Genomic DNA, 144,179 nt, shown 5'->3' with positions numbered 1-144,179 from the left:
AGAATGATTCACAGTGCAATGGCAGTTGTGAAAAGCTCAACATTGTGATAACCAACATCTGAGCAATTCCACAGTAAGTGCTTGGATTAGATTATATTCAGTTTATGTTCCATAGACCCATAAATGAGATAATTCTTGTGGATGTGGAACAAGTTAGAAAGTACAACATAAAAAACATTAAACATTTGAATATTATAACTACTACCCTACTCATTTGTCAGGAGATTGCCAAACTATGTGAATACATTACAGTAAAATGGAACTTCTAATATTTACAGAATTAATATGTGGTTAGAAAGAAACACAGTTTTGCACTTTTAATAAATTTATCATTCACAGAATACCTAATCTTGATTGTTGTGATCACGTGCTGCCAAAACCGAAATCTAACATACATTTTTACTTAAGCTGGTCTAACAGTCCCTGTTAAGATATTCATCTGTAGAGTAGAGTAGAGGAGAGCTGCCTATCAAAATGTATTTCAAATTCTGTTTAAACTGTGCTTTATCTGAAGCCATATTTTAATGGTTGCTGGCAATTTATTGAAAATGTGTGTTCCTGAATACTGGTCCTGTTTTTGGACTAATATAAGTGATTTTAGGTCTTTATATAGAGTGTTCTTATTCCTAGTATTGATACAATGTATTGAGCTATTGGCTGTAAATAGAGATATATTACTTGCAACAAATTTTATGAAGGAATAAATATACTGAGAAGCAATGAGTAGAATACCTAGTTCCTTGAACAAGTATCTACATCAACCAGAGGAAGTTTCAGCAGACTTAACACTTGATGAAGACCCCTTCTTTAGGGAAAGCAATGAAAAACATAAGATTACATAGTACAAAATGGAATTAAACTCAATCAGAGTGAGCGTATCCTGATAAACTAAGGTTTATTTCCAAGGATTTATTTGAAAGAAAATAGCTGAATGGAGACATTGTGCAATGTGATTATATGATTTATTCTCCCAGTCAGGGGTCACTTTACAATGCACCATATAAACTGTTTGGGGGTTCATCCTAATTTGGTACAAGTGGCTGTAGTTATTGCAAACATGCCAAACAAGGTTAACTGAGCTTGAAACTTCCAGTGCACATTGTGATTGTGTTGTAAGCTTCAAAGAAAGGGACAAAAGTCTATGTAGAGCTGATGAAGAATTTACTACTCAGTTACAAGAAGAAGTGAAGATTGGAGAAATGTACTACAGAGGGTAGTGGCTACAGTGAAAATACTTTAAGGGGATTGTCATTTCATGGAGGTGAAGAACAGTTTGGTTCCTTAAGGAATAGTAATTTTATGATATGTCTGGAACTGATAGCTGAATCTGGTCCATTCTTAACCGATCATATAGGTAAATATGGAAACTCAGGTAAAGGAAACACCTCATATTTATCATTTAGCATGTATGAAGAATTTATAAATATTAAATATTATGGGGAAGACTGTCACAGAAAAGATCATAAAAGAGGTAGTTGATGCGAAGTATTTCTCTATTGTTGTGGATTCTACCCATGATGTTTCACATCGTGATCCATTACATTTCACTATATGATATGTGACCTTGTCATTTTTCATACCTTGCTCCTCTCATTCCCTGAAGCTGGTAGGAGTGCAAGCACATACTGTAAAATGGCTACAACTATTTTAAATGTGCTGTAAACAATTTACAAATATTGTCAGCATCTACAGAATGCTGGAAAATTCTACAGCCAGTTTTGGAAGATGGAAACTTGAGTTTCAAGTCTCTCTGGATTACAAGATGGTCAGCTCGATAAATTGCTTGCAAAAGCATAAATGCTAATTGAGGTGCAGTCAATAAAGTTCTTAAGTGCATTTACGAACAGAAAAGTGAGAAAGTCGTGATTAATCAGAACCAGCAGGGATATTGCAAAAACTATTATCAGATATTTCAGTGCAGTAAATACAACAATACAGTCAGAAGAAATTGACATATCTGCATAGTGAAACTATATACTAACTAAAGAAAAATGTGTGAAGAAATAAAAGAAGTTTTTTGATGACTCAGACCCTGAATCAGAAAATGAAACAACAATTTACAAATCTGTTGGTGATATACAGAAGATCAATTACTTAATTATATTGGTTAGACTATCCATGGAGCTCAATAAGCAACTTGGTGTCTACAGAGATTTTTCTGAAAAGTTCTCGTTCTTGTCCAGATTTACAGAACTGGATTCTGAGAGGAAATCTGTAATGTTGCAAAACAGCTGAAGCAGAGGATATAGAGGGGTCTTTTGGAACAAAATGAGTTCATCTCAAAAGCTCTCTTTTGAGTTCTGGGTATGAGAATGGTCCTTCTTTGCCTGTCTTAAATAAAATGCTAAGAGAGAAATATCTCTTTGACATTTATAAAACATCAGAATTACTCTTTAAATTCAGCGCACAAGAAATGAACTGCTCTGCTCTTCCCAGTTCTTGGAATCATTAAGAACTACTTGGGTGCTTCTCAGACCCAAGAGCATTTGAATCACCTAGCTGTACTAGCAACAGAAAATGATCTGAATGGGCTTTGAGAATGTGATACATGTGTTTGCTGAAATACTGACATTTGTTGTTGATATACCAATCCTTTTGTTACTGTGTTATCCTTTGTCTGTACATGTATGCAGTTAATACCAGTATACACATAGTATCTCCATTCTAAATTTTGGACGTGCTCCAACTGATCTTCCTACTCTGAACCCAAGTTTAGTTACTATAATGTCATAAAGTATTTTCCTTTTTCAAAGATTTCTTTAATATTTATACTTGTTTTAAATGACCTGTTTGCAGTTTTGCTGCTAAATGTCTTTCACATTTGTCAAGTTTGTTTTGGGGGGCAGGGGGTAGCGAAAATTACTGGGTCCATGGGTGTAAAATTACCTAAATGGGGGGCTGGAAAGAATGATAAGTAATCTGAATGAGAAGTGAAATTATGAGGGAAGATAATAATTTGTTAAAAGAAAACTAAAAGGTTAAAATAGGATTGACATTTCGTGTAATCACAAGTGAGGTGTGGGTGACAACATTTACATCTACATCTATACTCTGCAAACCACTGTGAAGTACATGGCAGAGGAGACGTCCCATTGTACCAGTAGTTAGCATTTCTTCCTGTTCCATTCACATACAGAGTGTGGGAAGAATGATTGTTTGAATGCCTCTGTGGGTGCAGAAATTATTCTAATCACATCCAGTCATGATTCCCATCTGAGTGATACATAAGGAGTCATAGTATATTCCTAAAGTTATCAATTGAAACCAGCTCATGAAACTTTGTTATTTAACTTTATTGGAGTAGTTTATATCTATCTTCAAGAGTCTTTTAGTTCAGTTCCTTCTGTATCTCTGTGACACTTTCCCACAGATTAACAAACCTGTGACTGTTTGTGATGCTCTTCTCTGCATACATTCAATATCCATGGTTACTCCTATCTGCTGTAATTAATCTAATTCATGACAATCCATCTGTGAGCAATATGTTGGGGGTTGCAGTATATTCCTAGAGTCACCATTTAAAGCTGATTCTTGAACTTTGTTAGTACACTTTCTCAGAATAGTTTACATGTATCTTCCAGAGCCTGTCAATTGCGTTTCTCCAGCATCTCTGTAACACACTCCCATGGGGCAGACAAACCTGTGACCTTTTGTGGTCCCCTTCTCTGTATACCATTAATATCCCCTGTTAGTCCTATTTGGCATGAGCCCCTCATGCTCCAACAGTTTTCTAGAATCAGTCACAGGCATGATTCATATACAGTCTCATTCATAGACTGATTGTGCTTCACCAGTATTCTACCAATAAACTGAAGTTTACCACCTATTTTATGCGTGACTGGGTCTATGTGTTCATTCCATCTCATATCCCTTCAAAGTGCTACGCCCAGGTATTTGTATGAGTTGGCCAGTTCCTACAGTGACTCATTGACATTATTGTCATAGGATACTATGTTTTTAATTTTGTTAAATGCACAATTTTACATTTTGGAACATTTAAAGCAAGTTGCCAATCTCTGCACCATGTTGAAATCTTATCACAATCTGACTGAATATTTAAGCAGTTCTTTCAGATACTACTCGATCATAGATAACTGCATCATCTGCAGAAAGTCTGTGTCCAAGGTCATTAATATACAAGATGAACATCAAGGGTTCCAACACACTTTCCTGTGGCATACCTGATGTTACTTCCACATCTGACGATGACTCTCCACTCAAGATAACATGATGCGTCCTCTTTAACAAAAATTCCTCAAACCAGTCACAAATTTCACATGATCATACTTCAGACAATAAGGAAAGTTGTGGTACTGCATCAAATGCCTTTTTGAAATCAAGAAATATTGCATCTACCTGACTGCCTTGATCCAGACCTTTCACTATGTCATGGGAGAATTGTGCAAGTTGAGTTTCACATGATCGATATTTTTAGAATCCATTCTGATTGGCATTTAGGTGGTCAACCCACTCAAGATACCTCATTATGTTTGAGCCCAGAATATGTAGTAAGATTCTGCTACAAATTGATTTCAAGGATATTGGATGGTAGTTTGTGGATCCCTTCTACTACCCTTCTTGTAGATGGGTATGACATGTGCTTTTTTCCAAGAACTGGGCACTGTTTTTCGTTTGAGGGGATCTACGATAGATTATAGTTAGAACAGGGGCTAACTCAGCCACAAATTTAGTATAGCATCTGATATGGATTCCATCAGGCCCTGGAGCTTTGTTCAATTTTAATGATTTCAGCTGTTTTTCAACATCACTGACACTAATACGTATGTATCTCATTCATTGTCTCAGTGGTATGAGGATTAAATTGGGGGAAACTCTTCTGGGTTTTCCTTTGTAAAGGAACATTCAATCAAAACAGAGTTAAGCATTTCAACTTTTGCTCTACTACCCACAGTTTCAGTTACTGTCTCATTTCCTAGGGACTGGACACTAGTTTTGGTTCCAGTAACAGCATTTAAATAAGGCCAGAATTTCTTTGAGTTTTGTGAAAGATCATTGGACAATATTCTGCTTTGGTAGTTATCGAAGGCTTCACACACTGTCCTCTTGACAGCCAAATTCATTTAATTGAGCATCTCTCTGTCTATAATCCTATGCTTTGTTTTATACGTATTATGCAGTAGTCTCTGTTTCTATAGAAGTTTCTTTACAGTGACTGCATGCCATTGAGGGTCCCTCCTATTATGAACTGTTCTACTGGGTACGTATGTATCCAGTGCATGGTCAACTATCCTTTTAAACTTGAGCCAGAGCTCCTCTACAAGCTCCTGCCCTGTGCTGAAAGTTTCAAGTTCCTTATTGAGATATGAAACTATTGATTTTTGTCTAGTTTACTGATGATATATGTTATATCCTAGCCAGTAATGCCACCCGAGCCCGCTGCCAAAAGGTTGGCAGCATCAAAGTCCGGACGCCGTCCGCATAAGCAGCGCCAGCGAGACAGGAAATCGCCGCAAGTCTGCGCGCGCCACCGCTGGCTTCTGGTTTCTTAAGCGCTGGAGTCGCGAGCGCTAGGACAGTTCTGTATTCGCCGCTCAGTTGTATACTCGCCACCGAACTGTGTACTTGCTAGTCAGTCGTGTGTTCATCGCAGCAGAGTTGTTGTTTGTCGTCAGCCGATGTTGACCTAGCCACTCCGACTCGAACTAGACAGATTTCTGTAGACACGGAGTTCACTACTGTGTTTCTGTATCTTTGTTAATAAAGATAAGTACCGACTTTTATTTAATCAGAGTGTTTGGGTTTTCATCTTTCTGTCCACTGTTCCAGCGGACCGGTCGGCCCGCTGTTAAAAGTGTGGCGGTGACTTCGTAAGCCGTTTCTACAGCGAATGGTTTGTCGCTACGAACGCCGCCACAAAAATATATATCTTTCTGCTTGTTTTAGTCATCCTTTGTACTTTGTTAATCATTGTTGCCACATCTGCATCATGGTCTCTGATCCCAGTTTCAATGTGGACATTCTCAAAGAGGTCAGATCTGTTTGTTGCCATTTCATTCAATACATTTCTACGATGAGAGGGATTCCAAACTATCTGTTCTAAGTAGTTCTCAGAGAAGGCATTTAGTAATGTTTCACTGGATGTCCTGTCATGCTCTCAACAATTTATTGTTGGATTATTAAAGTCTCCACCGATGATTTCAGTATGATTGGGGAACTAAAGCTTTTGGTTACATCAGGAGATGAGTCAGTGGGTGAGAGAAGGATCCAATTACCATTTTATGACCACTAGTGATACAGAGTCTTGCCCAAACAATCTCACACACAGCTTCAATTTCTATCTTGGTGTATTGGAGTTTCTTGTCTACCACAACAAATACACCACCTCCATTTCCCATTTACCTACTCTCACTATTGTCAGGTTTCAACCAGCTTTTTCTACCTAGTATCATGTGAGCTTCACTGCTTTTCAGGAGCACTTCAAACTCAGGCACTTTGTTGTGAATACTTCAGGAATTAACCATTAGGGTTTTAATACTCTCACTTGTGGGAAGCATTTCTTTCAATATTACACTGATTCTTCTGGATTCCCTACATCTGTCATCATCTGGATTGGATGGAGAGTTGCCTAATCTGCAAAACCATTGTGCGGTTGGTTCAAATGGCTCTGAGCACTATGGGACTTAACTGCTGTGGTCATCAGTCCCCTAGAACTTAGAACTACTTAAACCTAACTAACCTAAGGATGTCACATACATCCATGCCCAAGGCAGGATTCGAACCTGCGACCATATCGGTCACGCAGTTCCAGACTGTAGCGCCTAGAACCGCACGGCCAATACGGCCGGCAAACCATTGTGTGCATCACACACACAGTCAGGTACCTGGGTAGCAGCCTCTGATGGGAGTGCATACCTGAACCATTCAGGGGACCCTGCAGTTCTCAACCCTATGGCACAAGTCCAGGAATTCACTGCCTAGCTTGTCACAGAACCTTCGAAGTCCCTATTTTAAGTTCACCCACTTGCCTCAGAACCAAGGGGCCACAATCCATTCTGGGGCAGTGCTGCAAATTGTGAGTTTCATCAAAACTCTGTACACAAGGCTGGTTTTCTCAATCTTGTATGCCAGTTGCTTGAATGATCCAAGTATTTCCTTGAAGCTCAGATGACAGGTATCACTTGTTCCAACATGCACCACAATCAGCAGTTGATTCCACCCTGTTCCCTCAAAGGCTGCATGAATGATGTCTTCAACATATTAAATGAGGCCCCTAGGTAAACATACTGAGTACACCTGGTGTCATTTCCTGTCTCTTGTTGTCTCACTAAGGGGTATGATCATTCACTGTATGTTTGAGAAGAAATGTCAGTGATTAATAACCCTACATTTTTGCATTTGCATTCTCCTGACACTGGACAAAACAGGTATCCCAAAACAGGTGAGTTCCACTGGCTCAGTTTCAGTTTCATTGAAAGACAGCACCTCAAACTTGTTGGTTATGGGGATCAGTACAACATCTGAGTCCTCTCTGGTCCCTGTCCACCCTGTACAGGACACCTAGATCTACCATTGATATGCCACTCACAGTCAAGTGGATGAGTAATGACAGATCCTGTACTTACTGACAAGAGGACAATAAATTGAAATGAGTGTGAGTCTGAAAGATTGAATTCTGGCACGCCTCGTTGTAAATGTCTTCATATTGTCTCATCCAAAACATTATATTATAGAAGCTTCTGAAATGAAAAAAGAAAAAATAGATGATGATAAATAAAAAGTCATTTTGTCCACTTGATCATCTGTCTACGTTTATGGGATGGATGGCACAATCAACCAATAGATAATATTATATCTAACCATAAGAATACAAAAGTTATGCTTAATGTAATAGGACAGATAAAAAGTCTACTCGCCAAGTGGCGGCAGGAGAACACAGACATAAAATGTATTACACATGCAAGTTTTCTGAGCCTGTGGTTCCCTCTTCGGATAGAAGAATTGAAGTAAAAGGAAGAGGGGTGAAGGAAAAGGACTGGTGAGGTTTAGGAAAAGGGGTAGGGTTTGGAAAAGTGACCCTGAACCCTGATTCAGGGGAGACTTACTGGACAGGATGAAAATTCCCCCCTGACCTGGTGCTCTGGATGATTTTTTCCAACTCTGCCCCTTTCCCTAAACCTCACCAGGCCTTTTCATTCACCCCTCTTCCTTCCCCTTCAACCCTTCTGTCAGAAGAAGAAGAAGCCAAGTCTGGGGAAGTAATTCCTACTGGGGCAAAATCATGTATGGGGTCCCCCAGGCTCAGTCTTAGGTCTGCTACTGTTTCTCATATATGCAGGTGATTTTCCGTCTAATATACAACAAGCAAATTAGTTATTTTTGCAGATTACATTAATGTTGTAATCAATCCAGGCATACAAGTTCTTTTTTGGATGTTACTAGTGTTATAATCAATCCAAGCATACTGTAGAGGACAAGGGGTTATTGTTAGGTAATACGGTGCGAATTTGTGATTTGGTGTGTTTCAGTGCGCAATGCGCCAGCCTCATGGCAAACGGTGGATTAAGGCCGGCCAGTGCGTTATGCAGGTGACACAGTTTTGCAACGAGCGCCGGTATGTGTGTACGTGCCCGGCAGCCATCAGAACGCAGCATTAGCAGAATTACGCAGGCGCAGGCTGCATGTGGTGCGGTTGCATTAGCTAACTCATCGAGAACCTTCTAATAAACACGCCGCCGCGTAACCAGTGGATTCAGCAGTGGTCTGCACTATTTAAGGGCATCAGAGGTGGGCGTCGGCATTCGGTTCGACTGACTGGGCGTTCGGTCGCTGTCACGTCGTCGTCATCAGTGACGCTGTCCCCAAGGACCGGCCGGCGGGGGGCGTTGCCTGCTGCTGCACCGGCGACTGCCGGCGTTGTCACGAGCCACCGCGTCTGCAAGCTGGACCGCGCCTCGTGCTGCTAATCTACCTCCTGCGCAGCCACTGACCGAGCTCGGTGTCGCGTTCCCTGGACTGCGTGCATCAGCTCATTTCCACCATGACACGAGCGGTGTGGCTGAGCTACCAGAAAATGTATTGGAAGAACAAAAATAAAGAGGAAGATTGCTGAAAACAGCCACCTTCTTCTACCCCGCCATGCCTTACAACCCCGACCACGTCACCCGCTCCGGTTATCCTGTTGCAAGTGGTGTCAGTCAGGCAACCTGCGCATCACATACTCCTGTTACAATTGGTGACAATAGTGGTCTTCTCCCTGGATTTGGAGGAAATTGTGGCTGGTAATTGACGAGGATATGTTGCACCTAAGAAGGGCAACAATGGATCAGCAACTCCTGCAACATGACAATTAAGTGCCAATTTTTCATTTGGTGGTTTGTCTGAACCTGTAGCATAGTCCATCTTCCCTTCCTCTTCTTCTTTCTGGGCTTACTGTAGTCTTGATTCGATAGCTGGTAGTGATGGAGCAGTCTGTGTCAGCCGAGGTGGCTATTCAGCATCTACTTGAGCGGGTGTCGGAATTAGAGATAGAGCTTGCTCGGTCTAAAGAAGCGAGCAAGGAACGGTTTCCTGTTAATGCAGTAATTCTTGACACTAACGCTGCGTCTTTGGTCACCCCTTTCTCGGGAAAAGCTGGGGAGGATGTTATGATTTTTTTTTTTTTTTGAGAACCTTAGCACAGCCGCTAAATTGGGGTGCAGAAACACTTTTGCATGTGGCTAAGCTGAAAGTAATTGGGGATGCCAGAGCATACGTTACATACCATGAAGAATTAAGGGATGCTCGGACATTTGAAGTATTCAAAAAAGGGTTGCTGGAAAGGCATCGGAGGAAAAATACGTCTAGATATTATTGGGAACAATTGAATAAAATGTATCAAAGGAATGGGGAATCAATAGAAGCTTTTGTAGATCGAATTTGAAAAATTAATGTTAACACCTATGAGCTAACAGATTCTGATAGGGTTAATGAAGCCATTCTGCAGGAAGCTGAGCAGAGGGCACTAGACGCATTTTGCGGGGAATACAACCCGAAACCTCCCGCAAGATTAGGATGGAATTCCCTAAGACTCTCAATGAGGCAGTCAGAATCGCTGTGGCCTTAGAGGAAGTTGAAGCAGTAACAAAGATGCGGGACAGGAAAGCAGTGTTTAATGCAGAAATAAAATGTTTCAGATGTAGTCGGATGGGACACATTAGATGCGATTGCAAGGAAGTGCAGTGCAGGAAATGCAGACGTTGGGGTCATATGGAGTGTAATTGCAATGGGTCCTGGCAGAAACATGATAGAAAACTGCAAGGTGGGCCTTATCCCCCTCAGTTAAACGGGGCAGGGGGTGGTGTGTCCACTGTGCAACACCCCTGGTAAGGATTAATGCTAGTTCAGAATCAGTGGCAGACTTTTTTCTGACCGGCTTGGTGAGGGGCAGACTGTGCGAATTTTTATTGGATACCGGGTCTCAGATATCCGTGGCGAGTAGAAATGTACTCGGTAAAGTAGAATTAAAACCCCCACGCTGGGTGTTAAGTGGCGTGGGTGGGGGACAGGTGAAGTCGCTCGGATCAGCGGTTTTAAACTTCTGAGTGGAAATGAGGAACTTCCAGGTGAAGGTAGAAGTTCTTCCAGTTGTTGGCAGCAGCTATGATGTCATACTCGGACTGGATTTCCTGGTTGCGCATCATGCATAAGTGAACCTGGAATGGTGTATAGTAGATCTGGACGGAATACAATTTTGCTTAGGTTCTGCGGCCGAAAAACCATTACTGTCGCGAGGAACCACCCAGACGTCGGGTGGGCCACCTACACTGCGTACAAGGTCCCTTAGGGTTAACCCACGGGATACTATACCGAGGGGTAGAGGGAAAATAATCAGGGCAAATGTTGGAGCTAGCGTGCCAGTAAATTTGTTGTGTGTCGTTGAACCTTTGTCTGAGAATGAGCTGCTGGATAAAATGAAGTGTTTTACACGCCATAGTGTGTCCTACGTGTGGGAGATAGAAGGAAGAAAGGTTGTGCCTGTCAGTATTGATAATTTTGGCCTTGAAGAGGTGCAGTTAGCATGGGGTACCGTAATAGCGAATCTGGAGATAATAGGGAAAGATGAACTGGATAAGCATTTCGCAGCAGATTACACATTGCCGGGAGAGTCTGTCAGCTGGTCTGCACTGAGGGGTAAAGTAGCGCATTTAGAAGGGCAAGACAGAGAAGTCATGGAGAACCTTTTGACGGAATATAAAGAGTTATTTAACTCTCATGGTCCACTGCCCGCCACACCATTAGTTCAGCATTGCATCCCCACTGGGAATGAAGCACCGGTGTATAAACATCCGTATCGTGTTCCAAAAATTTTACAGCCTGTCATGGAAGAATTTATTAATCAACAGCTTAGGAATGGGATAATAGAAACCAGTAGTAGTCCCTGGTCCGCTCCTGTCGTAATAGTGGGTAAAAAATCACCTGATGGGGCAAGGATTACCGTTTTTGTTGTGATTATCGTTTCCTGAATCAAAAAACCGTATCGGATGCATACCCAATGCCTAATATAACTGAAACTCTGGATAATTTGGGTCAGTGTCGGTACTTCACGACCTTGGATCTTCGAAGCGGGTACCACCAGTTGGAGGTCGCCCCAGAAGACCGACCGAAGACAGCTTTTTCAGCACCTACAGGTATCAGCGAATGCCTTTCGGACTAAAAAATGCTCCAGCAACCTTCGAACAGTTACTAGGTAGCATGTTAAGAGGGCTGAAACCTAATCAGTGTATGGTATATTTGGACAACATAATTGTTTTCTCAAAGGACGTGCAAGAACATGTATGCCATTTGCGCGAAGTTTTCGATCATCTGAAAGCAGCGCGGTTAACTCTTCATATGGAAAAATGTCATTTTTTGTTGCAAGAAGTCTGTTATTTAGGTCATATTATAGGACAGGAGGGTGTCTGCACGGATCCAAAACTTGTAGAGGCGGTAATGAATTTTCCGACACCTACAAAAGTAAAAGAGTTGCAGTCTTATTTAGGTCTCGCCAATTTTTACAGGAGGTATATTCCAAAATTTGCGGAAATTGCAAGGCCTCTCATGCAGTTGTTGAAGAAGGGAGCAAAATTTCACTGGTCAGCAGAATGCAAAGAGGCTTTTCAAAAGTTAAAAAATTTGTTAACATCTAGTCCGGTTTTGGCTTTTCCAGATTTTAGTAAACAGTTTATATTATCTTGTGACTCTAGTGATTTTGCTTTGGGTATTGTATTATCTCAGGAAATAGATGGGCAGGAACACCTGATAGCATATGCTTCCAGACAGCTAAACAATGCAGAAAAAAACTACTCAACAACCGAGAAGGAGTTATTGGCATTAATTTTCGGAATAACCTATTTCCAGTGTTATTTGTATGGACAACATTTCAAGGTGATTACTGACCATGCAGCACTTAAGTGGTTGTTAGGGCTTAAAGACCCAATGAGTCGATTAAGTAAGTGGGCTTTGCGTCTTAGTGAGTATGATTTTGAAGTGATTCATCGACTGGGTAAATTGCACGGAAACGCGGATGGTCTGAGTCGTAAAGTATGCACCATGGAATGCACAGCAATAAATGACAACGAATGAGTGGAGGCACAAACCGCTGACACAGATTGTCAATGATTTACCTAGCAGCGACAATTCGTCGTGGAAGATGGGATATTGTACCATAAAACTAGGAACGGTCCACGCATAGTCTACTAGAAAAATTGCGAAGCGAAATTTTAAGGCAAGCACATGATTCAATGTTTTCTGGTCATTCGGGTCAATGAGCAATGGAAAGGAGGGTAGCACAGAGTTATTGGTGGTCAACGCATAAGCAAGATGTCGATCAGTACGTAAAGAATTGCATTCCGTGTGCTCAACGGGCGGAATTGAGTCGTCAGAAAATTGTGTTGCAACGACTACCGGAAGCGGATAGACCTCTCCAATTACTGGACGTAGACGTCTTAGGACCATTTGTGCAAACACCAGCGGGTAATCGCTATGTTTTAACAATAATAGACCATTTTTTGCGCTGTGTGCCTATGACAGCTTTTCCGGACCAGCGAGCCGAAACAGTGGCTCATGCCATGGTACATCAATGGATATTGAAATTCGGAACACATGAAACTGTAATTACAGATCAAGGGTCAAACTTTATGTCTGATTTGATGAAACAGTTATGCAAGTTGTTGCATGTAAAGAAATTGAGAACGAGCGCGTTACACCTGCAGGCTAATGGTCGGACCGAGAGAGTTCATCGTACAATAGCTAAGATGTTAAGTTATTTTGTAAATTCGCAACACAACAATTGGGATACCCTATTAGCGTTTGTAACCACGGTGTATAACTCAAAAGTGCATGAAAGTACAGGATTGTCTCCGTATGAAGTACTGTTTGGTCGGAAGATGCCATCTCCGTTTGAATTGCTCAAGACCCCACCAGGAACCGATATTTTGGCTGTTAAGGATTTGTCCACAAAGTTGAAAACAATCTGGCGGCAGGTGAAAAAAATGAACACTAAAGCGTTAGAGGGAGAGGACAAAGTTCACAATAGAAAGGCGGCTTTACCCAAATATCATGTAGGACAATGGGTGATGATGACTAATCTGTATGTGCCAAAAGGCAAAAAGAAAAAATTTGTATCCCGTTATCAAGGTCCTTTCCAGGTGATCGAGATGACATCGCCGGTGAATGTGAAATTACAGCTTCCAACTGGCCCTACTATTGTGCATGTGAGCCGAATTAGGCCTTTCAAGGGGAATTTTGAGGAACTTCCTTCATTGTCTGCAGTAACTTCTAGTGGAGAGAAAAATGAATCTAAGAAAAAGAATAAGAAAGGAGTAGATAAACAAGAGAACCAAGTTAATTGCGGAAGCGTTCAGACATGCTATTATGCTCTTAGGTCACATGCAAAAAGGAAGAGCTAATGTGAGTTGTTTTTCTTTTGTTTCTCAGAAGGCGCGACGTTCTGGTAAGACCAGCAGTTCCAGCATCATGGGTTGTGCTGAAGAGGGAAGAGGGAAGGTGTGCACTATCTCTCAGCATATTTATTCTGTTTTGCTGTTGCAACTTAGCTGATGCCTTGAAGATACGTCATGTATCAAGTGATGTTTTGTTCTCGCAACAAGCAGACATAATTATGTCCAGACATCAACGTACTTTAAGGGTGGACTGCAATATTTGGGCGGTTGAAGACGAAATCTGTAAATTAGAAGATACATTTAATGAACTTCATTCCATGGTGGCTAATCAGTCAAGGTTTAATGACACTCAGGGGGAATATCAGCTACCACGATTAGCTTTTGCACGCAATGCGCGGGCACCTAACCCCAGTACTGTTACCTTCGGAACAACTTGGGGAAGGATTAACGAAAGTTGGAAAGTTCCATCGGAGTTGTCCGCATCCCTGGAGCTACTGACAACATTAACAGACGATCACTTATCTCTGTACTACAAAATGGCCACTGTTACCAGTACGCGGACAGGTACCCTGCTGAGAATTCATATCATAATACCATTAACATGTAAGGATTGTAAATTTGAATGTTACGCCTTGTATACGTATCCAGTGAAGTGGGAAATTTTGCAGAAATTCGTACAATTAACCATATGGGAAATACTGTTAGTTGCACGTAACAGACAAGCTCATGCGTTCCTCACTGCACAAGACTTGCTGCCTTGTCAAACAGGTCCAGTTACCATCTGCCCCGCGAAACTGTTACACACTGTTCCCAAATCTCATGAGTATTCTCTATTCCACTCTCAAGAACCCATTGTGGAGTGCCCTAAGGAAATTATGGTTGGTTGGTTGGTTTGGGGGATTAAAGGGACCAGACTGCCATGGTCATCGGTCCCTAAAGGAAATTATAGCAGGCACGGTGCAGTTCTTTCAGCAAGTGGGTCCACATTGGGTATTTTCAGTAATGGAAAACACGGTCGTTATTTGCATTAGGGACTGTTAATTAACAGCGCACAGTGTGACATTTCAGGGCCAACTTTCCGTTTACCAGCTGTGATTACTGGAGCTACAATCATGAACATAACAAGCACATTAATCTACGTACCAAACCAACCGGTGCAATTTGTCACGAAAGATAAACTCACTCTTTTGAATAGCACATTAGACCCTACTTTGCTCGCCTCTTTGGACCGGATGCTTGCAGCTCAGGATGGACGTATAACTATGGAACATCTTTTTCAACGAGTGCATGAGTACCGTAATGAGCATAAGCAACGCTTACTAGTTATTGGATCATCAACCACCGCCACCTGTATTTTTATCTTTGTCGTAGGATTAGTGTACTATCGGCTTAAGAGGAAGGTAGCCCAAATCCCGCCCCTTTCAACCTTTAACCTAAGGGTCCAGACAAAATCACTGAACAGTTGTGAGGCACTGCAGCAGAACACTGAGTAATGTTTGTAGACAAAGATTAGACTGAGGATAGAGGTGAATGAACACAGTGTAAACAGAGAATCAAGCGCATTTTGTGGTGTTTGTGAAGTGAACTGCAGTTGTTTTGACTTTTTGGTTGAATTCGGGGACGAATTCTTTCTGTACGAGGGAGGAATTGTAGAGGACAAGGGGTTATTGTTAGGAAATATAGTGCGAAATTGTGATTTAGTGTGTTTCAGTGCACGATGCACCAGCCTCACGGCAAACAGCAGACGAAGGCCGGCCAGCGCATTATGCAGGTGACAAAGTTTTGCAACGAGCGTCGGTATGTGTGTACGTGCCCGGCAGCCATCAGAACGCAGAATTAGCAGAATTACGCAGGCGCAGGCTGCGTGTGGCACGGTTGCGTTAGCCAACTCATCAAGAACCTTATAATAAACATGCCGCCGCATAACCGGCGGATTCAGCAGCGGTCTGCACTATTTAAGGGCATCAGAGATGGGCTTCGGCATTCGGTTCGACCAACTGGGCGTTCGGTCGCTGTCACGTTGGCGACATCAGTGACGCTGTCCCCGAGGACTGGGCGGTGGGGGGCGTTGCCCGCTGCTGCACCGGCGACGTCATGAGCCGCCGCGTCTGCAAGCTGGGCCGCGCCTCGTGCTGCTAACCTCCTACCACCTGCACATCCGCTGACCGAGCGCAGCGTCGCGTTCCCCGGACTGCGTGCATCAGCTCATCTCCACCACGACATGAATGGTGGGGCTGAGCTACCAGAAAATGTATTGGAAGAACAACAATAAAGAGGAAGATTGCTAAAAACAGCCACCTTCTTCTACCCCGCCACACCTTACAACCCCGACCACATCACCCGCTCCGGCCATCCTGTTACAATACACACGGAATCAAAAGAAATGGTGAGCAGTGTTGTTGAAAGTATCATTGGCTGGTTTTCTGCCATTGCTCTCATCCTCATCAACATCTTCGTTTCCCCTCTGTACAACATCTGGTCGTGTTGGGGTATCAGTGGTACTTCGCCACTTATTCGGTCTCATCCTAAATTTTAAAAAGACACAACATATTCAGTTCCGCACATATAGGTGTACTACACCAATGATAAGTGTAATACATGGTGAGGAAATAATAAATAGCATGCAAAACTTCAAAATTTGTATATGCCTATATAGATTTAAACTGGAAAAAACACATTTTGGAACCCCTAAAACAAGTTATTTCAGCCTTGTTTGTACTTATTATCACTGCAAATCTTGGGGAGAGGCAAATCAATACACTGATGTATTTTGCATAGTTTTATTCATTAATGTCATATGGAATAATGTTCTGGAGTAATTCAGCTTTAAGATGGATAGTCATCATTGCTCAAAAACTTTCTGTAAGAATAATATGTGTTGCTTGCCTACGTTCATCTTGTAGACATCTGTTTAAGGAGTTGGGCATTCTGACTACTTCTTCAGAGTAAATGAAGTTTCCTCATGAAGTTTGTTGTACACAATCCACTACAGTCCCTTTTGAACAATGATGTACACAATTAAAGTATCAGAAGGAAAAATGACATTAATTACTCCACATTAAGGTTGTCTTTAGTACAGTATGGGATACACAATACTCCAATTAAAATTTTTGATCATATACTCAGCAGTATAAAATGTCTGTGAGACAGCAAAGAAAAATTCGAAAACAAACTGAAAAAGTTTCTCTTTGGCAACACCTTTTATTATTTAGAAGAATTTCTATTATTGTAGTGTGTAAAAGAGTATGAGTGTGAATTACTATACATATTAAAGCACTTATAAAGGTCCAGCATGTAGTAATATTTACAAAATTATTTTACATGCACACACTACAAATTACTGTGAGGTACATGGTAGAGGATAAAGCCCATTGTACCACTTATGTAGGTTGCAGTAGATACTGGGAGATGAAGAAGCTTGCACAGGATAGAGTAGCATGGAGAGCTGCATCAAACCAGTCTCTGGACTGAAGACCACAACAACAACCACCACATCTGAGTTTCTTCTCATTTCATTTATGCAAGAAGAATGACTGTTTGAAAGCCTCTGTGTGCACTGTAATTTGTGTAATCTTGCCTTTGTAGTTCCTAAGTGAGTGATAAATAGGAGAATGTAGCATCTTCATAAATTCTTCACATAATACTGGATTTTGAGACTTCATAAGCAGGTTCTCATGGGATAACTGTTGTGTATGTTCAAGTGTCTGCCAATTCAGGTTTTTCAGTATTTCCATGGTTATCTCTCATGAGTCAAACAAACTTACGACCATTGATGCTGCTTTTCTTTGTATACATTCAATATCCACTGACAATCCTGCCTGCTGCATGTCTGACACATTTGAGCAATATTTTAAGATGGCACCAGCCGTTGTTTTGTAAGTGCCCTGTTTTGTAGACTAGCTACATTTTTCCAGACTCCTATCAATGAGCTAAAGTCTGCCACCTGCTTTTCCTATTCCATTTCATATCCCACAAACTGTAACACTCGGGTGTTGGTATGAATCCACCAATTCTTATCATGACTCATTGATATTGTAGTCTTAAGATTGTAGTCTTAAGATGTTGCTTCTGCATATTGTAAAGTGCGCAATTTTATATTGCAATACATTTAAAGGAGGTTTTCAAACTTCATGACGCTGGATGGATATTTGTGCACCATTTTTCAGATAACTGCATCATCTCCAAAAAGTCTGAGATTACTATAAATATTGTCTGTGGGTCCCACCACACTTCCCTTAGGATACATCGGATGCTACTTTTATTTCTTCAAGTGGGACTGGGTCATACGTTCTTCTGAAGTCACAAACCACTTCATTCACATGATTTTCTTGGTCTGGGGACTTCAGATTGTCATGTAGGAAGAGTACAAATTTGATTTAGTATGACTGGTGTTTTGAAATTTTTCCTGGTTGGCAGGGAGGAGCTCATTGTATTCAAGATACCTCACTAGGTTTCCACCTCGTAATGTGTTCTAATATTCTACATCGAATATCAATGATAGGGCAGTAGTGTTTTCTAATGTACACATTCCATTGAACATTTTATTCCTGTGAGACTGAATGTTTTTCTCACGTTGGTTTAGGCTTTTACGTAGCTGCTGGCTCACTCCTTGTAGTTCAAGCTGAGTCAGAACACTTCATGAGATCTGTCGCCCATGTAACATCTCACATATTTACATTTTTCTTTCAGTCCAGTCACCTTAGTTCATTATCTTGAAGTTGAGGTCCTGTTAATCAGTACCTAAGAAATCTCAATGTGTAACTGAGGAAAGGCTTAACTTCTTCATGTTCTGCAGCTGTTATTGGAGCAAAAGAAGGTAACTTCTACTCATGTCATGAAAAGGCACATCCACTGCTTTCCTTTTACAAACATATATTTCCTTGAATGGGTGTACAGTTCATGTGTGTGATTTATGAATCAGAGTAGACCACAACTTTTATATGACACCTACCTCAAAGTCTCAACATTACAATCCAGATTACAATGTATTTCATTTGTCACAAAACCATCCTGTATTTTGTTTTCATTGTTAGAGAGTGCGGTTGCTCTTTGATGCTTGTGCCAATGCCAAGTGGTGATGCCAATGATGCCAAACTGTAAAAGGCCCCACTCATAACAGGTGAAGCCATTTATTTGTCATCACATCTTGCCATTTTCTCATATTCCACACCTTCCATTTAATATCTGCACTTACAAAAACAAACACCCTTGTGCACAGTATATATCTGGCAACTTACGCCCTACGTAATATTATTCTGTCATGATCATTTTTACTTGTACTGCACATTTGCCAAAATGGCATTTACACTTTGTATTTCCCCACTTAAAGGAAAGATGTTGTGACCTCTCACAATCTCAAAAAATTTGATTTCTCATTAACATACAACTATAAACAACCTAATTACATAAAAACACTTGATATTTTTTGTTCTTTAACAGGGAATAAAACTTCATTTTTAATAACAATTTTTCAATTTTGTTGTTTCATTTCAGGTACGTTATGTTAAAGAGTGTTAGTCTGCTTTGCATAACTTCGTCTTATTTACTTCACATCCTGTTTGAAGCAAGCAATTGTCCTGTAATGACCAGTCTTTCTATAAAACAAGATATCACTTTGCGTCAACTTACTTATGGTTTTTATACTTATTTATCAATTGTTGTCTTCAAGCCAGTATATTCAAGAGTTTCTTGTTTACTTCTTGTATGTGTGCACTAGTTAGTTACCTGTTATTCTTTCTCACATGATTATTACCTGAAGAGCTTCTTGTCAGGTAAATGCGCACTATCAGTCTCTAGAGCCAAATCTCAGTACAATCTCTAGTCAGCAAGCATGGAACATTCCTGCTCCAACCATTCTCATCTCTACTATCTGGTAAGTTTATTTGATTATAGAACTACTTTGGAGAAAACTTTTTAACCATGACCAGCAGTCATTATACAGTTTCGTATTTCTGTAGTCACTGCATTTACACTCCTTCTTAAGGCAGTCACTGTGTTAAACCTCCATACCACTATAGATGTGGGTGTACCCTTACTTCCCTAAAAAAAATATGGTACAGGTCATTCCCTCAGTGGATTCACTGACCAAGGTATAGACCATCCCTTCTATGGGCCCGTCTAACCTTTCTCTCTCCTACTTCCATTAAATGGTACAGGTCATTCCTTCCAAGGATTCACCTGACCACAGTATAGGCCATTCCTTCTACAGATCTGCTTACCCTTTTCCTATCCATCTTATCCACTGTTTGGGTATGCCCCATCTTAACTTCATCTGTAAACACAGTTACTAGCACCCTTTTACTATCTGTTCTCACTCTAAAAGATAAGTTTCTCCCATAATTGCTTTCTGGTGACAATACATTATTGCTCTATATCTAAATATCTTACTTCCTCTCTTCTTACTTCTTTTTCTCCTTACTTCACATGCATTCGTGTCTCACTTCTGCTTACTGATAATATACAGATTATCCTTTACTTTCTTTTAATTGATAGATTTAGACCATACAAAAGATTTTATTCCAGATATTTCTTGTGAATACACTAGGATAACGTTAGCACTTTGTCTCCTGCTATTAAAATTTATTCATCATGGACCTACTCCTTGTTGAATACTAGTTATCAAACCTTCTTATTCTCTTGTTAACTCTTAAGATCTTGCTTCTTATTCAGCTATGGATGTTTTAGCTGTCCATCAGTCTGTCTTGCCTTCTATCTCCTACCTCAAATCTTTTCCCCCACAATAAGTGCCACCAGTACAATCCTACTGTTCCAGGCTGTAAATTCTAGTTTATAGACTGTAAAAAGAAGAGATCCTCTGATAGGAACTTTGTGTATGGACAGAGGGAACATAAATTTCATACTCCTAATGGACAAGTAAGGAAAGGAATTAGAGAGACAGGTATGTTAGGCTAAAAGAAGATAGTACCCCATAGATGGATTCCCTTACCACACCCCACCCTAGGGACCAGTTTCACGAAGATGCTTTGCCGTGGCACCGGAGGGAGAAGTTGTTTGGCATTCCCTACAGAATTGACTTGCTGTGGCTTCACCATCATAGACACCCTGAAAATTGTTCCTAACAAACTCCTTTGAAATGCTATGGAATTGGCAAGTATATTCATGTAAGTCATTGTCAATGGTCAGTATAATTTCTGTGGTGAGCCTATTTGTTGGTCAATAGTCAATAAAATTCTAATACAAACCATCCATTCTATTTGTCTTTCAATATTTTCAAAAAAATGTACAAAATCAATAAGTTCTTACTCTGTATTTCAGAATATTCATACCATATGGAAAGACCTTGTGAGTTAAACCATTTCTCTGCTGGTGTCATAGTGGTATAACTTCCTCCACTTTCTATTACTATCATATGATAACAGAGCTAAAATTATTCTTATTCTTGTCTTTTCACATGCTACCTGTACATCATACATCTTCAAAATTTTCTTTGAAATGTTGATTTACAGTTAAGTTTATTAACTAAGCTCATGGCTATCTTTGTAAACATACCAATGCAATTATTATTGAATAAACTCTAGACTACAAGATGTCGGAGTCACTTTTTTTTTTTTCCTGGAAGAAGGGATAGCAGAAGGTATAATATTAATAAAAGATAATACTACAGTAAAAAAAGATAGAAATTGTCCCAAAGAAACTTACGCAGAAATATAGAAACAATTTAACTGGCACAGCTGGTGGTCATTTGTCCACCAAATTTGCAAAGGGTGCAAACTCTCCTGTGGGCTTAAATCTTTTAATCATGTCTATATCGTATAAACCTTTATCTTGCCCTGTATCAGGGTCTCATTTCCTTCTTAAATAAATTCGAGTTATGATGAAAATCCTGATCTAATACCAAGTCCTTTATTTGAAAGTTTGGCACAGTAGCCTAAAGTTCTGACTCTTTTTGTATGCTTGTGCAATCGAATTCTCTTGTACCTTCCCTTGCAACCTTGTAACATTCCCTAGGCCAATGTACCACTTTGTAACATCCCCTCTGCAGAATGACAAACCCTAACTTATAACGTACTGGACCCCTTGGACTGTCTGGCACGGTAAGCAGTAGATTTACAGGTGTGCGTGGTAGGTCCTCTTTGTGACTTACCTGCGCAGTGGCAGCGGAGTCAGCCTCCACACTTTCTCTACCTGTAATCTTACATGCCCTTACCTGCAGTTTAGCTACTCGTATGTTATTCGGCACCCTGTGGATTCTGGACTTAGCAAATACGTAGAACTAAGGTTTGGAGAGGAAGTTCAATGCTACTAAATAATGCAACGCATCTCTGATAAAAGCAGTTATATTCTAGAGACACATTGGACACAAACTCCTATGATACAACTTATTACAAAAAATAATTGCAAAATCGTAGTTTACGTGCCAGAATCCAGCCAGAGAGTGGTCAGACAGATATGCCCCTCTAAGTGGGTTAAATACCACTGTCAGATGCCAATTGTATTTGATTTTTGTCGCTAACAGGTTAATCGCAATTGTGATCATATTAATATAATTCACTCAGCTGCTACATGAGTCTTTTAATGCACAAGGCCAGGATCTTGTATTACTCATGCCAGGGAATTCAATTTTTACTTACACTTGATACCGCACATAAAAATAAGCGTGATCATAACCAATTGGTCATAAGGATCATTGGCAGAAAGCAAAAACAGAATTGCAACAGCAGGAGCGAGCACAGCAGCTAACTTACCATATTCGATGACTGTCATGTTGTTGTTCACAATAAGCTTTTCTCAGTTACCTTTTTGCATCTATGCCTCAGTAATTGTGACATATTAAGATAAACATTCATTCACAGTCGAAATAACTTCATAACCTAGGTGAACGTTACTTTGCCATGGTGTTATTCAGATGTAGCCAAAGAGCAAAGCTTAGTTTCTAATCTTGTGGGAGCACAACTGCCAGCCATCCGTACTGTTCCCCAGTTGAGCAGCTAGCCCTCAACTATGGCGTGCTGTGTGCCCTCTCCCCCAATAAACCGCTTGTGACATCAGCCACCATCTTTTCGCTTGAAACAGACACATTTTACTTTATACTTTCCCTGTTGATTTTTGCACATTTGATTACACTTTTCTGCAAATTTTACTCTGTCCCTCTGCTCCAATTTAAAGTTTTTTCAATCGAATTACTTTTTTACCCTTCAGCAGCCTCTGGTCAGACCAGTCCACCTTCTCCATCCCCAAGCGGCATCCACCTGTGGATACTGCGTCGTATTTCTAAGCTACTCCTGGCTTTTCTGTGTCCTTCCGCCTTCACATTCTTGCAAGGCACTGTGCAGGCCTACTGCACCCAACTTGGCTCATATCGTAACCCTTCAGCACAATACATCCGAATACATTATGGGTACGAACAGTGATCATGTGTTACAAATATTTACTATTCAAAACAGCCTTGATCACAATTTATTTATTACAGTGCCTCATCAACATTTGTATAGTCATGTGGGACTAATTCCATGGGAGCTCAGCATGCAGACACGGGAGACAATTCATCAGTAAAAGCATTTTGGGAATGATCTTAGGCTTGTTAACTAAGTGGAGGTGCTGAAGGATTTATGAGTGTTATATGTTGGTGCACTCCCCCAATGACAGTAATCTGTGCATGCAATGCATTTCTGACTTAGTAGGTTGCACTATCAGCTGGTCTCACAGGGCACCAAATCTTCCAGACTGCGGTGGGCTTGTGATGTCACATGCCTCTGCAGTGACTGAAGGCTCACGCTGTGAACTGTTAGGGTGAATTGTGTGGGTTGCTGGTAATTGAGGAGCCTGTGAACAATCCCTCTTTGGAAGCAAAACCACAACTGGAGGTCATGGGAGTTGAAAGGTGGGGTGCGAGAGGGGTGTATGCATCAAGACCGCTGTGATCCCTTTGTGCTGCTTGCCTGTTTAAGATTTGCTTCTAGGAAGGAATGGAAGTACTGTTCTTTCCTTGCAGATGTACTGTTGCCTGTATTAAATTTGGATCTACTCATTCCTTGTCTGCTGTATGTCAGAGACCAGTTTTAGTTACAATAAGAGATTTTTGATGAAAGTAACAATGTTGTACGAGATACTATTTTATTATATACTTTTTATACATTGTTAATACACTTTGAGAAGAATAAGGCATTATCATTAAAATACATTCTCTTCTTTTTTCCCAGATCAGTTATACTTAGAGTTGCTCTTAATGTGATAACAGTGATTACACTGTGATCTCAACACCTCCTGACCTGCACTGAAAAATCGTGAATTTTCGTTGTTGAAACTTAGAGTTGACAGACAGTAGAACTGTTCTGACTATGTATCCAGTCTTCCATGGGGTTAAGAAGAACTTCATTTCATCCCTCAATAGAGTACTTTGTTAAGACCTGTGCTATACAGTTCCATATGTTTCAGTAAGAAGTGCCTTGCAACATGTACACAACACTACCCTAGTATTAACTAGCTGATATGAGATGATACCTTTGTAATTAGTGTTTGTGTCACATCAGAGTTATTGATTCTACTTCAAACATGTGCAGTGATTACACCAGCATTTGACTCGTTTTTCTCATTAATCAAATTTTTATTGGGCTGTTGTGATTGTGGTAACATGGAGGAGAAGGATCAATTATATATGTAATGAAGGTGTCAACTTGACACTCATATGAAGGATAATAGGGAAAAAATATAAATCTAAGAGTGTGATTCCACCAAGTACCTCAATATGATTTCATTGTTTCAGAATTGTTCCATTTTATAAAATGTGAGTGAAATGGACTGAATTACTCATAATTTATAATCTGATTTAAATGTTTGGTTTTGGCTTACGTAACATGCACATGCATACTCAAAACTATGGCTATTGTCCTTATAATATATACATTATACTGAAACAATGTTCATTTATTGACATTTTAAAGCACTGAAATACAGTGAAATTAGAAGTTTAATTTGATTCACATTTTTCAGAACTGGCAACAGAACTTTTTTATCAGCTATCATTGTCTAGTTTCATTGAGAGATATCATTGCTAAACTGTTTCTAAGTAAATATTTTTTGTTGGCACATGTTTTTTGAAACTACACGTGCTATTTTATGCTGTAGTGGACAAGTTTACTTCTTCATTACGTTCCGTTGTGGCATTAAAACTGAGTGCTTCCTGAGTTTCATTCGCAGTGCTTTCAGAAACCTCAGGTGAACCTTTCTGTGAAAGTTTTGGCTGCTGTCGTATCCTTTTGCAGTTGAGATCCAGCACCATGTCAGACTGAAAGATTTAACACAATTTTAGTAAAATTTTGTAACAATGTATAGACTGTTTACCATGTGCATGAGAGAACGTTATAGTAAATGAAAGAATATGTTACTCAGAGAGCAAAGAGGAAAACTGAACAATACGTTATGACCAATTTTTTATGGTGTTTTTTTCATTTCTACCTTCCTGGTAAACAATGAATATGAATTAAATATCATTAAAAGCTTTATCTGTGGGATAATGAAGGCCCTTGAGTGTGGCTGATGGCATATTGTGATTGATGAGGTGACCTTTTTTGATGACTGAAACTTCCTTGAATTGTAGATGCATACCTCCTTTTGATGCCTAGTGTATTGTTTATTTACTTAGTGTGAAACTCTTAATGATATGAAATATGCAACAGCATGCTTATAAGACAATGAGAAAACAGTAAAGTATTTACAATAATATCAGGAAAAGGACAGACTGCTACTCACTGTATAGATGACACATTGAGTTGCAGCCAGGCACAATGAAAAGACTTTTACGTGTTATAGTTTTTGGCCCAATCCTTCTTCAGCAAAGAAAATGCACAGACATTTACACAAGCAAGCACATCTCCTGCACATCTGGCTACTCCCATGAGCAGCTCCAATCAGTGTGTGCAGATCAAAGCAAACTTCTTGTTTTCCACTGATACTTTTGTCTTTGCAACTTGTTGGCTCATATTATGATATACTTGGACACTTAAGAATGAGATAGTTACTTTTACTTTAATTTTGCAATGCATTGAACCTGCACTGCCTAATTCTTGTAGCCATCTCTTCCAATTATAAATTGTGTTCATGTTTAAAGGTTGCTTGATTCATGATATTTTAGCTGATCTGTTATTCATGACACTTTTTACAGTGACAGAAGGAGGAGGAGATTAGTGTTTAACGTCTGTCAACAATCAGGTCATTGGAGATGGAGCACAAGCTCAGATTAGGAAAGGATGGTGAAGGAAATTGACTGTGCCATTTCAAAGGAACTGTCCCAGCATTGGCCTTAAGTAATTTAGGGAAATCATGGAAAATCATGGAAAACCTAAATCAGGATTGCTGAATGCTGGTTTGAAGAGTCATCCTCCCGAATTCAAGCCCAGTGTGCTAACCACTGCAATATCTTGCTCGGTAGAGCGATAGGCATTATTCTTTTATTTAGGGGTTCTTAGAGGACTACAACTATTACTTTTCCAGTTTTGTATCATTCGTGACATACTAAGTTACTACATCAAGATACTTCCACATGTTTAACACTCCACAAGGAAACTTGGCCTACCCTACCATGTATTATGTGAATAAGTGGCATAAATACACTTGATCTGACATAATTACATTTTCTTGGAGACGTATAAGTCTCAACTTTATCTTTGATAAGGATAGAAGCTGAACCAATAAATTAAAATTTGTGACGCAGCTGGGACTTGAACCCAGGTCTCCTGCTTGCTAGGCAGATGGGCTAACCACTGCCCAGTGCCCTCCCTGAAGATATGAACTGAAGTTTGTGTTAGGGAGAACACTGGACTAAAGTAGTTCATGCAGTTGTGGCAGCCGCAACGCTGTGGTGGTGCAGTGGTTAGCACATCTGCCTGGTTAGTAGGAGACGTGGCTTCAAGGCTTCGGCCAAGGCACAAATTTCAATTCATTGCTACAGCTCCTACCCTTATCAAAAACACAGATATACCACATGCACCACACACTGGCGTGTTCTCTATCTGGAGAAAAAATTGATACATTAAAGCGCAGTGCAGTATCCAAATGCATGTTAAGAACACTGCAATTCAGGTTTGTGCATTGGAGGAACTACTGCATAGCTGAGCTGTAGATTTTTACCAGCTGAATTTTTTTCTCCTTTCTTTCATCTGCTCCTCCTTCCATTGAGGGTACATTTAAAAAAATCTCATTGTTTGCAATGTCATGTGTTCAGTATGTTTGGAAATGTGCTATTGAGTTTTTATGACTGTCTGTAGTGTCAATGTATTCCATCTTCTTAAAAAAATGGAATGCAGTTTTTTAAAAAGTCTCTATAAGTAAAAGGAAATGATGTGACTGACTGACTTAACTCATCATAGCCCAGTCCAAATTTTTAAGGTTTGAAACTTTAAATTTGGAGAGGTAGTTGACCTTATACTGTAGGCATCATTTAGGATTGGATTTTTCAATTTTATACCCCTAAGGGGGTGAAAAGGGATGAAAGTTTTTTGAAAATACATCACTATTAACCCAGTTTTGAAGCTAGAACTATGAAATCTGGGATTTGGTTTCTCAAAAAGAAATTTAAAAAAAATACCTGTTTCAGCATTTTTCTAATTCAGCCCCTAAGGGGGTGAAATAGTGGCTGATTTTCTTTAAATAAATCATTATTAAATAACCACTGAAGCATTTTTAAAGCTTACATCTATGAAGATAGGTGTCTTGAGTTCTTGATAGGAATACTTGTTTCAGTGTTTTTTGAAACTCAGAAAAAGGGGGGAGGGGGGCTACAGGACCTAACTGATTCACTAGCTCCTCATTGCCCAGCCCAAACTGCTAAGGACAGAAACTAGAAATTTAGAGAAAGTGTTATCTTTTATTGTAGACATTGTTTGTGCATCTACATCTATATTTACAGACATACTCTGCTAGCCACTGTACAGCGAATGGCAGAGGGTACCCTGTATCACATTAGTCATTTCCTTTCTTGTTCCACTCACAGAGTGAGGGAAAAATGGCTATCTATACGCTTTCATATGAGCCCTAATTTCTCATATCTTATCTTCATGGCCCTTATGCAAAATGTATGTTGGTGGTAATAGAATCGTTTTGCAGTCAGCTTCAAATGCTAATCTCTAAATTTTCTCTGTAGTGTTTCTTGAAGAGAATGTCACCTTCCCTTCAGGGATTCTCATTTGAGTTCCCGAAGCATGTCCGTAATTCTTGTATGTTGTTTGATCCTACTGGAAACAAATCTAGCAGCTTGGCTCAGAATCATTTTGATGTCTTCCTTATATCCAACTTGGTACAGTTCCCAGACACTTGAGTGGCACTCACGAATAGGCACATTAGCACCATATATGCGGTCTCCTTTAAAGACGGACCACACTTTGCAAAAATTCTCCCAAAAACTGAAGTTGACCATTCGCCTTCCTATACAACCATGTCATCTTTTCTACACTTAGAGCTAGCTGCCATTCGTTACACCAACTAGAAATGTTGTCTAAGTCATACACAACAGCATCATCAGCAAGCAACTACAGATTGCTGCCCATTCTGTCCATCAGATCATTTATGTACATAGAAAATAATAGTGGTCTTATCACACTTCCCTGAGGAACTCCTGATGATATTCTTGTCTCTGATGAACACTCGCTGTTGAGGACAACTTACTACATTCTATCACTTCAGAGGTGTTCAAGCTATTCACATACCTGGGAACCTATCCCATTTACTCTTACCTTTGATAATAGTCTACAGTGAGGACCATGTCAAATGATTTCTGGAAATCTAGCAATATGGAATCCGCCTGTTGCCCTTCATCCATAGTTCGGAGTATACCATGTGATAAAAGGGCAGAGTGATGCTTTCTAAAGCCTTGCTGATATGTGGGCATAAGCTTCTTTATCTCAAGAAAATTATATATATATATATACAGAATTCACCTGTGCTTTTTCCAATCTCTTGGGACTTTATGCTAGGTGAGAGGTTTGTGGTAAATGCAAGCTAAATAAGTCACCAAAACTATAGAGCAGTCTTTGTAAAACCAAACTGGGATTCCATCCAAACCCAACGACTTATTTTTTTTTTTCAGCTCTTTCAGTGATTTCCCTGTATCAGGGATGATTATTACTATGTCATCCGTATGGGAGTCTGATGGTCAAATGGTAGTACACTTAGAATGAACTATTTCTCAAACGTGAAGTTTAAAACTTCGGCTGTCATTTTGCTTTCTTCACCTGCCACACAATATTGGTCAGTGAGTGACTGGATGGAAAGCCTTAGACCTGCTTAGCAATTTTATATACTGTACGAGCAGAATTTTCTCAGATTCTCAGCCAGGGCTTTTGCTAAGGTGTGATTGTAGTAGTAGTTGTATGTGTTGCGCTTATGTCTTTACACAGATGCATGAACCTCTGCTAAGCTCAAGAAGGGGCTTTTTGAAATTATGCTCCTAAAAGGGGAGGAAATAGGCGATGAAAGGTTTTTTGAAAATATGCATTATTAAGGCAAGTTTGAAGCTAGAACTAAGAAAATTGGTTTTTGGTTTCACAATGATTGCACAGTGTGTTGCTTTACACTGGAGCAATGGCATAACAATGTAAACATTTCATTAAATAAAAACAAAAAAAACTATGCAGATCATAGTCAATGTGAATGAAGCAGCAGCACTAAACTAGACTGATTATAAAATAAATTATGAGTTTACCCTAACTGCATTTGGTGCATCTTTGTAGTAGACTTAGGAGAGGGAAATGAATCTTTCTGTAACAGTAATTGTCCCAAGTAGAGCAAAGAAGGAAAGAGAAAGGTATAAAAAAAACAAAAAATATATATATACAGTAAGAATTATAGGAAGAAGAAAATGTATTACATACTTCCATAGCATTTGTTTTCTTTGATTCTGGAACCACATATTCCTTCATGTTGTTATGGAGAACACTAAGAAGAGGATTTGGTTCACCACATAGCCCTTGAAAATCATCTTTATCTATAGCCCACATCATAGCACCTGCATAGCCTTTATGTTTTATGAAGTTCATCTTTATTTGAAGGCTGTGGGGATTCTCATAGCCTACCCATGTTCTTCCTGCAATAGATGAATAAGCAATGTGTAAAAATATGTTTTCTTCAAGTTTCTACAAATAATTAAAAATCAATTTAATTACAAGAACTACCATTTAATGTTCAAATTACCTTTGTAAGCATATGGAACCATGCCATATTTGTCCCATTTCACAGTCCATTCCCCAACATTCTGAATTTCATTACATATCTGAAATTTTAAACAGACAGTGAATAAAATTTGTAAAGGCATACTATGCATTGTGGATGGAGATTAAAATTTGGATGAATTTATGATAATGGTATAAAAGTGAAGCAAGCAAGAGTCAGTCTGAAGTATCTTTATTTAGGAAATTAAAATATAATAACTGCTCTGGATGTGTTAACGCGCACGCCTTTGCACCTGTCCCTGTGTGCTCTGAACGTGTTTACAGGCGCTACCAGTCCTTCTACCTAGTACTCTGAAAGTGTCTACGCGTAGACACAGCATAGATGTCTGTGTGTAGACACGTTCAGAGTACCAGGTAGAAGGACTGGTGGCATGCGTAAACACGTTCAGAGCACACAGGGGCAGGTACAAAGGTACACATGTTAACACATCCAGAGCAGTTAAAGGTTTAAATAAGTAAAAATTATTTTTGAAAATACTTGGTGCATTTGCTTGAGCTGATTTCTGGCATAGTGTACTTTTATTAATTTAAATTTGCAAAGGAGTCACGAAAGTTGTGAGGAAAGGGATATTAATGGTAATTGATCTGTTTAAAGTTTCAGTTTTCCTTACTACATGATGCTCACAATTTGGAACAGTGCACCATCAGCCCTTGCTAGGTTCAGAACACATTCATGAATCATATTGAGAGGAATTATTTGTTTAGTCAGCACATTCATAAACAATGCTTTCTCACACATGTTAAGTCTATTTTGAGTTGAGATAAGAGAGTACAATGCTTTTTGGTGCCCTTTCTCCTGTTCATTAAATGTCTTATTGGTTTTCACATTAACTACAGGGGACAATGCCCCACACAGGGTGTCTATTTTAACTGAAGACATTGAAATATCTCAAACAATACACATTGGATAAAAAAGGTTATAATTCAAATTTGTTTGTCTCAGAGGGGGACATCCAATGATTCCAGATTCAACCCCCAGCCCACCCCGTGTGTAGGTGGTGGGAGGAAACTTTGAAATGTTCAGTGGGAACCCCCATTATTTATTGCACACTATGCTTCTATGGCAAAATATGCAAACTTTTTGTCTGTAGCATTTTCTTAATTTCACCAAAGATGGCATTGTAATCAGGGAAATAGAAATGGGTACACAATCTTAATTTACAACTTGCTACTCAATGGCCCTTGCATATTCAGTGGCAAGTTGGACCCCGCCTCGATGCTGTAAGGATAGGCCAGGCCAGTATTTCGTAACTTCTAATTGGAAACCCCAATTGCAATGTTGTAATCTTGTGACATATTGAACAGGGGACTACTCAACGTGCCACTGTGCCTGTGGCTCAATGTGAACGCTAGTCTAATTTTCCAATTAGAGTATATGTTCAAATGTAGTACTGCCAACTTCAATACACTTGGTGATTTGCTTTTCAATTGACCACACTCAGGACAGAAGCTGATCAGCAGAATGCCATCACAGACGTTTCTGGTGCAGTTGATCATATCTTCATGGCCTGTTGGCACTTACTGGAACACCTTATTGTTTAAATATCTCCATAGAAAGAAATCTGGCAACATCAAATCCAGTGACCTAGCATGCCAATTAATAGGGCCACCTCTGCCAATCTACTGACCAGTATAAACACGGTCTGACTCCTCCCATGCTTAAATTGCGTAATGCATTGGGCTACCTTCATGCTGAAACCACATACATTGTCGAACGTCCAGTGTAACATCCTGAAGTAGTACTGGTAATTTCTATTCCAGAAACGTTCAATATTTGTGTCCATTCAGTGCGCTGTTGATAAAAATAGGACCAATGAGTTTGTTCCCCATGCTGCCACACTATATGTTAACCTACCAAGGAAATTGATGATCAGCTTTCCATAACTAGTGGGGATTGTCTTCACTCTAGTAATGCATGTTATGCCAGTTAATGCTACCGTGGTCAGTGAATGTAGACTCATCAGAAAATAGTACCTCAGCAAAGAACTTGGGGGGTTGTTTGCATTTGTTGTTGTGTCTGTTCACAAAGCCCTACCCAGTTAAGGAAATTTGCACCATGACGTTCTTGATGCAGTGACACATTGTATGGCTGATACTTATGATGATGCAGCATTATGACAATTTTACCTATGGACATATCAGAATCACTTTGCAATTGCTGGGCACTTATCCATGGGTTTCGATGCACTGCTGCTAGTACAGCTGTTTCATTAGCTTATCCTGTAACATGTTTGCTTCATTTTCTATTGGTGGTCTGTTCGCTGCCATCTGACATAGAGGCATTCACAATCTTGTAAAAGCACAAATGAGAGCGAGCTTTCTTTAGAAAATGCTCAGCATACAAGGCAACAGAAGCCTCAACTTTCTCCTACATTCTCTGTAAACCAGGATCATTTCATTGTTTTCTTCTGTGGTCCACTTTCACATCTGTTCTCCAACTGATAGGTAGGTGAGCAGGCAATGAACACAGTGCAAGTATTGTAATGTTTAGAGCCACTATCTGTTTGAAGTCTGCATGGTGTGTAAGCTCCAGTCTCAGTGTACTGCCTAGTGTGATACATCTTAGTTTGCTACATGCGCAAGGTGGCCTGTTGATTAGTCAACTGTTTGATAGGATACAATGTTGCCAATTGGGTTTCCAATTAGAAGTTATGAAACTCTGGCCTATCCTACCCTCACAATGTGGAGGTGGAGTTCCACATGCCACTGGGTATTCATGAGCCATTGAGTAACATGTCTTAAATTACAATTGTGTACCCATTTCTGTCTCTCCGATTACACTACCATCTATGGCAAAATGAAGAAAATGTTTCAGGCAAAACATATGTAGATGTTGCCATAGGATTGACATTTTCAATAAAAAATGAGGGTTCCCATTGATGATTTCAAAGTTGTCCCCCCTTCACACCACCAACCCACGGGGTGGGGTGGTGGGTTGAGTGTGGTGTCATTGGGTGTACCCTCCGAGGCAAACAAATTTGTTTGATTTGATATGTAGTTTTCGATATACTTGTATTTCACTGTCTTCAGTTAAAATTAACAACCTGTTTGTGCGTGTGTACTGACAGAAAAAAGTCGCAATACCAAAAAATAATTAATGTAGAGCAATGAAATTTCTGGAATACATTTCTCTTGGTAACATATTTAAGTGATTAACATTGCAAGATTGCAGGATAATGCAAGCGCAAGATACACCTTTGCAAATGTAAAATGCTGGTACTTTAATAACCAGTGTAACCACCAGAAAGTTGAATGCAAGCATGGAAATGTGCATGCATTGTGTTGTAAAGGTGCCGGATGTCAGTTTGTGAGATGGAGTTCCATGCCTGTTGCATCTGGTCAGTACAGGGATGGTTAATGCTATTTGTGGATGTTGCTGGAGTTGTTGCCCAATCATATCCTACATGTGCTTCATTGGAGACAAATCTGATCATCAAACAGGTCCAGTCAACATGTTGAGACTCTGTAGATCATGATAGATTACAACAGCAATATGTGAGTGAGTGTTATCTTGTTGGAAAACACCCCCTGGTATGCTGTTCATGAATGGAAGAACAACAGGTCAGATCACCAGATTGACATGCAGATTTGCAGTCAGGGCGTGTGGGATAACGACGAGAGTGCTCCTGCTGTCATATGAAAATGCACCCCAGATCATAAATCCACGAGTAGGTCCAGCATGCCTAGCACACAAACAGGTTGGTTGCAGGCTCTCAACCAAGAAAATGCCATCTCTGGCACCGAGGCAAAACCAGCTTTTAGCAGAAAACACAACAGACATCCACCCTGCCCTCAAATAAGCTCGCAAATAGTGGTGGTTTGAGGTTGGTGGAATTCACACTACAGGGCATCTGGCCTGGAGTTGTTCTTGGAGTAACTGATTTGGGACAGTTTGTTGTCTCCTATGTGGTGCTGACTGCTGCCCAAATTGCTGTTGCAGATGCCGCAGGGTGCGCCAGAGCCCTACTGCAGACTTCCCTCTTGGTAGTGACACGTGGGTGCCCAGAGTTCTTGCGACCATACACTCTCCTGACCACTGCTGCAAGCAATCATGTACAGTGGGTACATCCGGCCAAGTCTTTCTGCAGTTTCACAAAAGTAACTTCCAGCTTCTAATAGACCAATTATGTGACCCCATTCAAACTCAGTGGGTTGTTGATAATGGCGTCTTGGTCACCTTAAAGGTGTTCTTGACTAACATCAACTCATCACTTCAGTCTTATTCTAACCATAAGATCTTAGAAATTTCGAGAACTTAAAAACTGGATATTTTAAATTGGATTACACATGGTCTGCAAACTTTTCTTGAGTGTTCGTAGAGAGGGATATGAGGAGCAAAGGAATCAAGCTTCATTCACCTGCTGTGGGGAGAAATGTATTGTGGAGGGAATGTGCCTTACAATCCTCAAACAGTTCACTCATATTTTGCGCTGCGTACTGACAATCTAACCTCATTTGGAAGAGAGCTTTCTTTTTCCAAGAAGGAATAAGGCATTGCCCATGATGTTTCAGGAACTATTTTAATACGCTTTCTAGCAAAAACAGAACAAAGAATTACAAAATGAAATGTTATGTTCCAAAATGGCTACTGCAGTACTACTACTTGTTTGATTGCTAACTTCGTTAGCGGATGGATTCAAAATGCTAGCAGCCTGATGTCTTCTAACTTTTAATGGTTTATAATCAATGCACACATCATTCAAAAGTGGTTTGCAGATTCCATTTACAGATACCGTAAGTATATTAGGTAAAATGTAGGAGTTCATTAGGGACTTTATAACATCTTGAATCATGTCTTTCGAACATCATTATCTGTCCTGAATGTACGGTCAACAAATTTGTGGAATACAATTTTGCAGTTACTACCCAGAGCGGTGGGCGATACTGTTGCAGCATTTCTCTACTCCCAATAATTTTACACTCATTTGCCACCTTTTCTTTTAAAATTTTGGTTTAAGTAACCTAGTATATCTTCCAAAAATATGTTAAAATCAGCCATCTTTGGCGGTTTAATGCCCTAATGCTTCATAGAAAACCAATAAATGCTGAGAATTGTTTCTATACTGTAGTTCCCCAGCGGACGCATGCCTGCATCTTCCCTTGCGTGTTGGGTCCCACCCGCAAACCCACTATGAAGCAGTCGTTCCAAATGTCCCTGTTGCATTGCCCTACTCAGTGGAGATGATTTCATCCCATGTTCTCACCTCCTGCAACGATAAATCCTTTCCACGCCACTAGCCAACGAGATTAACATACTTGGCTCTAGGTTACATCATACTGTCCGCTCACAATGTTACCAATACTGATATTTTATCAACAGTCATAACCAATGTGGTTTGTCCAAAGAATTTTTACGGGGACAGAGTTTCGGAAGAAATTTTTTCACCTCAACGCAATTTCAGTTTTTATTTTCGTCAACTGTAAATCGAGCTTAGTGTCAACATTGTGACAGATGGTAAATTGCCACGACTATAGCGATAGTGCACTGTTGGTGTTACTGTGGGTGTTATGTATATGCTTATCACGTGTTATAAATTTTGCGGTGTTTCGAGGTGACAGTGTTATGGTTCCAGATAGATTTCGAGGTACCGGTATTCTTGTATCTGCTTGATTATGGATTGTGAATATTGCTTCATCACTGAAGTAGAGAATAAGTGAAAATGAATGTGGTAAATGGTTTACGTGTTGGGGAGTTTTCCTAACTTTCAGATGAGCAGAAACATACTGTAAAGGCACTCTGAAGATTATTACCAGATTTGAATATTGAGCAAGTTATGAATGCCAGAAATCGATAGTTTAAGACAGCACTTGAAAGGGATCTACAGATGCATATATAAGATTACGCTGCAATTCACAATTAAATGCCTGGCAGATGACTCATCGAACTACTTTCAAAATATTTCTCTAGCGCTCAACTCACGAACAATGAGCAGGAAAAACGAACTCTTAGATTTTTTGCGAGCTCTGATCTCTCTTATTTTATCGTGATGATAATTTCTCCCTATGTAGGTGGGCTTCAACAGAAATCATTCGCAGTCGGAGGAGAAAGTTCGTGATTGAAATTTCATGAGAAGCAACAAAAACCGCACTTGTTTTAATGATTTCCACTCCAGTTCACGATATTTCGCGATAATACGAAACGAGCAGGGCTTCTTTGAACTTTTTCGATGTCCTCTGTCAGTCCCATCTGGTGCGGATCCCACACTACACAGCAGTAATTCAGAAGAGGGCGGACAAGCGTCGTGTGAGGAGGCTTTTTAGTAGACGTTCTAAGTGTTCGGCTAATAAATCGCAGTCTTTGGTTTCCTTTGCCCACAACATTATCTGTGTGATAGTTCCAACTTAAGTTATTTGTAATTGTAGTCTCTTAAGTATTTAGCTGAATTTACAACCTTTAGATTTGTGTGATTTATCGTACAACCGAAATTTAGCAGATTCCTTTTACTTAGAGATGCAGTACCTAGCCGGCCGTGGTGGCCAAGCGGTTAAAGGCGCTTACAGTCCGGAACAGCGGGGCCGCTACGGTCGCAGGTTCGAATCCTGCCTCGGGCATGGATGTGTGTGATGTCCTTAGGTTAGTTAGGTTTAAGTAGTTCTAAGTTCTAGGGGACTGATGACCTTAGAAGTTAAGTCCCATAGTGCTCAGAGCCATTTGAACCATTTTTGATGCAGTACCTAGCTGGGACCTCGTCGGGACACCCTGAGATGGGGTTGTAGAAATGAAGTAAAAAAAATATTTAATATAATTACTTTTATTTAGAACGCAATTAAATGGAACTTATTGTGGCAGAAGTAGTTGGTACACCATATTTTTCGGAAGATTTCACCTTTTTAAAAAGCGTTTGCTTCCCTTTCAGCTATTTATAAAACGCCATTCAAGTCAACATGTAGTTAAGACTGGCATTGGAAGACTGTTTCCACAGTCCCTGGCAGCAGTGGCGTCGTGTGCGGAAATAGAAAACAAATACTCGAATAATTTTAGCAGTTGCCATTTGTGTTCAGGATTTTCGGTTTCCGTAAGAAAGTAAATCCGCCCTTCTTCCCCGATGTGTTTAGAATTCCATTCTTCCGAGTCACGCTTAGTTTTTAAAAAGCTCTTCGATACATATATTCCTGAAACCAATTTTCGCCTGAAATCTTCACACCATTTTTAGTCAGGTATACAATCTATGGTTTCGGACAGCGTCATCCAATCAATACTTGATATTTATTAAAAGAAATGGCCCTTTTCTCTAGGTAATCAAATGATATGGTTCAGAAAACCGTTGTCTCTTTTTCAAATTTTGAAATCAAATTAATTACTTCTTGGTTAGGATCCTCATTCTTTAATTTGTTCAAACCTATTTTGTTTTGCATGCCAGTAAAATTGACAGTCTTGCTTTTAATTGAGACATCTTTGAGTGTCGATTAATGGTTTTCTTATTGCAACTATCGAGACTTTATTCTACTCCACGCTATTCATATTTTCTTCAAACACAGCCAAGTTTGACTGCAGAAACATTAAGTAAATTTCAATGATCGGAGTACTGAAAAAATCTGAAATTATTTTAGATGGCTTGTCTTTGGCGTCAAAAAATTGTTTTAGTGGAATCCAGAGCTTAAAAATTCTCTCAACACCGGGCATTAGTAACAACAACAGTCCGCAGCTCGTGGTCGTGCGGTAGCGTTCTCGCTTCCCACGCCCGGGTTCCCGGGTTCGATTCCCGGCGGGGTCAGGGATTTTCTCTGCCTCGTGATGACTGGGTGTTGTGTGATGTCCTTAGGTTAGTTAGGTTTAAGTAGTTCTAAGTTCTAGTGGACTGATGACCATAGATGTTAAGTCCCATAGTGCTCAGAGCCATTTGAACCAGCCATAACAACAACCTTGCTTCTGAATGAGGTAGAAGCGTCTGATGACTGACGTCAACGTATAAGCAGAACTCTTTCACCTTTTCTGTTCTTACCGTTTAAACTGAAAAAAAATTAAATAATTTCCTTGAAGATTACTTCAGAGTCAACAGTTAAAGACTCCAGCAGCGCTTGATATAGTGTTGTGGAGAATATGGGCAGGGCATCCAACTCCTACATTTTTTCCTAGTCCTGGTCGTGTCGTGTCGATGAAGCCCTTCGAAGTTGATAGTTATTGTCTTCACAAATTTATCTAATGGAATTTGCAGTTGTCTCAAAGTGTCAAAGTGTCTAGACAAAACTTTGCAATTGTCTCCGATGTTTCGTTATTCAGCGGATAAAATTGAAACAGCTTCTGTTGGATTCCGTCAGTTTCAGTAAAGCACTGAAAAACTAAAAGAACATCTTTTCAGCCCTGTGGTTCGATGCACCGGTGCTTATGCCGTAAAATGACACTTGCTGTATCTTCGTGAGTTGCTGAGATGAAACAGGTACAAGTGTCACACAAAAGACCACTCTTTTGTATAATCATCCGAAAAGTGTCACTTTTCGTAAGCTATGATAAGATAAATTTATTAGTCGGTAAACAGTCTACAATAACACTTTAGTTATCGAAGTACATGTCACTATACACTTCACGTCCTATACAACCGGAGTAAACTCTTCAAACATTACTAACTTGCATTCTTTGTTCATATTACGTTTAGAAATAATCGTCTTATCAGATCACTTTTCAAATGGAAGCTGCCCGAATCTTCCGCATGGCGCTGCTTAAATAGTTCTAGCCCATACTACTGGAGAAGTCTGGTATTTTCTCGAATGATGGCGATAGATCTAGAAGGTGCTTGCAGCGTCGAACAGGATACGCAACATGTTATGCCATCTGTGAGAAGACCTGAGGCTGCACTTACATGTTGAGCTAACAGATGGCGTTACTTCAGTACTTGAGTCAAGCTCGTAACAGTGTTTTGTGATATCGGCACAAAATTGGGTCTTGTTGGTATTTCGGGACTAGAAGGTCCATAACACTGACGTTCCCGATGTATCTGGATGGAAGGCAACCCTACTTTTAGTACACATGTAGATGACTTCACACGTTTCCTTATTTAGTGTCAATTGCCACTCTTTGCAATGTACATGTATCTCCTCTAACTTAATTTGCAACTGGTTTTTCTATATATACATCTATGTCATTACTCTGCTATTCACAATACAGTGCCTGGCACTGAACCCTTCTTCCACTCTCGAACGGCGCGTGGGAAAAACGAGCACTTAAGTTTTTCTGTGCGTGCCCCGATTTCTCTTATTTTATCATGATCATTTCTCCCTATGTAAGTGGGTGGCAACAGAATGTTTTCGCAATAGGAGGAGAAAACTGGTGATTGAAATTTCATGAGAAGATCCCGTCGCAACGTAAAACGCCTTTGTCTTAATGATAGCCACTCCAATTTACGTATCATGTTTGTGGCACTATCTCCCCTACGTCGCGATAATACAAAACGAGCTGCCCTTCTTTGTACTTTTTCGATGTAGTCTGTCAAGCCCATCTGATGCGGATCCCACACTGCGCAGCAATACTCCAGAATAGAGCGGACAAGCGTGGCGTAAGCAGTCTCTTTAGTAGAACTGTTGCACCTTCTAAGTGTTCTGCCAATGAATCGCAGTCTTTGGTTGGCTCTACCCACAACATTATCTATGTGATCGTTCCACTTTAGGGTATTTGTAATTGTAATCCCTAAATATTTAGTTGAATTTACAGCCTTCAGATTTCTGTGACTTATCGCGTAATCGAAATTCAGCGGATTTCTTTTAGTACTCATGTGAATAACTTCACACGTTTCTTTATTCAGGTTCAACTGCCACTTTTCGCACCACACAGATATCTAAATCATTTTGCAATTCGTTTTGGTCATCTGATGACTTTACAAGACGGTAAATGACAGTATCACCTGGAAACAATCTAAGACGGTTACTGAGATTGACTCCTATGTCGTTAATATAGATCAGGAACAATAGAGGGCCTATAACACTTCCTTGGGGAACGCCGGATATTATTTGTTGCCGGCCTTAGTGGCCGAGCGGTTCTAGGCGCTACAGTCTGGAACCGCGCGACCGCTCCCATAGTGCTCGGAGCCATTTGAACCATTACTATTTGTTTTACTCGATGACTTTCCGTCTATTACTACGAACTGTGACCTTTCTGACAGGAAATCACGAATCCAACCGCACAACTGAGGCGATATTCCATAGGTACGAAGTTTGGTTAGAAGACGCTTGTGAGCAACGGTGTCAAAGCCTTCTGGAAATCTAAAAATATGGAATCAATTTGACATCCCCTGTCGATATCACTCATTACTTCATGAGTATGAAGAGCTACTTGTGTTTCGCAAGAACGATATTTTCTGAATCAGTGCTGACTACGTGTCAATAAATCGTTATCTTCGAGGCACTTCATAATGTTCGTATTCAGTATATGTTCCAAAACCCTACTGCAAATCGACGTTAGTGATATGGGCCTGTAATTCGATGGATTACCCCTACTTCCCTTTTTGGGTATTGGTGTGACTTGAGCAATTTTCGTTTTGATCATCTGCTGACTTTACAAGACGGTAAACAACTGTATAACTGAAAATAATCTGTGAGAGCAGGTCAGATTGTCTTCTATGGCATTAAATTAGACCAGGAACAGCAGAGGGCCGATAACACTTCCTTGGAGAACGCCAGATATTATGTCTGTTGTACTCAATAACTTTCCATCACTTACTACGAACTGTGATCTTTTTGAGAGGAAATTGCGAATCCAATCACACAATTGAGGCGATAGTCCACAGGCACGCAATTTTACTACAAGACGCTTGTAAGAGATGGTGTGGAAAGCCTTCTGGATATCTAAAGACATGGGATCAACTTCACATCCCCTGTCGATAGCAAAGATTGCTATTTTGTGAATCAGTGTTGACTATTTGCCAATGAATAGTTTTTTCGAGGTAATTCATAATGTTCGAAAACAGTATATGTTTCAAAATCCTACTGCAAATCTACGTTAGTGATATGAGTCTGTAATTCAGCGGATTATCCTTTTTCCTTTCTTGGGTATTTGTGTGACTGTACACCTTTCAGATTATAGAAAATTTTCCAATCCATCTGTGGCATGACTCAGCAAACCAGTGTTTAATAGTACTAGTTAACAACAGGCTTGGTTGCAATTTTAGTTTTTTTATTTATCAACTACGCGTTTCGCCTTATTTAGGCATCTTTAGGCTGATCTTAATTTGGTATTTCTTAGGACGATCCATTAGACAGTGTAGCTAAAGGGCATCGCAGAGTACATCAGGCCAACATCGCCTTCGTTAACCTCAAAAAATTTTCTAGGTGGACGTGAGTGACTCCAAGACCTGCATAACGCGTTCACGTTCACAGAAGCAAATAATAGAATATTCTTATTTTATCGTACAGTGAAGGTAATGACTGTATCTTGCCGCTGGTGTACTTTACATATGACCAGAATATTTTTGGGTTTTATGACACATTTTGAGGCAGAGTTTCGTTGTGGAAATCATTAAAAGCGCCTCGCCTTGAAGTTCGCACTGAATTTCGAGCTTCTGCAAAACTTAGACAATCTTGGGGATTTTGAGTTCTTTTAAATTTGGCATGCTTTTTTCGATGCTTCTGCAATATTTGCCTGACCCATTTTGCGTCCCTTGGGAGATCAGCATCATCTCTTATTAATTTATGTGGTATATATCTCCCTCCACCACCAACTGTATTTAATCTATCCTTCCTGATCATGGTTAGGTCCTTTGAAAAAGTTTTCGGCTGAAGTTACTTCTGGTTTTAGCAAGCTTTCCATACTTGTAACAATTTGAGCTTCAGTGCCTTCTATTAGCGCTTGGAACTCTGGTTCTTTCCAACACAGCCAAGACAGTTCACAACTACAATAATAATTGTTGCCAGATCTACCTTCGTATTTTTGCCCTGCACCCATTTAGACTGACGCCCTGTCAGTAGTTTCCCGAGACCCTCTGACCTAAAAAATCGCCCAGTCCCTTCCGCAGATCCCCTGCTGCCGGTGCAGCTGCTTCCTATTAAGTGGAACCCAGAAACACACCACCCAATGGCGCAGGTCAAGGAATCTGTAGCCTACACTGTCGCAGAACTGCCTGAGCCTATGATTCAGACCCGCCACTCGGCTCTGTACAAAAGGACCACAGTTGGTTCCGCCGATAATGCTTCAATTGGTGAGCTTCGAATCCGTCTCGCAAGTAAGATTGGCAGTCCTTACACTTCAGCTAGCCACTCGAAACTGGAGAGAATCTCTTCAGATCCACAGCAGTACCAATGGTTACTACTAACATAAGCCACTATCCGCAGTTTGCTGCACCCTGTGCTCTTCACGGCATCTTGAAGCTCCCTCTCCATGTGGAATGACACCTCCTTCCTCCCGGTATGCACACAGAGTGCTCACTGATTTCCTTCCCCTCCTTGGCAGCCATATCCCCAAGCGCTTAATGTTGGAGCTCCCAATTGCCAGTAAACCTTGTGAGTGAGCAGACGTTGCAGGCTGAGGGGCTTCCTCTGGAACAGGGCTGCATCTGGCCCAGGGACTTCGCCAGCCACAGATAGAGCCCGAAACCTGTTTTTCAGATTTCGAGCACTGGAGAACGTAGCTAGAGTGCAGGAAGCCTTGAACAAAGTCCGACGAAATCTAAGCGCTGTTTATATGTGCAACTGGAAATTAAAACATCGTCTAGTCGAAATGTAATAAAAAGACTGATCTATATGTTACTAATTTACTGTTGTACATGAATTAAAGCGTTCAGACGGACTTTCGTGCTTAAGCTTCTGACTGAAGTGGAATGGGGAATTTGTATCCTTAGGTTCAAAATGGTTCAAATGGCTCTGAGCACTATGGGACTTAACATCTGAGGTCATCAGTCCCCTAGAACTTAGAACTACTTAAACCTAACTAACCTAAGGACATCACGCACATCCATGCCCGAGGCAGGATTCGAACCTGCGACCGTAACGGTCGCGCTGTTCCAGACTGAAGCGCCTAGAACCGCTCGGCTATCCTTAGGTTTTCATTTCTTCAGATGAGGCCTGGTTCAGTCTGTCAATGTATATGGTCTCACAAAACATCCACCGTTATGCATCATAAAATACCCATCAGTACTTTGAAGAGCCGTTGCATAATCTCAAGACTGACGTTTGGTGTGCAGTGTGTGGTATCCATATTGTAACATGATTCTTTCACCAAAATGTTAATGCCGACTGGTGTGTCTAAAACCTGTTTAACCCATATGTGGATCCACTAAAAAGTCATAAACGACTGTATGGATATTTACAGCAAGACTGGGCAACGGCTGACATCGCCTTGACAATGTTGTCACACGTGCAAGAGGTGTTCGGTGAGGGGAGGACAATCAGATGAGGCAGTGCAATCTAGGGATGCGAAAAACCGACAGATGAAAACGGATACCGGTATTTTAGTTCTGAATAACCGGCATTTTCCGGTATTTGTTTGGTCTCGGCTGTAACAGGCGTTTTTTAAATTTTTTACTAATAACCAGGTAAATAAACCGAAATATCAATTAGCCAGAGCGCCAGTGTTAAAATTTTCGGGTTTTAAATAAATCATTTTAAAAAAGTGTAATTTTTATTCCTAAAATTTCCATAGCTTTGAAATATTGCGTTATTGTAGAAAATGGGCAAAGCGATCAGTGCTATTTTAATAACAATGGCGACAGAAACAAACTACAAACATACGGCATAAGAGTTGGTATAGTACTGGACCAGTTGCCATGTGGCATTGCCTGTTGGATGGTACGAATTTACATGTAGTGCGCAAGACTTGCCCGATCTGGCCTATCAACGTTGGGAGATAATTGTACTGCTGAGTCTCAAGTATTTTACGAAGTGCGGTACCAATGAAGTTCAATGCTCCATTTCCTTTAAAAGATTAAGAACGGGACGAGCAAAAACTAAATTGCGACATCTGATAAGGAGAACACTTAAAGCTTAACATTTCATTCATGGTTTGCAATAAAAATAGGAAGTAGCTGATCTGATGCCTATAACTACGTAGAATGCCTGTATTTACTTGAAGCCATTGAAAACGGAGAAAGTCACACGAAAAATACGCGCTTCACTCAAAACTTCCGGGCTGATAGGCCGTGGTCGGTGTGTAAAACTCTCCCCCGACGTTTCGTCTTCGACTGCGGGAGACATCCTGGGGGTAAAGAGGCGAACTGCAAAGAGAACTCGAGGAAGCGCTGGTTATATAGGCAGTATATATAATTTACACATCGATCACGGCCTATCAGCCCGGAAGTTTTAAGTGAAGACAATACCGGCCGTGAAAGCCAACATTGTATCATGAATGAAAAATACAGTTCTTCAACCGTAGTTTTCACCTTTTAGCGCTGACTGTTTGTAATGCCAAATGGTGGTATGATCTTCGACTGCAACATGATTTTTGAGTGGAGTTTCAAAACATTAAAATCAATAGGAGAATACTGGTGATTTTTTGTGGTATTTAACCCATCTCACTTTTCGAGAAAATCAGCAAATGGCCTTCTTTTATTTGGCTATGCATCGTGTAACTGAAAGAGTCAAAAATTTTAATCTTTGTTCGATTTCTACGTTTATTGTAGGAAATAATAGGAATAAAAAAACCGAAAATCAGTTATATCAGATACCGGCTATTTTGAGCGATTTTAACACTCAGGCTAAACTGGCGTTGAAAAAACCGATATAACCGAAACCCGGTTTTTCATCGATAATTTTTCAGTGTAATGTGCAATCTCCTGGCCACCTCGATCGCTGGCTATCCCCCCTCCCGCTGCCTGCCCCTTTTGTGATTTTTACCTGTGGGACGCAAATTGAAGGGTCAGCAGTACTCAAATACCACTCACATACTGGAAGAACAACAACAGAATACTGAAAATGCTATTGCTGGCCGGCCGGAGTGGCGGAGCGGTTCTAGGCGCTACAGTCTGGAATCGCGCGACCGCTAGGGTCGCAGGTTCGAATCCTGCCTCGGGCATGGATGTGTGTGTTGTCCTTAGGTTAGTTAGGTTTAAGTAGTTCTAAGTTCTAGGGGACTGATGACTTCCGAAGTTAAATCCCATAGTGCCCAGAACCATTTGAACCATTTTGCTATTGCTGCTATTCCTCAGGCGCATCTCAGTTTGGTGAAACGAGCACAGTGCCTCATCGACGTCAACAGAGGTCATTTTTATCTTCTGTCATGTTCATTAACAAATGTCAGTCTCGCGTCAGTCTTACTGAAAATACTTTCTCGGCCAGTTTTATTAGTCCACCCTGTACAATGGCCGCGAAAAACTGTGTAGGATTAATTTGGGCTGCCGACACTGAAACAGCCCGTGGGCCACGGAGGGTAGCACTGAGCCCGGATGTGGAAGACCCGATGCTTGCGTCTCACAGGGACGTCGCTAGTTTCTAATCAGTTCTGGTAACGCTTTAAGATGACGTAGAGTGAAATATGGAAGGTAGTGAAAATTACCTGGTAATAGCTCATTCCACAGACGTCATTTCTGGTGCACGGAACGATGCAAGCGCCGGGAGAGTAGTCGGTGACGTTGGCACACAGTTTGTAGGCGTGGCCGTAGAATGGCACCCCAACAACCAGCTTGTCTGCAGGGCAGCCCAGTTGCTCCCACAGAAGTAAGCCATCGTGCTGCAAGTTATCCACACATCCAGTACACCCAGGGCTTCACAAGAGCGAAGAACGAAAGCACAAATGATAGCGAACAAGAAGTACTCTCTTACCGTGTTTTTTTTGGCGTAAGCTCCCGTGTCGTGGGGCCTCCGATAAAGAGGACTGTGGACGTCAGCAAAGTGGTTCCACTCCCCACGTAAGTCGTAAGCCATGACGTGGACTGCGTCCACAATGCTATAAAGGAAGAGACAAGAAGTTTGTATTTTGGCATGTGTAACTTTACAGCATAATCAAACTGAATATTTCTCGAATTCCTCCAGCCCCATTTCTATATTAAAGAAACATAATAATCAGGGTAGGGTTAGAATTTTTAGGTGCGCACCTTCTTTCTTAGGGTAAATGAAAGCTCTTCGGAAATACATCACACTAGAAATTTTGCCTCTAGTTGCCCCTTTTCCGCTTATTTGGGACTTTCATCCCTTTTTTCCACCAACCATATCCATAATCCCTTTCTTTTCCCATTTTTGTTTTACTGTAACTTTTCAGTAATCTTCTTGAACACATTTTATTATTTATGAGAGAAACGACTTGCGACTTCAGACGCATTTGTACGCGGGTTAGAACCAGTATAAAATGTTTAACTTCCAATTAACGCCTCCTCAGCTTGCAGTGAAATGCGAAAAGTAAGCCTACCCATTTCAGTAAAGGCACATCCGCAACAATGGAAAATAACTGTATCTACGTCAATGTTAATAGCCTGAAACACTACAAATGACGATGAGTGCACTTCATTCCATCCTTTTAACTTCATCAGAATGAGTTGCGTGCGGTTCGTGAATGGATATCTGTTACTAAGTGAGTGTATTACTAGGTTTTTCCATTTTATCGGTTCCGATTTCTTTTTTTTTAATTCTGGCTCAGGAATTCAAACAAGATTCCATAGAAATAGATGGAACTATTATGCGGTGAACTATTTGCGATTCTGGAATTTTGTTACGTGAAAAATACCAGCGGGATCGCATCCAGCTCTGAACATCGAAAGAACGACACTCTTCAAACAAACAAATCACACGAACCTTTATTACGAAATGCATCTGAATAGTGCTCTTCAAAAATCCAAAATTTGAAGGAATTCAACATTTATTTGTGTGCAGCACAGAGGACTACCACTCAATAAGAGAAACCATCCAGCCTCCAAGGGATTTTTTCAAAAATGTCAAAGCTCGGTGAGAGTTGCGTAAAAAAGAAAAAAAACTTAATGGAGTCCGTTTACCAAAAACCGTAGAAAGAGTCAAGGAGAAAGTGTCTGGCTGCGATGCGAGAATCAGTCTGGATCAAACCATAGACTCTATGAAACTACAGGTTTTGAAAATTTTAGATTTCCCCTTGACTGGGGACAAAATTAAGCCCGTGTTGTTAAAAATGTGCGAGCTGCCAGTACAGTAATGCAGTCAGTCACGGACTTCCGTCAAAAACAGTGGGCTGTTGGTATCGAAAGTGTATAAGTTCGTCTGGTGGTTACGCATCAGGCCCTACACATGGTTTCAGCTGTTACTCAACTGAAGCCTTCATCTCCTAAATTGAAGCATGTACGTGATTGGTCCATGCCCTTCACAGGGTTTGTAAATTCAACACGACATCGCAGAACAATTCATCTCTACCCTGAAGAAGACTCTACTGAAAGCTCCGAGTCATGTAATTGGTTGTGAGGATATCACTGGTTTGCCCATTGCAGTTTTCACGGTCATTACTCGCTGGGGAGCTGGGACTGAGTGTGCTGCAACGCTGTTTGAGAATTTGGCAAGTTTAAAAAGTTTGTGCTTTCTTTGGATCCAGACGATGCAGGTGTAATCTGCAATCCACAGAGACATCTGCTATTGAAACAAATATGTAATTTGCAGATAGCACTATTTTGCATTCATAGCTACAAGTAACTGAGTGCTGCTATTAAACCATTAGGAGGTCTTGAAAAGCAAAAACGATGGAAAATTTTTGCTTCCGTGAGGGGGCAGTTAGATGGTTTTACCGAAGACGAACTTGCGTCCAGGCCTCAGAAAAATCCTGATATTGAGGGAACTGCCTCATCTGTGGAGTTGCCATTGCGAGTGAATACAAAGCCTCGCCCCACTAACTTGTGTGTGTGTGTGTGTGTGTGTGTGTGTGTGTGTGTGTGTGTGTGTGTGTGTGTGTCCGTGTGTGCGCGCCTAAAGTACCTTTAGCATCTACAAAGACATTCTGTCTCCTAACAGAATCAGATTTCGTTTTAAAAATGTAGTGATGCTTAATGTCTTGAAGTACAACAGCTTCGTTTTTTATTCCTTGTTCTAATGAGAGGTGATCTCAATAAACTAGAATAGGAGAAAGAGAATTTGTTGAATTGATTGAGTAAATCAGCACCTTTTGTCCTTTTTTACCTTATTTTAGTACCTCTTCCCTTCTTTTTTTCATCTGAAATTTGCAGCTAAAAATCCTAACCTGATTAATAACCACAGGTAGAGAAAGGCAATACCCAGGGAATTGCTTGAGTGAGTTGCGAATTTATAGCGCCAGGATACGAGGTATCTGATAATACTAGGGTCCCAACTCCCTTTGGTCCGATCAATCTACACTGATGAGTAAATGAACCAAAACAACAAATAATTAGTCGCCCCCCAGAAGCATCGAGTTAATGCAGTAATACACTGTCATCAGCCTTGCTTAAGTTCTTAGTCTGGGAAGGAGCAGTTTCCACAAATTTCGTCACGCATGCCATATCCATCTGAAGCCAATCATTGGTGATTATATCTCGTATAGCTACAAAATCGCAGGGATGTTGATCGCTACACTTCTCCTATAGTTCCAAATAGTCTGACACTTTCTGTGGGATGAAGACTGGCTGATTTATAGAGCCAATAGATGTTTGATTTGGGTGACAGAGAGTCAATCCAGCGTGTCTGGGCAGCGCTATGAAAACATCTGTTTCCGTCTTTGAGGACGGGAGTGTTCACGGCATACTCATCGTAAAGATGTAGGGGATTAGTTGGTTGACTCGTGGGAGGGTACCAAACAGCGAGGTCATCGGTCCCATCGGATTAGGGAAGGATGGGGAAGGAAGTCGGTCGTGCCCTTTTATAGGAACGATCCCGGCATTTGTCTGAAGCGATTTAGGGAAATCATGGAAAACTTAAACCAAGATGGTCGGATGCGGGTTAGACACGTCATCTTCCCAAATGCGAGTCCAATATGCTAACCACTGCGCCACCTCGCTCGGTAAAGATCTAGGAGAAAGAATAACAGTAGGTCACTGCAATCTTGAAATAAACATTCTAGTTCATGTTCACGGTAACCTGAATGAATTAGCTCAAAACATCACAAAACCCCTCCACCCTGGACTGGACCGTTCACACACTCTGGTCAAATTCCTCACTGAGCATTCAGTACACTCGCCGCCCTGCGTAATCTTCGGGCCACACACCACGCATCTGTTCAGCTGCTGTCTAGTTTCTGCATTGTTAGGTACATTTAAGAGGTGCAGGATCATGTGCCACTAAAAGCAATAGCAATTTGGGAGATAGGCAACTGTATATCTATACTACAATGTTCGCTAGGCAACTGGTTGAGATAGCGCTGCAGTCGATCACGAGACTGCATAGTAGATATTGTGACGATAGTTCACTAGACTGCCTCTTTTTTGTGCGAACAGCTACAGGACCTATCAGCTTTCTTTATATCACAAATAGCGATGGGTAAACAGTGCTGACACCACGATTCTGCCAACCTTAAAAATGTTGTGCCGCCCGCAATTGTAGTGAAATGTCGCGTTTTACCGGCTATTTCCGAGAATGACGAGCAAAACCGAGACGGGCCAATGCTCGACCCGCGCACACGCATTACATCGTGCACGCGTGCAGTTTTGTAAGCTGTGCCCGATCCTGATGCACAGTCTTCCAAAACGATAAGTGTACTCTTTGAAGGAACAACTGATACGAGAGGCGTCCAATAAGTAATGCAACTTTTTTTTTTCTTAAAGCGGGTTGTTTTTATTCAGAATTGCTGTACGCCATGTTACTACCCACTCTTTTGGCTAAAAAACCCTTTTTATCAACGAAAGCTTCATTCAATGTGACGACCTTAGGACACGTTTCTGGTAGAGCATGTATTCCCTCATTATAGCATTCTACTAGTCGACGTCTTGCTGTGTAAGTAACCTGCCCATCGTCCACATACCGCTTCCCGTGGAGTGAACCATTCATTGGGCTAAATAGATGGAAGTTGGAAGGTGCAACATCTGGGCTGTAGGGTGGATGAGGAAGAACAGTCCAACTAGGTTTCAGTTTCCTGAGGGTAACACAATACACTTCAGACTTGATCGTTGCACCATGAGGGAAGACATCAGACAGAATAACTCCTTCAGAGTCCCAGAACACCGTCGCCATGACTTTACCAACTGAGGGTGCGACTTTGAAATTTTTCTGCAGAGGAGAGGTGATGTGGTACCAATGCATGGAGTGCCGTTTCGTTTCCGCTTCGAACTCATTAACCCATGTTTCATCACCTGTGACGAAATTCCAGAAAAATTGTCACTATGAACGTCATAACGAGCAAGCAATTCCGCACATATGGTCCTTGCTTGCTCTTGATGGTCTTCTGTTAGGCGGCGAGGAATCCAACCGGCGCACACCTTTAGTGCCCCAACTGGTGGACGAGTGTGTCAGCAGAACCAACAGAAGCACAGTTATGCAGCAATATGTTTGATTGTGATCCGACGGTCACCTCGAATGAGAGTGTTCACATGTTCCAACACTGCAGGAATTGCAACTGTGTGCGGCCGCCCGGCATACAGAAGATCGGATGGGTTTGCGCGACCTTTCCGCGATGGTGACAGACGCCTCGCCCAACGACTCACCGTGTTTTTGTTCAGTGCCAGGTCATCGTAGACAGTCTGCAAGTGCCAATGAATACCTGCGATGCTCTTGTTTGTCGCCAGAAGAAACTCAATAACAGCTCTGCTTGGAACGCACCTCTGTTACAGAGGCCATTTGTTGTAGAATCATGGAACATATTTTGTGTTCAGACGTAAAGACCTTTCTAGACTCTGAGAAGCTCATCTGCAGAAACCAGCACGGTTTTAGGAAACAGCGGTCATGCGAGGCACAGCTGGTCCTCTTTGTGCATGATATACAACAGGCTCTAGATACCGGCACCTAGGTTGATGGCACATTTTCTAGACTTTCGAAAGGCGTTCGACTCAGTTCCGCACTGTCGCTTGCTCCAAAAAGTTCGCGCTTGCGGTCTATCCGATGACATATGCGGTTGGATAGAAAGTTTTCTAACAGACAGAGAGCAATATGTCGTTCTGAATGGGGTGACTTCAACAGAAACAAGCGTAACATCAGGTGTGCCCCAGGGCAGCGTAATAGGTCCACTGCTTTTTACGCTCCACATAAACGATCTGGTTGATGGTATCGACAGCGGCATTAGACTGTTTGCCGATGATGCTGTAGTCTACAGGAAAGTAGTATCACACAAAAGTTGTGAACAAATCAATGAGGATTTGCAGAAAATAAATGCGTGGTCTAATGACTAGCAGTTATCTCTCAATGTTAGTAAGTGTAGCCTACTGGTTACAAAAAGGCGAAAATCCCCATTAATGTACGAGTTCAAAATAAATGCCCAGTCTTTGGAAGCGGTAACATCCGTCAAGTATCTAGGTGTGACTATGCGAAATGATCTCAAATGGAATGATCAGATTAAACAAGTAACGGGCAAGGCGAACTCTAGATTGCGGTTTATTGGTAGAATCCTGAAGCGATGCAAGTCCTTCAGCAAAGGAAATTGCTTACAGTACGTTAGTTCGTCCAGTCTTAGAGTATTGTTCGTCTGTATGGGACCCTTACCAGTTGGGTCTCATTCAAAAGATTGAGAAGGTCCAAAGAAGAGCAACAAGGTTCGTGACTGGTACATTTAGCCATCGCGAGAGCGTTACAAATCTCATAGAAAGTTTGAAGTGTGATACACTTGCAAATAGGCGACGCGCTAAACGGAAGGGGCTGCTCGCTAAATTCCGAAATCCGATCTTCGCCGAGGATTTAGAGCATATATTATTACCGCCAACTTTCAAATCACAATTCAAAGATAAGGGAAATTAGAGCTGGTACTTAGGCGTTCAGACAGTCGTTTTTCGTTTGCGCGATCAGCGAGTGGAACAGAGGGAGGGGGAAATATGACTTTGGCACGAATTGTGCCCTCCGCCACACACTGCTTGGTGGCTAGCGGAGTATATATGTAGATGTAGATGGAAGGTTATATAAGCGCCGCCCTCTATCTGAACTTAATGAAACTATATGGGCTGAATCTGGGATATTCCACTATATCCCACAACAAATTCCGCATTTTGCAGCGGAAACTGATGGGGGAAAAATATGTATTGCATTACTTATTGAAGGCCCCTTGTATTTAGCCCGGTGGGCGTAATGACAGTGCAGAATACCAATTGCTTTGGTTTGGAATCACGATTTAAATTATTTGATTGGAATGGATTTGATACATGAAGGCTATTGGATGACATTTAGAACTAAAAACAACTCGTTCCTGTAAAATTCAAGGTGTACAACTTTGCTCCCGCCATTTTTCGCTAACATTTTATGCTTTAATGAAACAAATTGGTTACACATGTATCATTCAAAGTATTTTCCATCGCTGGCTACTACGTTTTCCCATCTTTCGGGCAGTGTACGAATCCCGCGTCGAAAAAATTGTTCATCTTTTGAAGCGATCCACGAATTGACCCAGTTTGTGACTTCTTCAAGAGATCGGAAATGTTGGTCAGCTAGACCGTGCGCCATTGATCTAAATAGGTGATAGAGGGAGCAATGTCTGGAGAATACGGCGGGTGGGGCAGGACTTCCCATTTTAACGTTTCCAAGTACGTTTTGACCTCTTTTGCAACGTGGGGTCGAGCGTTGTCGTGCTGCAAAATCACTTTTTCGTGTCTCTCGCTGTATTGCGGCCGTTTGTCTTTTAATGCTCTGCTCAAACGCATTAATTGCATTCGATAACGAGCACCTGTGATTGTTTCACTTTGTTTTAACACCACATAGTACACAACGCCGGGCTGGTCCCACCAAATGCAGAACATGATCTTGGGGCCGTGAATATTCGGTTTGGCTGTCGACGTGGAAGCATGGCCGGGATATCCCCATGATTTTTTGCGTTTAGGATTATCGTAATGAGCCGAGTTTTCGTCCCAGGTCACAATGCGATGCAGAAATCCCTTCCGTTTTTGCCTCTGAAGCCACTGTTCACAAACACACAAACGCCATTCAACGTCTTTTGGCATCAGCTCACACGGGACCCAAGTTCCTTCTTTCTGAATCATGCCCATAGCCCTGACACGTTTTGAAACGGCTTTTTGTGTCACTCCCACTAATCGTGCCAATTCTTCTCGAGTTTGACGCGAGTCGTCACTCAGCAATGTCTCCAATTCTGCATCTTCGAAAACATTCTCTCTTCCACCACTATGCCGGTCTACGGCGTTAAAATCACCGTTCTTGATGCGTTGAAACCACTCACGACACGTTCCTTCACTAATAGCGTCCTTACCATACGTACTTGAGAGCATTCGATGAGACTCAGCCGCTGTTTTCTTCATATTGAAACAAAACAGTAACACCTCCCGCAAATGACGAGAATTAGGCTCGTAAACTGACATTTTCAATCAAGAACAACTTTATGATGCAGACACAAACCGACTAATGTTTGAATGAGGTTATGTTAACCGAGGTCCAAGCTGACTGACGTCTACGAACTGTTTCTTTCGACCGCTACTTACCGTTGTCGCCACCTATCGGCAAACGGAGGAAGCAAAGTTATACACCTTGTATTATTTTGTAAAAATAAATAGTTGATGCATTCATTCACTTTCGTTTTGTGCAAGACATTAGTTTTTTGGCATTGCAATCTTCTTCTGAGATAATTTGTTAGTAATTACGAATGAAAATGCACTTTTTAGTTGCTATCAGTTGTCCAATGAAAATCACCGTATACCATGTGTGATGGATCAGTGAAACGAAGCACTCCCTCAGAGAGCTTATGCTGCACTATGAACTATTCGTAACGAGGTCTTCCAATAAAAGATAATTTATTTTGTTTGTGCGTAAAACGTATTGTTGCTGTTGTGGTCTTCAGTCCTCAGACTGGTTCGATGCAGCTCTCCATGCTACTCTATCCTGTGCAAGCTTCGTCATCTCCCAGTACCTACTGCAACCTACATCCTTCTGAATCTGCTTAGTGTATTCATCTCTTGGTCTCCCTCTACGATTTTTACCCTCCACGCGGCCCTCCAGTACTAAATTGATGTCTCAAAATATGTCCTACCAAACGATCCCTTCTTCTAGTCAAGTTGTGCCCCAAATTTCTCTTCTCCCCAATTCTATTCAATACATCCTCATTAGTTATGTGATCTACCCATCTAATTTTCAGCATTCTTGTGTAGCACCACATTTCGAAAGCTTCTATTCTCTTCTTGTCCAAGCTATTTATCGTCCATGTTTTACTTCCATACGTGGCTACACTTCGTAAAACGTATGCAAATATGGCCATTTTGTTTTGAATAAAATCATTTTGGCTATTAGGCCATGCATTATAAAACACTAAAGCAACTAAATTGCCGACGTTTCGTAAGACTTGCTGCGCTTCCTTTCAGGACGGAATGTCCCATGCGTCTAGCTCTTACTAAAATTCCGCGTTCAAAGTCTGTTAATTCCCGACGTACAGATTAGATTAGATTAGATTAGATTAGTACTCGTTCCATAGATCATGAATACGACACTTCGAAATGATGTGGAACGTGTCAGGTTAATAAAAGGTGTCTATACAAGATATTACATTAGACAAAATATTACATGACACTCAATATATATTTATATACACTCCTGGAAATTGAAATAAGAACACCGTGAATTCATTGTCCCAGGAAGGGGAAACTTTATTGACACATTCCTGGGGTCAGATACATCACATGATCACACTGACAGAACCACAGGCACATAGACACAGGCAACAGAGCATGCACAATGTCGGCACTAGTACAGTGTATATCCACCTTTCGCAGCAATGCAGGCTGCTATTCTCCCATGGAGACGATCGTAGAGATGCTGGATGTAGTCCTGTGGAACGGCTTGCCATGCCATTTCCACCTGGCGCCTCAGTTGGACCAGCGTTCGTGCTGGACGTGCAGACCGCGTGAGACGACGCTTCATCCAGTCCCAAACATGCTCAATGGGGGACAGATCCGGAGATCTTGCTGGCCAGGGTAGTTGACTTACACCTTCTAGAGCACGTTGGGTGGCACGGGATACATGCGGACGTGCATTGTCCTGTTGGAACAGCAAGTTCCCTTGCCGGTCTAGGAATGGTAGAACGATGGGTTCGATGACGGTTTGGATGTACCGTGCACTATTCAGTGTCCCCTCGACGATCACCAGTGGTGTACGGCCAGTGTAGGAGATCGCTCCCCACACCATGATGCCGGGTGTTGGCCCTGTGTGCCTCGGTCGTATGCAGTCCTGATTGTGGCGCTCACCTGCACGGCGCCAAACACGCAAACGACCATCATTGGCACCAAGGCAGAAGCGACTCTCATCGCTGAAGACGACACGTCTCCATTCGTCCCTCCATTCACGCCTGTCGCGACACCACTGGAGGCGGGCTGCACGATGTTGGGGCGTGAGCGGAAGACGGCCTAACGGTGTGCGGGACCGTAGCCCAGCTTCATGGAGACGGTTGCGAATGGTCCTCGCCGATACCCCAGGAGCAACAGTGTCCCTAATTTGCTGGGAAGTGGCGGTGCAGTCCCCTACGGCACTGCGTAGGACCCTACGGTCTTGGCGTGCATCCGTGCGTCGCTGCGGTCCGGTCCCAGGTGGACGGGCACGTGCACCTTCCGCCGACCACTGACGACAACATCGATGTGCTGTGGAGACCTCACGCCCCACGTGTTGAGCAATTCGGCGGTACGTCCACCCGGCCTCCCGCATGCCCACTATACGCCCTCGCTCAAAGTCCGTCAACTGCACATACGGTTCCCGTCCACGCTGTCGCGGCATGCTACCAGTGTTAAAGACTGCGATGGAGCTCCGTATGCCACGGCAAACTGGCTGACACTGACGGCGGCGGTGCACAAATGCTGCGCAGCTAGCGCCATTCGACGGCCAACACCGCGGTTCCTGGTGTGTCCGCTGTGCCGTGCGTGTGATCATTGCTTGTACAGCCCTCTCGCAGTGTCCGGAGCAAGTATGGTGGGTCTGACACACCGGTGTCAATGTGTTCCTTTTTCCATTTCCAGGAGTGTATTTTGTGGAGGTTGGGAAATTACCCACTTACTACCGGTATATCCAAAAACTCATCGAATGAGTAGAAGGAGTTGTCATTAATAAATTCTTTTAATTTCCTTTTAAATGCTATATGTCTATCTGTCAGACTTTTGATGTTATTAGGTAAGTGACCAAAGACTTGTGGCAGCATAATTTACCGCCTTCTGAGCCAAAGTTAGATTTAACCTTGAGTAGTGAAGATCATCCTTTCTCCTAGTGTTGTAGCCATGTACACTGCTATTACTTTTGAATTCGTTCGGATTGTTAATAACAAATTTTATAAGTGAATATATATATATATATATATATATATATATATATATATATATATATATATATATATTGTGAGGCTACAGTGAAGATTTCTAGCTCTTTAAATAAGTGTCTGCAGGATGATCTTGGATGAGCTCCAGCAATTATTCTGATTACACGCTTTTGTGCAATGAACACTCTTTTACTCAATGATGAGTTACCCCACAATATGATGTCATACGAAAGCAGAGAATGAAAATAGGCATGGTAAGCTAATTTACTCAGACGTATATTGCAAAATTTGCAATGACCCTAATAGCATAAGTAGCTGAACTCAAACGTTTCAGCAGATCCTCAGTGTGTTTTTTCCAGTTCAACCCCTCATCAATGCATACACCTAGAAATTTTGAATATTCTACCTTAGCTACCGATTTCTGATCGAAGTCTATATTTATTAATGGGATCATTCCATTTACTGTGTGGAACAGTATATACTGTGTTTTGTCAAAATTTAATGAGAGCCCATTTGCAGAGAACCACTTAATGATTTTCCATAATCACGTCGAAAACCTTTCCACAGGAATCAGTTGGGTACAAATGACAGATCCATCAATGCACTGCCCTTTTGTAGCTCGTGTACGCGATACTGCTCCCATCTGTATTTGTGCATATCGCTATCCCATGACTTCTGTCATCTCAGTGTATACTCACACGAAAGTCGCGAGAATCCAATTGCCTCTGTCGGCTTGTTACATATGCTGACCGATATTTCACCTTCTTACAAGAAGCACAACCAAATCGTCTGATACTGAAATGCTATTGCTGAATGAGAAAACAGCTGCGTAATCTTGCCATACACAGGCAGTGTCGACGACGTTCGAAATGGTTCAAATGGCTCTAAGCACTATGGGACTTAACATCTGAGGTCATCATTCCCCTAGACTTAGAATTACTTGAACCTAACTAACCTAAGGACATCACACACATCCATGCCCGAAGAAGCGCCTAGAACTTCTCGGCCACAGCGGCCGGCTCGATGGCGTTACGAGTGTCTAGTTAGTAAGGGTGTCTAGTTAGTAAGAGTGCTGATCGTTTGCATTTCGAAGCAAGTAGTACGCCACATGCCAGTTTGACGTTTGTTGCGTGCCACCTTCATGGCGCTACAGTTTTGATGGCCAGCGAGGTACTAAGGCTGAAAGCAGAAGAGGGTAAGAGAACCTGCAGAGCTGCAGCACGTGGAAGCCATCGCGGAGTTTGTCCTCTGTGAGTGGCACCGCCATGGTCAGCTCCCAGCCCAGACCCTCCGCGTCGAAGGCGGCCCGCAGCTCCTGCATGAAGCACAGGAAGTCGTCTTTGTCCTCTGGCACTCCTCCTCGTGGCGCATTGCCCGGGTACTCCCAGTCCACGTCGAAGCCGTCGAAGCCGTACCTGTGCAGGAAAGCTGAAACAACATGCGTTCATCTCAAAATCTGAACGGCGTAGATTCGTCGAAGTACAGTGACAGGAAAAAAATCGCACCATCAAAAACTAACTGATGTGGAGTAACGTAACTTCGGGAATACTTTTGTCTAGGCAATATACACTCATGCTCATAAATTAAGGATAATGCTGACACATGGTGAAACAACGCTCTGGTGGGCGATTTGTAGGTTTACATCACCTCGGGGTATGACCATGCGGTGCATTTGACATGCGGTCGTCGCACGGGTGGTGCTGGCAGCAGTCCACATACGCAGAGGTGTGTTGGTGCATGTCAGAGTACGGTGCAGCGAGTAAGTGTGCAGACGTTTTCAGACGTGCCAATGGTGACTATGTGTTGAAAATGGCTCAAAGAACACATATTGATGACGTTAGGTAGAATATTAGACTGGAGGCTGGTCAAATACAGCAGCTCGTAGCACGGGCCCTCAGTGCCACAAAGTGTGATCTCAGGATTATGGCAACGATTCCAGCAGACATGAAACGTATCCAGGCGCTACGGTAAGGGACGTGCACCGTGTACAACGCCACAGGAAGACCGATATCTCACCATCAGTGCCCGCAAACGGCCACGGAGTACGGCAGGTAGTCTTGCTCGGTACCTTACTGCAGTCACTGGAACAGTTCTCTCCCAACACACAGTCTACAGACGACTGAACAGACATGGTTTATTCGCCCGGAGATCTGCAAGGTGCATTCCAATGACCCCTGGTCACAGGAGAGCCCATAAACCCTGTTGTCAAGAACACAGTACATAGTCATTGGAACAGTGGTCCCAGGTTATGTTCACGGTATAGTATGAATAGTGATTCTCACGGGATTTTCATCTGGCGTGAATCAGCAACCAGATACCAACCCCTTAATGTCTTGAAAGGGACCTGTATGGAGGTCGTGGTTTGATGGTGTGGGGTGGGATTATCATTGGCACACGTACACCCCTGCATGTCTTTGACAGAGGAACTGTAACAGGTCAGGTGTATCGGGACGTCATTTTGCACCAGTATGTCTGCCTTTTCAGGGGTGAAGTGGGTCCCACCTTCCTCCTGATGGATGGTAACGCACGACCCCACCGAGCTGCCATCGTGGAGGAGTACCTTTAAACAGAAGTATCAGGCGAAAGGAGTGGCCTGCCTGTTCTCCAAACCTAAACTCCATCGAGCGCGTCTGGGATGCTCTCGTTCGACGTATCGCTGCACGTCTTCAAAGGACCACGACACTTCAGGAGCTCTGATAGGCACTGGTGCAAGAATGGGAGGCTATACCCCAGCAGCTGTTCGACCACCTGATCCAGAGTATGCCAACCCGTTGTGCGACCTGTGCACGTGTGCTTGGTTATCATATCCCATATTGATGTCGGGGTACATGCGCAGGAAACAGTGGCGTTTTGTAACACATGTGTTTCGGGACGGTTTTCTCAAATTATCACCAATACCGTGGACTTACAAATCTGTGTCATGTGTGTTCCCTATGTGCCTATGCTATTAGCGCCAGTTTTGTGTAGAGCCACGTTGTGTGGCACCACATTCTGCAATCATCCTTAATTTATGAGCATGAGTGTATTTAGTGATTGCATTGGAAGACCACAAGTTAATGTAGGTGCAATATAAGCCATTGCAAATGTGAAATGCTGGTGCATTAATAACCGATGTAAACGCCAGAACGTTGACTGCAAACATGCAAACGGGCATGCGTTGTGCTGTAGTACAGGTGCTGAATGTCAGTTTGGGATGGAGTTCCACGCCTGAGCACTTGGTCGGTAAATACAGAGACGGTTAATACCGTTTGTGGATGACGCTGGAGTTGTCGTCCGATGATGCCCCATACATGCGCGACTGGAGACAGATCTGGTAATAGAGCAGGTCAAGGTAACATGTCCACAACGGTATGTGACAGAGCGTTGGAAAACACCCCCTGGAATGCTGTTCATGAATGGCAGAACAACAGGTCTAATCACCAGACTGATGTACAAAGTTGCAGTCAGGATGCGTGGCATTATCACGAGAATGCTCCTGGTGTCAGACGAAACTGCACTCCAAACCATAATTTCAGATATATGTCCAGTATGACTAGCGCAGAAACAGGTTGGCTGCAGGCCCTTGCCTGGCCTCCTCCTAACCAACACATAGCGATCACTGGTACCGAGGCAGAACCAGCTTTCAACATAAAACACAACAGACCTCCACCCTGCTCTCCAATTATCTCTCGCTTGACGCCATTGAAATCGCAAATGGCAGTGGTTTGAGTTCAGTGGAATGCACGCTACAGAGCGTCTGGCTCGGAGCAGTCCTTGAAGTAAACGATCTGAAACAGTTCGTTGTGTCACTGGTCCTTTAGTAGTTGCTCCAGATGCAGTACGATGCGCCAGAGGCATACGCCGAACACGATGGTCTTCCCTCTCGGCGGTGCCACGTAGTCGCCCGGAGCCCGGTTACCTTGCGACCGTGCGTTCTTGTGACCTGCGCTACCGGCAACCATGTACAGTGGGTACACTCCTCCCAAGTCTTTCTGCAATAATGCAGTGGGTATATCCTGCTTCTGATAGCCCTATTACACGCCCTCGTTCAAACTCAGAGGCATCTTTGTGGCCTTATAGGCATTCTTGACTAACACCAACTCACCACATCCAGTCTCAAAGGTAACTAACGCTCACGACCGTTACAGCGCGTATGTAAAGCAAACCGCATTTGCAACCTCATAGTGGCGCTACTTGCGCCACTCTTACACGACTGTCGCTAAATTGGAATAGACATCAGCTTTCAGATGTAGAAACGCGCCTACTAATTTCCGTTTATGTCGCACAATGCCTTCTTGGTGATGCATTTTTTTCCGACAGTGTACTTGGTGCTTGAAAAAAAGTGTATCGCTTTACGTTATGACCACTGCCCACCGCGAGACTGAATGTCGCCTGGAGGCGTTGGAAGCATGTGGTGCGGTAAGGAAAGTATATAAGCAGAGGAGGGACGGATAGACAATCATTCCAGGGCTAACATGGCACGAAATGCGAAAAATGCAATGATATACTTGACTTCAACAAAAATTTGCAGTGTCCCGGTACCTAGTAAAAAGACTCTCGGAATTGGTGAAGGTAGCCTTTCGCATTCTACTGCCATGAGCACCTAAGATAAGTGGTTGAAAGGCGGGGAAACCGCGAGCCGGAGACAACGTGTTGGATGTCTGCACCTCATCACCGAACGTATAGGTCGCAGGCTTGCTCTCTCTCTAGAAAAGGACAGGCGTCGATATGTGGCAGTTGTAGCGATAGAGTACAATGCTCGTGAAGACAAAAATGTTTCGGAGCACACCGTTCATTCCACCTTGTTAACCATGGTGCTCCGTAGCAGACGACCCATACTCTTGTTCCCAAGTTGACCGACCGACATCGTCAATTGCTGTGCAACTAGCACAGGATCATTGAGAATTGAGTGTGTATGGATCAACAGAAACGTCTCGCCAGGTAATATAAATCACATTTCTTGTTATACCAAGTTTATGGGGAAGTAAGGGAAAAAAAAGATGTGCTGTGGGCGAGAAAGTATTCTTAAATAAGCTTTAAGGGTCCTCTCCTTTCCCACTATATACAAAATCTTACATTGGAGATTAACGTGATTGGCTCTGGCCTTTCAAATAATATACTAGTCAGGGAAAGAGAAAGTCGTTGTTAACGTTTTCTCTCCTACATAAAAGAAGAAGGAAAGACCCAAGCAGAAAAGAATGCAAGAGAATTTCATGTCGTCATGTTTCGAAGCTGTTACTTCAGGCAGGTGTAAAATGAATGTGCGCTACGGAAAATATTGAACGCGAAAATGAAGATGTGGCCCTGTCTGACTACCCCCTGAAGCTGATCTTAGGATCTCTTAATGGTGATATTATCTCCTCCTTCTTGCTCTTTAACATATAAATTGCAACATAAACATAAATGAATAATTATGGGAACTAGTAACTACAAATGATAAATACTGTTCCTACTTTTATTGTGGAATAAAGCCCCTTTATATATTTCAAATGTTTATATATCAATGTCCAATGAACATAAAGAGATACAAATGGATTTCCTAATTAATATCATTGATCAATTGCCCAAATCTGCCCCTTTTTATGGCTATGCGATGTAATACAAATAACGCAAGCTGACTGACATCACCTAGGTACCAAACACTAGAAGACACTACTTTCAAAGATGATCTGCAGTGGTGTGCAACCTCAGTGGAAATAAAATTTACGTGATCACTGAGGTTTGGCTTTATGGCCCTAATAAGCCGAAGCAATTACCAATATCACCATACGTACTGCGTCCGGTGCATCAGAGTGACGGTTTTCGTAAACGTCTGCGACAATGGAAAAACTCTAGCCACAATATACACTCCTGGAAATTGAAATAAGAACACCGTGAATTCATTGTCCCAGGAAGGAGAAACTTTATTGACACATTCCTGGGGTCAGATACATCACATGATCACACTGACAGAACCACAGGCACATAGACACAGGCAACAGAGCATGCACAATGTCGGCACTAGTACAGTGTATATCCACCTTTCGCAGCAATGCAGGCTGCTATTCTCCCATGGAGACGATCGTAGAGATGCTGGATGTAGTCCTGTGGAACGGCTTGCCATGCCATTTCCACCTGGCGCCTCAGTTGGACCAGCGTTCGTGCTGGACGTGCAGACCGCGTGAGACGACGCTTCATCCAGTCCCAAACATGCTCAATGGGGGACAGATCCGGAGATCTTGCTGGCCAGGGTAGTTGACTTACACCTTCTAGAGCACGTTGGGTGGCACGGGATACATGCGGACGTGCATTGTCCTGTTGGAACAGCAAGTTCCCTTGCCGGTCTAGGAATGGTAGAACGATGGGTTCGATGACGGTTTGGATGTACCGTGCACTATTCAGCGTCCCCTCGACGATGACCAGTGGTGTACGGCCAGTGTAGGAGATCGCTCCCCACACCATGATGCCGGGTGTTGGCCCTGTGTGCCTCGGTCGTATGCAGTCCTGATTGTGGCGCTCACCTGCACGGCGCCAAACACGCATACGACCATCATTGGCACCAAGGCAGAAGCGATTCTCATCGCTGAAGACGACACGTCTCCATTCGTCCCTCCATTCACGCCTGCCGCGACACCACTGGACGCGGGCTGCACGATGTTGGGGCGTGAGCGGAAGACGGCCTAACGGTGTGCGGGACCGTAGCCCAGCTTCATGGAGACGGTTGCGAATGGTCCTCGCCGATACCCCAGGAGCAACAGTGTCCCTAATTTGCTGGGAAGTGGCGGTGCGGTCCCCTACGGCACTGCGTAGGATCCTACGGTCTTCGCGTGCATCCGTGCGTCGCTGCGGTCCGGTCCCAGGTCGACGGGCACGTGCACCTTCCGCCGACCACTGGCGACAACATCGATGTACTGTGGAGACCTCACGCCCCACGTGTTGAGCAATTCGGCGGTACGTCCACCCGGCCTCCCGCATGCCCACTATACGCCCTCGCTCAAAGTCCGTCAGCTGCACATACGGTTCCCGTCCACGCTGTCGCGGCATGCTACCAGTGTTAAAGACTGCGATGGAGCTCCGTATGCCACGGCAAACTGGCTGACACTGACGGCGGCGGTGCACAAATGCTGCGCAGCTAGCGCCATTCGACGGCCAACACCGCGGTTCCTGGTGTGTCCGCTGTGCCGTGCGTGTGATCATTGCTTGTACAGCCCTCTCGCAGTGTCCGGAGCAAGTATGGTAGGTCTGACACACCGGTGTCAATGTGTTCTTTTTTCCATTTCCAGGAGTGTATATACATAAAACCTTGATTCAAACACTAGGATAGCAGAAGACGGTCCTCTGCCTACTATAATCTAATACTGTCTTCTCCTCTCTGTGTTCTATAGACGAGAAACGCGAACTCCCAGCCACAAGGACAGAGTTCAGATAATGTCTCAATGTGAGTATAGGCAGAAGAAGTGCTCTCAATCACTGAACGCTGCTTACTCAATGACGACTCCCTATCCAAAGGCGAAGTCCAGAATTGTATAAGTTCGCAACAGAACAGTGCCTAGCCGTTCTAACTATAAAATCTGAGAACAAAGACAGCAAGTCCGTCTGTACAAACAAAAGCTGTTACTGAGCGACCGCCAAACACGGGCACTCAAAATGGAAAACTTTCTCTCCACCGCTGGCTTCCCAGCAAATCTCGGCTTCCCTCCCTCATAACTGCAGAAAGCGAATCATATTCTCGAAACCACGGAATATTATCCCTCTCTACACATTCTTCCGAACGCCGACCAACCATATTTTTGTCTTTTGTCGTCCAACGCGGAAAGTTTGCGAGGAAATACCTACCACCATTAATTAGGAATACATACAATGGTACACTTCTCAGAGTAAATACCCTCGGAAATAATCCAGCCTGCATGATTTCTGAGGTAACGTTCCCTCGTTTCTCTCTGCTGCGTCCAAAATTTTCAGAGTTTTCGAAGTATTATTCGATTATCCTTCTGGCTACAAACCGGCCGACCGCCGCTGTATTGTGCTTCAGCGCTCAGGTGCCCCGATCGTCCGTCTTGATTACTTCCTGTGTCAATTAGAACCAACACACCTGTGCGGGCTTTTACACCCAGGGCTTAAGTTACGCCTGCCATTTCATTTCCATTGGTGTTCCAACTGCTACTAGTATAGGCAATCATTCATTACGCCGATTTGATATTAAAGGCACTCCGTCACCTTTCATACAATAAGCGTTAACAATTATTTACACGGTGTACGTGACGTCAGTGTTCTTTTAAAATTCATATATACCTACCAAATGATACCTAATTCCGGTTGTAAATCACGGCAAAGTATGTAGATGAGTGCTTGTAAGGTGGAGAAATTATAGCCACCTTACATGTTCACTAACAAATCATCGCCTCCAAACTATTACTCTATTGTATTCAATACAAGATGCTGTAAAATGTGCTCATATCCTTCCACTTAAGCGTTTTATTAAACGCAATAATGGGAACACACCTCAACCACGAAAAACGCCCTCATACTCCTCCCACTCATTGACACTTAACTGTTGGCACTACTCGTGATGGAAGGTAACTTTCACTAGGCCTTTGCTAAATCCGAACCCTTCCACCGGATTCGCACAGGTTATAGCGTGATTAATCAAATCACTCATTTCGAGTCATCCATAGTTTATGTGCGTAGCTCTTTACATCAATACAGGCGTCGCTTAGCCTTGACTTCACAAACGTTTGGCTTCCTTCCAGTGATTTCACGCGTTTTTTTCTACAACCACCTCCGCACGCTCGCCTGTACCTGTCAGTCAGTGTATGAGGTCTGCCTGGTCTTACTTTAGCTGTCGTAGTCCCTTCGCTTTCTCACTTTGCAATAACATCACCAAGAATCGTCTTGGGCAGCTTTAGAAGGGTTGAAATGCCCCTGATAGATCTGTTACTCAGGCGATATCCAATGACTAATCCTCGTCTGAAGGTACTGAGCTCTGCTGACCACCCCATTCCACAATTACCGCTTCTTTACTGATAATACAGTATTCCCCGTCCCTTTTCGCACTTGTCGGTCCACCTCTCAACCTAGCAGTCAGTTCTGCATTACAAAGAGATATCCGGATACTTTTGATCAGATAGCATACTTGTCTCCTTTAACTACATCACTATTCAGTCCATTCTCTGATTCTCATTCCCCAACCCTCCACCCTCCCTTTTTGGGACATTATGTCAAGGAAACCATTCGACTTTGGATAAGATATCAGTTGCATGGAGGGAGTGTACAACAGGTCGTTACTTTCTGGACTAGCCTCGCATGACTACAAAACAAATAGGTAGTGGTATCAGGTAGTGGAATGCTCTCATCCTGCAGTTGCCAACGATGGGCTGCGACTTCATTTGAAGGAATACGGTAGAAGTAAAGCGAGGAGAGACTCAGAACGGCTCACCGACGGCGCTGCGCACGAGGCTGGCCCTCCTGGCGGGGTCGCCGACCATGGCCGAGTAGTTGTGGCCGCCCTCGGCCCAACCGCCCAGCGCCACCTGCAGCCGCACGCCGGGAAACTCCTGCTTCAGCGCCGTGAAGTTCTCAAAGCCACCATCTTGCACGTCCAGCTGTTGGCAGACAAGCAAGCGCTTTGGGAAAGTGCCGAGAAATGCAGGCAGCACTTTCAAGTGCTATTCGTCATTTCAACTGCAATATCCTCCAGAGCTTTCCTGATTTTACAACGAAAAACAGAGGGGTTTCCGTAGCATATGATTTCACAGCCATGAGACTAAACTAAATACGGTGTTCCACAAAGTTTGGTGCTTCGACCCCTCCACCCGTTGCCGCGCCTCTATGGCTGTATCCCTCCCTCTCTCCACCTCCACACCCTCCATACCCATCATTAGGGCAATTTCCAGCATCTCCGCCTCCCGGATGTTGAACTTCACCATGACATATACCCTTCCTTCCAACTGTAACCTGGGCTTGTTCCACCCCCCCCCCTCCCCAGGGCCCTCTTTTTTTCTCTCCCCTCCTCCCAGAGTGGATTTTTCTCCTTCCCTCTCTGAGTCCCTGCACCCCCTCCTCGACTGCTTCACTCCCACATCCTTCCTTCCCTGGCCCTCTTCAGTGAACCCCCCGCCCATCTCCCACATCTTCCCCCCTTCCTCCCTTCTTCTTCTCTCCTCCCTCACCTCCCCTACCTCCCTTCTTCCCTTCTCCCCCTCTCCTCCCCTCCCTCCATTCTTTCCTCCTCCCTCATCTGTATGCCCTGTGGCAGATCCTCTCTGTTTGCTCATCGTCATCAGTGAACTACAACAGTGTTGTGTTCAGTGCTGTTCTCCTGTTCGTCAAGTACTGTGATTTTAATTGTGTGCTGGACTTGTACATAGCGTTATTGTCAGTGATTGTGATATTCCACGCCATCCGCCGATACTTTTATGATCCAGTGTGTGGTTTTGTTTTGTGTGCGCTAATTTTTTATGGTTTTTATCTCCATTTTACAGTACCCCCCTTTTTGTCTGTTCCCTTCCGTACTGTTCCCCATTTTTATATCTATTTTCTCCATTCTGTTATTTTAAATGTCTTCTTTGTACAATTACTGTCTTTCATCTGAAAAGCAGCGCATATGTTGCTGCCATCCTGCTCCAGGGAAAAATTTAAAATAAGTTTGGTGCTGTACTCGCTCCTGTTCTTGACCTGCATGAATGGTACAATAGACATTAGAGGCCTCTTCAACAACTGTGTTAAAGTGCCTAAATACATCAATACCAAATATCACTAGCAGAAAATAAACTCTGTCATCATTGGCTTTTGGTAACCCCGTACTGTTCTGGATGGAAATTAGTCTCGTGGCTATTGGTGCTATCTTTTCGACCAATTCAGCTAAGTGAAGAAATTGACATAGACACCGTGAAGATTTTGAGATTACCCATATGGGATGCTACTTTGCAAACTGTGACCTTACCTTCTCGTCGCGTACTTGTAGCTCCCACGTGACGTTGTTGAGCCCGACGAATGAATAGATGATGTGTGTACACATATCTCCTGGAATGTCCTCGATGCCATACCGTAACCTCTTCCGGTACACAGCCCAGCTCTCGAAGTAGCAAGTGACGCGGCCGCGGCGCTGGCCACCTGGAAGTTACATGCCCCTATGTAATGGACGTGTAAGACAGAAACGTACTGGGAATAGACAAACGCGATTCAGAAAGAACGAACTTAAAAAATCAAACTGCGGCCACTGTTGTCAGGTAAGCAGATGGTACCACACATGTGAAATGATTACACTTTCAATTTAGAAAGGACCAACATTTATTGTGCTGCATAGCCACAAAAATTGTATGTTGGCATGGCATTAGGCCCTCGTAGTTGTGAATATAGGCGTACAGAACTGTAAAGGTCTGTGACGTAGTCCTGTGATGCTCCACCCCATGCTGCTTGCACCAGAGTAGCCAGTTCTTGCAAATTGATGGGTGGACGTGGAGTCCTGTTGATACACTCCATGGCACTGTACAAGTTTTGGATCGGCGAAAGATCAAGTGACGTGGCTGGCCATGGCAGAGAATCAACAGCTGGAAGGAACGCCCAGGATGTGGAAGAGTAATAGTGACAAGCATTGCTCTGCTGAAATGAGGCGTGGGTGAGGGTGTTAACGAATGGCAGAGCCACTGATTGCAGAACCTCCTCCATGTACCATGCGGCTGCCACAGAGCCCATTAGGAACACTGACGGTGAATGGGCGCTGTTTATATCGGGTCTTACACCATCACACCAGGCTGGCAGCAAGTGTTATGGAAGACTACAACCAGCTCTTCATAGCGGTCTCCACTGCGTCTCCAAACAAGGAACTGGTGGTCGTCGCCTACAAACCCGAGGTGGGAGTCATGGCTAAACATGACATGCTACCAATCTGGGGCGCTATGTCCGTCAGGTGCAACGCTGCGGAGGGTGTAAATGGCAAGTGTCGTAATGGTTGGTATGAAGATACTGGCACTTATGGGCTATTGCACAGAGGCAGAACAGCTCGCTGAATGGCCTCCATCGTTCCTGTTGGATCCGTTCACGCATGGCACACGATCCGTCGATCATCCCTCCTTGTGCTGCGTATCATACTTCCAGATTGTACATCTCGTGCATGTGTTCCTTCCTGTATCCATTGCCAATGGCTGTGTGCGTACGACTGACGTAGCACGCAGTGCGAAATTGGAACACACAGCCTCCTATGGCCCCATGATGTGGGCCTGTAGGTCGTCTAGCTAAGCAACCTGCTGTCGAACGTGTCACCTGGTCATAGTACTCGTTCAGGTGATGCTCTTGCTATGCTGGCCGCTGTACTGGCAGCATGGCTGTTTGTGGCTCTCTTATATCAACCGTGGACACGACGTCACAGCCCCACTAACATTCACTGCGTGTGTGGCCAACTGTGCAAAAGTAATAATTGGCATATCTGATGGTATGCAACATGTCCACCCAGTTTTCAGTGGATCGGTCGTGTCCTTCTGTGTGCAGCTCTTATTATGATGAGCAGTGTAAGAGAACGAGATCCTTTCCAGAATAAAATTGGAAAAGTGACGTTAGTACTCAAACATTTTATTGACACATAAAAAGCGCTACAGTGTGTCAGGAAGTAAAGGAAAGACAATTATTCAGTTTCAAGCACTGGCATCCCACAACGGGGTTAATCCATCAAGAAGATTAGAAAGCTCCATTTTATGTTCTTTCAGTGTTTCGAATAAACATTCGCTCTCTGCTCTGACTATGCCCTTAACGTTCAGTTGGGAAATTGATACTGGGGGTCCAATCTTACGATACTGATGGACCTGAGAAGTACTTCTTCGAGTACCTTTCCTTCTTAATGCCTGACCCAGCTGTCTCTCTTAAAGGTTGTTGCTCTCTTAGCACTACCTTGGTGACAGGTGCAGAGCAATAGAAGGCAAATGCTGTGGACATGTACAACAATGGCGAACGGCAAATCTAACATCACATTTTGAGATCAGAATCTTGAATATTGCAGCACTCAAAAATAGCTAGGTGCGATCCAACACGGGTTACTGACGTACAAAACTCAATTCCGGAATGTGTCAGCTAAAATGAAAATTCGGAGCAATGCACTCCAGAAGAACTGCTTGGGACGCCACAGACCTCATATCATCAATTTTAGCTAATATGACTACGAAGTCTTTCGCGACGGAGTCCTTGCATAAAAAGTTCTCGATTTACTTGCCGCGTCAAATTTGGATAAAACCCGAGCTTTCGATGACTACCTCCGTCATCTTCGTCAGGGGCAAAACGAAGATGACGAAGGTAGTCATCGAAAGCTTGGGATTTTATCCAAATTTGACGCGGCAAGTAAACCGAGAACTTTTTATGCATCAATTTTAGCTCTTTAATAGTCGCAAAACATTGCTGTTCAATTCGATTAAACAGTGCTCACACTAAAATAATTGGCACACAGCTTCGTCAGACAATGCGCCTTATCACAGGGTGCATTCGTTCCACAAACACGCAGTGGCTACCGGTTCTTGGTAATATTGTCGCATAAGAAGCTGAGTAGCACAGTCGCCGGAGTGCAGTCTGCTTTCCGCAGCGCTGCGGCGAGGACGTCTTGTTTACGTCCCGTCCGCGCGGTCGCGAGAGCCCGTAGTTGTTTACTACTGCGTTGTCGCTAGTTTAGAGTCCATCACTACCGACGCAACATGGCACATTCATACAGACAAACCACCATCAAGATCAGTTTTCAACCCGATCATGCACGACCGCGAGCTTTTGAAGTGGAACGTTTTCTACGTGACGACGTTAAAATTGAACCGCGAGACATAATTGGTATCCATCTCTCTATCACGAGCAGTGTTGTTTACGTCAAGTTAGTAAGTGACGAGGTGTGCAACAGAATCGTGCGCGCACATGCAAACGATCTTAAATTCAAACATTCTGATGGCCATATTGGGGCAGTCTCTATCACGCTGGGCTTGGCCTCCGTACGATACGCGTCTTCGAACTCCCTTTCGAAGTACCACCGGACGTAGTCACCGCGGCTTTCCAGCCCTACGGCAGAGTGATCAGCCATATGGCCGAAAAATGGACCACCTTTACAACGTACCCCGTTCTTAATGGGGTACGACAGATCAGAATTGAACTCACCAAACATGTACCGTCGTATCTTGTCATCGGCGGATGTAGGGCGATCATCATGTATGACGGTCAGCCACGCACTTGCTCTGGTTGTGGCCAAGAAGGGCACGTCCGGTCGGATTGTCTCCGACGACGGCTAACTCAAATCGCGACAGATGAATCTATGACTCCTTCTACGGTGACGACCCTTCCTCTGAATTACGCCGAAGTTGCATGGGCAGCAACTCTTTCCGATGCTGACCACATTAGTCCGATAGCCGCCCCCGATAGCGAGACTATGATGGATTCTGCAGTACAGGATCCGGCCTCTACAACGGCGACCTCACCTGAAGATAATCACCGATCGACCTTGCAAGAAGGCATGGATGCCAGGATGGACATTGACCCACGGGTTGTGCCGACAGCGGCTTTTCTTCCAGACACTGTAGCAGCTGAAGAAATCCACCCACATTCAGATACTGAAACACACGTCCGTAAACAGCATTCCCCGCGAAAACACAAGAGACGGCGGCGTGCTCCATCGGACGAGTGTTTGCAGCGATCGTCTGACATGGACTGTGGACACTCCGACGACGGTACCGGCGGTACAGAGGCCGCTGTAACATCAAACTCAACAGTTCGCCGTGGTGACGGCTTCAGCCCCTCCGACCCAACAGAACAGCAGGATCGCAAGAAGACAGCCGCTGCCGATTCCCAGCCAGTAGAGCCGATGCAGTTAGCGCCGAGTGCCGCAGCAGCCACTAACAGCCACCAACAGCCGATGGTATTTTAAGGCGACTGGGCGGGCGACTGTGAGGAAAACTCCTTGCCCACCGTGTCAGACGACACGCGGGGAAATTTACCCCACCAGTGTTGATCCTTTTCCGCCATCAGATACAGTGACGAGACAGCCTTACAAGGATATTGATGGCCAACACGGGTGCTATGGACAGATCTCAATCTTATCGCGTTGCGACTATAAACATCAACACTATACGGACGCGCGCTAAGTTATCCTTGCTTCAGGATATGTTGAACTCTGCTTCCATCGATATAGCCCTTCTCCAGGAAGTGTACGTCGACGACTTCCCAGGCATGTACGGTTACGATGCTTGCGTCTCTCCAGCTTCCCCTATAGGCAGCAGTGTCGCTGTACTTCGGGAAAGGATAGTGGCGGACGATATCCTGTTTCTGCCTGGGGCAAGAGGAATGGCACTCACAGTACTGGGTGTCCGCCGTATCAATATCTACGCACCTTCTGGGACGGACAAACGTCGCGAACGTTCACGATTCTTTGCGGAAGACGTCGCCCCGCTCTTCCAAGGCCGCCACGACCATCTGGTGTTTGGAGGTGACTACAATTGCGTACTGGCGCCCAGAGACCAACTCCCGCGACATAATCCGTGCCCGGAACTCGAGACGCTAATTCGAGACCTGCAGATGGTGGACACTTGGGAACGTCTTCACGGCCACTGACCGGGATTCACACACTTCAAGAGTCACTCTTCCAGTCGTATTGATCGGATTTATGTCTCACGCTCTCTCGCCGCTGGAACACAGGATGCGGAATTGTGGCCTGCAGCCTTCTCGGACCACTCAGCTTACATTTGTGCCGTCACCCTGCGGCGGCAACAAGTGTGGAGAAGCCACAGCCTGTGGAAATTAAACATCGCTCACTTGTCGTACCCGGATTGCCGCCAAGCCGTTGAGGACACGTGGCATTCGTGTGAAAATCGCCTCCGTGCATATCCCACAACGATCCGCTGGTGGTTGGACTGCGCCAAACTGGCACTGAGGCGAACGTTGATAACCTACGGTCGCGATCACGCTTCTTGGCGTAGACATACACTCGACTTTTACTTCAGGGTACTGCGCGACTGCGATGCTATGGCGCCGTCTCCGGAGCGACAAACGGCGGTCCACCGTGCTAAGGCTCAGATCATCGCTCATATGCGACGCCACCTAGAGGGGGTAGTCATCCGCTCGAGGACGCAGGATCGGATACCGAGCGAACGCCCGTCAATGTTCCACGTCCTTCGTGAACGTAAACGACGCCAACGAGCGCTGATACGCTTCATCGACACGGAGGACGGTCGTCGCCTCACCACGCAACAAGACATAAACACGGCGTTCTACAATCATTATTCCCAACTCTATTCCGTTCAGACCCCTGATCCGACAGCACTGAAGGACGTCTCTCAGACGATTTACAGCACCGTCACCCCGGCAATGGAAGCGGCCTTGAGGGAAGAAATTACAGAAGAAGAAGTGATCGACGCCATTAGAAAAGGAGCTGTCAACAAGTCTCCGGGTCCTGACGGCCTCCCCTTGGAATTTTACCGGACTTTTCAATATTTATTAGCCTCCCGATGGATGGACATCTGTCGCGAACTACTATCCCCGGAAGTGCCGCTACCTGCGGCCCTTGTGGAAGGGATGATTATTCCTATTGAGAAACGATCCGGTGGCTCACGACTGCAGGACTACCGCCCGTTGTCGCTATTGAACTGCGACTTTAAGATCTTTTCTCGACTGTTGGCGGCGCGGATACGCCAGACCTTACGAAATGTTATCTCACCCGATCAAACGTCATTAGGAGGCGACAGTAATATTCAAATAGCACTCAGTGAATATAATGACTTGATTTCACTGGCGAGGGCATGTCGTCTGAAGGGTGCACTGGCAGCAATCGATTTTAGTCAAGCTTTCGACCGAGTGGACCACGACTATTTGGAAGCGGTCCTCCAACATATGCGGTACCCACAGCCATTCGTCACTGTCGTCATGCGACTACTGCGTGGCGCGACGTCCAAGGTGATCGTCAACGGCCGATCTACGCAGCCCCTCACCATTTCTCGATCGATACGCCAAGGTTGCCCTCTGTCCACTTTACGCTGTGGCCATGGAACCACTCCTCTGCGGCCTGCGCCAACGACTAACGGGTATGACGTTACGAGGCCACACTTTCCGATGTAAAGCGTACGCTGACGACCTGGTGATAGTCATCCGCAATGGTGACGACACCGCTAGCGCACTGAATTGGAGAGCGAAATATAGCATGGCCACTGGTAGTCGTATCAACGTCGCAAAATCGGTGGCGATGAACATCGGGGTCGGATTGTCTGAGAACAGTGTCACCCCCTTACAGCTCAGAGATAGTTTGAAATGTCTCGGCATTGATTTCACAGACGATATACGACGGACCGCTGCTCACAACTTTCGACAGCTTTTACGAAATGTTCGGACTGGCATTGCAAACAACCGCCTACGAGCCCTGGACATCGTCCAAAGGACCCAGTATGTCAACACACATTTAGCGTCACGCATTCCGCACATCGCCCAGATATTACCTATACCGGTGATGGTCGCTCGCCGTATACTTGCGGCTTTTGGGTCCTTCGTGAGTTCAGGAATGCTTTTCAAGATCAAATATGAGACTCTCACCCTTCCCCCGGATCGGGGAGGGCTTGGCCTTTATCACGTTCATGACAGAGCGGTCGCCCTATTTGTGAGCACATTAGTCAAACTATGGCACCGCCGTCCGGACAGTCTGACGAGTTTGTTAACAGAACTAGCACCGCCCTCCCTGTTGCCACCTGTGCCGATACACCACCTCCCCTCCTCGCTCCTCTACATCGGTGTCTTTTACCTCGAACTAAGTTACGTTCGACTTGCCTTACCAGCGACTCAACTGGCGACGGCAAAGACGGTTTATCGGGTCCTGCAACGTGGACGACCCGATAACGTCGTGGAGAGGAAGCACCCGAACGTCAACTGGCGAGTAGTATGGAGGACAATTCACCACGTAACACTGGACACTGACGTCACGGCGATGTGGTATATCACTGTCAACGGTAAGCAGGCGACCAGATCAAGGCTACATGCGATCCACATGGTAGACTCACCTACGTGCCCGAGCTGTGGCGTTCAAGACAACGATGAACACCGTCTTAGCTGTGGCGAGTCTGCGGCAGTGTGGCACTTAGTGAGGCAAATGTCAGCATACTTCCTTCGAGTAACGCCGAATCATATCGACCCCAAAACTATCTTCTTCCCGGATGAGACGTATTACCCACGCACTAAAACTAATGCAATGACGTGGCTTCGTGGACATGCAGTGCATTATTTGTTTCAAGACGGCACTAAGGATACTTTAGACTTTTGGAACTATTTGCAGGAACGACATTGCAAGATCCTCCGTAACCCAAAGTATCGACAATATTTTTCCAATTATTTGTGGAGTGCGTTCCACGACCCTCCACGTAGCTGGAACATCACGGGTACGAGAAGCTAAAATTACAAGATGATGATAGAACATTACACGGTACAACGTGGGATCTACCTTGGTCATTACGAGAAGTCATACCTGGATGATCCAGCAGATGGAGAGTTTCGTTGTGAACCCTCACACTCTGTAGCAGTGTTTGCCCCATTTCCTCCTTTTGTCCCCGGTGCGAAAAGGTCTTCGCAGTTTTTGTTTCCCATCCGGTGCAAGATGTAGCATTGGTTAATGGTGGTATGGATTCCACCCTTCAGTTTTGTTTCAAGGTTTCCTTAGCCCCGCGCTTTGCTCTCTTTCTTTATGCCTTTTTCTACAACTGTTAGCATGTTTTTAGTTATGTGCGTCCCCAACTCGACGCAACGAGTGCACTTACTACTTTTCAGTTCCTTACTGTTAAAAAAAAAATAATTAAAAAAATTAAAAATAAATGAATAAAATAAAATAGCAAAAAAAAAAAAAATCACAATAATACACCAACTGCATCCCTTGTACCACATCCCCAGAATGGGAGGGAGGAGACGTGGCCAGGCCTCGGGTTGCGACCCCTGCCCACCTTGCCTCCGCCACCCCACTACCTGATCCTTGGTTCAAGTCTTCCATCGAGTGAAAAGTTTAATTTTTTATTTTCAGTTTATGTGTAGTGTTTATGATGCTAGGCTATCGCATGGAGCGTTGTGAGTTCAAACCTCACCTAAAATGTGAAATTTTAATTTCTATACTCGATTCGAGTACATTCTAGAAGTATCCACAAATCTCAAGACTCATTGTACTGGAATGTTCTGTAGCTGTATATATACCGTATGTGTTCTGGCCAGAGGCAGTTCGCTCCGCGCTCTTGCATGTGCAAGTGCTGAATAAATCTTCGTTAAGCGAAGTTAGTGTTCGTCATTCGACTACTCACACCTTTTTCCACGTGACAATATTCTACCAGCATCCATAGGAAGATCACAGTCATTGCTGAGCTGCGTACAAGAATAAAAATCAACCAGAATTATAAACTCACTCAAAATTTTGATTAACAGAACCGCAGCGATTGAGATCTAGAAAATCGTTGTGACACATAGCAATCAGGCTGCAAAGCAGTCAGTTCGGTATGTTAGATGCCTAGAACGATCAATAGCAGGAGCAAACTTTCTAGATGCATCTCCAACTACTTAAAACTCCCTGGAAGCGACCAGAAAGTTTTCATTGGCCCCAGCGGCACTTGTGCATGCTAAATAGGTTCAGAACTGGCCGGGGCAAATGTGGAGCGTTCCTGCACCAATGCGGATGGAAGTTCTTCCCTCAATGTGACTGCCCCGAAGTGCACAAAACCTTACATCATATAACATTGAATGTTTCCTCAGAGCATTCGAAGGGACGAGGGAAGATCTTCACAATCCGTCTGAAAAAGTTTCCGCCTGGAGAAACTGATATTGCGTATTTCAGTATAGAAACGTATATATTTATAGTAAATAGTTGTCTAATATTTTCTCCTGTCTTCATAAGATAAAGAAATAGTTCTGTTGTGTGAGACTCAAATAAAAAGCGATACGTAAAGAAAGAAGAGAAAACAAATGCGTTTGGGCAACGAGAATACGAAATATTTCTTCTAATCGGTGAAGTAGGCTACAATTATTAAGAAAAACTTTAGTCGTGAGATTGTATTGAATGTCATTTTTAACTTTCCTGAGAGACTTCTCAGGAATGTTTACAGTCGTCGAATAAAAAAGAAAGAAATCATTACCCAGGAATGGCAGACACATTTGGAATTCTGAAAAGGAGGTTCGTATGTTAATTTTTAACATTGTACCGCAACTATCCGAATATTAGACAAAGAGGAGGCATTAGGATTTTCCCGTGATACTACGCTTGGGATGAAAGGGAGCATGGAATTTTGAAACAAGTATTGTGTAGACCTTTCTGACTGCAAACGAACGCATAGCCACAATCACAATTAGAGTAGATAGGTAAGTAACCGTAAACTTGAGTGCTTAGAGCGTTCTTTGTTTAAGATTTCTCGTGCCTCGAGATGACTGGGTGTTTGTGTTGTGCTCATCATTTCATCATCATTCATGAAAGTGACGAGATTGGACTGCGAAAAGGTTGGGAATTTGTACGGGTGCTGGTAACCGAACAGTTGAGCGCCCCACAAACCAAACATCATCATCATCATCACCTCAAGCTTTTTGGAAAGAACAGAGGACGAAGCCAAATGTAGAGCAACGTGGTAACGTGTTCCACAGGCTACAATTTTACTCACAGAGCAGACAAAACGAAGGCATTTGTTGAGAAGGCACGCATACAAATCTTCCATCGTGGCTTGACGTCCCGCATCTGTCCTAGTGTGATTTTTTCTTCCATTCTTAAAAGCGAGTGAAGCCATCAGTGGATTTCACATTCAATGGGTGCACTAGCGCACAGAACTTTAAGAACTGTACTGGGATAAAATCTGGAAGTAAAAAAAAAAAAAAACAAAAAACAAAAAAAAACTTTCTCCTTTTGGAAAGCACGTAGGACACTGACTTGCACAAATATTCAATCCTTACATTGGGAAAACGAAGAAGGAATATGTATCAGTAGAGCGTCCGCGCGCAACCTTCGTTTTGATGATGACACTGCTCTGTTTACTTCTAATTAGGGCTGTAGTGTAAATTAAATGGAGGTTGCCGGAATCTGCGGCCAAACGAATGGTAGGTCCATAGACTGTACTGAGATAAGTGGCGCAATACACTGAAGTGACACAAGTCTTGGGATAACCACCAATATCGTTTCGGGTCTCCTTTTGCCTGGTGTAATGCAGCAAATCGACGTAGCAGTACAAATGAGAGCTCCTCCACTGCACTACCGTCTTACATATCGTGTACGTGATACTACCGCCATTTGTATACGTGCATATCGCTATCCAATCACTTTTGTCACTTCAAAAATGATTCAAATGGCTCTGAGCACTATGGGACTTAACTTCTAAAGTCATCAGTCCCCTAGAACTTACAACTACTTAAACCTAACTAACCTAAGGACATCACACACATCCATGCCCGAGGCAGGATTCGAACCCGCGACCGTAGCGGTCGCGCGGATCCAGACTGTAGCGCCTTTAACCGCTTGGCCACCCCGGCCGGCTTTGTCACTTCAGTGTGGTAGGGCGGTGGACTAGCATCCGGGAGGACGGAGGTTCAAATCCCCGTCCGGCAATTCAGGTTTATGTCTTCTGTGATTTACCAAACGCGTGGGTTGTTTCTTTGAAAAGCAGAAGGCCGATCCCCTTCCTCACATTCCCACTGTCTGAACTTGGGCTCCGTCTGCAACAACCTTTTCGTCAACGGAACATCAACCCTTACTCGTTCTTTTTTTCTGGCTATATTGAGTAAGGAAGTTCTTCTAAAATATAAGAAGAGACCCGGAGGTCAACTTAATCACAATGGAAAATATGGAGGAGCAACAAGTGAAAGTCTCAATAATTTAATTTTCACTTTCGCTACTGTGAATATTTTAATAGTACTAGAGAGATCTTTAGCCTCTATATTCCAGGGAATGTTAACTAGAACTAGCTGCAGTGGCCGACGCTGCCAGAGATGTTCAATATCTGACACTCAAAGTGACTGGCCCTGTGTGTTGTTGATAATCACAGGGAATGCAAGCCGCATGTGAAACTGCAGTCGCTTTAATCGAAGGACATAATTAAATCTCTGGGTACCAACAGAATGCGAGTGCTGAATACGTCTTCATTTGCGGCATACCCATGTGGCCTCTATTACGTTCGGCAGTAGGTTCTTCAAAGCCAGCGTTTTCCGCTGCATATGTAACAATGGCAACTAATCAGTAAGTATGAGTTTGAAATCATGTTTCTGTCAAATCCTCGAGCTTTCGCTTGTCCCGCGATATAGTGACGTCTGATGGTACTGCCTCCAAGACGGTAATTGCCGCTGTAATTTATTCTCCCGATAGCAATTACAGAGAGGTTACCACGATATAATAATTCATTTGTTAGAAATTTAATTTTTCATTAATTTTCTTCGTTGTTTTATGCGACTGTAGAAATTTGAAGTAAATCGGCCAATAATTTTCAGTTAAATCTGTCAAGTACTTTTTGAGAATAGGGTGTTGATTTTAACTGAAGACATTGAAATATCTCGAAAACTACGCATCGGACCAAGAAAGTTATAATTCAGATTTGTATGTCTCGGAGGGGGGACATCCAATGATATTACACTCGACACTCCACACCACTCCCCCTCTCACCATGCGCGGGTGAGAGGCAGGAAGCAACTTTGAAATCTTCAATAGGAACCCAGTTTTTTATTGCAGATTATGATTCTACGGCAAAATCTACATACGTTTTGTCTGAAGCATTTTCTTCACTTCGTCGCAGATGGCGCTGTGACTGGAGGAATAGACATGGCTACACAACCGTAATTTATCACATGCTACTCAATGGCCCTTGAATATCCAATGGCACGTTGGACCCCACTTCCACGCTGCGAGGTTAGGACAGGCCAGTATTTCATAACTTCTAATATATTTCATGGCCTTAACGTTGCTCCCACATTCTCCGTAAATCGGGATTGTTATAATTTTTTTCTTCTGTGGTTGCAACATCCATCGTCCACTTGCACGTCTGTTCTCCAAATGACAGGTAGGTGTGCAGGTAATAAACACTGCACAATACTGTAATGTTCAGAGCGCTATCTGTACTGCGTCTGCACGATACGTAAGCTCCGGCGCATTGTACTGCCTGTCATTATACATCATAGTTTGTTACACGACCACGGTGGTGTGTCGCGTAGTCCCCTGTTCGATATGTAGGAGGAATACAACGTTGCGAATGGAGTTTCCCATTAGAGGTTATGAAATAGTGGCCTGTCCTACCCTTGCAGCATGGAGGTTGGATCTCACGTGTCATCGGATATTCAAGTGCTATTGAGTAGCATGGCGTAAATTACTATTGTGTACCAATTTCTATTCCTCCGATTACAGCGTTATCTGCGGTGAAACGAAGAAAATGCTTCAGACAAAACGTATCTAGATTTTGCCGTAGAATCGTAATATGCATTAAAAAACGAGGCTTCTCACTGAAGACTTCAGACATCTCTGAAAGAACAGACACTACGTATACAGGGTGAATCATCTACAACTTTCACTGAAAATATTGCGCCGGCCATTGTGGCCGAGCGGTTCTAGGCGCTTCAGTCTGGAACCGATCGACCGCTACGGTCGCAGGTTCGAATCCTGCCTTGGGCATGGGTGAGTGTGATGTCCTTAGGTTAGTTAGGTTTAAGTAGTTCTAAGTTCTAGGTGACTGATGACCTCAGATGCTAAGTTCCATAGTGCTCAGAGCCATTTGAACCATTTTTGAAAATATTGCGGAAAAGGAAAGTGTTATTGATGCGCGATTTTCACAGAATGGGTTGGTAGTCAGGGACTCGTATTATTAGCCAATAAACAGGTTATAATAATACTTAGAAAGTGTATTATTTGTTCAAACACACGCTTTTTTAAATTGAATGATGCGTATTGATATTAACGAACTATAAGTAAGGTAAATTAGAATGTCAGTGGTGTTTGTTGCAGGATTCCAGTGCGAGTCGTATACGAGATACTGTATTTTGAAAAGTTCCCATTCACCCTGCTTACTTGTTAGATACGATGATGTTATGTTTTCTTACAGTGTGCTTGAGTGTTCCCTGAGTGTATTGCGACTTGCTGGCCTGTGTGTGACAGTCCAAGGAATAGGTCGTCTGTGAGCGATGGGATTTACCAACGTGCTCATGGTGTATGGGAGAATGTAGGAAGCATTCATTTTCTTCTTGCACCAATATGTCCCAGTGTATGTCAACCATCCCGGCAATTATCCATCAATCGCTTCAACCAGTTATGTGAAAGTGGTAGAGTAACACCTAGACAACGTCACAGAAGGAAACAGGTGAAGACGCAAGAGGGGGAAATTAATATCTTGCTGCTGTTACAATTGATGCGCTCGTTAGCTCCTGTGAAATCGCACGAGGAAGTGGCGTGAGTCGGGCAAGTGTCCTATGCATTCTCCATCGGCATAGGTTCGATTCCTATCACATCTCTCTCCATCAAGAGCTGCATGAAAGGATTATGTGAATCTTGTTAACTTCTGTACATGGGTATTAAGACGGGTTTCTCCAGATGCACAAATATCACACCCTCTTAACAGACCATCTTCAAGGACGCTAGAAGACCAGGAAGAACCTATGGTACCAACATGATGACTGTCCAGCCCATAGTGCACGAAGTACTACAGCGTTCCAAATCGTTGGACTGGACGCAGAGGACCTGTACGTTGGCTAGCCCGTTCCTCAGTTTTGATGCCTGTGGACATTTCTCTGTGGGGAAAGTACATAGAAAGATAGTGTCTACAAGGACACACCAACTACATCCGATGATATGTACGATGTATTACTGCAGTCTGCGCTGAAATACTAGCACGTGTGGAGCAGTCGTTCCAAACCAGGCTGGAAGTGTGTATTGCCGCTGCCAGCGGTCATTTAGAAGACAACCTGTGATGCTCAGTTTTCTCGTTACAGGTCAGAATCCACATAACTAGTGGATGTACTTGTGTTATTCTTTAGTGTATGCTACCACAGGTATTGAAAAAGTGTCGGTGTGGAAACTTCTCAAAATACGATATCTCGTAAACGACTCGCAGTAGGATCCTGCAACAAATATTACTGACATTCTGATTTACCCCATTTTTAGTTTCTTAATTTCAATAGGCAATTTCTATTAAAAATACATTTTCTGGGTATTATTACAATCTGTTTATTGGCTAAAAACACGAGCTCCTGGCTACCAACCCATTCTGTGAAAGCCGCACATAAAGAGCACTTCTCATTTCCGCAGTATTTGCGACGCAAATTTTAGGTGATTTACCCTGTATATGTCGTGTCAATTCTTTCGGACATGTCTGAAAGAACAGACGCTACTTGTATATATAACCAAGGTCAGACGGCCAATGATCTGTTTAGTGTAGATGTACACCAGGATCGAACTCTTACAGGAATCGAGAAAATGCCGCGAGTAACGAGGATAAAGGGCAAGGGGCACTACTTTAGTAGTGTGTGGAGAACTTGAGAATTTGAGTGTGAGGGTAGGCGTGCTGGGGTAGTCCATGCAGTTGTAATGACGACTGTGTCTGTGTGGTTTAGTGGTCAGAGTATCTGTCTAGTAAGCAGGAGGCCCACGCTCGAATTTTGGGCCAGTACAGATTTTCAACGTTCCTTCTTGATTTCAATCAATGCCTACTCGCTGTCAATGTCTGTAATTGCTTTGTGTCTTAAAATACTTTACATTCTTTGTACTTAGCTTTCTAGTAATTTCTTAAGCATTAGTTGTCGCTCTCTGCTGCAACAAATTATGTACAAAACAGGCGTTCTATATTCAAACAAGAGGCAAAACCAAAGACTGTCACTAATTTTCTCTTTCACGCGCCATCGAGGCGATCTCTGTGTGTCTCCACAAGAATAGCCTTTAGGTCCCAAGGAACGACTGCTGCGTCTCCATCCTACAGACTAAGGACACTATCAGGCAATTGTTTGTGGGGTGGTGCAAGGGTGGATCTGCTAGCGGAAAACGTGCAAAACTGGCATTATTTGAATTCCAGAATTTTCGCAATGTTAGGGCCTATATGTGATGGGAAATCCTGGCCCTCCATCTTAATCGGTCACCCGTCAGTGTGCATATTGAAATAATTATTGTTTAGGAGCTGCTCGCTCTGCACAGCTGTTTCGGTAATAAAGTAACATAATACCGCTCTCTAAATTCTTTACCAATCGTGAAAAACGCGCACTGTCGCTAATTGTTTACATAAAGTGGCGGACGCTGCAGCTGTTTAAATTGGTCTGCCAATGCTCCAATTGATTAATGAAAACTCTGCAGTTGTTTCACTGATGGCCTATCCTTATAGTGGTCTTGGGGGCTGCTCCCACCACTACCCTCAAGACACTATCACCACATGAAATTCGTGGAAAACAGATGATATTTAAGAAATTTTAAAGATGACAGACCTCGAATCCAGAAAGTTTTGGGTTCTGAGACAAATGCGCTATATCCATCTTGGATTTTGGTGGAAGCGTGACGTCATAGTGGGGGAGAGATGGGAGTGTAAGGAGGGCGTGATCCTAAAAACCCTCTTACATTGATGTAGCTAGACCCAAACCTGTCTTGGTGCCTACCTTCGACGACCACTAACACTGTAGCCTGATCAAGCCATCTTGTTAATAGTTACTTTAATCAGGCTGTTGAAGACATGTATAGCTATCTGTCTCACTTCTTTCTGTATTTTGTTAAGCCCTTGAAGTCTTTGTAGAGGTTATTTTCGTCCTATTATAATATTTGTGCTATGCATTGCTTTTTGAAAAAAAAGACGTATTAGGAAGGTCGTATTCTCTTTAGCCGATTTTATGTCGTCTCGTTGTCTCTGGGAAGCAAGGAGAGGATGTTGGTTGGTGGCCGCTATCCTCGCTCTATAACACAAACTGCACACAATTAATAAATGGGTTCTTTATTAATAAAAAACAGCTTAACTTTAGTTTCCATGTGCTGTGGCAGAAGCTCTTCTATGTATAGTGTACGTAACCTCAATTCTGTTAAAGTAGAAGTCCGCTATATCGACTATAAGGTTGCGATGTGCTGCCTGCCTCTGTGCTAGAGGCTAAGTCTGTGGCTCTGTCTCAGTGATATGCTGGAACTCCATGGCGTACAGACTCGAACTAACTGGCGTAACGGGCTCGAACTAGCTGGCTAAACTCGAACTAAATGCTTGACTAACTAGAACGAACTGGCCCTCCGGTCCGCAGTGGCTATCTGGCGGCTGAGAGAGCGTTGGCGGCGTGTTTCCAGCGGGTCTTGTCATTAGCCTCTATCGATAGTCTCGTAACCCCAATACCGCATGGTGTGCTGGCGCCAGCGTATGCCAGCACAAGGAACAACAAAGGACAGTAATGAATGTATATGCTGTGAATCAAGTTATAAGGTTTGATTACCATAAGAGGTAGTTTTTTATTTTTAATTTATTTTGCTTGTTCTTGAGAAGCTCGCTGATCAGTTTGTTGGGCGGTTTACCTGAGAGCACAGCAGCATTTTCGCTGCTAGAAGATTCCTCGTCGACAGAGTTGGTTGGTGACCCAGTGGAGGAGTCTAGCGGCGTCGTGTCTTCGTCACTGGCGGCAGCCAGTGCTAGGGCCACCACCAAAAGGAGGCCGACCTGTAAACAATCGCCGCTTTTATGTGCTGCTAAACACAGGCGCCGCGATATAGTATAGTGTGTCGTCTTCGGCTGCAATCATAGCTGCCACCATCAAACTAAATACGCTGAAAGCACGGGCAGTATTCAAACTGACGCTTTGTATGTCACCAGCAATTCCTAAAGCAATCGCTCTCCAACACATGCTTCTATTTGTAACTGCATCCTAGAACAGTGTTATCTACCTAGGCCAAAAACTACTCTGCGGAAATCAGTTTGAGTTTCGAAAACATTAATGCGCAATTCAAATCACACTCTTCCATATGATTTACCCAATACAATGGACTGGCGAAGCCACGTTGATTCGATGTTTCTAGACTTTCGGTGAATGTTTGACTGAGTACCACATCGACTTCTTCCATAAAAAATATGTACCTGTTGGGCATACAACCAAGTTCTCAAAAGACTCGATAATTTTCTGACAGTCACAACAAATAAAATTATCATCTTAAGATGCTGAAGTAATAGTGTGCTGCAGGGGAGTGTAATAAGACAATAGCTGATGTACTACATATTACTGACTTCATTGATGATGCACTTACCTAATTCCACTGAATTAAAACTGCAGTAACATCCAGTTACGTTCAAACAATTTGTGGGAATGCAGCCAGGTGACATCTTCGACAACCACCGATACTTCGACAGGAGAACACTCCCGTCAGGGACCAAATCAGGAAAATATGGTGGGTGTGGCAGTAACTGAAACCCCATTGCAGCTATGGCACAATGGCGCCAACTTTCCAAAATAGGTCCGTATCAACAGCGGAGCTGCCGTGTTCTTCAAAGCCATTGTCTCAACAAACAAAACGATAACAATCCAGATTACATGAAAACAATTTCACTCAAATCTTAAACCACACCTCTGTTATGTTTAAAAAATAACCATTGGGGTGGTAGGGGAAGGTGGGGGAATTACACGCATGTGGGTAATCCCACGCATGCTGATTTACGCAGTTTGAATGGCGCAAGCTGTTCCCAGTTGGTGCTACACCCTGCCGGCAGGAGTAACAACTACTATGCGGCTTATGCAAGTCATTTTCCAGTGGCATTGTTGGAGCAGTGAAGTATTGTTTATTTTCGGCATGTCTCATGTAGTTTTGGTCAGCTGCATTTTGCAAGGTAAGTGCTACTATATGTTGCTTTAATGTAATTCTTGCGTATCAACTACTAACCCTAGATAAAACCTTTAATTTAATTGTAGATTTGTCCCGCTATTTGAATTAGGTGCCGAGTTATGCTTAGGTTAGTCATCGAACTTACAGTGGGGTAAAGCCACACAGCTGTTGAAGTGCGTGGTATTCCCCCTTGCAGGTTATATTTTCAAAACTAACAAGTTCTTTTTAAAATTTCAGATGGGTAGATATTATAAAAGAAAAACCCAGAAAGCAAAATGGACGCAAGAGGAACTTTGTAAGGCTCTTGATGCCATCAAATCTGGAAGAAAAATAAGAAGTATCAAGAGCTTTTGGGATTGATGAAGCTACCCTGCGACCGAGAATGAACGTTAAAAATACCGAGGGTCCAAAACTTGGACGAAACCCAACATTTTCGACAGAACAGGAAAATGAGATAAGGGATCATGTTATTACAATGGCATTACATGCATCCAGCTGCGAAAGATTGCATTTGAGTGTGCAGAGGCTAACAACACTGCAAACAATTTTGATTAGTCATCTAGGTTAGCTGGAAAGGATTGGCTAGCTCTATTTTTAAAAAGAAACCGAAGTATTAGCATGAGAAAACCTGAAGTAACTAGCATTAAGAGAATACAGGCATTTAATGAAGAAGAGGTTAATGCATATTTTAAAAACTTAGAACATGTCTTTGATAAACATAAATCTAAAGAGGGGTGAGTGTTCAACGTCGATGAAACGGGCATAAATACTGTACAAAAGCCCGAGAGAATTTTGGCTCCTAAAGGTGTTAAACAAATAGGTGGATCCACGTCTTGGGAAAGGGATAAAAACGTGGCGATTTCAGAAGATGTCTGTTTAGTTTGTAGAGAGTTTGGGAAGGATGGAGAACTATGGTACCGATGTATTTATTATAGCAGATGGAGTCATGAAGAATGTAGTGGCTGGAACACTCCAAAAGGTTCCAAGTGCGATCTTTGCTGTACGGTATGAGAAAATGAACTCTTTTCACTTAAAAAAAAAAAAAAAAAAAAAAAAGTAAAAAACGAAAATTATAAGAGATGTTTGTAGAATTACATTATTTCGTTCTTAAACGTACTGTTTACTATTTGTAGTAACTAATAAATAAAAATAGCAAGTATTGTACATTTTTATGGTTTGTTTTTTTCACGTGTTATTACCCAGTACTTTTGCGTGTCATTACCCTCATGGGTGGGGAATACCACGCATTTGCACTTTTTTTTATTTTAGTGTTCAAAATTAAGGTACTGTTTATAAGTATTTACAGACGATAGGAATATGTGGAGAAATGTCCATTGTATGGTATGTATTTTCGTAGGTTTTAATGACGTAATGAATGGTTCACATCGATTTTTCCTTAGGTGCGTGTATTTCCCCCACTCTCCCCTATGTAACAATCGGCTGCATTTTACGTCCAATTATTCTTTATTGTAGCTCAATATTGGCAAGCAGACACTTTAAAACAATTGTTGACAAATGGGGTGGGTATTTGTAGCGTTTCACTTGTAAGGAGACATAAAAGCATGCTGAAAAGAAGGTACTCCGTTCACGGTATGCCTTTGCCCTGGCCAAAGAAAGGCAAGTAGTGTGGAGAGTGTTGCTTGGTTACCTTTGCATAAACAGATTTGAAACAAAAAGATACGTTTTAGTGGTCAGTTATTTCAACTTACATCTCAGTGTTTTAATAGTTTGTTACTTTTTGATAAGAGCAGGTGAGAAATATTTATTTTTTCGTTTTTACCAACTAAAAATTTTGTGGGTGCGGCGCAAACACAAGATTATGTACGTGGGAGCACCCACGTAGTCAGCACACATTCCGTGGTATTCATGATTTTCCGACTCGTATGAAGCTGATCATTGTCCTGTTGCAAGAACACATTTATGTGACAGTTCGCAAGCACCACAAACTTTCACCAATCGCCTGTGAATATCAGCAGCGTTTCACCCTCCTTACATTGAAAGCACGTCTTCGATGATCACACTTATCCAGTGCCAGGAAGTGGACAAATGTGCTGTACTTCTAGTGATTGTCCTGTCAGCTAAGGTTAGACCGAAGTACTACATACTTACAACTGTAATGACGAGTTAAATGGCGAACCGAGAATGATGACAAAAAATAAACTGTAAGTCGATATGAAATGCCCCACATATCTTGAGCAAATGATGCATGAGTTCAGCATATATATCAATTGCTTAGAAGACACGACTGAGAAATAGCACTTAGAAACTTTACAGGAAATGGATGGCGTTGCAGTCTGAACGAGTATATGTTTTACAAATAGAAAAAAACTTGGACTATATTTTCAAAGCTGTTCTTTGAAATTCCAACTTTCTCATTAAAAATGGAAAGTACATGCTGAAGCATCAACAATATAAGGAAAAAGATAGATTGCTACTCATTGTAAAGATGGCACACCGAGCTGCACAAAGGCACAACGAAAAGACTGATACACACTTAGCTTCCGGCAAAAGCCGCCTTCAGAAAAGAACACACACGTAATTTATTCAGACAACTGAGCACACCTTATGCACAAATGAACACCATCTCCAGCAGCTCGGACCAGACTGCAGCTGTCATGTTGAACAAAGCAACAACCTGGAGGGGGCAGGGAAGGGGAAAGGGAAGGGATGGCGGGGAAGGGGAAGGGACAGCAGAGTACAGGTGGGAGGCGAGAAGAGCGCTGTGGGGTGGGAGTGTGCAGCTCTGAAGAAGGATTTGGCCGAAAGCTAAATGTGTAACAGTCTTTTTGTTGTGCCTGTCTGCAACTCAACGTGTCATCTTTACCATGAGTAGCATTTTGCCTGTAAATCTGTTCACCTGTTGCTACATGTAACTGTTTTGGAGTTACTGACGAAGACACCCACAGATGGTGTCAAAACCAGGTTAAAGTAAAAACTTGTTGCAACCAGTTGGATGCATTATACAAATCATATTCTTGTACAGTTGCTGGCTCACAGTCATGTTTAAAATTGTAAGCTCTTTCCTTATATTGCTGTACCAGGTGATCGATTACTTAAACTATTATAGACTTTCACTGGTCCAGCGAAGGTATGTCTGCTAGGATATACCTTGGAGGCAGTAAGTATGAACCAGTCATAGAGTGATGTGGGTTGGGTAGCTTGTTTGTGGGCCTCGTTGAACAAAGGACATAGTGATTCTGCTCTGTTTCCATTCGGCTTTCGGTACGCTACTCTGGTTCTGATGCTGTTATTGCCCATTGCTTCCACGGTTTCTTGTGGGTGACTGGTGTGATAACTACCTTCTAGCCTCCTTTGTGAAGGCCCTTGTCAAGCAAATAACTACAAGAAATATGGTGAGGTTGTGACATGCATTTTGCTACTTATGTTAGTATAATATTTGTCTGTAGTTTTTTTCTGGGTTTTAAGGGCGTGTTTACTTGTATTCAGATTTAACTTCCGTCACTTAGAGAGCTAGATAACCGTCGATGCACATGATGCAGGATCGACTTTTCACTCGCGCATCTGTAGAGTTGCTATATTGACTACATCACATTCCCGTTAATTTAGATGTGTTTAGAATTTTTGTTGTATCTAGAATTTTTCGATGTTCAGTTCTTTTACACAGGGTGTATCTGAAACGAATGAAGAACATTAGAGGGCTGGTAGAGTGGATCACAACAAGCATATTTCACCTAGCAACCTATGTCCGCATCCCTTAGAGTACGGCGCTAGGCGACATTGACAGCGTAGCGCATCGCCAAGACAGTAGGCACACAACATGCCATCCAAGCCGTCACGGTAGCAGGACTGCAGGCCAACGATTTCAATGTATTTGTGACTCAAGGTAAAAGAGACGTTGGGTTGAAGTTTTATGACCCTCATTTGTAAACGCTGTAGTCGACATAGTTGCGGATATTCCAGTCGGGACAACACTACAGGTTTTCGGCCTCTTACTGGGACGTGAACGCGTTGCTTTTGGCCGCGCAAGTGCCTGTTTGATAGGGGTTGCATGGAGGGCAGCACCTGTATACACTGAGGAGGCTGGTTCGCCATGCGTCAATTTGTCATCAAACTGGAGCACTCTTGTGTTTGTTACTGTGTGAAGCGGACAGGAAATGGAGCGCTCTTCATGGGAGGAAAGGGCAGACATGCACTGTGCTTACGGGGTGGAGAATGGAAATACTCACGGTGCCCAACGTTTGTACGTACGGCGGTTTCCGAATCGTCGAGTGCCAGATCCACACACATTTGCCGCCATGCACAGGTCCTTAGGAGAGACAGGTTCCACAATTTGACGTATGTACCGTGAAGATGATTTTCACCATTAACGCCTTCAGAAGGTTCACACCCTTAACCCAGAAAATTTTACACGTCAAATTGAGTTGCCACTGGTTTTTGCAAAGGTGTCCACCTCCGTAACGTAGTGGTAGCGTTTCCGCCTACCACGCAGGGGACCCGGGTTCGATTCCCGGCAGGGGACTGGGTGTTGTGTGCCCATCATCATCATTGACTCGGAAGTCGCCGAAGTGGCGTCAACTAAAAAGGGACTTGCAATACGGCGGCCGAACTCCACCGAATGGGGCCTCCCGGCCAACAATTCCATACACTCATTTCATTTCATTCCCAAAGGTGTGTCATTCAACCAGACTTTTTTACGAATGAGGCATCCTCTACACGAGAGGGTGTGCTCAACAGCCACAACCAACACGTGTGGGCACGGGAAAACCCGCACCCCGCCTCTGTCCGTAGTCAGCAAGATCGCTTCACCGTCATCATTTGGGTCTTCTTGGTGGGCGACAATCTGGTTGGTCCATACATGTTCTCCCTGTGACTGAACGCAAACGGATACTTAATCTTTTTACGAGACATTCTGCCAGAGTCGTTGGAACACGTTCCACTCAACGTGCCACAGCGAATGTGGCCCCAAAGCGATGGTGCACCTGCGCACTTCGCACACGCACTGCGAGTACATTTTGATGAAACCTTTGGTGAGAACTGGTTAGGGTGTGTTGGGCCGGTTACATGCCCTGCACGTTCCCCCAGCTTGACGCCCACTGATATATTTTTTTTTCCTTCTGGGGCTATCTGAAATCTGTCGTCTATGAAACACCTGTTGAGACTGGTGAAGAGCTGATAGCGCGTATTGTGGCAGTCTCTGGTGCAATTTTCATTTTGCCAGGAGTGTTTCAAAGGGTCCGACCGTCATTACAGCATCGCTGTACGTTTGCATTCGAGCAGAAGAGCTTAACTTCGAGCATTTTTTGTAACTGTTTTCAAATAAAGGTTATAAAGCTTCACCCTGACTTCTCATTTACTTTGATGCCGCCAATACATTGAAAACGTAGCCCTACAGACCTGTCACCATGACTGTTCAAATGGTATGTTGCGTGCGCACCCTCTGCCTACCCTCTTGGCGGCGAGCGACACTGTTATACGAGGGTCACTCCAAAAGAAATGTACACCATTTTTTAAAAAAACCATCATTTATTCTACATGTTTGAAAGTTTTACAGTATGTAGATACATCCTTTAGGAACAATATTTTCATTTCTCCACATAATTTCCATCCCTCTCAACTGCCTTACGCCATCTTGGAACCAGCGCCTGTATGCCCGCACAGTAAAATTCTGGACCAACCGGTTGGAGACACTGTTTGGCAGCGTGCACCAGGGAGTCATCATCTTCAAACCTTGTTCCACGAAGAGAGTCTTTCAGTTTCCCAAAGAGATGATAGTCACATGGATCCAGGTCAGGACTGTAAGGCGGGTGTTTCAGTGTTGTCCATCCGAGTCTTGTGATCACTTCGATGGTTTTTTGACTGAAATGTGGCCGTGCATTGTCGTGCAACAGCAAAACATCCTGCTTTTGCCGATGTGGTCGAACACGACTCAGTCGAGCTTGAATTTTCTTCAGTGTCGTCGCATATGCATCAGAATTTATGGCGGTTCCACTTGGCATGATGTCCACAAGAAAGAGTCCTTCGGAATCGAAAAACACCGCAGCCATAACTTTCCAGCAGAAGGTGTGGTTTTGAATTTTTTTCTTGGGTACATTTGTATGATGCCACTCCATTGATTGCCTCTTCGTCTCTGGTGAAAAATGATGGAGCCATGTTCCATCACCTGTCACAGTTCTTCCAAGAAATTCAATCCACCATTCTCTTACTGTTCCAAAAGTTCGCTGCATACCGTTTTTCTTGTTTCATTGTGAGCCACTGTCAGCATCCTGGAAACCCACCTGGCACAAACCTTTTCTAACGCCAACACTTTCAGTATTCTGCAAACGCTTCCTTCCCCTATCCCAGCGTAGCGTGACAGTTCGTTCACTGTGATGCGTCTGTCAGCAGTCACCAATTCGTTAACTCTCTTCACATGGTCGGGAGTGTGTGTAGTACGAGGCCTGCCGCTGCGAGGACAATCCTCAATATTGCCGTGCCCGCTTTCAACATGTAATCTGCTTGCCCACCGACTAACTGTACTGCGATCTACAGCAGCATCTCCACACACCTTTTTCAGCCTCTTGTGGATGTTTCGCCGGCCGGAGTGGCCGAGCGGTTACAGGCACTACAGTCTGGAACCTCACGACCGCTAAGGTCGCAGGTTCGAATCCTGCTTCGGGCGTGGATGTATGTGATGTCCTTAGGTTAGTTAGGTTTAAGTAGTTCTAAGTTCTAGGGGACTTATGACCACAGCAGTTGAGTCCCATAGTGCTCAGAGCCATTTGATTTTGTGGATGTTTCCCACTGTCTCGTTTTCACAGAACAGGATTTCTATGACAGCACGTTGCTTCTAACGAACGTCAAGTGTAGCAGCCATTGGGAAGACATGCTGTGACGGCGCCACTCATGGGAACTGGTTGAACTAAGTTTGAACACAAGCGGGAAGGATGTATCTACACACTGTAAAGCTTTCACACATGCAGAATGAAAACTGTATTTTTACAAAAATAGTGTGCATTTCTTTTGGAGTGACCCTCGTACAAAGCCTAACGCCGTGCGCTTAGGGACGCGGAAATGGTCTGCTATGTGAAATATGCTTGTTATGACCCACTCTCCCAGCCTTCTCATTTTCTACATTTCTTTGAGATACACCCTGTATATGGTGGTCTTGAATGCCATATGGTCCACTACAGGACAAGTGTTAACTTTCACGATGCAAATTGAGTCACAGTAATTAGAAACTTAACTGAAGCCTGTACCATTTATTTTCAGTCCTCCGTCACTTACGAAATTCATGTCCAAAATGCGGCCGCATATCTGCCATTTTCCAATATGCACTAAATTCAAGAATGATCTTGACTCTGAATTTTGTCTTCAGCAGGAAAGTCGGTCAATGTGAAGCAAAACTGCAGCCAGCAGAAGCTTTTCAGGAAACTGCTATTAGCAGCTTTACAGCTTAGATGGTAAGTGGTGCTTTGGAGACTCCGAGACAGCTTGCTGCTTATCAAATGTTTGACCTGACTATTACACATATTTACCCCACATTTCAGGATAGACAGATATAAGGCTCGCATGCTCATCACATTTGATCTGCCTCATGGCATCACACTATGAAGTTTCTAGAAGTAACTATGACCTTAAAATTCACTCGATTATTCATTTATGCCCCTCTTTCCTTTTCTTTGCCCAATGTAAGCATTCTCCACTCTTGAAAAGTGATAATGAAATGTCATCAGACTGCGTTATAAATTGTCTCTGGGGCCAAAATTTTGTGTAGGAAGGGGCAAATGCTCAAGGAAATTTTTCTGAAGACGTTCTTCCACATACTAAGATCATTACAAAAATATATTAAGAGGCTTATAGCAGTTTTTAATCATGAAGAGATCTACCTAACGAAACACAATCTGGTTAGATTCGACAGTCGTTCAGTAACACGCAGCCATAAACAGTTAGAGTAGCCTATTTCTAAGTTACGTTGTCATTCCTGGACAGATGAACTTCGCACAAGCACTTTACGGATTTCGTAAGAATGTTGTTCTTTTTAAGTAGTCGCCCGTGTTGAACCAAATTTACAAAAAAAAAAAAAAAAAAAAAAAAAAAAAAAAAAAAAAAAAAAAAAAAAAAAAAAAGAGAGAGAGAATCAAACGTGTGTGAAATCTTATGGGACTTAACTGCTAAGGTCATCAGTCCCTAAGGTTACACACTACTTAACCTAAATTATCCTAAGGACAAACACACACATCCATGCCCGAGGGAGGACTCGAACCTCCGCCAGGACCAGCCGCACAGTCCATGACTGCAGCGCCTCAGACCGCTCGGCTAATCCCGCCCGGCCCAAATTTACAAACCACGGAGGAAGCTCCTACGTTGGCCCCATAGTTTGTTTCAGTACAACCCGAAAAATCCTTTGGTTCCGGCAACCATTTCGTAACAATACAGCAATGGCGTCGCTGAAGCTCATCAGAACAGTGATAGCGTATACTGTTCGATTGCTCCCTCAGGGGGCTCAACATTCGTTTGCTGGGTACGGGCTTGGCGAACCCGGGGTCCCGCGAGGACGGTACATACCTCTATAAAAAAACCTTCAATCTTAAGGTGTGCTGAGTGCCGATAAGATGCATGGCTGTTGAGGTGGAACAGACGCTAGCGGGCAACCTCTGGGGAACCTGCCGCACCTCAGTTGTACAAGGCTCATCCAGGCATGCGGGGCTCTGTCTGGATGGACATAAGTTTCCCTAGCTGCTCGTGGGACGACCATGCATACCACAAATTCTTCCTCTTTTCCTCCTAATTTTTCGCTGGCTAGTGGGATGGGTGAACCGCTGGTAGGCACTACCGCCCAATCCAACAAGAGGGCTAGGTTAGCCAGTCCTCCTGACTTAGGTGTCAGCAAACGTACAGCAGTTCAGAGTAACAGAGCACATACTGACAACCAGAATGTGTTTTTAATAATAAAAAGGAAAGAGGGTTCCTTTGAAAAGGTTTCGCCATTCTATATCCAAAAGGGTCTAGAAGGAATAGCTGGAACTTTAAAATCAGTGAAGCATTTACGGAATGGGACACTGCTTGTTGAAACATCAACTTCTCAGCAAGCAGTTAACCTTCAAACAGCTAAAAGCTTGGGGGAATACACAATCGATACAGAGCTTCACAGCACCCTGAACTCCAGTAAGGGTGTTATTACCCGTAGGGATCTCGTTGACATTTCTGTAGAAGAATTAAAGAGTGAGTGGGCTCAGGAGGGAATTGTTGACGTTCAGAACATCATGAAAAGGGTGGATGGGGACCTGGTGAAATCTGACTCCTTCATTCTTACTTTCAATACCCCCAAACTCCCAGAACACGTCAAGGCAGGATTTCTTCGCCTAAACGTACTGTCGTATGTCCCAAACCCAATGCGCTGTTTTAAGTGCAAGCGTTTTGGGCATACAACTCTAGAGTGTAAAGGAGAAGCGATGTGTGGCAACTGTAGTAAGGTTGCCCATGACGGAATTGACTGTTCGTCGCCTGTCAGATGTATAAACTGTTCTGAAAGCCACCCTGTTTGGAGTAGGGACTGTAGAATCTTCCTAGAGGAACGTAAAATACAAGAAATAAAAACAACTAAGCGTATCCCCTACAGTGAAGCCAAAAAGATCTTTAAGGCCATGCAGCCCCCCACATTCGTTACGTCTTTTGCCTCCATTGTTCGGAAGCCGCCTCCAAAAGTCGATGCATCTACACAGGCGGCGATTGTTAGTGTTGACACGAACACCTGCACATGTCAGTGCACTTGCAAGGCAGCAAGTGTATCAGAGCCTGTAGCCCCTCCTCGAACAGCAGAGAAAGGTACAGTAGCTAACACTGAAGAGCCCCAGGCATCTCCGATTGCTGAGGCTGTTCCAAAGCCCAGCATGATCATAAACACCCCAGCTCCAGTTCCAGCAAAGCCCCCTAAACAAAGGAAAGCACACGTCAAGCAGCACCAACAGATTCAACCGGCTGGTAAGCCCTCGGATCATGTTAATGTGGTCCCACTAGACGCTTCATCAGACTCTTCCCCAGAGCTGATGGAGTCTGAGAATATGGGGCAATCATCTCGCCCCAAGACTGAGCCTCCACCCGCTGCAGTCTCCCCACCTCGGCGGAAAGAGAGGCAGAAAATACAACCACCGTGATGGCTCCCATATTACAATGGAACCTGCAAGGGTTCAGGACACATGTGGAGGAACTACGTCTATTGATTCAGGATAGACCTATGTGTGTATGTCTGCAAGAGACAAATTTCAGTGAAACATACACCCCTGAGCTACGTGGTTATGTCCTCCACAAAAAGGACGACCTGAGTGGACAGCGAGCTCGAGGAGGAGTAGGTATCTTCGTCAACACCGACTACCACTCCTCGCCTCTCTCCCTCACGACGAATTTACAGGCAGTTGAAATATTAGTACATGTGCATCATATGCTAACAGTATGTTCGCTTTACCTCCCCCCACATGATGTGCTCGACGAAGAGGCTCTCAGTGATCTTCTTACACAGCTCCACCACCCCTTCATCCTCTGTGGTGATTTTAATGCACACAATATGCTTTGGGGCTCTGTGAGTACTTGCCCCAGGGGTAGAGCAATCGAGAGGCTTCTTCTGTCTTCCAGTGTCTATTTGCTAAATACAGATCAAAGCACGCATTTTTGCATTGCAACTGGGTCGTTCTCTGCCATTGATCTATCGCTTTGCTCTCCAGCCATCGCCCACACGGCTGCATGGGAAGTGGTTGATGACTTACACAGCAGCGATCACTTCCCCATCTAGATTCACCTGCCACATGCAGCGGAACCGGAAAGGAAACCACCTCGATGGGTGCTCGGTAGAGCCAACTGGGCTCTGTATAGTCAACTAGCCCAGTTTGAACATCGGGTCAGTGTCCAGGAATGGGTGAATCATATTACTGAAGTGATCCACCGCTCCAGTGAAGCGTCCATCCCACAGTCCATGGGACAACCGAAGCGGCAGCCTGTCCCTTGGTGTAGCGACGAATGCCGCTCTGCAGTCAGGGCTAGGCGGGCTGCTCTGCGTAGGTTCAAATGCCGGCCAACTGTAGAGAACCTTGCAGCCTTTCGGGTGGCGAGGGCAAAGTGTCGTCGGATTATACGAGAGAGCAAGAAGAGGTCGTGGCAGCAGTTCCTGAACACCATTAATCGTTCTACACGAAGTTCCATTGTATGGGAGACCATAAGGAGGATTTCTGGGAGAGGTGGGAGGTGCCCTATGGCTGCTATAATGTGGAATGGAACTCTCCAAACGACCCCAAAAGATATTGCCCAGTCTATGGCGGCTCATTTTGCAGCTATTACTGCAACCGCCAGTCAGAATCCAGCTTTCCAGCCCCACAGTGTGGCTGCTGAGAGGAGCAGTTTTGACTTCCGCTCACCCAATACAGAAGAGTGCAACTGCCCATTTTCCATGTGGGAACTGGATTCTGCATTGTGTGGGGCTCATGATATATCCCCTGGTCAGGATAGAATCCACTATAGCATGCTGCGGCACCTCACAGGGGGAAATAAAGAAATCCCCCTCCGACTTTTTAATCTTGTTTGGATGTCCGGTCACTTCCCCGACTCGTGGCGTGAAGCAATTTTAATTCCTCTTTTAAAACCTGGGAAAGACCGCACGTGCCCGGGTAGTTACCGTAGTGTTGCCCTCACTAGCTGCGTGGGAAAGACCTTGGAGCGGATGGTCAACCGCCGCCTTGTCTGGATGTTAGAATCCAGACAGCTCCTTAGTCGCTTTCAGTTTGGGTTCAGGAGGTATCGCTCCACCTTTGATAATCTGGCCCTCCTGGAGGCGGCTATACAACAGGCTCTCCTGCGCCAGCATCACCTGTTGGGAATATTTTTTGACACTGAAAAGGCATACGACACTACTTGGAGCCATCTTATCATCAGGCAGCTCCACGAATGGGGTTTTCGTTAATGTCTTCCCAATTTTGTTCGGTCCTTCCTGTCGCCACGTTATTTTCGGTACCGAGTCGGAGACGTACTGTCTAGTCGCTTTGAACAAGAGAACGGTGTCCCTCAAGGTAGTGTTTTAAGTGTGACGGTCTTTGCTATTGCCATTAATAGTATTACGTCTGTTGTGAAAAGTCCTGTGCAGTGTTCCTTGTTTGTGGACGATTTCTCTGTATTTTGCTCTTCTTCAAGCCTTGCAACGACGACTCGTCAGTTGCAACTCACTCTGCGACATTTGGATGAATGGGCACAGAAGAGTGGCTTTACGTTTTCAACTGATAAGTCGGTGTGTGTTCTTTTTAACCGCTCTCGTTCCATTTTTGATTTGCCTAAGTTGAGGATCAGGGACACCGTTCTGAATTTTAAAGACACGGTGAAGTTTCTGGGCATCACTTTTGATTCAAAACTTACGTGGCTGCCACACATTAAGGAACTGAAAAAACGGTCTCTTAAGGCGCTGTCTATTTTAAAATGTCTTAGTCACCACACATGGGGAGCAGACAGGACTTGTCTACTCCGGTTTTACAGAGCCTTCGTGCGGTCCCGGCTTGATTATGGATGCACGGTGTATGGGTCTTGCAGATTATCTTATTTGAAGCTGTTGGATGTGGTGCACCATGAGGGGATTCGGTTGTCCACTGGGGCGTTCAGAACGAGCCCCATACCAAGCCTCTGTGCAGAGGCAGGTGAACCGCCACTTCACCTCCGGCGGCGTCTACTAACGGTGCGCCAGGCCTATGAAACATTATCCAAACCATACACACCTGCATACCACACTGTTGCTCGGCCTCCACTGGAAAGGCTTTTTCTCAACCGGCAACGAGCAACAAGGCCCTATGGGATTCGTGCAAAGGATTGCATTTTAGAGATGGGTGTGGCCGGTTTTAATGTTTCACGTCGAGGTTGGAGCAGATATCCACCTTGGCTCCTCCAGAGGCCCACACTGATTTTGGATTTGGCAAATTTTAAGAAAGACAGTACAAAAGATTTTACTTTCAAATATTTGTTTTTTAACATTTAAGACAGGCATCATGATTTTACAGTAGTCTACACTGATGGATCCCAACAGGGGGATTTTCTTGGCTGCTCAGTCGTGTTCCCCGAACGTGTCATCAGGATTCGCCTTCCCCAGGAATACACTGCTTTTTCCGCAGAACGTCACGCGATCCTGAAGGCATTGGAGCAGATACGGTTTACTCAGGGCAAACACTTCCTAATTTGCTCTGACTCACTGAGCGCATTACAGTCACTGCAGAGCCTGTACCCAGCGGAGAAGTTGGAACAGCTGATTTACGACCAACTGTACATCCTCCAACAACAGGGCAAGCAAGTGTCCTTTTGCTGGGTGCCAGGGCATGTGGACATACGGGTAAATGAACAAGCTGATAGAGCTGCCAAGGACGCCTGCAGATTACCGGAGGTGACACAATGTTCTATTCGTTTGCAAGGTGTCGTTTCTGTGCTGCGGCGGAAGTATATGCAATTGTGGGAGGAGGAATGGCTGGCGGTGAGGGAAAATAAGCTGCGGTTGGTGAAACCCACCATCCAGCCGTGGTGCTCCTCCTGCCGGTCACCTAGGCGGGACGAAGTGACCCTTACACGTCTTCGCATAATGCACTGTCCTCTTACACATGCCTTCTTACTACTGCGAGAGGAACCCCCGCTGTGTGATGCCTGTCGCGTCCGAATCACTGTACGCCACATTTTAGTTGAGTGTGATTTATATCGTTCTGTCAGGGCGGAAGTTAATATTAGTGGGGATCTGCTCTCGCTCTCGATTTTAGCCGATGACGAGGCGAGTGTCAAGAAAGTTTTAAGGTACTGTGATGTTTCTGGGCTTCAGCCTAAAATTTTAGGTTGGAATTTTTAGTGTGTTGCCGAGTGGCTTACCACTCCTTTTTATTCTTGTAATAGGCCAGTTCCAGACATGTGCTATGTGTTTAATTTTAACCCCTTCCCGTACGTTCTCTTGCAGTTCTTCTCTTTATGTGCAGCTTTCCACTTTGCTACTGTTGACGTGCACATTGCCTATGTAGACTTTCACCTTTAATTTTAGTCCTATTTTTGCACTTGCTGCATTTTAGTGACACTCGTACGTTATTGTTTCCGTTCGGGCGCTAAAGACTACACTGTTGAGCGCCCATAACACCATATCCATCCATCCACTGTTCGATTGCTTTAGGAACTAAACTATTCCCAAACCGAAAGAAAATGTATTGGCTGCCACATATGTAATGACAGGGATTCAACAGCTATTTATGTGGAAATCTGTTCCATGTAGTTCCAAATCATAAGCCCATGATGGGCATTTTAGGCATGTTTTGTAACGCTTACGACAAAATGGCGGAGCATCTAATGCTCTGGGCTCGTTTCAAAAAAAGTGTTCAAATGGCTCAGTGCACTATGGGACTTAACATCTGAGGTCATCAGCCCCCTAGAACTTAGAACTACTTAAACCTAACTAGCCTAAGGACATCACACACATCCATGTCCGAGGCAGGATTCGAACCTGCGACCGTAGCAGTCACGCGGTTCCGGACTGCAGCGCCTTCGTTTCTTTAGCTCGCGCTGTTATGACTAGGACATTCATTTTCGCAGCACCAGCCTGCTGGAAAATAGAAACACCATTTGCAGAATATAATTCTGTTAGCATGAAAATCAGTGCTTACAGACTGGCGCTCTGGTCTTCAGTGCTGTGGAAAATTTTGTAGTTACTTACCCTCGTCCATGCACTTCACTGAGGTCTGAAGTGTATGTACCTATAGGAAAGTAATACACATCACCTGTCAGAATACGACTCTACATAGAGATTTCTTCAAGAAGTTTGTCTTCCTAGCTTCCGGCCATCTGCTAATGGTAAGCTATGAGTGACCATTTCACTCCTTGACTGATTCCTGTTGTTTGAGGAGTCATCTTGTAAAGTACAGGGAAAACGAGAGTCTGGTCATTGCTTATTCACTACAGCCTAACATTTAGTGCTTACTTCAATGGACACACACATGAAATGATACGGTGATACTGATCACATGAACGAAAAAATCCTTGCTCAGTGTCAAGTGTGCTGGTTACGTGTCGAGAAGGATATCGAAAAGATGTGAGCATTGTGGTGAACACAAAACTGGATTAACACAATCTTCTGTGTCCTAGCCCATTTCGAGGTAACCACTGGAGCATAGCCGTATTGGCTTTGAGATATCGTTTCTGCAGACTTTGTGGATTATGGCCGTAGATCCGGAATCAGATTACTCTCATGTCGTTAATATATATACTTTGGGAGATGAAACCTCTCGGTCACAGTTTGTCTTCTACCTTCCGATACTGGCCTTCAGTTTACAATATTTGTTTTTCGTTTTTTGCGGTAGCGCAACTAGTATTCTTAACATCCCGTTTTGCACGTTGGAAGGTCAAAGGAAATCGATGTCAGTGTATTTCTTTGGTTAATGACACAGTCTACATGCAATTTACATCCGTTCCTCTTTGTTATTCTTGGACTGTAGGACTACTTGAGAACTGTTGCCATGCTTGCTCTTAGAAGCTCTAAACTATCCGCGATGCCTATTCACAGACATCCATGCTAAATTTTGAACTTTCTTCTTCTTCTTCCTATTTTGTTATTATTATTATTATTATTATTATTATTACAGGAATCCTTCCCATGATGAGGACATTTCATTTTTACATTGCGGGCTCTCTATTTGGACAAATTTTACGGCTGTGGATAGAAAGAACTCCCAGTATTCACGTTCAGGATGCTATTATCAGGAAAGAAACACGTTAAATATTTTCTGAAGTTTAGTTAAACTCCTGATACCTATTTTCCAAGACCACTAAGTGTTAAAGCTAAGCGATCTAAAAGTTTGAAGTCTATGCTACGTCTCTTCTCATCATTATTGTGATGCAGTCAATTACAAACGCTGTGGTTCCAAGAAATCTCGTCATTCAGACCGCATAGCTTTATCTGAGTTGGTGCTGACGCAGACATAAGCGTGCAAAAAACTGCTGCGAGTCGCAGCCGAAGAACGCGAGACTGGTTAGAGCGCTGTCTTCTGCCGCGAAGTGACCTTCACTGCGAGTTCGCTTGTTTCGTAGGCACCAGTTAGCAACCCCATGTCTGTGCATCCAGACATTACCTCTCAAACTCCCGTACTGTTTGCAAACAATGAGTACCTAGTGTTTCGGCTTTAATGCACGAACAGTTGTCGTAAAGGACAAGAGCTTTCTAACGTCTGCTACCTGCAAGATTCTAACAACACCTGTGAGCTTGGTGCTAAAAGCAGCCGGCGCTGATTAGAACGAGGCAGCCAGACGGAACTCAATACATTCCATCCTGTACTACCGTAATTTCCCACAACTGTGGTCCGGGATCGTAAGTGTGGGGTAAGCTGCCGGTCTAGATTATTATATTATTGTGTAGACCAGTACACATGTCGCTTACAGGTCTTTTGTGCTGCATTTGGAAGTCTAGTGAGTCCCGCGCTCTATGAAACCGCCAAATTACTAGATCGACGTACTTGGAAAGTGTCAGGTGCTGTTGAAGTTTGTTGGGAAATGTACGTAGTTTTGATTTTGTTGCAAACTTTCGCGTGTGACCATAGGCAGAGAAGGAAATTTAAATATGCCGTGTAATGATGAGTGACAGATATTTTTATGAAATTTGCATTGTATGATATTTGATAAAGACTTCAATTTTGAGACGTAACTATGCTCCAGAATTTCCATCAATGGGGTGTTCAGTTTAAATTATTTTACGTTGTTGGTACGGTACTTTGGCACTTCAAGTTAAAATAGCTCTTTTTAATGCAAATTACGGGTAAGTAGCAGTAAATGATGAACAATAAACAGCTAAAGAGAATAGGTGGGAGTCAACACAGCTCTTATCCCGCTGATACAATGAACTTATCTTTAAGGGAAATAATAGAAAGCGCTGAGACAGGGGATAATGTCTAAAATTAAAGATTTTGACATTGTCAAATATGGGGGCGAAGTCTGGGCAGGTAGAGTCATTAAAGTTTGCAAAACTGGGGGAGAAGTGAGTTTCACGGAAAGAAATGCGCAATTGTGGATTTGGCCTAACGAATGGGTTCTTCTTATAGGGAAATAACTAGTATTGGTGCAAGGTATCCTCCTCCATGTACCATACTGTGGCTTGTGAAGTATGTATGTAGAATATGACGTAATCTGCATAATTTAACCCCCATCTGAGTTATCCAACGAAAGAGTATTATATTCTGAAAAAGAATTCGAAGGCCTGTGGGGCAAATGTATTGATATTTAAATTTCATTGATTGCAAAGTAAATGTAATAAATAACGTTTTTTTTTCATTTACTACTCAAGATAACGAATAAAGGAGCCATAACCATAAGCCCCACAATATATGTGAGGTGGGCCAGAATTAGAGACATCAGCACCTGACTATGATCCAATAATTAATAATTGATAACTGCTTTGATAGTACTTAAAATTAACAGCCGGAAAATGCTAATATTCCTTTCAGTGTACTGAACATTTGAAAAAAAGCAAAAGTGATTTAAATGTCATATATACAACCTCTGCAAACAAACTGAAAAATAATTGCTGAAACTGGACCCCAATTACGAGAAATTACGGTATCTGATGAGTTAGAGAAGAAAATTTACTTGAGCGTTACAGCTACAAAAACTTATTATATAAAAGAAACTGATAGCAGCGACACGCAAGCTTACTGCCAATAAAACAGTATCGTTCACAATCTTCTACTCAATTCATATTCAACTGATTTTGCTAGACCTGCATGTCCTGACGATGAGGGCTTAGTTTTATGATTTTTTGAGTTCCTACAGTCGAATCTGAAACGTCACAGACAACGTCGTACCGTCGAACGACACATTTAAACCTCGATTACAGCCGTATAGCATCACAGACGAAAATTTAATTCAAGTACTTTTTTCACTCAAGAATATCTCTCCTGATTGTTGTGGCAAAGGTCAACGTGTTAAAAATACTGACGACGTAACGTAGTCATTAGCAGATATGCTTCAGTCTGTAGACAGTTGGAGATCTGAGGTACTGCAATACAATTTGCTCTTTATACAATGACGGAAAAAAGATCGCAACACCAAGAAGGAGCTGTGCGACACAAATGAAAGTTGACAGGCGTATTCCTGCAACTAAATGATGATGTCGACGTCATAGTATAGTGGTGCTAATGGCGCCAGTACGAGGATGCACATCAGGTTTGCTTTAAATACACGCAATAACGTTCGTGAACGTTAGTTGTCTTTGAGATTGGCCGTTGTGAGTTGATGTTGGTCAAGAACGCCTGTAAGGAGACAAAGACGCCAATATCAACACGTCACTGAATTTAAACGAGGTTGTGCAATAGGGCTACGAGATGTTGAATGTTCCTTCTGCGAAACTGCTGAAGAGCTTGACATGAATATTGTCACTGTACATGATTTCTGGCAGCAGTGGTCACATGGGTGTACGGTCTCAAGAAGACCGGGCTCCGGACAGTCGCTTGGCACTAACGAGAGGAAAGACCATCGTGTTCGGCGTATGGCTCTGGTGCACCTTACTGCATGTACAGCAGCACCTAGAGCAGCAGTTGGCACCACAATGACACAACGAACTGCTACAAATTGGTTACTTCAAAGACATCTCCAAACCAAGTGCCCCTGTAGCGTGTATTGTACTGATTCCAAACCATCGCCATTTGAGACACTGGTGACGTCATTGGAGGTCAGCGTGGAATCTGCTGAGTTTTCTGATGAAAGCTGGTTCTGCCTCGGTGTCAGTGATGACCGTGTGCTGGTTAGGAGGGGGCCATTTGAGGCTAGCCATCAACTTGTCTGCATGCTAGACATACTGGACCTACACCCAGAGTTGCGGTCTGAGGTTATCGCACACACCTGACGGCAAAATTGTACATCGGTCTGGTGATTCGAACTATTGTGTTGATATTCATGAACAGGCTCCCAGTGGATGTTTTCCGCCAGCATAACGCTCGCCCACATGCAGTTGTTGTAACTCAACGTGCTGTGCAGAGTGTCGACATACACTCCTGGAAATAGAAAAAAGAACACATTGACACCGGTGTGTCAGACCCACCATACTTGCTCCGGACACTGCGAGAGGGCTGTACAAGCAATGATCACACGCACGGCACAGCGGACACACCAGGAACCGCGGTGTTGGCCGTCGAATGGCGCTAGCTGCGCAGCATTTGTGCACCGCCGCCGTCAGTGTCAGCCAGTTTGCCGTGGCATACGGAGCTCCATCGCAGTCTTTAACACTGGTAGCATGTCGCAACAGCGTGGACGTGAACCGTATGTGCAGTTGACGGACTTTGAGCGAGGGCGTATAGTGGGCATGCGGGAGGCCGGGTGGACGTACCACCGAATTGCTCAACACGTGGGGCGTGAGGTCTCCACAGTACATCGATGTTGTCGCCAGTGGTCGGCGGAAGGTGCACGTGCCCGTCGACCTGGGACCGGACCGCAGCGACGCACGGATGCACGCCAAGACCGTAGGATCCTACGCAGTGCCGTAGGGGACCGCACCGCCACTTCCCAGAAAATTAGGGACACTGTTGCTCCTGGGGTATCGGCGAGGACCATTCGCAACCGTCTCCATGAAGCTGGGCTACGGTCCCGCACACCGTTAGGCCGTCTTCCGCTCACGCCCCAACATCGTGCAGCCCGCCTCCAGTGGTGTCGCGACAGGCGTGAATGGAGGGACGAATGGAGACGTGTCGTCTTCAGCGATGAGACTCGCTTCTGCCTTGGTGCCAATGATGGTCGTATGCGTGTTTGGCGCCGTGCAGGTGAGCACCACAATCAGGACTGCATACGACCGAGGCACACAGGGCCAACACCCGGCATCATGGTGTGGGGAGCGATCTCCTACACTGGCCGTACACCACTGGTGATCGTCGAGGGGACACTGAATAGTGCACGGTACATCCAAACCGTCATCGAACCCATCGTTCTACTATTCCTAGACCGGCAAGGGAACTTGCTGTTCCAACAGGACAATGCACGTCCGCATGTATCCCGTGCCACCCAACGTGCTCTAGAAGGTGTAAGTCAACTACCCTGGCCAGCAAGATCTCCGGATCTGTCCCCCATTGAGCATGTTTGGGACTGGATGAAGCGTCGTCTCACGCGGTCTGCACGTCCAGCACGAACGCTGGTCCAACTGAGGCGCCAGGTGGAAATGGCATGGCAAGCCGTTCCACAGGACTACATCCAGCATCTCTACGATCGTCTCCATGGGAGAATAGCAGCCTGCATTGCTGCGAAAGGTGGATATACACTGTACTAGTGCCGACATTGTGCATGCTCTGTTGCCTGTGTCTATGTGCCTGTGGTTCTGTCAGTGTGATCATGTGATGTATCTGACCCCAGGAATGTGTCAATAAAGTTTCCCCTTCCTGGGACAATGAATTCACGGTGTTCTTATTTCAATTTCCAGGAGTGTATTACCTTGGCCTGCTCGATCACCAGATCTGTCTCCAGTCGAGCACATATGGGACACCATCGGACGACAACTCCAGCGTCATCCACAAACTGCATTAACCGTCCCTGTATTGAGCGATCGAGTGCAACAGACACGGAATTCCATACCACAAACTGACATCTGGCACTTGTACAACACAATGCATTCACTTCTGCATTTTTACATTCAGCATAGTGGCAGATACACCGAATATTAATGTATCAGCATTTCACATTCGTTAAAAGTAATCCAACCACATATGTACAACCTGTACACAAATTCCTCTGTGGAGTAGAAGGAGTTGTCGAGTGTTTAATTTCAATCTGTTTTTGAAACTATCATTATCTTCCAGTAGGTTTAATTCAAAGGAAGTTGGTCAAATATTTTCATCGCTGGATACTAGGATCCTTTGTGTGAAAGAATAATGTTTTGACACAGTTTGACATAATTAATTGAGAACTGAGGAAGTCATCCAAGTAATCATATTATGATGGGAACACTGTGTAATCCTACAACGTCCGAATCAACTTGCATCCTAAATAATTACCTGTAAAATTGTATTTAGTCGTTATTACAGGGAGTCATTATTGATGCCATTAATAAAATCGTCAGTAATTCAAACATGGTGGGACAAGTACAAATACAGAATGCATCATAAAATAGCCCACAATGTCGTGATAAGTGAGTAACGCCCATAAAATACACTACTGTGCAAAACTTACTTTTTCATGATGTGTACCTGCCTAATAACATAGCACGACGAAAGTTAGGCCATACATAGAATGAACTGCTACAGTATAGTATAGCAGGTAACTGAAAGAAGTACGCAATGAGGCCAACAGAAATGACACTTTTATTCAAAGACAATAATTACACTGAAGTCACCGCAATTCGTTATGGTCCCGTGTACATTACAAAAAGTCGGAAATGGTTCTTAACAGGGAGTGTGAGCACCACAGACGGTAATGCCTGCTCTGCAACGTGCTCCCATGCTGTCCAGAAGGTTGGTAAGAAGCTCTTGTGATAAGGCGTTGCATTCCTCTATCAGCGCTGTTGAAAACTGTTGGATGGTCGTTGGTGCACGTGAAAGTGGTGCAAACCCCCCCCAGGCGTGCTATACGTGCTTGATGGGATTTAAGTCGTGAAACGGCCAAGCCAGTCCATTCGCCTATAATTGCCTCGTTCCAAGAGTTGCTCCGCATGCGCTGTTCAGTGCGGTCGCACATTTTAATCCATAAAAACGAAGTGAGATTCGAATTCACCCATGAACAGACTAACATGGGAAAGGAGTTCAATGTCAGCATAATGTTGACCGGCGAGTGTATCATCTTCAACGATTTGGAGGTAAGTACGCCCATGCAACATTATGCCTCCCCATGCGACAAAACCTGATCATCCAAAACGACCATGTTCGACAATTCTGGACGTATCCTCATTCGATGAGAGATGGGAACGAGTAATTCACCCAGGAACACTGGAATCCCTCAACTCATGCAAATACTTGGTTGCAACAATTTGACAGGATGTTAAATGCAATAATCACATGGGTTCAGTCGTAAGTAAAGCATGTAGTAGACTTCAGTTCATTGGTAGGATTCTGGGAAAATGCAGTGAGGCTACAAAGGAGAATGCTTACAAAAATCTCGTGAGATCTTCCTATTGCTCAGGTATGTGGGACCCGTTTCAAATAGGACTGACAGCTACACTAGACGTTTACTCGAATGGTCACCGTTTTGTCTGACGGATGGGAGAGGGTCGCGGAAATGCTGAAAACTTCAATTGGCTGATGGTTGAAGATAGGCGTCAGTTATCACACGACAGAATAATTATTCACCAACCAAGGTGAATCCCAAGTAGGTGAACATCGGGCTGATTTTCGAGCTAGTAGGTCTTGCACAGAGCAAATAAAAAGTCAAGACCATCCTTATATAAGGTCAAAATTTTAATAACGATTGTGGTGCTGCTCACGCTGCTAAATACTGCATTATCGGGCAACAACAGTCATATTATGTGGCAGGTGTCATTAGAGCACAGTTAATAGTCATTTCATGTAATAATGAAAAAACTAGGCACTCATCTTTTTGTGTTTCCCACGCTGGTCTCGTCGTAAAATCATGGCTCAATCGTTGAAAATCTAGGAGGTTATGATTCCAAGCTCGGATGCAAAAAGGCCTAGGTTTTATTCCGCTATATTCAAAAGTTTTGTAGATGCGCTTCACAAACCATCCTTGAAGATTACACTTTTGCTGGACAATGGTGATGTAAAAAAATAATCAGCACTCCGAAATTAAGTTACCCTTCCTCTTAATTGCTTTTATTGCAATATCAAGTAACACACAAAACATCACTTCACAATACAAAACATACTTGAAAACATCTTCCTCACATTTTATAAGCCAACTACAATATGCATATTTCCAACATGACGCCCAAGACTTGACCTTCTCAACGTCCGACTCTCTAACAACTCAACTAACTAATAATCGCTTACGCGCCCAAAAATCAGAGTTACAAGTACGTCAAAGATCATAGTGACAAAAGAAAGAATACACATAAGAATAATATCATTGCAATATAAACATATCGATGTATCACAAATGAAACCAAATCTAAATGTTGTCTCAGAAATATGTCAACTACTTTGCAGAAACACAGTAGAATATAGCTGGTATCGAGAGGTTCAGGTGAGATGCCGTAATGGCTGCGTAATTCAAGTACCATTACAGTAGCCTTCCTAGTGGACTTTGAAATGGCACATGATTCGACAGACAAGCTCTCACTGCTACCCTATGAGAAGTGGAACTAGATGAGAAGACCACCAGTCTAGTGTGGGCCACTCTGAGGAACACCACCTCCGTAGTCAGATGCAGAGATAATCTTTCTGAGTGTTTCACCATTCAAATGGGAGTTACACAAGGTGACGGCTTCTCGTGTGTGCTATTCAATTGCTCGCTGGAGAAGATTACAAGGGAATGGACTTGCACACTTCCATCAAGAACTGGAATGAAGACTAGATGCAAGAAAGATAACCTCAATGTATCCTGCCTAGACTTTGAGATGAACTTGTCTTGTTAGCTAACAATATAGAGGAGGCTATTCATCAGCTCCCCCTCAGGAGACACCGCCTTAACGAAAGACTGTCCGTGTGGGTGAGGGGGTTTGTGTGATCCAATGAAGTGGAGGGCTATGCCGACGGTTGTGTAACTACCAGCAGGGCCTCCCAAGCCAGACAGGTCTCCATAGAGGATCCAGACAAAGTGTGTCACACAACGTCCCGTCTAGTGTCCTGTCCTGTCCTATCCTATTCTGTTCTGTCCCATCCTATACACTCCCCTCCTTTCCTTTTCCTCCCTGTGATTGTGTGGCAGCAGACACAGTCCCCTAATGTGGATAGTGCAAGATCCTTGGAAACCAGGACAACGTTGACGCACAAAGGCCTTACTGCGAAGCGATGGATGGCGTTCTGTAGTCGTGGTGAGGAAAAGCTATCTAAGGGGTAAGGCCCCGAAATAAAACCTTGGCAGGTGTCCAGACCATGGCGTGTCAGCCCCACCAGGACACTCGGGGGCTGTGGGCTGATAACCCGCATTAGCAAAAAACACATATAACAGAAACTAAAAGGAGAAACAGCCGGATGGATCTTAAGGATATGACCTTTGGCCTGAAAAGGAAAACCCGTATTGGTTTTTGGGATGTAAGGACATTGAGAGAGGCAGGGTGGCTAAGACTGGTCGAAAAAGAGATGGAGAACTATCGACTATATAAATGGGGACTAAGTGAAATAAGGTGGCCAGAATCTGGGGAATTCCAAACACAAAATGGTGGAGTGTTGCTGTATGCGGGTCAGACACGTGAGGACGCGATGCATAGGAATGGTGTAGGGCTCTTACTATCTAAAAGCAGCAAGAAGAGCTTACTGGAGTGGAAACCAGTCTCAGAACAGATAATAACCGCACGCTTTAAAACAAATGTGCGGTATGTCACTGTAATTCAATGCTATGCACCTACTGAAATAGCTAAAGGAGAATTAAAAGCTGCATTTTATACATAGCTTAATGGAGTCCTTAGGCAAACAAATTCTAGGGACATAAAAATTTCAATAGGTGACTTGAACGCAAAAGTTGGTTCAGAAAATGAAGGGTTTGAACATATCATGGGCGTGCATGGCGTGGGGATCAGGAATGTAAATGGTGAACTGTTGATAGATACATGCGCTGATCATGACCTAGTCATTTGAGGCACATTGTTTCCACATGGGAACTGCCATAAGATAACGTAGGTTTCTCCAGACCACGTTACCGAAAATCAAATAGACCACATAGTCATAAGCAGCAAGTTCCGACACTCTCTGTTAGATGTCAGAAATAGAAGAGGAGCAGACATTGGAAGTGACCACCACCTAGTTTTGGCGGAATTCAGACTGAAGATAGTGGCAAATAGAACCAATCTCAATCACAGGGGCAAGGTTAAAAGACCAACAGATCAAATAAACATTTGCCCTTGAACTACAAAACAGATTCCAGGTCCTCTCTGAAGAAAACTTTATGGAAGAGGGAATTGAAACATGTTGGCAAAAAATCAAAGACAGTTATTTAGATGTGGGAGGAAAAATCTTAGGATTTAAGGCGCATCAAAGGAAGGAATGGATCTCCGATGCTATATGGAATGAAATCAGCCACAGGAAAGAACTAAAACTTAAGTTAAGTTTTTGTAAGACAAGAGTGCAGAAGAGTGAAGCGCATAAAGAATACACGGAGGCGAACAAAAAAGTGAAAATATCGCTACGTCGAGATAAAAGGAAATGGATAGATGAGCAAGCAAAATTAGCAGAAGAGGCAGCACGACAAGGAAATACGAAAGAGCTCTACAACATTACCAAACGGTTGTCAATGAAGAACTTCAGACATGAAGGACCAGTTAAGAACAAGGATGGGGTGATGCTTACAGCTCAACAGGCACAGCTACGTAGATGGGAGGAGCACTTCAAGGAACTGTTAAATTGTGAAGACAACCAAGAGGGACAGGTAAGAGATGTTCCAGAGGAAGTCGAAGAAGATCAAGATATAAATTTGCAGTGTCCCACAATGGACGAAATTAGGATTGCCTTGAAAACACTAAAAAATACAAAGGCTCCAGGCCTAGACAACATAGCACCGGAGCTCTTAAAAGCCGATATTGAAAGTACTGTTAAAATGCTCCATCCTTTGCTGAGGCATATTTGGCTTGAAGAGAAATCTCCAAAGGAGTGGAAAAATGGTTTGGTAGTAAAGCTCCCAAAAAATGGAAATTTGTCAGACTGTAACAACTGGCGTGGTATTACATTGTTGTCAGTGCCCAGTAAGGTCCTCACCAGAATTATTTTAAACAGAATTAAAGAATCCCTTGAAAAGCGACTGCGTAAAGAACAGGCCGGTTTTAGGGCACAACGCAGTTATGTTGATCTTATTAACACTCTTAGGATCATTTTAGAGCAAAGCAAAGAATTCCAAGCAACCATGTACCTGGCATTCATTGATTTTCAAAAGGCCTTCGATTCTGTGAAACATAAAGTGCTCTGGCAGGTGTTGCGGAAGTATGGCATACCAAAGAAGATCTTAAACATCATAAAAGATCTATATGATGGCTACAAATGTTGCGTACTGCACAAGGGAAATATGACAGAGCCCATAAATGTAACAACTGGAGTCCGGCAGGGTTGCATTTTGTCACCAACACTTTTTCTATTTGTTCTAAACTTTGTTATGAGAAGAGTCAAAGCAGGCAGGAGACGAGGAATCCAGTGGGGGATCCATGAACGTCTGGAGAATTTGGATTTTGCAGACGACATAGCTTTATTAGCTCAAAGGCTGACTGATATGCAAGCTAACTTAAACGTGCTGAAAGAAGAAGCAGAGACTGCTGGCCTCAAGATAAATACAGGCAAAACAAAGGAAATGAGAGTAAATTCAGGGAACATGGAGGTGCCACTGTTAATAGGTGAGCAGAGGGGGGAGACTGTCAACTCATTCCTGCATCTGGGTAGCATAGTGACGGAAGATGGTGGAGCTGGAGAGTAAGTGAAAAATCGCATTAAAAAGGCAAATGCTGCCTTCATACAATTGTACCCAATATGGAAAAATAGAAATATCACGTACAAAACAAAAACCTGTATTTTTAATACAAATGTGAAGGCTGTCCTTCTGTACGCCAGTGAAAGCTGGAAAATAGATAAAAATATAACATCCCAGTTACAAAGCTTCATAAATAGATGTCTTCGACGCATCATGAATATTTGGTGGCCAGAAAAAATATGTAATTAGGAGCTCTGGAGAATAACAAACCAGATACCTATAGAAGTCCAGATAAAGAGATAAAGTGGGGTTGGTTGGGGCACACCTTGAGAAAACCAGATGGAGCCATCGGGAAAAAAGCATTGGAATGGAATCCCCAGGTAACAAGGAAGAGAGGAAGACCAAGGGGTACATGGAAGAGGATAGTGGAAGGGGAAGCAAAAAGAGTTGGCAAGACCTGGGCAGAACTGAGGCAAATGGCCAAAGACAGAGATGGATGGCGAGTTCTCCTGGGTGTCCTATACCCCCACAGGCGCCAAAGGAATTAAGTCAAGTCAAGTCACTCATCAGCTACAGAGATTATACAGCACAGCAGCTAATACCTGTTCGAAAGTCAGTATCGAAAAAACTGAGTTCCTTAGTAACATAAAGGGGGTCCTACTGCAATTCGATTAGAAAGCACCACCGTTCGTAAAACCCCTGCAGTCAAATATTTAGGAGAGTGGATTTCAGCAGATGAGAGAGATACTGGCAATAGATACCAGAAGTGCTAAGTTGGAAATGGTATACCACTCCTGAAAGAACATTTACATCTCCAAATACCTTTCCAATAACCTTAAACAACACAACTTAGCGGTAAGAACCTCCGTATTGCATGCCTTCCTGAACGTCTGTTGATGAACAGAAAGTATCCACTCAGGAAACAGAGTTCAAGGAACGGAAAATCCCAAGGAGAACTCTATCACCAATAAGAGTAGAAAATGGCAACTACAGGATCAGACAACCGTGAGCTGTACCAACTCCAGGAAGACATACACATCTCTTAGGAAGAGGCAACTGGCCTTCTAAGGACATTTTGACCCACATGCACCTCAGCAGACTCACGAATAGGAGCTTCACCACGACAGGAAGAGGGAGAGCGTCCAAGAAAAAAAAGTGCCACCACAGTGAAATTAGACCTGGATCATCTTGAAATTTCGCTAGAAACCATACAGAACAGTCCAAAATTCCGGCAGGTCACTCCACAAGGGGCGGGAGTACAGAAACCAGCAGATCGAAGTGGACAGAGGAGAGAAAACTTGCACACAGCGAGAAAATGGAAGTTTTATAGGCTAAGAAGAAACAGAAGACCCTTGTAAATGAAACGGTCCGAAGTCGATTGCACAGAATCTTCCTATCGGCCGGCGACGTATCGCTCACCGCGAGATGATGAGCGTGCAGCGCTGAAGCTTTAAAGGAGGAAAGTGCGAACCGATCGATACATTTGTGCACGGGCAAGTGAATGTGGATTACAGTGCTTCATCGAAGCTGAGTTTATGCCAGGGGTGAAGTGGTATGGGGCCAAAGTGTAATTTAAAACTAGTTGTACACAGCAGTGAAAGCCGAGCAGTGTAGTGTTATTAAACCGTCGTGCGCGGACTTACATGGAGATAAGGCGTTCGACGTGAAGGAAGTTCCTCGTTGTAGCGAATCGAGTTGGCTGTTGTAACCGCACTGGGCGGCGGCATTCGGTGTTTCACTGATGGTGGAATGCGATCAGTGCTAACTGCCTTTAGTCGGTGTCACATTGGGAAGGCGTGTGCACTGATACAAACTTATTCTATGTTGTTGAGCAGAATTCAGCTTTGCTTCAGCATGATATGGGTGAGCACCCGCAAGTCTATAAAACTTCATTCATTGCCAATGCTTCAATTGTTCAAATATATATTATATACTTAATTAAATTTCGAACAAATTAATTAATGTGAAACTTTCTTGAGACTGTGTGTGTGTGTGTGTGTGTGTGTGTGTGTGTGTGTGTGTGTGTATATGTGTGTGTGTGTGTGAAACTTCGAGAGGGTGTCTCACCTAACTCTGCCACCTCAAATATCTCTGAACAACAACAGATATTAAAAAACTGCAGGGGCTTAGGAAACCAAATACTATGAGAAATTTTAAAACGAAAATAAATACTATTTTCAACACAAACATGTGTATTTTTAAATAGACACCCCGTATTATTTCATATGCAATCAATAGCATGAAAAATCACAAACATAATAGAGTTGGTTGCATCGCAATACATCAATTACATCCCGAGAAATTGCGAAGCGAAGTTGACGCTTGAAATACACTCCTGGAAATTGAAATAAGAACACCGTGAATTCATTGTCCCAGGAAGGGGAAACTTTATTGACACATTCCTGGGGTCAGATACATCACATGATCACACTGACAGAACCACAGGCACATAGACACAGGCAACAGAGCATGCACAATGTCGGCACTAGTACAGTGTATATCCACCTTTCGCAGCAATGCAGGCTGCTATTCTCCCATGGAGACGATCGTAGAGATGCTGGATGTAGTCCTGTGGAACGGCTTGCCATGCCATTTCCACCTGGCGCCTCAGTTGGACCAGCGTTCGTGCTGGACGTGCAGACCGCGTGAGACGACGCTTCATCCAGTCCCAAACATGCTCAATGGGGGACAGATCCGGAGATCTTGCTGGCCAGGGTAGTTGACTTACACCTTCTAGAGCACGTTGGGTGGCACGGGATACATGCGGACGTGCATTGTCCTGTTGGAACAGCAAGTTCCCTTGCCGGTCTAGGAATGGAAGAACGATGGGTTCGATGACGGTTTGGATGTACCGTGCACTATTCAGTGTCCCCTCGACGATCACCAGTGGTGTACGGCCAGTGTAGGAGATCGCTCCCCACACCATGATGCTGGGTGTTGGCCCTGTGTGCCTCGGTCGTATGCAGTCCTGATTGTGGCGCTCACCTGCACGGCGCCAAACACGCATACGACCATCATTGGCACCAAGGCAGAAGCGACTCTCATCGCTGAAGACGACACGTCTCCATTCGTCCCTCCATTCACGCCTGTCGCGACACCACTGGAGGCGGGCTGCACGATGTTGGGGCGTGAGCGGAAGACGGCCTAACGGTGTGCGGGACCGTAGCCCAGCTTCATGGAGACGGTTGCGAATGGTCCTCGCCGATACCCCAGGAGCAACAGTGTCCCTAATTTGCTGGGAAGTGGCGGTGCGGTCCCCTACGGCACTGCGTAGGATCCTACGGTCTTGGCGTGCATCCGTGCGTCGCTGCGGTCCGGGCCCAGGTCGACGGGCACGTGCACCTTCCGCCGACCACTGGCGACAACATCGATGTACTGTGGAGACCTCACGCCCCACGTGTTGAGCAATTCGGCGGTACGTCCACCCGGCCTCCCGCATGCCCACTATACGCCCTCGCTCAAAGTCCGTCAACTGCACATACGGTTCACGTCCACGCTGTCGCGGCATGCTACCAGTGTTAAAGACTGCGATGGAGCTCCGTATGCCACGGCAAACTGGCTGACACTGACGGCGGCGGTGCACAAATGCTGCGCAGCTAGCGCCATTCGACGGCCAACACCGCGGTTCCTGGTGTGTCCGCTGTGCCGTGCGTGTGATCATTGCTTGTACAGCCCTCTCGCAGTGTCCGGAGCAAGTATGGTGGGTCTGACACACCGGTGTCAATGTGTTCTTTTTTCCATTTCCAGGAGTGTATACGAAGCGCACAGCTAGCGCACGTCCTGAGACTCAAGCGTGCACCTTAAGCTGCCGGTGATCGTGTTGTGAATGACGTACTACGTCAGTGGAGTGTTAATGTATGGTGTGGTATTGTATGATAACACATCATTGGTCAATATTTCATTGATGGCACTCCTAAAGGGGGATACTTTAGCCCCTTCTTGAGCTGTACCTTACCTGAACCAGTCCACCTCTTATAATGTGTCAACTAAGGCGGTATCAGAATGATGGATGTCCTGCGCATAATATTTATTGTTGCGAAATGAGAACTAGAGGTACAATTAGTGATAACACACTTGGTTTCACGTTTCTAAACTTCATAAGTTCTGAAATATGTGGCTTGTAAAGGATAGCAACGGCGTCGCAGTTTCTGACGTAATGCATCGCATGCAGTACTGTGCTCAGAGCAGGGGTTGCCTGCACTGGCTCCTGTATCCTGCTGTAAACATACCAATATCACCACGGCACGCTCTACCTTCAGTGTACAAGTTTCTGCTTATCTGGTCTGCTGAACTGCTCTCGTACTGTAACGTAATTCACATACGTTGCTACATTAAAACCTGTTTTCTCGTGACTTGTTACATTTGCAGTCATCTAGTCGATATGCCGGCCTTGAGCGAGAAAAAAAACTGGATATTATTTTAATTTATGGCGAATGTCACAGAAATGCAACCGCAGCTGTGAGACTGTATGCCGAACGCTACCCGGATCGGCCGAACGCTACCCAGATCAGCGGTGTCCGTCACGTCGAACCATTGGCAACATCTGCAAGATACTCACGGAAATGGTAAGCTGGGCTCCCACAAAACGTCAACGTACAAGCCAGCGACTGGCAATGGAAACGAAATTGCTGTTCTGGATGCTGTAGCGCACAATCTTCAGGTATGTGTACGAGAAATTGCACGAAGTGTAGGAATAAGTCACAGTAGTGTGTGCAGAATCTTGCATCGGCATCGGTTTCATCCGTTCCATATCTCACTGCGCCAAGAACTGTACGGGAATGACTTTGAATCCCGCATTGCAGTCTGTCGATTTGCACTTCAGCAGTTGCAAGGTAATCCAGTATTCCTCAGCTATACGTTGTTTACGGACGAGGCTTCATTTACAAATCATCGTAATGATGCGGAACATGCACTACTGGTCCGTGCAAAATCCCCACTGGATTCGCCAAGTTGTTCATCAACGACAGTGAAGTGTCAGTGTTTGGTGCGGTATCAAAGACAACTGTATTGTGGGTCCCTATTTTTACAGCGGAACACTGAATGGACAGCGATAGGCATCATTTCTTCAACACACTAGCGCTCCTCATGGAGGATCTAGGACTGGAAACTCGTCTATCAACGTGGTTCCAACGTGATGGATGTCCCGCACACAAAGCAGAAGTTGCCAGAGACGTTCTAGATGCGACATTTCCAAATAGGTGGATGGGGCGGGGATGTACTGTGCGATGACCAGCACGGTCCCCCGATTTGACGCCAGTAGACTTCTTTCTCCGGGGCGCAGTGAGAGACAGAGTGTATCAAGTGTGCTTCTCCACTCCTTATACACAACACACAACAGTTTCACAGTAGGTTTACACCGGGTGGTTACAATTAAAGCGTAGCTATTCGCGTATGTCCAGTGAAGGCTATGACTATCGTATGGCAGCAAAACTTGGCAGCAATTCTAATGCATTAATGCGGAACCGATTTACGCTAGCAAAAAACAATAGTTCCAATTTTGGCCACCAGGTGCAAATCTGGCTCTCTGAATGCAAGAAAGATGTATAGAAATGAGTCCATATGTAACGGATTAGGAGTGGGACATGGGCATAAAGGTTCGAACAAGTCAGAAAGCCATATTGTTGATTTTATTAGTAACTGCTGCTTAAACAGTTTGTTCAGTATCAGCACTGGAAATGTCAACGAGGTGTTGTGAAGTGCCAGATTTGCACCAGGTGACCAAAGTTGGAACTAATTTTTTTTGCACTGTATATTGTTTCGCATTAAAGCATTAGGGAATCCGACAAGCTTCGCTGCCATATGATAATTGCAGCTCACACTAAACCTCCGTAAACAGCTGTACTTCAGTTATAACCACCCGGTACACGCCTGCCGCTTGCAATAAACAGAAGATAATCGCTTTCTTTGATCAAATCTAAAGGCAAGGCGTTAGCTTTGATCATATAAACACTACATCAGATATTTTCGGTTGTGCATAAGTTTCTAGCATTTTTGCATAATTTTAATAAACACAACAGGTACACATAACAAGAGACTTTAGTCATCAATTATATATTAATTACCCTTCACTATTTACAACAGTCTGCCAACGTTGGAGCGCTTTTGCGATTCGGAGACTGTAGAAATCACGTGGTTTTGAGGCTGTGTTCGGAGCGCATTTTCATCCGGAGAGGAAGTTCCTTGAGGTTATTCGATTGAGCAGCATTGCTTCACGTGGCCTTCCTGGTCGTTGTTCTTGGACAGCGGCTACAAGACGTCTCAACTGTTGACAATAAATGTCAGTAGCGATGGTTACCCTTGGGGAAGCAATTCGTAGTAGTCCTGCATCACACCGTCGCTGTTCCACCACATTATCTTTTGTGGAGCTTTGTACTGGGTGTTGCTGCTTTGTTTAGATTCAGTCATTTCTTTCTTTTTCTTATGTTAGCGTAAAAGCACCATTTCTCGTCACCAATGACGATACAGGATAGGAACAGTCGGTATTGTTCAAGAGCCAATTGATGAGCAAGCAGAGATGCACACATGCCCATCTACTGATTTTTTTTATTTTTTTTTATTTTGGCTTAGAGCATGTGGCGTCCACACACCCGCTTTTTGAAACTTCTCCTTCGAATGTAAATGTCGCACGATGGTGGAATGATCATAGTTCATCGCATTTCTCTATTACAATGATGTGAATCATTGTGGATTAAAGCGTTTAAACGTTGTATCAAAGCCCGAAGATCTTCCTGAATGTGGGTAGTCACTAATATCAAAACTATCCTCCTTAAAATGAGAAAATCATTTTCAAAAAATGGCTCTGAGCACTATGGGACTTAACATCTATGGTCATCGGTCCCCTAGAACTTAGAACTACTTAAACCTAACTAACCTAAGGACAGCACACAACACCCAGTCATCACGAGGCAGAGAAAATAGAAAATCATTTTCTTGCCGTGCTCTGTGCAGTGACATTACCCTCATACATGATGCAAACGATCCTGGCTGAATAGACAGCTATTGCCTATCTATTGAACCCAGACAGAAGAATATGTCGGAAATGTTCCATTTCTCCACTTGACACCCATTTTATAGTGTCCACAGCTCACTATCTCCAAATGACAATATGTCAACTCAGATAGCATCAGTAAACTACAATTAAAAATGACAATCGATAAATAAACTCATAGCAACAGGAATACCAAAGAGCAAAACAGAAACTCTACGATCTTAGACACCAACGTAATGTTTGACAAAGCAGCTTTGTGAAAGAAAGATGATAGTTACTACCGGCTATTCTACTGACTCTTTGCAACACAGACAGTACTCACATATACCACCGAACAAACAGCTAAATTATATCATTCTACGACTCATGGTATAGGAGATACGACGTCATAAACATTGAAATATGTGAAAAAGTGGCCTTGCTTGAAATGGAGTGCGAATTGCCTAGACTATACTCATCCAGTGTTTGATAATGAGAGACTTAGCGGATTCCAGAAAACTTTAAACATAACTACAAATGTTTTCTTAAGTTTCTTCTCGCTTAAGTCTTAACATCAAGTATTTGGTAATTTCCAAGAATGATTGCCTATCGAAGTCATGGGGTCCAAACGATACATATCGAACGTGCGATCGTAAATCGATCATGCGAGTCCATTGGCGGGTGTTGTGATCAATTATTTGTGATCGTAATTCTTATCTGTTTTCCGTCCTTCCTTTAGTTGCTCTAAATTACATACCTCCACGAATTGTTTGTGAGTTGCTAGGGAAACCTAGACGATTTATGTCGTTAGTGAGTGGGATGTATGGTGTTCTTGACGTTTCTTCGGCGGATTCTCTCACGCGGAAAAATGTAATTCCATGTTTATCCAGCGTAGAAAATTGTTCCACTATTTGTCGCAAATATGGAGTACTATCGGATGAGGAAAGAAGGGACTGTGTAGACTGTGGTGGTGCGAAGTGTGTAAAACTTCGTAAGAACAGTTTCGATGCTGAAATACCGTTACAGTTTCATTGCGTAGAGTGCGGAAAATGAACGCGTATCAGGAAGAATACATGTTTCGACTCTACCAAATTATCCATCCAGACTACCGTAATGGAATTTCACATGACGACAACACCGACGACGAGTGAGGTAAGTTGTCTTCTTTGCAATTACAAGTATTTTTGTAACGCTCTTCTTTTGTCGTTGCTGCAATGACCACTGTAAACATACTCACAACCCCCGCCACCGGAGTCGCATGATCGATTTACGATCGCACGTTCGATATGTATCGACTTCGATAGGCATTCATTCCTCGAAATTACCAAATATTTAACACATTCCCTCATTTTAAAGTATTCAGAAGTCTGAAGCTGCTTTACACGATAGTGATCGATTCTTTAAAGAACTGGGATTTACTGGTTGGAGCGGATGGCAGTGATTTTGAAATATAGCAAAGATGAAAAGACGGCCAGGTAGCCGGTAGCGAGTGGCGTGTGACGGCGGAGTACTGACCTGCGTAGCCGCGCGCATGCTGTTTGTTGGTAGCTGGCGACTGCGGACTGGCGGGGGACGATCTGCCGCATCTCGGCCTCGGACGGCGCGTCAAACCCGCCCACAGTGCGCAAGCGCGCCAGCCGGCCGTTTAGCCGCCGTCCGCCGAGGTCAAGGAACACCAGCCACCTGCCTTACCGTCGAGGACGTTGCTACTGCACAGGGGCAACCCAGGGAGCAGTAGAATCGCACACGCGTCACCCGTCCGGCCGACCGACAAAATAGACCTGTGTAGGTATTTTGACCGACCGACCGACGAACTTTACTTGTCGGAATGTCGAGCGGTTAGCACTATCGACAGCCGACGAACCTTCCCCCCCCCCCCCCCCCCCCTCCCTTTCCCGCCACACCGACGCAACAAATTTTGCCGTGTGCAGTACTGTCGTGCCAAAGTCCCTACAAAAGTTCGCTTTCGCCACTGCGCGTCGGTTTCAATGCTGTTCTAATATATGTGACAGGGTGCGAGGTGGACGACGCTTTAAAGACAAAGTTTCTGGAGGAATTTAAAGATTGCAGATGTTTGTGGGACACGTCGTGCGAGGATTACAGCAATATGGAAGCAAGAAATGAAGCACTGTTTTCAACGGTTCTGAAATGGTTTCGTGTGGCACATAGAAAAAAATCCGTAGACCTCTTGTACTTCTGCCTTTACGTTTTATTTTCGATATTTATCGGTAACGAAATTTAAAAACTGAACTATCGACATTCAATGGTTGTTGATTCATGAAATGTACTTGCTTCATTCTTTTGCTAAAAAAGAGGTCTAGCCTACATGCAAGCCCTATGCTATGAAGAGCAAAAGTGTCTTTTTTTTAGTTCTAACTGTTGCTAAATGCTTTATTTCTCATTTATCTGGTATTGTATTTAGTAGATAGCGTGTGCCACCACCATGCGTAGTCTTTCTTCTTCGAATTTGAAAAGAGTTTCTTAAACTTACAGTTCATCTTTTATGCTACGTACACGAATTAATAAAGTTTACATGAAGGTCTTTTGTTTTGCTTATTTTGCTTTATTCAATTATAAATCACACTGCAGGTTTCAGGAATCGTTCTAGTTAACAGTTGTGGGGATACAACAGCACTGGATTTGATGACCACTTAACTTCGGCCAGCGACTAGAAATCGTAAAGTTCTCCTTGCAGCTTACAACCTCTCTCATGACAGAATTCTTTTTGTTAAGAATATATATTATCCCTCCCTTTCATTACTTGCGCCAGGCTCCCTGCAAATTATTTCAAATGCTTTCGGCGAAATGTAATGCAGGCTGTTCAATGACCTAGAATAAATCGTATCTTTGAAAGTATGCATTTTTTGACGAAATAAAATTAGTGAAGCTTTGCGCTTTAGTTAATTGAATAACTTGAAATGATTCTTTCTGCTCCGACTGTGGTGATATGTCACACAAAAAAATAAATTTAAATACGCCGCGTAATGGTAGCCAATTTTTGCCAGTCAAAGATCACCGCTGCTCGCTTCGCAGAGACTGAAAAAATTCTAAATAACTTCTTGCAATTATTAATTCAGGAAGAATTGTTTGCATGGGTTCTTTAAGTAACACAATATGCACTCACTTCTTGTAAATATATTTCCACTAAGCACAGAATACACACTTGAATTATTCGCTACGTACGAGAACAAATAAGAAAAAACGCTACCGCTTTACAATATCAAGCGTACCTTACATACAGCAGAAGAAAAGATCTGACTCGAAGTGATTTTAAATATATTTTTTTTCTCTTATAAATAATGACAAAGTTAGCAATCGATATCATCTTCTTTGAAGCTAATTTAATACATTTTAATAATTAAGTTGTCGTTTATTTCCATATAATATTATTCAGAGTCCTTTCATTATTTACTTCAAATATATCGGCTTGAATATTTCAAAAGGGACGCTATAAATTGTTTGATGATGTTCAACCCCGAAATGCATGATTCATCCCATTACGAAAATTGGTTCAGCTGCTCAAGGAAAACAACGTGGGCGAACTTCTTTCCATGAATTAGTCACTTCTTTGCTCATAGTTTTCTTGATATGTAAATTGAAGGTGGAGAGGGGAAGAAAAGAAAGGAAAGGAGGGGATCTGTCAGCTACATCGGGACATTACGCGGAATCAGCGGCGACGAGTGAAAATGTGTACCGGCCTGGGATTTGAACCCGGGATCTGCTGCTTATCAGGCAGATGCGTTAACTACTGCACCATATGGGACACAGCATAAGCGCAACTGTGCGGACTATCTTGGCACGCCTCAAGGCCAACCCACATTCCCATCGAGTGCCACCTACCCGCAGTCCCTTTTCTTTTCTTCTAAATGTTCAAACGTATAAATGTATGTGAATTCCTAAGGGTCCAAACTGCTGAGGTCATTGGTCCGTAGACTTAACACACAAACTAACTTATGCTAAGAACAACACACACATCCCCGCCCGAGGGAGGACTCGAACCTTCGGCGGGAGGGACCGCGCAATCCGTGACATGGCGCCTCAAGCCGCACGGCCACTCCGCGCGGCATAGTTTCCTCCAAGTTCGCTACCCTGTGATTCCCACAGGAGGTCGGACGTATTCGTGCATCTGCACTGAAGAAGGTGGATCCCTTGCCCAGCTAAGTGTATCAATTATATGAACACGGACACGGGCGAAAGAACAGACGCCATGCATTCATATAATCACAGCTTTCTGTTGGCTTTTTTTTTTTGTCTTGTTACCTCTAAAACAGCCAAGGCAAAACTCAAGTTTTGTTTCTGTGTAAAACCAAGCGGAATCTCTTTGAACATAAACTCAAGGTACATAAGGTAAAAAAATCACAACAAAAGGACACAGTGCTGTCGGTCGCGACGAATGTAGGCTGCCACTAAATTGGTGGGTCAGCCGATATATTGTTGCGTGTGTAGGGGCTTCGCGGAGTCAACATTCAGAACATACATTGCATCCAACGTCACGTGACTATGCTAGCCGTAAAGTTTGTTCTTAAGTGCCCCGCAGCGTTTGAAAGTCATTGAATCATTGGCACAGACAGATCCCATTCAACAGTATCACGAATCTTGTATACACGCCTAAAGTACACCCACGTTGTCGGCGGCTCTCGCATTGCATGCTGATATTGGCAATTCATTGACATTGGCCGTAGCCAAGCAGATGATAACATACAGTAGCCAAGGAGAATAGCTAAATCTAATGACTTCTTTTGGCAGTAGGTACGAATTGATTACATATCTTTGTTTTCGGTATGGAGTGCGCCATAATAATTGTTAGTGATGTGGTTTTATGAATTTTAAGTTTGCTCTCTGATTTTTTTAGTGACTGGAAAAACCCAGCCGGCCGCGGCGGTCTCGCGGTTCTAGGCGCGCAGTCCGGAACCGTGCGACTACTACGGTCGCAGGTTCGAATCCTGCCTCGGGCATGGATGTGTGTGATGTCCTTAGGTTAGTTAGGTTTAAGTAGTTCTAAGTTCTAGGGGACTAATGACCACAGCAGTTGAGTCCCATAGTGCTCAGAGCCATTTGAACCATTTGGAAAAACCCAAATGTGCTCACACCTAAGCCTGAGGCCTAGGTCAGGTTGGAATACGGTAATCTGCTTGTTGGTTGGCGAAGCCAACGAATCTCAACACGAAAGCGTTTATAATATTACTGGTACTTTAAAAAATGTAATATTATATTTATCGCTTTTACTGGTGGCAAAGCTTCTGAAATGGTAAAATGATGCATAGAAAATTTTTACTTGTGGATAATGAAATTATATATCTCGCCAACCAGCATCAGATTCCCATCAGACCGACGAAAACGTTGTGACCGACGACATTATTTAGAGGCCAGTGACAGGTCGCAAAATTACGCAGTTTGCGTAATTGCATTTCCCGAATACTGATAGAAACGACCAGTAAAGGAATCTCAGGGACGCTGAAATAAAAGTTTGATAAAGTAACAGCCGATTGAACACTAGCGTTCGATTGTGGCCACCAAACAATTCGTCGGCAACTCTGCTTCGCTGCTACCTGAAAAAGTTCTAAATTGCAGCATAATAGTTTGATATGTGGAATTAATGAAAAGGGAAAGTAGATTGTTAATTTAAACATGGCTGTTGTAATTAAATTAGCGTAACTATTTAATCAAAAGTTATAGATACAAGAACGACGCTTGCATTTTGTGAAACGCCGTCGAAAACAATCGAGAGAGAGAGAGAGAGAGAGCTCACAGCTTCTGCTTTTATATAACCCAAAAGCAAATTGCGGCAACGGCCTTCATCTTGCTTTACAGTTGTGATAAATAAACATTTCTCTGGAACATTCTTTAGCGTAAAAGCAAAAGAATACATTCCTTACATTAAATCGTGACCTTTTCTTCTTACTTTGCAGATTTATTTACACAGGAAAAATTAATTCTTAATGTATTTTAGCCTTAATTAAAAGACTGGGTCATATTCCATTATTTAAAAAAGCAGCATTTCACGTTATTGCCATAATACACTGATTTATACCGTAGCTCGACGTATACTTTCGTGATTGCAATAATCTACTTGCATGTCTTATTTCCGATTCTGCCGAGAATTCCAACCAATTGATTAAATTTTAAATTAATGGAACAATATCCCTGATAACTTTATTTACGAACCATTGAAAATTACAAACGACAACCTCATTACACATTTAAGTCTGACTCATGATTCATCGGGCCAACCGTTACAAATAGCAGCAAGCAAGGGAAAAGCAGCCGACACCGTAAGAGCACTTTTATCTCTATACGCGATTCACTGGCGTCGTAACAACTTGCATTCGATACCTGGAATGAACGTGGGTTAAAGCTTTGAAGAGATTAGTACAAAGCCATTTCGCTTATAATCTTGTTCAAATCCTTTTCGCAGGTCAAGAAATGCTGTATCTACTTTCGTTGACCCATGACTTCCAGAATCTCGTGTGAGAAAATCGCTAGTTGGGTTTAGTTAGACCGATGTTTAAGGAATCAAGCTGGTTGCCGTGAAGACGATCACTCTATTCGTTTAGCCTCCGTTACGCTACAAATAAAATACCTAATACTAAAGAAAAGTTATAGAAATACTGCGATAGACACTGCTATATTTTTTTTTAGATTTTGTGCTGCTGTTTATGGTATTCGGGAATATTTGTTTCTATGAATTAAGCTGCAGGGGCATGCAGAAGTGAAACTTCGAATTTGGAGCTAAATTACCGATTTATCGTACATTGAAATATTTTTCAGAGACAAATTTTTTCCGCTTTTAGCCTCTGGTACAATGCTTTTAATCTTCGTTCATCCGTAGAGAAACTAAAATATTACTCGCACGTAATCATCCACCACGTTTTAGGTACTACTGACAGTAACATCTAGTTTAAAATGTGGTTAATGGCTTCGTGATCTATGTAATCCGGAGGAAGTGAAAAATGCTCGAAATGTGTATTCTTTGAATGGATTGACAAGCAGCACACTTGTACATCACCGAATTGATATAAATTTGTCTCTTAAATATATAAAACTACGCAATCACACAAATCAACTCTTCGGTATAAACTCTTTATTACACTGTGTCTCGTTATTTTCCAACCTACGAAGCACCTCTTACCAGTTTTATAACTGTTCGAAAATGATTCAAATGGCTCTGAGCACTATGGGACTTAACATCTGAGGTCATCAATCCCCTGGAACGTAGAACTACTTAAACCTAACTAACCTAAGGACATCATACACATCCATACCCGAGGCAGGATTCGGATCTGTGACCGAATCAGTGGCGCGGTTCCGGACTGAAGCGCCTAGAACCGCTCGGCTTCATAACTGTAAGCACACCTTTGTCGTAATGACCTGTGTAATGTAAGTTTCTCTCCTTTGGCGTATTTCGATTTGCATCCGTCGGACCATAAATGATTCACTAATAAATAAATGTGTAAGAAAAGGTCACAGATGCTTAGTATTATATTTCCGCTCATAGCACAAAATGTAAACAGAGAGCGTTACATAAAAGTTATATAACGATCCCAGTTTGATATTGGTGATCTACGCAATACACGATGCTCAGTTCGCAGATATGCCTACTCTACAGAGCAGCTGAGAAAGGCAGCTGATTGCTATTACAGGCTTCTGAGACTGGTGATTGTTTCTAGTCGAAACGGACGCTACTTCCAGATAATGGGAGTGGCGGCGATGTTTCAACAGGAAACCACAGAACGATAGCACTAGGAGGAAGTTTTGTTCGTAGTGACCTGCTAGAAACCTGAACTGTAAACACTGTAGGCTCTGGTATTACAATCTTTTCTGAACTGCAAAGAGCATTTTACGAACCCGGAAGGAACAAATGGCCAGGTATGATGAGATACTGGATCTCTTCCTGTCAACAAGACAAGGAGCGCAGCCGGAAAAAATTAGTACACTTGAGCAGACGACGTCGATTTTGATCCGGGGGCTTCTTATGCCACGTAGAAGATAGTAGATGTAGTGACAGTAGTTTCAACGTATTCTTCCAACAATAGCGTAGTGGCATAGCTACCAGAGCGCCACCTATGTCTACTCTTTAATAGGGAAAGCTCACAACAAGGAACGCTCAGTGTGGTGCAGATGTGTATAGCAGGCAACCATGACACGGAGACGCACTCGTCCTTCCTACAGCCAACTGATCGAGTTTGATAGGGGTCAAATAGTAGCCTTCCCGGTGGCGGTATGGTCCATTCGGAGAATCGCCAGGTATTGGAGGCGCTGCATCAGTTGCGCAACGATGCTGGAATCAATTGTCACGTGAACATTCTCACACTCGTAGCCGAGGTTCTGGACGTTCACGCAGCACAGACGTGCGCCAGTACCGTCGTTTTGTAAGGGCAGCAGCAGCTACTACAGCACAGATAAGAGGGCTTGTGAGTTGCGAACCGGCTATTAGCAGTGCAGCTACAAGCCCACATACCTCTAGCCCATCTTTCATTCATGCCACAGCATCGACGTGCACGGTTGCACTGCCACCGTCAAGGGTCACTTGGAAGATGGAATGGCGGCCAGTGATCTTCAGCGATGAAAGCAGATTCTGCCTGCACACAAGTGATGGTCGTTTGCGCACACGACGTAGATCTGGTGAGCGCTGTCTCGTGGAATGCATTCGTCCAAGACACACTAGCCCTACTCCAGGGCTGTGCTGAAACTCTCATTCACCCTTGGTGTTAATGGAAGGGACGCTTTGTGCAAAATGTTTGAGACTCGTTCTTTTGCCGTTTACCAACAGCGAGGTGATGAGTGGTTCCAAGAGGAAAATGTTCGCCCACACACTTCCCCTGAAACTCAACGTACTCTGCAAGACACGCAGCAACTTCCCTGGCTAGCACGATGTCCAGATTGGTCTCCAATCGACCACGTTTAGGATAGGATGGTACTCGTGTGCCTTTTCAACCAACTGTTACAACCTACGTGAACAGGTCGAGCAGCCGTTGGATAGCGTATCCCAGGACAGTATTCGCCATTTGCACAGTCGACTGGATACCAGATTCAGCGCCTGCGTTGCCGCCCATGGAAGGTACACCACACACTACCTGGTACCTCAAAACCTCTTGTGCTATTGACCTGTAAATGTAATCATCTGATGTACTCCATATTCATTATTGCTACAATAAGAGTTGAGTGAATTGGAAACCTGTAAAAAGATGCATTAATTTTATCATCTGCTTCCTTTCGTTAGTGTTTAACCTGGCTAGTTAGCGGCTCTGTTGTACTCAAGTTTTGGCAAGTTTATTTTATTTAGCTTTGCAGCCGGATGCTCTTTCTGTCACCGCAGTCCTCAGGTACCTAAGGCAGGAAAGTCTTGTGTGACCCTGTCAGTGAACTGTGTAAGCTTTGTTCTGTGTGTATCGATCGTACTTTAACTGTATGTGTATCGCACTTTCTGAGGCGCAAAGTGGGGTCCAGCCCAGCATAAAAACCAGTCTCATAGTGGCGTGACGGAGTGCTGTCCTAGGGGGCCCGGGTTCGATTCCTGGCTGGGTTGGGGATTTTCTCCGCTCAGGAAGTGGGTGTTGTGATATCTTCATCATCATTTTATCCCCATCCGGCGCGCAGGTCGCCCAATGTGGCGTCGAATGTAATAAGACCTGCACCAAGGTGATCGGACCTACCCCGTCAGGGGCCTCCCGGCCAATGACGCCGAACGCTCATTTCCATTCTTACCTGAGTAACAGTTCCAGCACGGACATTTCAACTCTTCTAAAGATGCCCAAGTCGGGACTGTTGATGATGTAGTTGTGAAAGTAGAAATGCGAAGAAATAACCACAGCTGAACCATGGCCATAGTAGTGTATCTCCTGGAGTGGTCATGAATGTGAAATTTATGAATTCCATGTAGTGATAATTGGCTCTGAGCACTATGGGACTTAACATCTCAGGTCATCAGTCCCCTAGAACTTAGAACTACTGAAACCTAACCAACCCAAGGACATCACACACATCCATGCCCGAGGCAGGATTCGAACCTGCGACCGCAGCGGTCGCGTGGTTCCAGACTGAAGCGCCTAGAACCGCTCGGACACCAGCGGCCGGGTAGTGATAATTATTGTATGAATAACTGGCGATTATGCCAGAGATTAAACAAATACATTGTGTTGCAATATGTTCCATGGACATTCGAGATTATGTGACTGAACTTTTTTTTGTCTTCTTCTGTTCTTGGTCTCGAAGAGGAAAGAACGATTGTCTGAGGCTCATCTTGCTGTAACAGTCTATGTAAGTTGTAAACGAAACTAAAATATAGTTGTTCATGACTTAAAATTTGTGTACGGTATGTAATATTTGTAAAGCTAAGCCTTTAGTGTCCTGAGTAGACGTGGCCTTAACGGAACATTGACCATTTTTAGGCACCATGCTAGAAAATAATTAGTAATTTTCTTTCAGCTCATCTTCGAAACGTGCCTCCGATTAGGACACTAAACTTTCTTTCAGATTCCACGAGGTATGCGGCCACTACGAATAATTCAATACATTTCACTTTCAGATTTTTCTCAAGGTTGCGAGATAACATCCCAGGCAGAGAGGCCTGGTCACAGGATTCTAGTTCTAGTATAAGATTTCATCTGCAAAAGATTACGCTTGTTATGTTATATTGGTATTCGAGACGACACCCCGTTCTGGAGTTACGAGTTTTATTGCTTCACATTGAAATGACCTATGAAATATTATCTGGTGCTATAAGCACATGAGTTTTAACTACATTTTTGATATATGTTGAGGAATATCTGTGATGATTCAAGAGAGAGACAATTAATTATTTGTAATCCCGTAACCACCCTGAGTACTGAGCTAGTTTGCTGATTGCTGATCCGCGTCGGGATAAATTAAATTACATTACACTGTTCATAGCATTATTAGAGTTGTTTCTCTTTTGTTTTGATGGAACTTTATTAAAAGCTATCAAAGCACATATAAATCAAAATAAATTACATCACGCCATGTAGACTTCACGTACAGGGAGCGTCGAGCATTGCAGAGTGTGGTTGTGTCCACCTAGCACACTGACTGTACTTCGGGGGTTAAAAAGAATGGGGTCCAATAGTTGATCAACGCTAAGAGCTGCACAGGTGGTGTCAAGAGCGACGGCACTGGACAGTGGATGACTGGAAACGAGTCATTTGAACTGGTGAATCGCACTGCACTCTGTGACAATCCGATGCAAGGGTTTACTATTGATAAATGCCTGGGAAGTGTTACCTTCCATCCTGTGGAGAACCAACAGTGAAGTAGGAGAGGGCGTTTTTCGTAGTTGCGCTGTGGTCCCCTCATTGAATTTAAAGATAACGCTACGTTCGGAAGGATATGAAAACTCAGTCACAAAACAGAGTTTGTGCGGGTATAGTTTCTGAATAATGACATTCCTGAAACGGAATGACCTGCCCAGACCCCCGAGCTGAACCCAACAGAATACCTTTGGAGCCGGCCGGTGTGGTAGAGCGGTTTTAGACGCTATAGTCTGGAACCGTGCGACCGCTATGGTCGCAGGTTCGAATCCTGTCTTGGGCATGGACGTGTGTGATGTCCTTAGGTTAGTTAGGTTTAAGTAGTTCTAAGTTCTAGGGGACTAATGACCTCAGATGTTAAGTACCATAGTGCTGAGAGCCAAGCCAATACCTTTGGAATGAACTAGAAAGTCTACTTCGCTCGAACCCCCTGCATCCAACATTACTGTCTCCTCAGATCTTGGCTGTTGAGGAAGAACAGGCTTGTATTCCTGCACAACCATTCACGTACCTCAAATACCTGTAGTGTTCAAGCTGTCATACAGGCGGAGATTGGATATGTTGTGTAGGCTACTGTGGGAATCAGCATAGATGCAAACAAGGAAGGAGAGAAGTTGTGCCGGCCGGTGGCAGGAATCCAAAATGATCTGTACACAACAATTTCAAATTAATAGACCACTTTATTTATAAAAAAGAAAGAAACCTTACTGAACCCCTTCCGTTATGAGGTGGCTTGATGTGCTTCCTGAGCATCCTACATGCAATTACTTTTACACGCAATTACTGCTCACAGAACGCAAGCTAAATATCCTCTTCCCATTACTCAGTACTGACGCTCTCGAAGTCTGTTACCGAACTGGGCCCGACCAGTGATGGGTGGCTGGTTAAGTCAGCGTTGACAGGGGGCGCTGAACTCTTGTCTTCCTGTAGGTGTGGCGTTGCCTGATTTTTCCATAGACGTGCAGATCTACGCCATCACTGTGCCGTTTCGCGGAGCTGCTCTGGTCGCGGTGCAGTCGAAGCTTTACGACTTTACAGGACACACCCCACAATAATGTCCACTAATAACTTACCGGATACTTTGGATCAGATAACGTATGAAACTAAAGGGTGAAGTAAGTGGGCGCATATTACGACAAGAGTCATTACTGGAAGGTATATGTGGGAGGATAACGGAAGGAGAAAATCGCATGGGGCACGTACATATGATAACACAAGCGAGTACGTGACTGATGTGGGTTGCGGCAGTTGTACTGAACTAAGGATGACAGCTGTCAAATGAGGGAAACGGAGAAGAGTGCCAAACTAACCCAATAATACTCTGAAATGTGGGGAGCACTCAGACAGCGGAATAAGGCACCGAACCACGGATCCGGAACCAACCACTTGTGAGTTACAACTCAAACAATTTGTTGACTCGCAGCAGGAGTTGACGCTAATTGAGACTGAATCACTCCATCTAGAGCACTAGAAACTAGTTTTTGCAGTGATAACTGCCGATTTCCTGTAGATGCCTTTAAAAAACCTGCTTATGAAACAAACCATTTTCAGCTGTATACGTTTCGTCATTTCGTATCACGTCTTCAGTTCTACAAACGTCAGTGAAACCCGGTAATTAAGGAAGGCAGGATTGGGTTACGATTGTGGACGGGGCACGAATCAGTTACTAATGGTTTGGTTTGCAATTCCACTCATTTATTTTAATAAGTAATTTTTGAAAAGAAGCCAATGAGGTCGCAATCAGACCTTTAAGGCACGTAACCACAATCACGGTTGAAGGCCTTTATCGCGAAAAATGGCAACTATTTAAAATTTAGCCAATACATAAAATACAGGCAGCCAATTGTTTTGAAGACAAGGCAATGAGGTCGCAATCAGAATTTTAAAGCAAGTAACCACTCTCACGACTGAAGGCCTTTAATGCCCAAAATGGCAATTATTAAAAAATTGAACAAACATACATAAAATATGTCAAACCGCGAATGGCATGTCAAAAGTTAACTAAAAAAACAACAAATCACCAAACAGGTGAGAGAAATGATGGTAACTTAATAATACAATAATAAAATAAAACACAAGGGCCAGTGACAGACGGTGCTCCAGGAATCGACCTCTGAGTAGGTCACACCAAAAACACTTTCGTGAGCGAAGAAAAGAGAGCCAAGAGTTGCATTCAGGTCACAAGATGGCAACTCGGACTAGTGGCAGTCTAAGGAGCGACTAATGATAGTCTTGGTGAGGCCACAGGACGAGAAAATGTACACAGCCGTTACATACACTAACCCCCAGGGGCGTTAGCGGCCACAAGACAGAAAAATACCGCTGGTGGTTGAACTTACCAATGTAAGGAGCTGAAAATAGTAAAAAGTAATTAGAAGCTCAGGAAGGCTGATCAGATCCGCCTTCCCCAGGTACTCCACTCGCTGCTTTTCGCCTCGGCGACACTACAAGCAGCAACACGAACCCAAGTCACTGGAGAATCGCGAGATTTCACAACGGTGGAGGTTTCTCTACGCGAACTGCAATGCACTCAACTTAAACATGCAGGATTCGGTTTCGACGAGGTCGTGCACCCTCGTGACCACTGCCCTTCGATGGGGCAGTCCATACACATCGCCAGCGGTCCCGGCGTGTTGTCGCTCTGTGCGGACCTCGCTGCTCCTGCGTCCCCAACCGAGCTCCTCACTCACGCCACACGGAAGAAGAACTAGGTCGCCCCAAAGATAGGGCAGCAGAACTACATATCGATAAGCGCCGCTGCTGCCACTAGCGGACAGACAACTCTTACGAAACCGAGTGGCGCCAGTGAACACGAGAAGAAGACAAACAACGCAACCATGCCAACTAAACGATACGGTCTGGCGGAAACCTACATACGGCACCAACGCGAGCCGCAGCACGGCTCAGTCAGTAAAATATTTAAGCCCCGATACGGGAAGGAGTGGACTCAGCCTTCTCAAAATAAAATACTGTCGCCCACAACAAGTAGGGCGTTGTGATTCAGACTGACGAGGTGAAAAAACTGACGTGTTAAAAGCGCGTTTACTTTGTATCAGGAAGCGGCGTATAGCAGCTCTCCGACCGCCTCGCCGTCGAGGATGCCACTGCTAGCCAGTGTGCTCCTGTGTGTCAAGGAGGCCACTAGCACCACCATACAAATAGCGAGGAAAGTTACAAATATTTAATTCTCCCTGTGGTGACATGATATAAGGCTTACAGTTTTTATGATATATATATATGTATTTTTTAATTATGAATTTGGCCAGCTATGGACCGCATACAACTTAAGACTTATGGTGTTTCTTTTTCTTCCGTTCTTCCCAGTACTTCTTCATTTTCTCGCCAACTGCTCGTCTCTGCTCATCTGTCCACACTCTCTTGGGTCGAGGTTTTGGCGCATCTTCTTCATAGTTTGCGTTTTCTATAAGTAGCCTAAAGTTATTCCTGTCACGTATTATTTCTTCTGTAGCACCTATTTTGTTGGCGTCTTTCTTTACTGCTTCTATCCATCCTACGGTGTTTTTCAGCTTACTAACGTAATTAAAAATTTTCTTTGTAATTCGTGTTTCTTCCATTCTTTTTAAATGTCCATAAAATTTTAGCCGTCTCTTCCTCATTGTGTCTGTGATCTTTTCTGTATTTTTGTATAGGTCTTCATTTCTCCTTTTAATCCACCTGTTTTCCTTGTTTTTCTCAGGACCTAGAATTTTTCTTAATATTTTTCTCTCTCTTTTTTCTAGTTCTCTTAATTCGCCTTTCTTATTCAATGTTAGGCACTCTGATCCATATGTTGCTTGTGTCCTAATAACTGAATTATAATGTTTAATCTTTGCTTGTATGGATATTGATTTCTTATTGTAGTAGTTTTGTGTTAATTTATATGCAAATTCCAACTTTTTTATTCTTTCTTTATTTGTTGTGTTATCCAGTCCATTGGCTTGGATCCACTCCCCCAGGTATTTGAATCTATCAACTCTTTTAATTTTTCCATACTTTGTTTTCATAAACTTTTCTGTATTATGTTTGTGTTCTATATACTTGGTTTTTTCGTAGGATATTTTTAGCCCAGTCTTTTCAGCAATCTCGTGTAACATATCAAGCATAACTGTTGCGTCTGTTCGGTTTCAGTTATCAATGCCATATCATCCGCAAAGGCTAAACATTTTTATATATATATATATATATATATATATATATATATATATATATATATATATATATATATATATATATTCAAGATACAAATCTCTAAATAAAAGAATTCTTAACAACTGATAAACAGTGAAATTAGTGAACCTTAATATTGTAAATTCTCCGGAAACTGTGGGAAGATGTCCGCATTCGTTGTGACACTATATACACTGAAGCGGCAAAGAAACAGGTATAGGCATGCGCATTCAAATATAGAGATTTGTAAACAGGCAGAATACGGCGATGCGCTCGGCATCGCCTACATAAGCCAACAAGTGTCTGGTGCAGTTCTTAGATCGGCTAGTGCTGCTACAATGGCAGGTTATCAAGATTTAAGTGAGTTTGAATGTAGTGTTACAGTCGGCGCACGAGAGGTGGGACACAGCAGCTCCGAGGTAGCGATGAAGTGGGGATTTTCCCGTACGACCATTTCCCGAGGGTACCGTGTATATCAGGAATCCGGTAAAACATCAAATCTCCGACATCGCTGCGGCCGGGAAAAGATCCTGCGAGACATGAGAGAAGTGCAACCCTTCAGCAAATTGCTGCAGATTTCAATGCTGAGCCATCAGCAGGTGTCAGTGTGCGAACAATTCAACTACGGACTTTCGGAGCCGAATGCCCACTCGTGTATCCTTGATGACTGCATGACCCAAAGCTTAATGCCTCTCCTGGGTCTGTCAACACCGACACTGGACTGTTGATGAGTGGAAACATGTTGCTTGGTCGAACGAGTCTCGTTTCAAAGTGTATAAAGTGTATCGAGCGGATGGATGGGTACGGGTATGGAAGAACCTCATGAATCCGGGGATCATGCATGTCAACAGCGAACTGTTCAAGCTGGTGGAGGCTCTGTAATGGTGTGGGGCGTGTGCAGTTCTAGCAATATGGTACCCCTGATACATCTAGATACGACTCTGATAGGTGACATGTACGTAATCATCGTGTCTGACAGCCTGCATCCATTCTTGTCCCTTGTGTATTACAACGGACTTGGACAATTCCAGCAGGACTATGCGACACCCCATACGTCCAGAATTGCGACAGGCTGACTCCAGGAGCACTCTTCTAAGTTTAAACACTTCCGCTGGCCACCAAATACTCCAGACATGAACATTATTGAGCATATCTGGGATGCCTTGCAACGCGCTGCTCAGAAGAGATCTGCATCCCCGTCTGTATTACACGGACGTCCAGAAGGTGGTCTGCTGGTATGGGAATGTTCCATAGACTACTGCTGAAAGCAGTGACACACCATCGATACATTATGCCCAACATGTGCAGCAGTCCGTCAATACGTCCATCCAGCTTGCTGAACGACTAGAGTATGGCCCGGTTCAAATGGCTGAAGCTATTCAACGGTAGTACGTACTTGTTGGTGGGTATTCTAGAGTGTGTATTGCACATGCTGATTACTCCTGAATTCAGCTTGGTTATTTATTGTACTTAATACTGAAATACTTTTTTTGATTATAGGACACGAGACAGTAGTACACTTTAGCAAGCGATATCCAGTGGTTTGGCATGGACAGTACAGAAGGAGTATTAAAACATTTTGGCAACTGACTGTCAGTAACACTTAATGTCTATATAGTAAAGCAGAAAGCTAATGTTCATTACAGGTAAATGATTACTAACGGTGGAGCTCTACTAACTTGGACAGGAGGGACAGATGTATCTGTCTGTCTGTTTAATTATTGGGAAATACTTTCACTGAAATTGTATTCAAAGTGTTATTTGTTCTGATTACTATTTGTTTTAACGGGGAACATTCACTTCTTTGTACCGGATAGGGTACAAATATACATGTGGTCCCTGAATCTGTTGTGGTTTGAATAGCAGCAACCAGTTACTTATTACAGTTAATGCGGGTGAGTGTGAAAAACAAACCCGTAATGTTCCGATACTGCATTAGTAGCGTCCGCTTGACACGTCACGTCGTTTAAATATCTGGGAGTAACGTTGCACAGCGATATGAAATTGAACCAGCATGTGAGAACTGTGGTAGGGATGGCGAATGGTTGTCTTCGGTTTATTGGGTGAGTTCTGGGGAAGTGTTGTTCATCTGTAAAGAGGACCGCATGTAGGAGGCTAGTGCGACCTGTTCTTGAGTACTGCACGAATGATTGAATACGTAACAGGTCGATTTAAACAAAGGCATTTATTCGGAGGCGGGCTGCTAGATTTGTTACTGGTAGGTTCGAACAACACGCAAGTGTTGCGGAGATGCTTCAGGAACTCAAATGGGAATCCCTGGAGGGAAGGCGACATTCTTTTCAAGGTACACTATTGAGAAAATTTAGAGAACCGTCATTTGAAGCTGACTGTAAAACTACTCTACCACCGACAGCATAAATTTCACATTAAGGACCACAAAGATAAGATACGAGAAATTAGGGCTCATACGGAGGCATGTAGACAGTCGTTTATCTCTCGTTCTGTTTGAGAGTGGAACAGGAAAGGAAATGACCGGTAGTGGTACAGGCCGTAAGTGAACTGCGCAGTACCAATGTGGATGTAGATAGCACACAAATGTTATAAAATTGGTAGTTGCGTTTCATTCGTTACTGTTATTGTAATACGGGAAGCAAATCTGGCCCAACAAATTTGTTGGGGGTGAGAGCAGGAACTATTCTACCAGTGACTATGATCAAGTCTGACTAGCTTTGTTACTGTACAGTATGAAAAACACTGTTAACTGCAGACACATGTAATATACATATTTTTACAAACGTGTATATTAATTGTTCCTTACGTTGGCCTTTCAAGTTTACGGGTCAATGACTGTTTTGACTAATCACAGCTTCGTACAGGAAACTTCAATACTGAACTGAGATTCAACAAGGATGACAATTAAGCGAAACACTTTAGATTATTTCTCTCCAATTGTACTTTGGTGAAACTTTAACTATCCTTCTAAGAAAAAAACACGTGGAGTATTTCAGAAACAAAACTCACTGAATGGTAAAGAATACTCCACAAAAGGTCAGTTCAACAAAATAGGATACTCAGAAATATCGTAGAACCTGGAATGGGACCCTGTCTAGGTAAATGACTCAGGATAAAATGCGGGCTTTCAATATAATGTCTAAAGAACACAATCTTATTACTGAACAAGGAACCACATAACTAGTCCATGCAGGTATACAGTACTGAACTGCTTATTTGAGACGAAGATTGTGGCTGTGGTGATTTTCTGTGGCTATTCAAAAAGGCGGCAAAAGTATCCGTGGATCTTACTGTATAACAAGCTCTGAAAATTCGCTTTTTAGCGTTGGGTCTTCGTAGTACAGCGCTACCAAAGTATGCCATAAATAATGAGTCCAAATTCTTCCACGTCAGAGGCTATCAGTAAATAATTTTGCTGCACTTCTTGTCTCATTCAGCATATAAGATGCGAGCACTTTGCATGGTAACCACGAGCTAACCCTTACCCCTAAGAAGCCTTGCAGTTCGACCGCCAAATCCACCTTTTCCATTCCCGTCAAGTCAGTTTCGTAGTAGAGGGACCAGCTAAGTTCCGTATGCACGAACCAGCGCTACAAGTAAAGTTTTAACGTTTCCAGTCCTATACAGAACATTACGTTCAAAATTACACACATACATTAATCATTGTGACAGAAACGGAATAATGAACAAAACATTTACATAGACGTTACATCAAAGAGCTTGTTGATACAGAAGGTACATTAAACATCAGCAGACAAAGAAGTATGGGTAACATTGATATTGGTGTTATAACTGGAGCTACATTTTTGGTTGTAAGAGCATATCACTTACGTTGAGAATGAAAACGTTGAATAAACTGATTTCCCTCCAGCGAAATGAATAGTTGCGTGGGATACATTGTTGCGATAACAGTTGTGTGTGTGAGCGTGTTCTACGAAATAATTCAGTGCATCCCATTCATAAATCATACCTGTCGTCGAACAGCTTATAGTGGTATTTTGGGTGCCGGTAAATTTTCAGTTAATTTATTTAATTTTGGGAGGGAGACATCGCCGTGTTACCAGTGGACGCTAAACAACGACGGAGCTGGGGTCCGGAGGACTTCTTGCCAGCAGCTGGAGGCAATGGAAGGTCGACAGCGCAACGTTCAGTAGTCTCTGATATCACTTCTTCATTTTCCGAAAATAAACAGATTGCTAGTACACAATTATATGAACGCTGTAGTTTTACCAATTCTATTTCAGCTCGGTTAATTGAAACATTCCGAGAAACAAATTTTAAAGACTGTGGACGGTTTACTAGCAGTGCAGTATTCGCATGCTACGGTATAAAACAAACTGTCACTCGCAAGTTCTCTTAGGGAGAAAATGTAAATTCATAAGGACTCATGCATTGTAGGATAAAAACTACAAGTATAGGAGGGCACCCACACAATGCATTCACATGGGCTCATGCAATGTAGGATAAAACTGCAAGTGCAAGAGGGAGCTACGCCGTACATTCACAAGGGCTCCTGCAGTGTAAATGCAGAAGGGCAAATGCAGTGTGAGATTTATCCGTACAGACTATGTGCAAATATGTCAAGGTCATGTATGCAAGTATGTTAGAGTTAAGGATAGGCCAACATTAATATCATTCGGTATGTCACAGTATATCTGAACACTGATTAGCTAAACATACAGTCACACCCAGAATGTTATTATTTAATTGTTATTGTAACTCGGTGTTTGTGTGTGTGTGTTCTATTCCAAAGCAGTGCAGTTTCGACGAAAGCTGTCCATAAATTTATATTGTGGGTTGACTACTTTTACGAAAGTACAGTGGTAACGCTATTATTTCGAGGACGGCAGTTCTAGTATGCAGTAGTCATTGAAGTAGCATCTTCGTAGAAGCAAACAGAGAAATTGTAGCCAACAGTAAAGACAGTGTGACATTATTTTGATATAGGCGGGGCATACTTGTTCGCGCCAGAACTGTGAAGTACCTCGTTCGTGTGGGGGACGTCACTTCCAGAAAATTCTTCCACGTTAACTCTGCCTGGTACATACCTTGCCTAATAATAGTTTCATGTGGTCATTCCACTTTAAATAATTGAATATGCATATTTAATGGATGTGTTTGTACAGCAATCTTGCAATTAGACAGTAACGAGTCTTTTCACCTTTACGAGTGCAGTACTTTAAATTAGTTTATGTTGAGGGTCACTTGCAAATGCCTGCATGTGCAGTCGATATTTTGCATGTCTTCCTGCATTCGCTACAATTTTCCAGCGTTTCAGCTGCTCTGTTGCAACAGCATCGTCAGCAAATCAATTTATAGTTATGTACAGATTTATTCATAACTACTTCAAAGGTTTCAGAAGACAACTATATGAAAACAAGAAGACCTACAGAAAATAGATACATATCAGATACACAGATACATATCAGGAGCTGTAAACATGGTCAAAGAATTAGAAACTTTATCATTATGGGAGACTGGAATGCAACAGTGGGAGAGGCAGAGATAGCATTATAGTGGGATCTTTTGGGCTTGAAGAAAGAAGTGAACAGGCATATAGATTGGTAGAATTCTGTACAGAACATCAATTACTAACATGTAACACGTGGTTTCAACACCATACACGGACAAGGTATACATGGAAAGCCTCTGGAGAGAGGAAGAATCTTTAGAGGTTGCCAGACCCAGGCAAAGATAATGACCACAACATAGTTATATGAGAATGTGATCTGAAGTTAAAAAAACTGAATAAAAGAACGTGTGAAAAATGGGATGTGACTAGATTAAGGACATATAACGAACAAACAGTCATATCTATAGTTATGAACAACACCAGAAATGTTGAAGAAAGATGTGAGTCCTTGAAAAGTAATATCCTGCTAGTAGCAAACGGAGTAGTTGGGAGACAGAAGGCAAAGCATAAAAAGGAATAGATTACAGGATGCGTAATAACAAAAATAAATTTAAGATGTAAGCTAAAACAGGTCAACACTGAGGAAGAACAGAGGCAAAACAGAGCATTGAGGAATCAACCAAGTATCAAAAAAGACTAAACAACGATTCTTGGAGGACCAGTGCAAAGAGATAAATGAAATTATCACGGCAGGAACGCTAGAATCTGCCTATAAATCAGTTAAACAGTTTTTTGGAAAGAGGCTAATAAAATGCAGTAGAGTCCAAAATGAATGTGGAATAGTATTACATGAGCAGAAAGATATATTAGAAAGATATAAACAATATCTTGAAAACCGGTATACAGGAAATAATGAAGATCTGGAAATGCAGAACGCTGAGAAGAACGAAACCGACGAAGAGGGAGACAATACCTTGCGCGATGACTGCACCTTGCAATCAGACAGCTAAAACCTGGGGAAAGCCACTGGAGTTGATGATATACCAGCAGAACTCATCAAGACTGCTGGAGAAAGGCTACATCAAGAACTGATCCAATTCATACAAGTTACATACAAAACAGGGGAGCTCCCAACAGACTTTAAAAAATGTATCACTGTGCCGACGCCAAAGTGAGCCCCTGCAAACAGATATGAATAATATAGGACCCTCAGTTTGGTAACACACGCCTCGAAGATCTTGATCTCTATCAGTCTAGGGCGTATAGAAGGCAGGATAGACACAAAGATCACGCCGAGCGGTTCTAGGCGCTTCAGTCTGGAGCCGCGCGACCTCTACGGTCGCAGGTTCGAATCCTGCCTCGGACATGGATGTGTGTTACGCCCTTAGGTTAGTTAGGTTTAAGTAGTTCTAAGTTCTGGGGGACTGATGACCTCAGACGTTAAGTCCCATAGTGCTCAGAGCCATTTGAAACATTTTTTAACAAAGATCACAGACTCCCAGTTTGACTTTAGAAGAGGTGTAGACTTACGAGAAGCAATACTCGGCTTATGATTAGAAAGGCATTTCACAGGGCAGGCAGGTGACAGTACTTTAAGTTGCTGAGAGAGTTTGGCATGAAGTATAAGGACAGAAGAGTGATGCAGAGACTATATAGAGAAGATCTGGTTGATAAGGTGTGGAGAACGTCAAGTAGAAACTATTATTAAGTAGGCTGTACGACAGATCTGCTCCTTATCTCCTGACTTGTTCAATGGGTACATTAAGAGGGCAATAGATGAACCTAGGGAGACTCTAGGAGCTATAAGATGAATTAAAATTATGGTAAAAAATAAACATGCTGAAATTTTGCTAATGATTTCGTAGTGTTAAGTGAAGATGAAGAACAGTTGGAAACGATCCTGGCCCAGATGGAAAGGGGCCTCAACGCTTCCTATAATATGGAAATTAATAAATGTAAAACAAAAATCTTTGTTGTGAGCTGACAAAACACCACATCCCAATGCTCATTTAAAAATGAGCGCCTGAAAACCGTCGAATCCTTTGCCTACCTAGCTAATAAATTTACATCAGACAGAACGTCAAGAAAGGATATTTGTAGCCAAATCCACCAGGCAAAAGCTGCTTTTCACAAGAGACGAAACCTTTTCAGATCCAGAAAGATGTCTAGAATGTGCTGCTGTATGGAAGTGAAACACTGACACTCTAGAAGGAGTAAAACATAAAATAACAGCCTTCTAGATGTAGTGCTACCACAGAATGCTCATGATTTCCTGGGCAGATAAGATACCAACAGAAGAGGTGCTCCACGGAGCGGAGGAAGAGAAGCTTTGTCTCCTGAAGGTTATCGAACACAGAAGGAACACATGGGTCGGCCATTTGCTGAGACATGATGATGGGGGGCGGCAGGTAGATTTATCATATTCGTCGCCGTTTGCAAGAGTCTGAAAACTATTTTTGCCGCCAGTCAGAAAGCGACGAAGACCATACTAACCATAATTTCCAGTCTACAAGTCCACATTATTCTTGTGCCCGCTGAGAGAAATTTTCCTATTTGCTATTTACTCTATGGGATCACGGGCTATGACTGTAAAGAAACGTTCTGAGTTCTAACTGATTAATATATTCTCTAATAGTTCACCTGTACAAACATAATAATATTCCTGATAATAATAATAATGTCCCTATCAGAAACAGCATTATTAGCACTTCAGAGGCGACCTCTACGGTTAGTTCCACGTAAAATGGTCTATCGCCCTGACTCCCCATCATCAAAGTTAATTGCTCGCCACAAAAGCGGAAAATAATTTCACCACTTGTCAACATTAAGGGAGGCAAACAAATGTTACGTCAGTGAAAACTAACCGATCCAGGACGGTGTATAGTCCTTGCGAGTTCACCTCCTACTTTTGCCGAAAACGCATTCGGTAGCAGCCTGGCCGTGACATCATCTGAGGCACAGCGTATGCCATTGTTTGACTGACGTAGACAGATTGATAGCTCAATGCGAACAGCCTCCTGTTACAGCCTCTCTGGTTGTATTTATACCTCTACATGGGCAAAGCGGACCGCCGAACGGAACATCTGTCAATTGGTGGTATTAAATGGTCCCTATCTCAGACATGTATTAATTAATATCTCTATTGTTTAATAATGTGCAATCTTCATAATTTTTATGTAATTAAATTAAGTTTTCTGTAGTTACTGAAAAAGTTTTAACTTGACTGCATTTAAACTTCGACGGCTAGAATTTAAAATGGGAAACGACAATAGAACAAGACCTCTGAACTACCTCTTTAAAAGCCATTATTGATTGTTATTTACACTACGGTCTTGAGACTTGGTACAGCGGTATTATTTAATGAGTGTAATTAAATGCTGTAATTAGAACTTTCTGTCATAAATATAAATTATCCTTAATCTATTATGAATAAGGACGTTTTTGTTCCAAATTTAGTTTTTAGTAGATAACTAGAAAACTGTAAGAGGTAGCTGCATGAAGTCACATAGTTAATGTTCTTATGCCAAACTAAGACCATATATGAATTTTCATCTTTCTGAGCCTAATATTTAGCGCATTTAATTTTTCGTAAGAACGCCGATTTGGACCAAAATACTGTTCCGGTCAAGCTGAGACTTGTAAGTTTTCATTGTGACATACGTTTGCACATTCTGAACAATTTTTGGCTTTCTAGCTGCATTATTTAGCGCCACTTATTTTTTCTTAAAATGATGTATTTAGCAAAGCTTATTCATTTGATCATTCGGCTGGTCCCGGCGGAGGTTCGAGTCCTCCCTCGGGCATGGGCGTGTGTGTTTGTCTTTTGGATAATTTAAGTTAGGTAGTGTGTAAGCTTAGGGTTCAAATGGCTCTGAGCACTATGGGACTCAACTGCTGAGGTCATTAGTCCCCTAGAACTTAGAACTAGTTAAACCTAACTAACCTAAGGACATCACAAACAGCCATGCCCGAGGCAGGATTCGAACCTGCGACCGTAGCGGTCTTGCGGTTCCAGACTGCAGCGTCTTTAACCGCACGGCCACTTCGGCCGGCTGTAAGCTTAGGGACTGATGACCTTAGCAGTTAAGTCCCATAATATTTCACACACATTTGAACATTTGATCATTCTGAGATTCAACAATTTTAACATTGATGTACTGAAGCATACACTGGCAAAGTTTGGAAAAGCTATTTCCGGTTTTTAATTTCACTCTTTGATTACGGTGCAATACTTTGTATGCTATGCACAGGCACATTACGATGACGTGGCGCTGGTAGTAGTGAAATGGGGCAAGTCCCGACACCCTCGCTCGCATCTGTGTCTCTCGCAGTGATACAGCGCTTCCTTCGCCACAACCGTACCCTTACAGGTATCACTGAAGGCACAGCAGAAGGGAAGAATACAAAATGCAGATCGAGAATAGAGTACACCAACCAGATGATGGAGGAAGGGCAAGGAAAGAAATGCATGGGGAACTGCTGCTAACTAACCTGATGATTGAAGATATAAGATGAAGAAGAAAATCAAATGGTTCAAATGGCTCTGAGCACTATGGGACTTAACATCTGTCATCAGTCCCCTAGAACTTAGAACTACTTAAACCTAACTGACCTAAGGACACCACACACATCCATGCCCGAGGCAGGATTCGAACCTGCGACCGTAGCGGACGCGCGGTTCCAGACTGAAGCGCCTAGAACCGCTCGGCTACACCGGCCGGCGAAGAAGAATAAGATCAGAATGCACAGCAGATATATCTAAAGTTTTTAATCACTTTACAAGTAGTCAGTGTGCACACCATTTGTGACGTTGCGAACATCAGTATGTGTGTGCAGTTAATGGCGTCTGGAAAGGTGCCAAAGCAGCCTGCTTTGGAAACTGTTCATTGGTTAGCCCATCTGCGGACACGGAATATGCATTCAGTCACAATATGTGACCACCTGCCAAAAGCATGAATGACCACCTTTTGGGATGCGGACCTCTGCAAGAGGTGCGGGAAGGGACTCAGTGAGGTCCTCGAAAGTGGCAACAGGGATGTGGAGCCACGCTGATTGCACTATCGCGGTC

The 144,179-nt window shown here is 43.4% G+C and overlaps 1 protein-coding gene across 1 annotated transcript; it reads right to left on the bottom strand.

Annotated features, from left to right (window-relative positions):
• Positions 1–23,940: 23,940 nt before the first annotated feature.
• Positions 23,941–120,020, bottom strand: LOC124804791 (endochitinase-like). Its single transcript, XM_047265119.1, has 10 exons — positions 119,870–120,020; positions 83,644–83,785; positions 67,147–67,316; positions 65,641–65,806; positions 57,452–57,674; positions 45,740–45,863; positions 45,474–45,647; positions 30,024–30,102; positions 29,705–29,916; positions 23,941–25,125 (listed from the first exon to the last, which is right to left on the bottom strand). Exons 1-10 carry the CDS (start codon positions 119,885–119,887, stop codon positions 24,955–24,957), a joined length of 1,479 nt encoding a protein of 492 aa, XP_047121075.1. The 5' UTR covers positions 119,888–120,020; the 3' UTR covers positions 23,941–24,954.
• Positions 120,021–144,179: the final 24,159 nt, after the last annotated feature.

The sequence above is a fragment of the Schistocerca piceifrons genome, chromosome 7 (genome assembly GCF_021461385.2).
Source record: "Schistocerca piceifrons isolate TAMUIC-IGC-003096 chromosome 7, iqSchPice1.1, whole genome shotgun sequence".
Classification (NCBI taxonomy): domain Eukaryota; kingdom Metazoa; phylum Arthropoda; class Insecta; order Orthoptera; family Acrididae; genus Schistocerca; species Schistocerca piceifrons.
The sequence above is the reverse complement of the archived record's forward strand: the minus strand, read 5'-3'. Positions and strand labels throughout refer to the sequence as shown.

Bases quoted from the DNA above. Each gene is read 5' to 3' on its own strand.
- LOC124804791 (XM_047265119.1), bottom strand. The intron at 65,807-67,146 runs GTAAGGTCACAG...GTCTGCCAACAG, and splicing joins TACAAGTACGCGACGAGAAG to CTGGACGTGCAAGATGGTGG. The intron at 45,864-57,451 runs GTTCTCTTACCC...CTTCCTTTATAG, and splicing joins CACGTGCTGCAGCTCTGCAG to CATTGTGGACGCAGTCCACG.